The 144179-nt window shown below is 46.6% G+C and overlaps 2 protein-coding genes across 2 annotated transcripts; both read right to left on the minus strand.

Annotated features, from left to right (window-relative positions):
* Positions 1 to 13518: 13518 nt before the first annotated feature.
* Positions 13519 to 92729, minus strand: SIK2 (salt inducible kinase 2). The gene is made up of 15 exons (XM_056860244.1): positions 92544 to 92729; positions 78144 to 78260; positions 71909 to 71972; positions 46175 to 46336; positions 37788 to 37912; positions 33377 to 33500; positions 31110 to 31330; positions 28419 to 28571; positions 25898 to 26062; positions 20748 to 20976; positions 18097 to 18381; positions 17247 to 17407; positions 16514 to 16627; positions 15443 to 15534; positions 13519 to 14161 (listed from the first exon to the last, which is right to left on the minus strand). The coding sequence occupies exons 1-15, from the start codon at positions 92715 to 92717 to the stop codon at positions 13585 to 13587; spliced, it is 2763 nt and encodes a 920-aa protein (XP_056716222.1). The 5' UTR covers positions 92718 to 92729; the 3' UTR covers positions 13519 to 13584.
* A 17970-nt stretch (positions 92730 to 110699) lies between these two features.
* On the minus strand, positions 110700 to 126208 carry LAYN (layilin). Its single transcript, XM_056860849.1, has 6 exons — positions 125845 to 126208; positions 119213 to 119546; positions 117635 to 117792; positions 115419 to 115505; positions 114635 to 114737; positions 110700 to 111068 (listed from the first exon to the last, which is right to left on the minus strand). Exons 1-6 carry the CDS (start codon positions 126206 to 126208, stop codon positions 110708 to 110710), a joined length of 1407 nt encoding a protein of 468 aa, XP_056716827.1. The 3' UTR covers positions 110700 to 110707.
* Positions 126209 to 144179: the final 17971 nt, after the last annotated feature.

Raw genomic sequence — 144179 nt, forward strand, 5'->3', positions numbered from 1 at the left:
TACTTTATCCCCTTTTTACAGATGGAAAGGTTGAGGCCAGTGGTTAGGAACCTGCCCGAGACCAGTGCTCAAATTGGGCCTTGAACTCTGGTGTCTTGGGCCCCCAGATCTAATCTCACCAATTTATCCAGTCATACAGAATTCTAACTTACCCTCTTTGCTTTGCTACAGCTGCCAGTTTGCAACCCAGAAGTTGGGCAAGGAAGGCTGTTCCCCAATGCTTCTCTCCCCCCCACCCAAAAAACCTGTTATATTTGAAGTCTTTGGGCTTGAGAGTTGTTAGCCAGCCAGTCCCCAGTTTAATTAGGGTTTCCAGGTTTGGGAGATTTGAGGAGCCTTGCGAGGGCAGGGTTTCGGGAGAGGAGGGACCTCAGTAGGGTACAATGGTATAGACTCCACCCTCCAAAGCAGCCATTTTCTCCTGGGGAACGGATTTCTGTCACCTGGAGATCAATTCTGGGAGGTCTCCTGGCCCCACCTGGAGATTGGCAACCCTGACTCTTGCCCAGAGCCAAACACCATAAGTGGGCCGAGGCAAAGCACTGTTCTCTCTGGGTCATTCCCCACACGATATTCCAGAGCTGTTCTAAGGATTAAGGGCGCCTTCGATTTTTAATTTATGCTCCAATTTAAAATTATATGTTGTGGTTGGTTTTACTTGAGTAACACTGCTGTAAGCCACTCTGAGACTGACCTGGTCAGGAAAGAGCGGCATAAAAATCTCATAATAGCCAGTAGTAGTGGTTAAGAGCAGTGGTTTGGAGCAGTGGACTCTAATCTGGAGGACCGGGTTTGATTCCCCACTCCTCCACATGAGCAGCGGAGGCTAATCTGGTGAACTGGATTTGTTTCTTACACTCCTGCATACAAAGCCATCTGGGTGACCTTGGGCTAGTCACCGCACTCTTAGAGCTCTCTCAGCCCCACCTACCTCACAGGGTGTCTGTTGTGGGGAGGGGAAGGGAAGGTGATTGTAAGCCGGTTTGATTCTTCCTTAAGTGGTAGAGAAAGTCGGCATGTAAAAACCAACTCTTCTTCTAATAAGAGCAAAGGAGATCATTGGTGCAAAGTGCTTTGGAACACCCAGGCTAAGCAACATTAGAGTTACCAGGTCAACAGTGGACTAGCGGAGCAGCATCCCTTTTGCAGGCAGCAGCTTTTGCTTGCTCCTGGCCATGGAGACCACTTGGGGAAAGGATCCATGGGGAAGTGGGCTCCGCGCCCAAACGGGATGCCAGCCAAATGCTTTGCGCGCTTTGGGAATCTCTCCCAGCGGACAATTTATTCACGCGCACAAGGGAAGGGGGGGGGCATCTGCATGAAAGGTCGTCAGGAGACACTTATGAATTATTCACACTAATCAAAGCGCTGCTGCAACCGTGCGGAGGGGAGGGGGGAGCGGCTTCGCCTCCTGCTCAAGGTGATCGCAGGCCAAGCGCTGACGAGCAGGAACAGAGCATCTCCTTGGAGCCGTTGCCATGCCAACTCGCCTGCCTAGGTGATTGCCACTTGTTGAAAGTTGGGCGATGTATTTCGCAGCTGAAGGGAAGTGGAGCTGGAGGCTTTAACCCTTTCACTGACTGGCCAAATCCAGCCCCAGAACATTCACAGGGAGGGGAGAGAGCCAGTGTGGTGTAGTGGTTAAGAGCGGTGGTTTGGAGCGGTGGACTCTGATCTGGAGAACCGGGTTTGATCCCCCACTCCTCCACGTGAGCGGCGGACGCCAATCTGGTGAACTGGCTGGTTTCCCCACTCCTCCACATGAAGAAGAGGAGTTGGTTTTTATATGCCAACTTTCTCTTACCACTTAAGGGAGACTCAAACCGGAGATTGAGACTGGGAAGGGCAGCCGTGAAGGAGCTAGAAAAGATTTTGAAGTGTAAGGATGTGTCACTGGCCACCAAGACTAGATTAATTCATGCCATCGTATTCCCTATTACTAGGTATGGGTGTGAAAGCTGGACAGTGAAGAAAGCTGATAGGAAGAAAATAGATTCCTTTGAAATGTGGTGTTGGAGGAGAGGGTTACGGATTCCGTGGACTGCCAAAAAAACCAAATCAGTGGGTTCTAGATCAAATCAAGCCTGAACTGACCCTAGAAGCTAAAATGACTAAACTGAGGCTGTCACGTCATGAGACAACTAGAGTCACTGGCAAAGACAGTAATGCTAGGAAAAGTTGAGGGCAGCAGGAAAAGAGGAAGACCCAACAAGAGATGGATGGACTCAATCAAGGAAGCCACGGCCTTCAACTTGCAGGATCTGAGCAGGGCTGTCAAAGATTGGACATTTTGGAGGACTTTCATTCATAGGGTCGCCATGAGTCGGAAGCGACTTGAGGGCACTTAACACACACACACCGGCTTAAAATGGCCTTCCCTTCCCCTCTCCACAACAGACACCCTGTGAGGTAGGTGGGGCTGAGAGAGCTGTTAATAGAACTGTAACTTGCCCAAGGTCACCCAGCTGCTTCATGTGGAGTGGGGAATCAAACCTGGTTCTCCAGATCAGAGTCCACCGCTCTTAACCACTGCACCACGCTGCCTGCTGGGTCACAGCGCTCTTAGAGCTCTCTAAGCCCCACCTTCCTCACAGGGTGTCTGTCGTGGGGAGGGGAAGGGAAGGTGGTTGTAAGCCGGTTTGATTCTCCCTTAAGTGGTAGAGAAAGTCGGCAGATAAACACCAACTCTTCTTCTCCTTGATTCAACAGCGGGGCGTGACTACAAGGCAGGAGATTTACCTGCAGGTCTAGCTGCCCTGCAAACCATCAGGCACAGGAAGGTGGTGGTGGTGGAAAGTGCCGTCACGTCAGTCAACTTACGGCAGCTCTGGAGGATTGTCAATGCCAAGGACTTTCAGATGGGGTTTGCCATCGCCTGCCTGCCTCTGCATAGTGACCCTGGACTTCCTTGGTGGTCTCCCATCCAAGTACTAACCAAGGCTGACCCTGGCTTAGCATCCCAGATCAGGCTGAGAGATCAAAGGCGTGAAGTACCGCACTTGGGATACCACTAGGAAACACAGACTGGAATGAGTTAGGCAACATTCAGTCCGTTTTCTTCATAGAATCAGAGTTGGGACCACCAGGGTCACCTAGTCCAACCCCCTGCACAATGCAGGAAATTCACAACTACCTCCCCCCAATACCCCCAGTGATCCCCATACTTAATGCCCAGAAGATGGCCAAGGTTCCCTCCCTCTCATGAACTGCCTAAGCTCATAGAATCAGCATTGCTGACAGATGGCCAACGAGCCTCTGCTTAAAAACCTCCAGGGAAGGAGCGCTCACCACTTCCTGAGGAAGCCTGTTCCACTGAGGAACCGCTGTTAGAAAATACTTCCTAATGTCTAGAAGGAAACTCTTTTTGTCTAGCCGGGAACTCATTTTGTCATTTTCAAGCTCTTCCTTCTCTTGTGGACTAGCAGCTTGACTGGGAAACATAAACACGAAAGAGCCTTGGCTACTTACCGTGAAGGCTTCTTCTGCTCAGAGGGACGAAGGGCATCTTCATTATGGGTGTTTCCTTTTCCTCTTATCTCGGGAGGCAGGAACCAAATATTTAAATTTTTCTGACCTCTGAGGGTAAACGCCCCCTTGTGATCAGTTAAAGACTTTCCGAGCCTTATATATTTAAGATAGACTGAAGAAACATGTTAGTTATAATTCTATACAAGAAATAAGTTCCTAATAAACATTAACGATGAACCTTTAGGATAACTATAAGTCATGAACCAACAAACAGCGTTTAACTTGAATTGAATGTCAACTGGAAGTTAGATGTAACCATGATTACCTGTAATTTTATTTTATTTGTTTTATTTATATTTTACTGACGTCTGGGCGGGCAAGATGCCCTTCGTCCCTCTGAGCAGAAGAAGCCTTCACGGTAAGTAGCCAAGGCTCTTTCTCGCTCAGAGGGAGAAGGGCATCTTCATTATGGGACATACAAGAGCTGTCCCCCGCCCTTGGGAGGGTTAGACATCCTGAAGTATACTTTGCAGTACTCGTCTGCCTAAGGCGGCATCTGCTGACAAGTATAGATCTAATTTGTAGTGTCTCACAAATGTGGACACCGAGGACCAAGTTGCAGCCTTACATATCTCTTCCATAAAGCACGGCAGTCGAAGGCTGCTGAAGTAGCCGCACTTCTTCCCAAGTGGGCAGTAACGCCCGCAGGAGCAGGTAGGTTACTTATTCTATAAGCCTGTGTTATGTATAAGGTGATGGTCCTACTAATGGATGCCTTGGACATATGCTTGCCCTTGTCAGGTGGTGAGATATGAACGAATAAGGAGTCAGAGTTCCTAATAATTTTAGTAAGATAAATGTAAACAGGTAGTGCCCTTCTTAGGTCTAGCTAGTGCCAGGCCTTCTCCTTAGGATTCTTGGGGTTAGTGCAGAAGATGTAAGCACTATGTCCTGCTCCCTGTGAAACTTGCAGCTACATTTTGTCCTATCTCAGTGATTGGTTCGAATGGTAGTTGTGTGAGTGCTGTCAAAGCTGTGTGCAGGCTCTAGTTGTGAACCTGTGTCTAACAGGAGGAGCTAAATAACTGACGCCCCTTAAAAAGGCTTTTATGTGATGGTGTTTGGTTAAGCGGTATCCAGATACCTTGGGTACTATGGTAGCTATAGATGCCAGTTGCCTTTGTAGAGTGCAGGTAGCTAGCCCTAAGCTCTGTCCCTCCTGATGGCTTCCTTGTTGTCAATATGGTAGTGACGGCCACCGGGCTATAACCTAGGGCTATAAGTCATCTCCTTTCAGTGCCCATGCGGTCAGTTTGTACCACCCTGGATTGGGATGGCATATTGGGTCTTGTAGAGGGAGATCTTGTCTGTCTGGAAGTCTCCAATGGTTCTGTATGGACATCTGAATTATAGATGGGAACCACGGTCATCGCAGCCAATATGGAGCTATGAATCTGACTGATGCTTTTTGAAGTCGTACCTTTCTCAATACCCTTGGAGGGAGGGGGGAACCCGTACAGTAGGTCGTGTGGCCCTGGTGACATTAAGAGGTCCATTTGTTCCGCCCCCTGTTGACGGTACATGGAATAGTACCTTGGCAGCTGGTGGATGATGCTGGATGCAAACAGATGAATCTGTGGCGTGCCGAATCTCTGAGTAATAAGTTGAAAGACCTCTGGATGTAGAGACCATTCTGCCTCGCTGATGTCCTGTCTGCTGAGCCAGTCTGCTTGTATGTTGACTGTGCCCTGAATATGTTCTGCTGATTTTGATGAGAGGTTGGACTCGGCCCAAGGAAAAATGTAGTCGCTTCTGAGGATCGTCCTGATTTCTAGGGCACTGATGTGAAGATTCTGTTCTTGATAGTCCATGTTGCTTGAGCCATTGTCCCTTGAGTGTGGCTTCCCAACCTGATAGACACACGTCCGTGAAGATTTGAATTGGTGTTGGACGGAGATACCAACTTCCTTTCGTCAAATTCTGAGACTGAAACCATCATACTAGTCTTGATCTGACTTCATCGGTCAGGATGAGATTTCTGTCACTTCTTCCTTGGTATGTCTCTTTGGTACGGCCTTAAGAACCATTGAAGAGGTCTTGCTCGTAAGCGTGCCCCTTGAACTGCGGGAATGCATGCAGACATGTGACCCTTCAGTTTGGTCAGGGACATTAGAGAAGGCGACCGGGAATTAATCGCTTTCTTTGCTAGAGATGAAATGTTGTGGATTTTTGTCCACTGGAAGGTATAAGGAGTTTGTCAGTGTGTCTATGTCCATCCCCCATCTCTCTCAATCGTTGGGATGGAACTAAGTGGGTCTTTCTGAAGTTGATTATGACCAGTGTTCTGTTAACCTCTTTAGAACTCTCTCTGAATGATCTATGCTCTGCTAGTTTGAGCTTGCGCAAATCAGAATGTCGTCTGAGAAGGGTGCATTCTCACGCCCTCCTCGCGCAGAGATGTGACTGGTGTGTCCAGAACTTTGGTGAATACTCGAGGAGGGGCGATGATAACCCGAATCGTAAGGCCCTGAATTGGAAGAGGTGTCCCTTGTACGGGAACCGAAGGAAACAACAATGTGCCGGGTGTATTAGAATGTAAGAAAATGCTTTTCCCTGAGGACCTGTGTGACAGACTTTAGTGTCTCCATCCTGAAGCGCTTTAATGGGATAATCTGTTCAGAAACTTGAGGTCTAGGATGGCTTTCCATCCGCCGCCTTTGTTGGGAACAGTAAAGAATACTGAATAGACTCCCAATGTATGCTCTAATGGTGAGACTGGCTCCATCGCCTTGATGTCCAAGAGGCCTCTGAAGTTCTATGGATTTTTTTTTTGGGGGGGGGGAATGTTGGAGATATTACTAGTCGATGTGAAGGAGTGTAAGAAAAACTCTATCTGATAGCCTTGTGAGATAATGTTTGTGACCCAGAGGCCTGGTTGGGAGGTGACCACTGACGGTGTAATAGGCTGAGCCTGCCTTCCACTGACTGGTGGCTGGCGTCACTGTTTGGTTGGGCGGTCGGGTTTATCCCCTTTATTGCCCTGGAAGGTGGAGGATTTTGGAGATTTATTGAATCGTCCTCCTTTACTAAAGGAGCTGCGATTCTGGTTCCGGTGGTTTCTAGGTTGATCAGGTCTGTATCTTTGAAATATGTGGTATGCACGAAAGGACATAGAGGGAGTGATCCCTTGGATTCCTTGCGTAGAAACTTGTCTTTGGTCTCCACTGATATGGGGACCAAATTGTCTCCAAGCAAGGTCTTTCCCTGATACAGGAAGCCCATAATAACCAATTTTGATCTATATACTCCGCTTGCCAGGGGCGTACCCAGAGAGCCTTTCTGGCAGCTGAGGCTGTGGCTAGTGTTCTAGCTGCATATGACATGTTATCTAAGGAGGAATTGGCTAGAAAGAATACTACTCTCGAAAACATGGATGACATGGTATCTAAGGTAGAATCAGCTGGAAGGATACCACTCTCAAAAAAACATGGATGCCCTTCTGGCATCTGATGCTGCGGCTAGTGTCCTAGCTGCATATGGCATGGTATCGAAGTTCGAATCAGTTAGAAAGAATACCACTCTCAAAAAACATGGGTACTCCTGTAAAGGCGTTTCTTTCTTCCTGTGGAAAAAGTTGATATAACTTCCTAGTCCAAATTATTGCCGCTCTGTATACTAGGGCAGATGTGATAGAAGCGCTTGATAGTGAGTGCCAAGGCCTCTGAGCATTTATGCCTGCTAACTCTGCCTTCCTATCTGTAGGGTCCCTAATCATGGCAAGGCCATGTAACAAGGTTGAAGGAGTAAAGGCAGTGACAGGTGATTCTACTGAAGGCACTTTTAGAATTTTAGAAGCACCGATAAACCAAATATAAAGGCTTCCTAGAGGCTGTGGAGCATTGTATGGGTGCCATTGGTTTCTCCCGCTCTGCTTTCAACAGAGTTAGAAATAATCAAGCGCTGGCACAAACCTATCTGGAGTCTTTTCTCCCACTCTGAGTCCTCTGAGAGATCAAGAGTAGCTAGGTTTTTATGCCAATGCAGAAGGAAATCTTCTGCGTTAAATACTATAGACAGTCTGGGTACCAATTGGCAATTTTGTGACCGTGAATTAGCTTTCAGCGCTGCTTAGGCTGGCCAGCACGTACTCTCTTGGTACTACTTGGACTGGTGATTGGCTCACCAGGATCTCAGGCAGAGGTCTTCCACATCACCTACTACCAGAATTGGCCCTCTGCATGCCAATCCGACGCTCTGCCACTGAGCCACAGTCGTTCCCCTGCTTTGGCTGATATTCTGCCCTTTTAGCAATCAGATTACTGTTTGTGGTGCTGGAGGGTGTGATCCCTACGATCCCTGTATGGATGGGGCAGGATAAGGAGGTTGTACTGCCCTTAAGCCATCTGAGAAGGCGTTTTTAATCAGGGCGGAGAGCTCTGCTCTTACAGGAGTAAAACAGGCTGCATCTATGAGGGGGGGGGCGAAGTCACCTTACCGGCAGTCGATGTCTCCGTTGATGCTTCCCGTCCTTAAATAATAATAGGCGAGCCGCCTGAGGACGGAGCATTGCGAGGCAAAAAGGCGAGCCGCCAGCCTCCTTCATTTTCCCCGTTTGTGCAGTGTGGGAGAAGTGGCTATAGCCGCTGTGTTCTCCTGGCTGCTTCCCGCTGCTTCCCGTCCTTGAATAACAATAGGCGAGCCGCCTAAGGACGGAGCACGGCGGGCGAGGCAAAAAGGCGAGCCGCCAGCCTCCTTCATTTCCCCCGTTCATGCTGTGTGGGAGGAGCGGCTACCGCCGCTGTTTTCTCCCGGCCGCTTTCTGTTGCGATCTGGCAGTCGCGTCTTTCAGGCGCGGCAGAGCAGCGTGCATTTTGCAGCAGGCATTTGGCGCGCTTGTTAGCGGTCGAGCCAAGCCGTTTGTACTTGCCTGCGCCGTTCTTGCCGCTTTTGTTTTTCCCTTTTGAGTTTTGGTCCTCAGGTCACCAGAGTGACTGTCCAAGGGTTCATCTAATTGTAGTGGTAAGGCCACTAGCAGGCTAGGGTCTAAATTGGCAGGCGCTATATAGCTGTCCTGATGCCGATCCGCCATTTTTTATTTTTTTTGGCGGGAAAAGACCCTTCTGAGGAGAATAGGCAGAAAATTAAGACAGTAAATAGAATTGAGTAGTAGATTAGTTAGGTTAAGTTTAGGTTTGTTAAAATAAGAATATTTTTAGGTCTAATAAGTAAGGTTAAGGTTTCTCTATTATTTCTGTAGCAGAGAGCTGCTAGAAGGCTGCTTTCCCGTTCAAGGCAGGAAATAGAACTGATCACAAGGGGGCGTTTACCCTCAGAGGTCAGAAAAATTTAAATATTTGGTTCCTGCCTCCCGAGATAAGAGGAAAAGGAAACACCCATAATGAAGATGCCCTTCTCCCTCTGAGCGAGAATAAGCGATTACACGGATGACTCTGGGGATAGATGAGATGCGGTGTTTGCACAATAAACTCGTAGAAGGCAGCCATAAGCGTTGATCCTAAGCGGAACCGGCTCTTCTCGGTTTGCACTGAAATTCTATTTTTGTATAAAGATCTACTGCAGAGGAAGAGGCAGCTGGCCTGCATGGCATTCTTTGCAACGGGGCGGCCTCAGCGGGGCCTTGCTGAAAGGGTAACACGCACTCTGGGGATTTCAATGCACGGTATTATTTACCCGGCTGACGTCACTGGGAGCCGCTGCCATTCTTTCTAGAAAGCCCCAGGACACAAGGCACCTGATCCTTTTACTGACTTGCAAACACTGCTAACCCTTGATCGTGCCCAGCGTATGACGTGAGCGGGAGCTGGGAGAGCAAACCTCTGCTGTGGACTATTTTGGAGAGAACGCCTTCTGTTGAGTCTAACAACTTACCCTAGCTCTAGGCAATTGTAAGCCGGTTTGATTCTTCCTTAAGTGGAAGAAAGTCGGCATATAAAAGCAACTCTTCTTCTACCCTCGAGCTTACAAAAGCCCACTGCCACCCATTGGTTGCTGTTCAGTAAATGCAGAATGGGAGACGGTTGCACACAATGGCAATGAGCCGGTGCGGTGTGGTGGTTAAGAGCGGTGGACTCCACTGGAGAACCGGGTTCGATTCCCTGCTCCTCTACATGAGAGGCAGACTCTAATCTGGTGAACCAGGTTGGCTTCCCCACTCCTCCACATGATGCCTGCTGGGTGACCTTGGGCTAGTCACAGCTCTCTTAGAGCTCTCTCAGTCCCACCTACCTAACAAGGTGTCTGTTGTGGAGAGGGGAAGGGGATTGTCTGATGCTTTGATTCTTCCTTAAGTGGTAGAGAAAGTCGGCATATAAAAAGCAACTCTTCTTCTTGGCTTTTACTGCACCCACAGAGCAAAGGGACCCTTATATTTGCCCCAACATGGTGTTCTTTTAACCACTTTTCTAATACTAAGAAGGAAGAAGTCTCTCTTTCTCTCTCATGCACACACACTTGGTTTGGGAGCGGCTGTGGCTCAGTGGTAGAGCATCTGCTTGATATGCAGAAGGTCCCAGGTTCAATCCCCAGCATCTCCAGTTAAAGGGACCAGGCAAGTAGGTGATGTGAAAGACCTCTGCCTGAGACCCTGGAGAGCTGCTGCTGGTCTGAGTAGACAATACTGGCTTTGACGGACCAAGGGTCTGATTCAGTACAAGGCAGCTTCATGTGTTCAGTACTAAACCAAACCAAGTCCTAAAGTACAACAATGAAGGTGTGCTGGTACTTTGCAGGGGCTTCAGCAGTCACACTGGTATCCCTCCTGGAAGCAGGTGTGTGTGAAGGGTCTCTCTTCTCCCTTTGTTTCCAGATTCCGAGCATTTCAGCAAATGCAACATGGGAGTGGAAGCCTTTCCAGAATTTTCTTGACGCAGAGCCGCCGACTATCCTGCGGGCCCCGCTGCGAACCGCAGCTCAACAAGTGGAGGACGCCACTTCAGCATGCCCAGAGTTTAAAAACGGAAGGTCCATGTTCTTTATTTTGCATTAATACACTGTAATTGCTTTTACAGAGTCCAGCATACCAACTGCAAGTCAATACTACAGATGGGCTCACAAAACTAGTGCATTTCTCCCAAAAGCAAAGACTAAACCCTTTCAACTCTTTTTCTTAAAAAAATACATTGAAACGTACCACACACACATATTGCACTTGTCTCCATATGAAATTTTTAAACCCCATGTACATCTCACCAAAGTCTCTTCTGAGGAGCCTGTATTCAAACTAATAAAGCTACTAGTCGCTATACAGTAGTATACACAAATCCTTTTAACGACAGACACAGCAGATTCGACAGAAGCGGTTATTTTGAAGTAGCAGTAATACAGAGAAAGGGAGAGAGGGAGGGAGCAGTGCTCTATGGATACGTGAGAGAGGCTTAGGAAAAAAATGGTCTCCTCTATTGTTGTAAGAGAAATGACACCAAATGTTAAGAAACGTGCGCCGTTTGAGCGGAGGGAGGCATCTGACCTAGTTTTACATTCAGAACTTCCACTCCCCTAAACTGAGGTACAAAGCGATTTGCCAACAGAAACGGACACGTATTCTCTCTCTGCACCTGAATACGGATTCGTAGCCACTTTCTAAGGTTAGCTACGAGTTGTGCTATGTATGTGCCACAGGGATACCTGTGTGAAACTAAGCCTGGCCAAGTTCTTAGCGGCTGCAGGGAAAGGGCTGGTGTCCTGGTCTTCAGCAACCCATAGGCAGTGATCACAAGGCCTTTGACTCGACTCCACCTCCCAGAGCATTCGCCCATTCATGTCTCTTGCTGAAAGCTTATTTCGGAAGGCAGAGGTGCCCACCCAGAAGCCAAGAATGCCTGAGAACGGGAGTTCCTAACCCCCCTCCCTCCTCATGCTACTGAAAAACTACGGGAGATAGCTCAGAGCCAGGGCTGGAAATGCAAGGGCTGTGTGGAGGCAGAGTCTCCAGTCCACCAAGACTGTACCACCTCCCGTGCTATTTGGGGTGAAAACCTTTGGTGGGCTGGAGATGCTCAGAGGGATATTGTTGCCTGCCCCTGGTTTGGGCGGTGGTGGTAGACTTGCCTGAAATGTCTTTTCTCATTGAATACAAAAACGGTAGATAAAAGTCAAGGGCCGGCAGGACTTACTTCCCCCCCTCTGCTTTCAAGGAAATAAGGCAGTTGGTGTCAGCACGGCTGGAAGTCTTCTCTCCCTCCCCCCACCCCCACGTGAAGTGCATAGGATACAGCAGGAAAGGGTCTCCTTCTGAGAAAAGCCTTGCAATTGTAGGTCAGATGCAGTTATTACTCGAGGGAGAAAAGGATGCCTGATGGTTCTGGCAAAGACGGCCCCAGTGGCAGGAGGGGGAAGTGGGAAAGGCCAGCTCCACACGGTCTGCTCCCTGGTCAAATCTTACTGGATACAAGCCACTGCCTCCATTAACCCTCCCCCCCCCAAAAAACCTAGCATGTCAGAAAGAAGCTGAACTCAAGCCCTCACATGTCACCTTTACATGCCATGTTCTTCGCACAGAAGCATGCGCTCCCGCTGGCGATCTGAAGCGGTTTAGCCCGGGCACTGGCTCGCCGCTTCTGTGAGAAACGGGCCGCTGATCTCAAGACAGACCATTGCTTTGTGCTTAAATACACCTGTGTTGTGCTTAAAGCGTGTCACTTGCTCCCGGCGGGATGCTCAGCCCTGCAGGCATCTTCCCTAACAGCACCACAGCCTTTTAAAGCACGCTCCCGTGACCAATTGGAGGCATTCCCTGTATTCTTCCTATGGATTTCAAGTCGGCAGATCGCGCATCGCTTATGCTTGGGCAGGGCAGATGCCTGTTGAAATGGCGATCGGTCCAACAGTTCCTGGATCCTAAATATTGCTGTAATACTTCAACATTTTGTCAAATATGTCGATGACCGAGTCAAACACACGTGAGGAACATTTTAAAGCCCGCGTTCCACATGGTGGAACTCGGGCCCTGAAGGGACTTTGGCCCCAGCACGGATATAAATGGGGTATTTTTTTCTGTTTCAGAAAGAAAAAAGGAAAGGAAAAAGAAAAGCATAGTATCTCAAAAAGAACCCAAAAGGCACGGCACTATCACTTCACATCGGTTTTCTGATAAGCTCATCGTGTTTCATCCTTAAATGCTAATTCCCTAACTAACTGTCCAAATATACAAAGCCTAACAAAACCACCAGCAATGCACACAGTTCAGCCCAATTACAGTCGCCTCTTTCAAACGGAAAAGCAATCGAGGGCAGCTTATAACAACTTCTCCAGTGATCAGAGTGAGGCCTGGAGGTAGCTCTGTGCGCCCCCCTCCCCCCATTAACCTTTTTTCGTCCCTCTCCCTGCCCCCCCCTCTTTTCTGGTCTTTGAAGAACCTCCTAACACAAGAGTTCTGTGGACATCCTACAAGGCAGGCCCAGGTTCCTTGTCGATACATGGATAAACACTGGCCTGTTAAAGATCCAGGGGTTCATCATGGTCTGTAAAGATCAGACATTTTTCCTGATTGAGAAAAACTGTCCGAACCCAGGGGTGGAAGCGGAAGCCGCCGGCGGTGTCCATGGGTCCTCCAAGAATCACCTGCAGCCCAGTTCTACACTGGCAGTTAAGAGCCATGTCTGCAGCGATCTGGGCATGCTGCACTCCTCATTTCCTTTAAAGATCAACCCAAGTCTTTGCTGAGTTCCACTGAAAAAAAAGGTATTGCTTTTATTGCCAAGAAGTACGGTGCGTCACACATCTGTTCTCCTTCCTGAACTCCGCCAGGTTCCTTCTGACAGACAATGTGCAGCACACAGAACACCAAAGAGTTTGCCAGGCCCACATTTTGCTTGGCTTCCTGCCTTCCTTGAAGCGCGCTGGCTGCCTCCCTCCCGTCCTGCTTAGATCGAAAGTGAGGTACCTGCCTCCAGCTCCTGCCACCAAGCTTTCTGGGTGAGCGACGCTCAGCTGTTCCCTGCAAGTACCAATTAGGAGGATTAGTACATTCACCCATTAGGGTCAAGGATTGGATCGTAAGCCGTGAATTGTAGGGATGGAACATCGATGGAAGTCAACACGCATTTCTGTCCTCTGCTTTAGCTGGACCACTTTCCATCCAGAATGCTCCAAAACTTGCTAGTTCACCAAGACGTAGCCGCCGTGTTGGGGGTCGACAGTTTCCATCATCTCACAATCAAAGAGTCCAGGGAACTCCCCGAGGCCTAACGCCTCGTAGCCGGACTGGGCCCCAGGAGAGTCAGAGCTTCTCTGGTTGTCGGTTGCTGCTACACCACTCTGCTGGGCTGGGTCAAGGGGGTATTGATGCTGACTGGCATAGTCTGGTTCAGACATGGCACCAAGTGGCAATTCGCAAGTCTGATAGGGGTACTGCTGCTGTTGCTGCATGGGAACCTGCGACGGCAACCGAGACACGCTGTGGACCTGGGGCGAGGGCGACTGGTCGAGGTGAAGCTTCTGATACTGGCTGAGGAAAGGATCAAACTGCATTTGTTCAGCAGAAGGCTCCAGGAGGGGGCTCAAGGGCTGCACCAGGCTGAACTGGGAAGGGTGTGGGGGCGGGGACTGCTGATCCTCATGGCAGGGCAGGGGCAGCTGGCTCGGCCTGGGGTACACGCTCTCGGCTATTTGCATCTGGTTGAAGTACGCCTGCAGCTGGGATTGCTTCTGAAGGAAGAGGCGTTTCTGGTGCAACCTGGAATCAAAGGCAATGGAGAACAATTAGTTCAGCCTTTCCCCAAAGCAGCAGCCAGTCTCTTCCCCACTTTTGCGTTTTTTCCTCCTCTTAAGGGAAGCCCCCAGATATTTTGGGGGATCACAGAATCCCTGTGCAGGCAGCTAGTTCCAACTCCCCGCCCAAAAGCCCCACCCACAAACCCAAATGCCTCCATTGTTTTACTCAATGCTAGCCTTTTAGGGGGTACTTTCAGTTCGGAGGCAAATTTCGGACATAAGAACATAAGACAAACATAAGAAAAGCCCTGCCAGATCAGACCAAGGCCCATCAAGTCCAGCAGTCTGTCCACACAGTGGCCAACCAGGTGCCTCTAGGAAGCCTACAAGCAAGACGGCTGCAGCAGCACTGTCCTGCCTGTGTTCCACAGCACCTCATATAATATCCTCTGATACTAGAGAAAATAGGTACACATCATGACTAGTATCCATTTTGACTAGTAGCTATGAATACACTTCTCTTCCATGAACATGCCCACTCCCCTCTTAAAGCCTTTCAAGTTGGCAGCCATCACCACATCCTGGGGGCAGGGAGTTCCACAATTTAACTATGCGTTGTGTAAAGAAATATTTCCTTTTATCAGTTTTGAATCGCTCACCCTCCAGCTTCAGCAGATGACCCCGCATTCTAGTATTATGAGAGAGGGACAATATCTTTAATAATGCTTTCCATCAATTTACCTGGAACAGACGTTAAGCTAAATGGCCTGTAATTTCCTGGGTCCCCCCTGGAACCTTTTTTTATAAATGGGTTCCTCTTTTGGAACACCAGGGAAACCAGACTAAAACCAGAGCTTCTTTTCTACACATCTAAGTGTGTACGAAAAGCAAAACACACATGAAAAGAGCCTTGGGAGAGCTTAGGGAAACCACATCCCACCTGTAAAGTTTCCAGCACACATGGCAGGACAACCTCTGATTGAAATCCACACCGGCATGCCAGCGTTTTTGGACTCCCCTTTCCTTCTGGGCAACCAGCTCCCCATCCAATTTGGAGAGAAGCCCTGCAGTCAGCCACATAGTCACTGTGCTGAAGCTCAGCACTTTTGTGGGTCTTTGTGCCACAGATCCACGCTGAGCAGTTGTCATTTAAGACAACTTAAAAAAGGGAACCACCTGCCTCCCCTTTCCATCAGGAGCCCTGTTGGTGTGAGGCTGTCACTGAGATGCCCGCAGAAGACTGCAGGGACCGGCCTGCTCCACATACGTTTACCAGCCAAGGTGTCCATTTCCAACTTCTCACCTGTGCTCCTGTAACTGCTGTTCCAGGCTCCGTGGTAACTCCTTGCAAAAAACTTGGCAGGCATTCTGAGCTTTCGAAAGCAGACTGGGCTTCTGGAACAAGACAGCATGCCAACTTACTTGACCATCGTGCAACATTTTATACAACTGTGTCTCATAATCTTGCAGGGAGCCTTTCAAAAATTGGGATCTGCAGCAAGGGTGGAATAGTGGCTGAGCTTTCTGGTAGGCCCACCAGGACCACCACAAGGGAGCCCGATGCTATGCAAAACAAACCCCGACTACCTGACATTGTGTGTACCTGGGGGGAGGGTATCTTCCTGAGCCATTAGAGCAGGTGTCCCCCAGCCTTTTTCAGAAGAAGAAGAGTTGCTTTTTATATGCCGACTTTCTCTACCACTTAAGGAAGAATCAAACTGGCTTACAATCACCTTCCCTTCCCCTCCCCACAACAGACAGCCTGTGAGGTAGGTGGGGCTGAGAGAGCTGTGACTAGCCCAAGGTCACCCAGCTGGCTTCATGTGGAGGAGCGGGGAAACCAACCCGGTTCACCAGATTAGCCTCCGCCGCTCATGTGGAGGAGTTAGGGAATCAAATCTGGTTCTCCAGATCAGAGTCCACTGCTCCAAGCCACCACTCTTAACCAGTCCTGTGGGGGCCTATGAGCACCCATGGAATTCTGACACTGGGTGGTGGGCGCAACCACAACATGGCCCCCACGGGAGAAACATACACAGAGAAGAAGCCAAAGCAGTAATTTCTAAGAAATACTCTGGGAAAGAGTAATGAGAGAATAAAACCAACACTGTAGTAGCAGCTACCACTGAAACGTTATTTTAATCTGCACAGCCAATCAGATCTCCAATGGCCATTCAGACGCCCTGCCCGGCAGAAGTCACACTTGGCTCCATCCACACTCGATGGGTGCCCAGAAAGGTGTTGGCGGGTGCCATGGCGCCCACGGGCACCACATTGGGGATCCCTGCATTACAGGCAAGGAGAGTCAAGAATGCTCCCTGTAGACTTATTTGTTGCTTAGTTTGGCTTAACGCTTCAGAAGGAGGCACTATACCTGGAGCCGATGCTGCAAATATTGAGTTTCTAAGCTTTGCCGCCGAGACAGCAACTGGGGGTGTACGCCGTTTGGAAAAAGAGAGGCCGCTTCCTGCTGCTGGGATGCTTCCTCCTTGGGAGAAAAAAAACACAAGAGGCTCAGAACACGGCGGAATCCTCCACCTACCCACAGACCGTTTTTGCTGCTCAGGGCTCTGAGAAGGCCGTCGAGTGAGTGCGTGAGAGGCAGAGAGCGGCGCAACCAGAAAGAGCGCCAAATCAGGAGCCAGGCAACCAGCCAGCAACCTGGGAGCTGAGATGCTTGGAAGGGACGGGGAGCGGAGAGCACCTGTGCCTAATCTTCCCCCATCCATCCGCAGCCAAGACTGGAAAGATTATTTCCAATTCCCAGGCACTCTCATCCCACTGGCAGCCTGCACGTTTGTGCAGGGAAGCGGGAAGCAGCAGCGCAGCAGCCGTTTCCTAGAAGAACCCTGGAGAGCCAGGAAGAAGCCCTTCCCGCTACGGGTCTCCCGTGAGTCCTTCGCGAGGGGGTGCTTCTTGCCTCTTCCCAAAACCCTTAAAGAACCCATCCCTGCCTCCTCTACCTCTAGCCACTCTGCTTTCTCCCTTCCCGATCCCCTCCTCTTTCCCCGAGCGACAAACACTTCTATGTCTTGCTCAGAAAAAAAGACACAATGGCTAGACCAAGTGGCGCAAAGTACACTGCAAATCCCATGGAAATGAGGCACCTGGTGGGGGCTGCTCCCGAGGTCTTGCAAATGAGAGGTGGACGTCAGGGCGGGTCCGTCTTCTGACCTCATCTGTTCATACAGCAGCTGGACTTTGTTCAGCTCCAGGATTCCTTTGGTTCGGGCCAGATTCTGAAGATGCTGCCTAAAGGCTACGATTCCTGGGTTAAAGGGAAAGCAGAGCAGGGAGAGAAAATGAAGCTATTCCAGGTCAGTAAGGTATGTCTGTAAGAGCTGTGCTCGGTTGTACTTCTTAAATTTTATGGGTTTTTTTTTAGCTCATTGCCCCAAGTGCCTCCTCATGCAGCAGAAATGCACACACACACTTCAAAGGCTAGCGACACATAGACACAACTTGGTACACTAGAGAACACCAAAAATTAAAGGGGAGGGAAATTTTGACCCACTCCATAGGAATTTGCTCATATGCACCCCCCCAAACCCTATTGTAGTTGGGATTGCTGAATATCGCACACATACACACACATGCTGCAGCCAGAACCAGATGCCGCCCTTCACGGGTGCAATAGCCGCAGTTTCCATGAATTCAATCACAATCAATCATAATCTCCTTGATTGGCATAAAATATAGCCTAGAGTTGGTTTTCCTGGAGTATTTATTAACTAGGTGTGAAAGAACAATGCAGTGGTCTAATGTAGTTTTCCCCTGGCAAAAGCCTCTTTGTTCTGGGCCTAATATCCCATATTTGGATATCCAAGCTAGAAGTTTGCCCAATAGATGTTTGGCATATACCTTCCCTACTATAGATAAAAGACTTATTGGTCAAATGTTGTATGGAGTTGTATGGTCTCCCCTTTTTATAAATAAGTACCCAAATTGTGCTTGTACCTTGTGTCAGTGACGTGTCCGATGCTCTGCGCCCCTCTCGGAAGCTAACGGGGGAACGGTTGTGGGCCTCTCGCTTCTGAGAGGCCAACGCCTGCATGGCTGGGTTGGCAGGTCTCAGCCCTATAAAACGGGGTGTCATCCTGGGAGCGGGCTGATTGGCCAGGATCATTTCTTTCAGGGAGGGGGTGTCTTCCAGGAAGTTCAGGTCCTGCTGGAAGGATCCCATGTCATATTCAGAGTCGACACTGCTCAGGGACTGGTTCTCGTCCATGGAAAAGACTTTCCCTTTAGTACATAAGAAAATTCACAGTTAGTGAAATACCAGGGTACACTGAGCAGCTGTGCCTGGAAGCGGTGGAATATTTGCAAAGGCCTACAAGCAAGCAAGATTGTGTCTCTTTAACACATTCCCACTCTGGAACATGGGGCTGATTCGCATAAAGCAGCGACTTTTCCAGCTCAACAACAGTCATGTGAATGGGCATGATGTCAAGTGAAAATATATAAATAGCAGCCACGCTGGATCAGCCCAACAATCCAACTGGTCGGACAGATGCTACAAGGAAACCCACAGGCAAGGTCTCATGGTCAACAGTTTTCACCGACTTGACCGCTCCCCAGCATTTGACAATCGGACCCATTCAGCTGTAAGGGCTAACAGCCAGCGACAGACCTCTCCTGCATAAATCTGTCCATCTAAGCCCGTGGCCCCGGCCCCGTCCATGGCAGAGAGTTGTGTGAAGGAGAACTTCCTCTTGTCTGTTTTGGTAAAGGTAGTCCCCTGTGCAAGCACCGGGTCATTCCTGACCCATTGGGTGATGTCACATCCCGACGTTTACCAGGCAGACTATGTTTATGGGGTGGTTTGCCAATGCCTTCCCCAGTCACCTACACTTTACCCCCAGCAAGCTGGGTACTCATTTTACCAACCTCGGAAGGATGGAAGGCTGAGTCAAACTTGGGCCGGCTACCTGAAACTGACTCCCGTCGGGATTGAACTCAGGTTGTGAGCAGAGCTTTTGACTGCAGTACTGCAGCTTTCCACTCTGCGCCACTGGGCTCTTGTCTGTGTTGAGTCTACTGCTACTCAGTTTCATAGGGGGATGATCCCTGAATTCTGGTTTTAAAGGGGAGAGGGAGAGAGAGAGAGAGAGAAGAGGCGCTCTCCATCCCTTTCTTCTTCATGATGAATGAATCAACCCACTTCTATCCTGTCCCTCTGTGGTGACCATTTTTTTAAAAACTGAAAAGGCCAGGATGCTTTTGCCTTGCTTCACAGGGCAGGCGCTCTAACCCCCATGATTTTTTATCAAGCAGGTTGGCTGGGTTCTCTTTTAGGACTGGATCCCAACTTTTCAAAAGCTTTCATGCTACTGAGCTGTGATCAGACACATGCTATGAAGAGAACCGTCCCACTTACATCCAGAGACAGTAATGGACAGACTTTCAAACAGAAAGGTTTTTTTCTCACAATCAAAGAGCTGTGAGTTTTGGCAATGTGACCCCCATCCCTACTTATCAGATCACGTGAAGATACTTGCTGTGAAACCCCTAGCCTTACATGACCAGCCTAGCTAGGGCATCTGAAAGTGAAACACTATCAGCAAAGGCAGCAGCACGCACTTATGTGCTCGTTTTCAGCTTCCAGAGGACGGCAGCCCTGACCCTCTTTGCATTCCCTTGAGATTTGTTTGCTCAAAAGCAGTTTTGGCAGTCAGTGATTTTTAGCAGCCAGCCATTGGGGGGGGGGGGAAGGGAGGGAGAGGTAAGGCGGGAATTCCCTCTTGCCATCCCTGAATACATAAACAAACACCTTATAAGCATCCTGAAATTTGCCGTTCAAGATGAGAGAGCTGCTTTGTGCAGGAATGCTGGAGAGGGGCTCTGGATTTGTTTGTTCGCCGCCTGTGAACTAAACATGCACTAGCTGGTGGCTCTTTAGCGGAAACTGTTTGCTCTTTCCAATCTTTGCTCGCTGTCATGAGATTATCTGGCCTTCTGCTCGCTTTACCATCTGTACATTTACCCCTCTTATCTCCCTACTGGTCTGCGAAGCAAATTCATCATCAGCCCCAAGGCAATAAAAACAAAGGCCACAGCTAAATTCGGAGGGACCGTAAAGTTGAATCTGAGACTTCAAATCCACCTCCGTGCCTTGAGCTGTGGGCATCAGGATCCCTCTCCTGGCCTAGAAATTCCCCACAGGCCCCTGTTGGCCCTAGCTCTTCGAAGAAGAGTTGGTGTTTATATACCAACTTTCTCTACCACTTAAGGAAGAATCAAACCGGCTTACAATCTCCTTCCCTTCCCCTCCCCACAACAGACACCCAGTGAGGTAGGTGGGGCTGAGAGAGTGTGACTAGCCCAAGGTCACCCAGCTGGCTTCATGTGTAGGAGTGGGGAAACCAACCCAGTTCACCAGATTAGAGTATGCCGCTCATGTGGAAGAGTGGGGAAACCAACCCAGTTCTCCAGAGCAGAGTCCACTACTCCAAACCACTGCTCTTTGTCATCTGAACTAGATCAGAAGGATGTGGATTAACATGAGCACGACCCAGTCTTAAGGAAGGGCTGCATGGCCCTTTGGGTACTCTTCAAAACAGGCCCAAATTCCTAGCCTCTGCCCCGGACCTTCGCTCCCGGTCCTGTACCTGTGCCTGGCATTACAAGCAGCTGGTTGGTTACTTCTGCCAGCGTGTGGCGCCTCTTCCCGCAGCGAGTGGCTTGAAGGGCTGCGAAAGCATGCGCGGAATCCTCTTCGGACTCTCCTTCGGTCTCTATACCTTCATCGATTGAGGTTTCCATCATGCTGCTGGGCAGAGACTGGCACCCTTTCCTCACCATCATAGGGGGGATAGGATCCAGCAGGCAGCCGTTTAGCTAAACACAGCCACAATGCGGGGGGGGGGGGGAAGAGGAGAGAAGCAACACGGTTTTCAATTAAAGGTGAATGTGCCCTCACGCACGCACACACACAGAAAACCTCTGTGAACCAAGATAGGCAGACAGTTACACAGCAGAGGAAATCTGCTGATTGAATTCAGCCCAAGAGCCCCCTGAAGTTCGAAACTGCTTGTCAGATGTGAGAGTTGTGCCAGCAAGAGACATCAGTCGTGAAATCAAGGAGGGGATGACCTTTCTGAACAGGCCACCTTCTCCTGGTGAGAGCATGCATGCTTGCTAGCTCAGCAGGGCTTTTCCCTCCTCATCCGACTCCCAGACAAATAACATAGAATCATAGAGTTGGAAGGGACCACCAGAGTCATGAACATATGAAACTGCCTTGTACTGAATCAGACCCTTGGTCCATCAAAGTCAGCATTGTCTACTCAGACTGGCAGCGGCTCTCCAGGGTCTCAGGCAGAGGTCTTTCACATCACCTACTTGCCTGGTCCCTTTACCTGGAGATGCTGGGATTGAACCTGGGACATTCTGCATGCCAAGCAGAGGCTCTTATCACTGAGCCACAGCCCCTCCCATCTAGTCTAACCCCCTGCACAATGCAGGAAATTCACAACTACCTCCCCCACACACGCCCAGTGACCCCCTACTCCATGCCCAGAAGATGGCCAAGGTGCCCTCCCTCTCATCATCCGCCTAAGGCCATAGAATCAGCATTGCTGACAGATGGCCATCTAGCCTCTGCTTAAAAACCTCTAGGGAAGGAGAGCTCACCCCCTCCCCAATCCTGCAACAGTCATCACTCTCACCATTTTTAGAGCATTCTGGAAAAGTGACAGCAGTGTTGCTACTCTAATGCAACCCTACCATGAAAATTCCTCTAAGAAACTGGAAAAGTACAACTTCACAATGTCAGGTGAGGCTTGCCACCCAGATGGGAGATTTGCACGCCTTCTTGGGGTCAAGGCCAGGTACAGTCCAGCCAGGAATTCTCCTGTGCCAACTCAATGACAATTAACCGATGTGTGAGCCGGTCCAATGGTGCTTCGCTGATGCAGGAGAAGTTTTTGGAACTCCGTGTTCCAGGTGTATTGGCTCTGAGAACTAACAATCCCCCCTCCCCAGACAGCTGAGGAGTGACTTGGCTGCTCTGCACTAATCTGAAGGCATTTAAGCAGCTGTTCCTAAATTCCATCGAGAAATCTGTCTCCTAGGATCAGCTTCAAAATTAGCTAACTGCCAAACTGCTGGGGTAGGGCTAAGTGCCCACTCATCTGGGAGCGTCTCTTGGTCTAAAGAAATGGCCATGTGATCTGCCACGTGAGGACCGCACACGCTTCCTGGATAAGGCTTCAGTTTTTTGAACGTGAAAAGCACCGAGCAGGTGAATACAGCATCAACATAAAAGGGACATCAGCAAAAAAATTCTCTTAGAGGGGTATGAGCATCAGACAGGGGCTTGGTTTCTAGAAAGTTCCTGAACAGGCACAAGACCCATTTATGCACCTACATAAATGCTACTAAAAAGAACAAAAAGCTGCCTTTATTGTACCAGCCAAAAGACAGGACATTAATATACTAACATCATTAATACATATTAAAAGGTCAAACAACTATGTCCAAGATAAGGGATGATGGATTGTTGAATAGACTAAAAAACAAAAAACAATTAGCACTTTTGGCAATGATCAGAAAGTATTTCAGACTTTTATGTTTTTTGGTTTTCCCTATGAGAAATATGGAATTTCTGGCAATTTTCATGCAGGAAACACCAGAGCAGAAATCAAAGAAGGCCATTCCAAGGTTTGATTCTGCCCCAGTCCACTGCTCAGATGCCTCTTTTTGGGGCAAGGTTATCCATTTCGTCCTGGTTCTCCTTCTCCATTTTAGCACCAAGGCATATAAATCAGCTTGGGGGGTGGAGAGCTGCCATTTTAACAAGCTCTTCTATAACATATACATTTACAGATATTGCCCCCCCCCCCAAAAAAAAATAATTGCAGACCTACTCTGCTTCATCTGCCTGGTGGTACAAGAGGATATCAGTCTAGAAAGCCCCATATGTGCTGTTCTTATATAAATATAGAAACCTTCCAGACTGGCAATCAACGGACCACTGGTATAATGTGAATCAGATGGAACAAAAACATGCCAGTTTTAATGAGGCAATTAATGTGCGAGAACAGAAAAAGTCACTTGAGTAGATCTACGCTCTCAACACAGCCACACTCATTTCTGACCTATACGGTACTTTGGCTGCAAGTACTGCCGTCTCCTTCCCCTCCTGCCAGCTCACATCTCCCAAGTTATTTCCCACTTCCCTTTGGGGACATCGCCATGGAGGCTACACGATGCGTCAACGTGCGAGGCTGGCTGGAGCCACGGCACCCTTGCGCAACCGCGGCGGCGATGTCACTCCTCATTAGTCGAGTTTCATGCCAGCCCGTTAGCCATCGAGGGGCAGGAACTCTGGCTTTCTTTCCTTGCATATCTACCTGAAGCAAAACCCCGGGGAGTGGCAGTTTGGTTACAGATTCTCCCGAGGGGGTGGGGGGGGCTAGCTGTCTACATGTTTGAGACAGATGCCTTCTAATATTTTCTGACAACTCGGAGCCCCCGGAAAGCCTGATGCTGTCAATGAAATAAACAAAAAGGCAAAAAAACTAATTAACCACTGTATATTTTTGCTTTTAGTTTATTTCATTGACAGTGTATTTGTGTCTGCAATTTGTGTCTCGTAACATCAGCAGGAAGAAAAACAGCCACAACTGCAGCTGAAGATTAAACAATTCTTAGCTCAAAGGAAACCCAAGGGCAGGTAGCAGACAAACCACACCTGAAAGCTGACAGGGTGAAGGAAACATGTGTTGCTCTGAAGATAAATAATCATAAAGACCACCTTTGACATGGTATGGGGGAAACTGAAATCCAGCTAGGAGGATCCTCTACTCCTGGGGTGTCAAACATAAGGCCTGCGGGCCAGATCCAGCCCCTTGAGAGCTCTTATCCGGCCCGCGAGCCAGACAAGGCAGCCCCCCCCCCCACTCTCAATCTGGGCTGGCGAGGCATGGCTCGGCCCCCACCAAATGACATTTATGTCATACCCGGCTCGCGTTAACAAATGAGTTCGACACCCCTGCTCTACGCTATATAAGGCCTTAAATTTGCAAAGATGGAACAAACACTCGTGAGACTATAAACTGTTCTGGTTAACCTTTGCGTAGAAGAAAAGCTGACGGGGAAATTGGGTATTGGACAGAGGACGCTGCAGTGAGAGAAACATGGCAAGCAGCATCACAGCAAGACAGTTTTTGTGTGTGCGTTTTTTCCCAGTGGACAGTTTTTATTTTTTAAAAAGACAATTATCAAAAACGCGGTGGAAGGGGTAGGAACAGTTCAAGGCCAGAGCAACTGGGGGCAGGGGCGACTTCATAAATAGAATAAGTTACATACCATCAGCAACAGCTAGAGATTGTGAGAGATACACCCCAAGCAAGGAAAATAAAGGGAGGTTGGCTGAAGGGGTGGGGGTGGGGGAGTTAGTATGTGTCTCTCCATAGTTTATGTCATCTCTCCATGTTTCACAGCAACAGCCGTGCACAAGATAAACTTACTGAGTACTTTGAACCATCTTTTTAAATCTTCTGTTCATTTTGAAGCTCTTCAACTATACTTCCCAAAGGCAGATGGGTTAACAAGACATTATATATTTATACATGATTAACAAGGGAACGCCCTGACCTGGATGGCCCAGGCTAGCCTGATCTCGTCAGATCTCAGAAGCTAAGTAGGGTCAGCCCTGGTTAGTATTTGGATGGGAGACCACCAAGGAATACCAGGGTTGCTGCGCAGGGGCAGGCACTGGCAAACCACCTCTGTTAGTCTCTTGCCATGAAAACCCCAAAAGGGGTCGCCATAAGTCGGCTGCGACTTGACGGCACTTTGCACACACAACAAGGGAACAGTCAATCTGTGAAGATGCCTTTCCTGAAATTTACTTCCTTCTTTGGCCTTAGAATATCTGTGAAGAAAACCACCACCATGGGACTTTCATAATTTAGGTCTTCATTAAAGCAGGTAACCACCTCAGAAACATTCCAAGGCCCCCTGCTTCAACTGTTCCAAGTGATCCTCTAATTCTGTCTATCTAGCACACAAAGTATTGGTAGATGTTTTATGACCATTCTGTTTAGGAAAATAACAATACCTAAATAAACATCCATCTTTGGCTCAGAGTAAATTTCCTGCCTCCCCAGGATCCGACACAGGAGGCCATTCCTTCAGCAGGCCTGCATTTTTAGGCAGCGGCCTTCTAGCTGGTGCAAATTGCTGTTCCTACACTGACGTCAGTTGAGGGATGGCATTTTCAACCTTCCTGAGCACAGTAAGGCGTTCCAAATGCCACGTTTATCTTGTGGTATTGGAAACCACATGGTGTTAAACGCAAGGCCTTTTCACCTCACACCGCACCTTCCAGAAAACACCTGCGGGCTTCCCACTTCCTTTTACTGTCAATCAATCTCTCTTGCGCAAACATTTATTAGATATCCACGTCTGATCTCATAAATAGAAGCATTGTGGGGGGGGGGGGCATTGGTATTACTGCCACAGTGGAACGCTTATGCACCACAAATAAAGGGGAACCACAGCCGCATCCCCACAAGGGGATGTAAACACTGCCTAGCCACAAGCTAACCGGGAAAGGCAAAACCAGCTGCAGGTCTCCCAAGGCACTTGGGACTAAATTGTGACCCCCCCCCCCCACAAACACAAAATTAGGCAGAAGAGTTAGGTCTGAGTTCCGCAGAAGAGCTACAGCTGCTTCATTAGGCAGTAACTCTACCACTCCAAAATCCTGGGAGACTGAAATAGAGCACATTTGTGAACTTTAAAAATGTACCTTTGGCGTGTCAATTCGCTCTTCCTCCATGAAAGCGGATTCTGCTTGGCAGCCGGAAGGAGGGAACGAGAAAGCTTCAGCGGCAGAAGCGGGTGGCAGGCCAGGAGACCTCAGCAGCCTCACACTCTGGGGGCGCAGATTGACGGGCGCCACTGCCACCTGGGTCTGCAAAGGAACAGGAGAAATAGGGAAAATGGAGCAGCCGGAAGGCACATGACGGAAGCAAACAGAAGTAATAAGAAGCAAAAGGTTAGTGATTTGGGAGATTAAAAGTCATTTTTAAAAGCCTACCCAGGAAAAAAAGGACAAAGGGAGTTTTCTATTTGGAACTCACAGAACTGTCCAGAGCAAGTTCTCACTGTTGCTGTCCCTCACTATAGTTGATTTTTTAAAAACCAAGCAGGAAGGTAGCTGGGTCCTGCCCTGGTGCTGGAACACCAGGCACAATGTTGTTGTTATTAGTCATAGAAACAGAGTTGGAAGGGGCCATAGAGGCCATCTAGTCCAACCCCCTGCCCAATGCAGGATCAGCCTCGAGCTTCCCTGACAAGTGCTTGTCCAGCCTCTGCTCAAAGACTGCCAGTGAGGGGGAGCTCACTACCTCCCTAGGCAGCTGATTCTACTGCTGAACAACTCTTACTGTAAACAAATTTTCCCCTAATATCCAGCCGGTACCTTTCCTCCCACAATTTCTTGCAAGTCCTCTCCTCTGCTGCCAACAGGAACTGTTGCTGCCAACAGGAACTCCCCTGCCCTCCTCTAAGTGACAGCCCTTCAAATAAAGAGGGCAATCATGTCCCCCCTCAACTTATTATTATGATTTAATTAACCTCACTCTCCTCTCCTTCATTTTATCCTCATGACAACCCTGTGAGGTAGGTTTGATTGAAAGAGTATAACTGGCCCAAGGTCACCCAGTGAGCTTTGATGGCAGAGTGGGGATTCGAACCTGGGTCTCCTAGACACTAGTCTGATGCTCTAACCACAACACCACACTGACATGCTCTTTGCTGGGGGGGGGGGATGGGAACACCCTTGTTTGCTCCTGTCTAGAGCCCCAGAAGGCTCTGTACAGCAGCTGTGCACCGACAGTCCAGACGAGAGGTAATAAAGAAGAATCGGGGTTATTCTAAAGGCTCACGCTTGCTCCTTCACTGTCTTTTTAAGTACACGCTGGTTTTAATGCTGACTAAATTAGTGTCATGCTGATTAAAGAAGGATCACAGGCTGCCAGAGGCCTGCCAGCACAGAGACGGCCGTGGCAACATTTGCCATCCATGTACACCACCACTCTGAACCCGCAGACAGACGCTGTTCCCTTGTCTCCAAGCATGGCACACTCCGTTGTTATACGTTAAAAAAAATAATAATAAGTGAGTTTTGCAGCAGTGGAATGCAGAATATTTGGGGATCTGCTGCAAGCTCCCGGCTACTGCCGCTTCTCACAGCCTGCAAGGTCGAGAGGGTTTTTTGTTTGCTAAAAAGAAAAGCCAGCGCAAAGGTTGCCTGACATTTGGCTCTGATGTCGGTGAAGGTCTGTGGAGATGCATCGATGTCGGGGATTCCACGGGGCTTCTGAATCAGAGGCCAGGCCAGGGCCTGTGGCGACGTCGGGACAAACGATCCTCGACGCAACAGACCATCAGCAGGTCTCGCCAACAAGCTCGAGACCTCCTTCACTGCCTGAATGCTTTCCAGACCACCAGCTGGTTTACGAACACGCTAAAGCTGGCTGGAGCGTACCCTACGGCTTCGGGCTCAACGCTGCCCGTGACTTGTGTGTCAGGAAAATCGGAAACATCTCCCCAAAGCGGAGGACGACACGATTGCAGAAAAGGCCACCTGCTCTTTAATGCCAAATGAATAATTAATAAGCATGTGCCTGGTGCTTCGGGGGGGGGGGGGTTTCAAACTGTTCCACAATTATACCAGTAACCCTTACCTCAACCTTGTAAGGCAAGCTAGTGTTATTATTCCCATACTGCAAAGATGGGGGCAAGGTCGAGGGGTGCTGGTTGGCCTAAGGTCACTCAGTGGCAGAGGGGAGTCGTGAACCAGAGACTTCCTGACTCACAGCGTGGCATTCTTAGTCACTATGGTATGCTATTTTTAAAAGGTGCAAAACGCCAGATGTGCTGGGTTGCTCTGAGTCAACTTTTGCTGCATCTGATATGCTCAGCTTCCGACAAAATTATCAAGGCAAGAAACTGGGGGGTAGCCCAAGCCTCTCTCCCCCCGCCCATTGCAACAGGAGAACATTGCTCTGTGAAACTGCATCAGACCATCACTTGAGTTTAGTTCCTTTTCGAACACAGGGCAATGGGGCACGGCAGATACTCATTACACACAAATCCTTTGCATGGGGTAATCGACGAAAGCTTTGGATTCTGAAAACACTGGAAGGGGGAAGGATTCTCCAGAAGGGGGCTGCCCAGGCTGAAAGACGACAACTGCTGCTGTGACCGAATGCACTGCGAGCGGCAAATCGGCCTAAGATTGGGTGTGTGTGTGTGTGTGTTACCTTGGCGACTGTCTGTTCAGCGATGGTGCTCGGTCGCCGCTGACGGGAATCCAGCCGCTGATCCACAGGGAAGCTGCTGCGATGCGACTTGAGTCTCTCGATGAGCAAGTAATAGATAGCAGCAAAGTGGTTGTAGCTCTTGTTCTGCAGGGACTGCAGGGAGGAAAAAAAAGGAATCCCAATGTAGGTCAGCGTGGCCGCATCTTTCATCGCTCTCTGGAGCACTACTTCGTGCGGGGTACAAAGAGCGGCCACGCTTCTTTGGGAGGCCTTCACAAGCGGATCATTTCCGTCTCGAGTCCTAACTGACGTGTGAATTTGGGGCTGAGAAGGAAATTTCACAAAGACCAGATAAGCTAGTGAAACACCCGCCCCCCAATGTGGAGAGCCAGTGTGGTGTAGTGGTTAAGAGCAGTGGGTTGGGGCGGTGGACTCTGGAGAACCAGGTTTGATTCCCCACTCCTCCATATGAGCGGCAGATGCTAATCAGGTGAACTGGATTTGTTTCCCCACTCCTACACATGAAGCCAGCTGGGTGACCTTGGGCTAGTCACAGCTCTCTTAGAGCTCTCTTAGCCCCACCTACCTCACAGGGTGTCCGTTGTGGGGAGGGGAAGGGAAGGTGATTGTAAGCTGGTGTGAGTCTCCCTTAAGTGGTAGAGAAAGTCGGCATATAAAAACCAACTCTTCTTCTTCTTCTGGCTTTCACAGGACACGTGGAGTCCTTGCAGTGCCATTTTGTGTGTCTTTGGAAAAGGTGCCTTCGATTCTTTTCAGCTCAGCTCTGATGGGGTGGGGGCTCAATGGCTCCAAGAACAGCAGCCTTATGAGGAAGTCTCTGCTGCAAAGGCTGTGTCATTAGCAGTGTCAGCCAATGAGCTCTCAGCAGGTGGCTTGCTCCTCAAAAGCACGTAAGTACTATCAAGACTACCTTCCAAGCCCTGAACAACAATGGGAAATGGAGCTCTGTGGCAAGAGAGGCCCAAGGTTTCTCTCTACACCCCCCCCTTCCGCCCCCCAAACTGGCAGGGAGCATTAATGCCGGCTAAAAATATCTGCCGTTCTAGGGGAAGTGATCACACAGACTCCTCAGGGAGCATTTCAGCATTTATTTCTGGTAAGAGGCTTGATTTGGAATCCTAGCCGAGACATCAAAAATAAAGGCAATTGCTTGCTTGCTTTTTCAAATAGTAAGAACATAAGAAAAGCCCTGCTGGATCAGACCAAGGCCCATCAAGTCCAGTGGTCTGTTCACACAGTGGCCCAACCAGGTGCCTCTAGGAAGCCCACAAGCAGGAAGACTACAACAGCAGCATTGTCCTGCCTGTGTTCCACAGTACCTTATAGAATAGGCATGCTCCTCTGATCCTGGAGAGAATAGGAATGCATCATGACTAGTATCCATTTTTACTAGTAGTGTTTTCTCACTTTGAATCTCGTGGTTCAGAAATTAAACACAAAAAAGCTGGGTAAGTGGGGTTTTCTTGTTTCGTTCCTTCAATTTTCCCCGGTGCTTCCCCAAAACCTGCCCTGCAAACACACGCCCATGAAAAATGCATTTATTTAGATAATTTTAATCTGCCTTTCCAGGGAAAATACTACACATTCTCCTTCCAGATTGAGCCACATGGTTAAGGTTTTTGTAAACCCAAGTATGATCTTCCCCCTAAAGGATCACCTGTTGTTTTCTTACTTTGAAAAAAAGAATAAAATTGTTGCTGTGATTCATATTACGCAGTGAAAATACCAAATCCTGGGAGGTGGGGGTCCAGCTTTTCAAACATAGATGAGAATCTTAACACTTAAACAAAATACCAGTCTACTGTCAATGGTGATGTTACACTCTTCTGAACCTCTAATATCCCCGGCACTCTGATCATGTGTTTGTCTGCAACTGCTATTAGACCCCCAGTTCAGCACATGGCAACCAAATCTACACTGTGGGACGAAGTGCAAAGCACAACCTCTGCTGAACACCTCCTGTGACTTACCAGGAGCATACATGCTGAAGCATACCCCTTCAAATCAAACAGTAACCCTCCATGGAGTTAGAGCACGACGTGTAGCCGTGTTAGTCTATCTGTAGCAGTAGAAAAGAACAAGAGTCCAGTAGTGCCTTAGAATCATAGAGTTGGAAGGGACCACTAGGGTCATCTAGTCCAACCCCCTGCAAAATGCAGGAAATTCACAACTACCTCACCCCCCCCCCAACATCCCCAGTGACCCTCCCTACTCCATGCCCAGAAGATGGCCAAGATGCCCTCCCTCTCATGAACTGCCTAAGGTCATAGAATCAGCATTGCTGACAGATGGCCATCTAGCCTCTGCTTAAAAACCTCTAGGGAAGGAGAGCTCACTACCTCCCAAGGAAGCCTGTTTCACTGAGGAACTGTTCTAACAGTTAGAAAATTCTTCCTAATGTCTAGCCGGAAACTCTTTGGATTTAATTTCAACCCGTTGGTTCTGGTCCGACCTTCTGAAGCACAGCTCGAGCTGTGACTCATGAAAGCTCATACCCTAGCAAAAATGTTGTTCGTCTTTAAGGTGCTACTGGACTCTTGCTCTGTTCTGCATTAACCCTCCATGTATTTCAAAGGCACCGGCTCCATTAAAGCGCTTGTGTGAAGCTTGACAATGCTGAACAACCGGGGGTGGGGGGGAGAGGGGGGATGCCAAAAACGGAGGCTTTACCTCGATGGTTTTTTGTTGGTCTATTCCCAGGCTGTGCATCAGCCGCAAAACCTGCTCGTTGTATTCTCCGATGGACGGCTCGTTCTCTTGCCCTTGGGGGTAGAGAGCCGGCCTCTGGACAGGAACCTCGACCAGCATCCACTTGTGCTCTTTAATCTGAGCGATTGTCAGCCTTTTTGATGGATCCAGGACCAGCATCCTCCGGATCAGGTGCTCACACTCTGCACGGACAAAAAATGGAGAGGGAGCTGATCTGGGACCAAGGTAAACGGCAATCCTGCTGACTGATTTACTCATTTAACACTTATTGATAGAGGCCGTTAACTACAGGAAATGGCTTAACTTTGACACCAAGTAAGTTCCTGCTAGAAATAAAAATAATCTTGAAGCTGAGGACTTTAATTTGTACAAGGAACAAAACCCATTTCTCCCACAGGTGTGCAATTATGGAGAACAGCACAATTATTTCTAACTGCAGCCATGATAAAAAGGAATAATAATAATTCTTAGCACCCCTGGGGACAACCGATGGGCACAAAAGAACAGACATGTTAACAAAGGAAAGCTCTGAACAGTGGAAGGAAATATCCGTATTTCTCAGATGATCAAGGTACTCAAAGAACTACAGTGACATGACCATGGTTGCAAAGGAATATTGCAGCAGAGAATCCCGCCTTTCCCCCACAAGCATGGCTTCCTGGCCATAAACAAGGTCTTTGTATGAGGGAAGAAAAAAATATCTAAGGAAAAACAAAGTTGCTCTTACCTGTAATTATTGTTCATCAAGTGGTCTTCTGTGCAGGCACACATTGGGACTGCACATGGGCAGGCCGCCCTGCGCTTGCACAGTCCCAATGTGGGACTGCACAGAAGCCAAGTCGATGAATACTTAGTTATTTCAGAGAATACACCTTGCACCATGCTAAGCAGTACTCCAAGAAGTAGCCTGTTTGTACAGCTCTCAGAATTCTCTGTCGGTGGCCTTTGCCACCATCAAACCAAAACAGATATTAGTCTGTTTTGAATGTCACTGCATTCAGGACTGGGCCCCCAGAGTCCACCCCTTTGACTCCACGGAAAGGCAATGCCATGTTTAAAAGGGCAACTCTGAGGCCAGAATTTTGAATTTGGGTTGCTCAGGGTCACTGTCTAAATTAGAGGAGACAAACAGCTTCAGATCATAGGCAGAAGATGTTAAATATGAAAAGGCCTCTGGTTTTCAGTGCATGTTGAGCAGAAACACAGCTTCAACAGAAGAATCAGGCAAACGCTCAAAACAGAAATCAAGTAGAATGAGGAAGAGACTGAGGCAGAAGTCATGAGTGTGCCTCGTGGGTAAATACACATATTCAATGCACACAGAGACACAAAAACACTTCTTGTTTTTTTTTAAGTCAACAGATACTACATTTTGGTGTCTATAGAAAAAAGCTTTTAAAATCAATTCAAATTAAGCAGAATTATCAATGTGGCACCAAAACACAATGTTAAGTGGGACAGATCCATTCTTCTCTGCTTTGCTCTGCTACTTATGGTATCTAACTACTCTCTAGGGCATGCCAAGCAACAGATATGTGCCAGTCCCGAGGGCCCAGCAATTTCTGAAGCACTGAGAATGCTGCTCTGATCAGGGCTGATTTACTGGGCCAGAACAGTTCTGGGCTTCACAGCACACTCAATGCACATTAACAACAGATTCTGCAGTCAAACAATCGCTGTGCCTTAGACTGATGTCTGGTGTGGAATAAAGTGGGTGTGTGGGGGAGGGGGACACTGTGGCTCAGTGGTAGAGCCTCTGCCTGGTATGCAGAAGGTCCCAGGTTCAATTCCCGGCAACTCCGGCTAAAACGATCAAGTCGTAGGGTGATGTGAAAGACCTCTGCTGAGACTCTGGAGAGCTGCTGCCAAGTCTGAGTAGGCACTACTGACCTTGATGGACAAATGGTTTGATTCGGTATAAGGCGGCTTCACATGAAGCACAATATCGTGTGCTAACATAACAGGACAACGGAGCAATCAGATCACAACTTCATTGGGCATGCTGGGCACTAACGGAGGAGACTTCAGGTGCACAGAGGGACTCTTTGTATGTTTGCTCTCTGTGTTAGAGGCAGCTTGCTATTTCAGTCTGACTTTCTGCTTTTGGGGCGAAGGGAGCCCTCTTCCGGACTGGCTCACACCACCCATCACCCACAGCTTCTCATAAAGAATGGGGGGGAGGGGTCAAAGTTCAATGACCTCCAAAGTAGGATGCATGTAGTTATTACCTTCTGACATGAAATAGGGGATCCGGAACCTCCCTTCCAGGACCCGTTGCCTCAGGATGGGAAGAGTTGGTCCGTCAAAAGGTAGCGCTCCACAGACTAAGACGTAAAGAACTACGCCCATGCTCTGGAAGACAGAACGTTTTCTGCATTTACCTCCGAAAAACACTCAGAAACACCTTGGTCCAAAGTTTGCTAGTCAAACACAATTGCACTATATTTTAGAAAATATGTGACATCTACATTTCACAGAGCACTTCAGTATCCAAGCAATGCCCATCTAGTGCTTACTCCACACGAGGAATGCAGAACAGCAAGGTCTACAAAGCAGTGCTACCGTAAGCAGCTACAAGCCTTGGACACTCAGACTCGAGTGTTTAAACAAAATGTCAAACCCCATGGATTTTTGCTTCCCATCTTTTCCTGCTACCTTCCTTATCCTGCAAGAAGCCAGTTTTATGCATGTCACCACAACTGTGCCCAGTCCCTTAATTTATCTGCAGAAAACTGGGTGATGTCACGGTTGCCATCGCATCCCCAGTTGTTTTTTCGATTGTTTTGTGTCATTTCCCCTAGTGATGTGATTTCTCCTCGTGGGAGTAAGCTCTCCAGAGATGCTTAATTCATTTTACTAGCATCCTTCCTCTAAAGGCCTTGTGTGCCTCCAGCTAATGGAGTCTGACTTCCTTTATTTAGTTGAGGTGTGAACTCCCACACTGAGGTCCTTCAAACTGCACCCCGGAGTCCAACTTCTTGGGCAGAGATGGTGGTGCCTTTACCAGCCTGTTTAACACCCCACTGAACCGGAATTGCATCCCCCTTGCGTTTCCCCACGGAGCTCGAAAGGGGAGTGTCCACCTAGAATGGTGACGAAAGCTCCAGTCGACTAGACGTTTTCCGGACTCAGACTAATGGAAGTCAAGGCCAGGGAACAGATTGTATTAGGGGCTTATTTTTGAAACCGCGACCTGATCAAGTTAATTCATGCTATCGTACTCCCTATTACTATGTATGGGTGTGAAAGCTGGACCAATGAAGAAAGCTGATAGGAAGAAAGTAGATTCCTCTGAAATGTGGTGCAGGAGGAAGGTGTTACGGATAACCCTGGACTGCCAAAAAAACAAATCAGTGGGTTCTAGGTCAAATCAAGCCTGAATTGACCCTGGAAGCAAAAATGACTAAACTGAGGCTGTCGTACTTTGGTCACATTATGAGAAGACAAGAGTCACTGGAAAAGACAATCATGCTAGGAAAATTGGGAGGCAGCAGGAAAAGAGTAAGACCCAACAAGAGATGGATTGACTCTATAAAGGAAGCCACGGCCCTCAATTTGCAAGATCTGAGCAAGGCTATTAAGGATAGGACGTTTTGGAGGACACTGATTCATAGGGTCGCCGTGAGTCAGAAGCGACTTGATGGCACTTAACACACACACACACACTTGTGAATGCATGCACTCTCCTTTACTTAAACTAAGCTTGTCTTCCTCCCAGCCAACAACTCTAGCATGTGCATGTGTGCGGCGAGATATGTGGAAAGAGGACAGAGCTTTTACCTATCCAGCTCTGTCTCTAACTACAAGCGGATAGGCTGGTGGCACACTACCTGAAACATGCATGTGCGCTGCGGCCCTTCTTTCTGGATCCTGAAGAATCTACAAATAGCAGCCGTACCATATTGTCTATGAGTACAGGCGTATTCCATCTAAGCAGATAAACCCTACAAATTTTTCTGCAGCTCCGTAGGACCCTGGGTTAGATTGATAAGGGAGACTGGCCTGGAGAACAAGCTTCATTCAATGAAATATAACAGAAGCACAAAGTATTCCTAATCCCAGCCCAAATCCCACCCAAAGCTTTCTTGAATTCTCGCTGCTCAGAATACTTAAGTTTGATGCTCTCTTGCTCCCAACTTGTAAAAGCTTAAGGGAAGAAATCCCTCTCAAGGTCAGGATAACAGCCTCAGATTCTAGTTGGATGCAAAGCCTGTTGGCGTTATTACATAAGACGTCTGTTCCCCTCCCCTCACAAGGCTAAGTATCACCAGTGAGCCAACTGCCAAGCTCACATTTGAACTAGCATGTATATAATCTAGCAGTATCAAGTGGAAGTTTTGGAAAATCTGCCCCAAAACTTAATGCTACAGAGACATAACCTTGCATGGACAGAACAAAAAAGTCTCATGGGAAGCCAAAAAACACTCAAACTTGGAACTGCAATAAATGTAATTGTACTGGCCCTTATTAATTGCTGTAGGAAGAAAAAACATACAGATCTGCCCTCCCCCACACCTGGAACAAGGGTTAGTTTTGTAAAACAAAAACGTGACCTTAAAAACCCCCAACAACTTTACATTTCAATGCAAGTACTTCTCTGGTTTTGAAAGATATTTTTGTTAGCAATGCAGCAAGTCAGAAAATAATTTCAGAAATATTTCCCCGGCGCTCTGCAGTTGTTCTGGCACAACCTCACAAGAGTATTCAATGCGGTAAATCCTTGGGCGTGTTCGTGGTGTGATACCAAGTTTGTTTTAAAATTAAAGGACAGCAGGTGCAATGGGGTGGTAAATGGCTTCCTCATTAAAGAGGTATTCTTCTTGAGGAGTGTTTATTTGTTAAACAAGCATTTGGTTTCTATGCGCATAGAAACCAATGGGTAGACATGGTCTGGGGGGGGGGGTCTCAGTCGGGAGGCCAGGTCTACTGCCATGCAAACCAATGGGTAGACCTGGCCTCCGTGGGGGGGAAAAAACCCATCTCCATCCGGAGGCCAGGTCTACCCATTGGTTTGCATGGCAGTAGACCTGGCCTCCCGACTGAGACTCCCATAAAGGCCAGTTCTACCCATTGGTTTCTATAGAAACCAATGGGTAGACCTGGCCTTCGTGACGGGGGAAGCTTTCCAATGGGGACTCCCCCCCCCACACACACACACGGAGGCCACCCATCTTCGGCCCGACCAAGAGACATCGATGTTCAATCCGGCCCTCCTCACAAATGAGTTCGACACCCCTGCATTAGAGGTTTCCTCATCGGTGCATGCGCTCCTGCGACTGGAAACTATTGCCAGAAACTACCGAGAGATATACCTGTGAGATGTTCAGCCTGGCAGGTCTGAAAACCCAATCCCATGTGTGTGTGTGTGTGTTAAGTGCCATCAAGTTGCCTCCGACTCATGGCGACCCCATGAATGAAAGTCCTCCTAAATGTCCTATCTTTGACAGCCTTGCTCAGATCTTGCAAATTGAGGGCTGTGGCTTCCTTTATTGAGTCAGTCCATCTCTTGTTGGGTCTTCCTCTTTTCCTGCTGCCCTCAACTTTTCCTAGCATGACTGTTTTTTCCAGTGACTCTTGTCGTCTCATGATGTGACCAAAATACGATAGCCTCAGTTTAGTCATTTTAGCTTCTAGGGTCAGTTCAGGCTTGATTTGAACTATAACCCACTGATTTGTTTTTTTGGCAGTCCAGGGTTATCCGTAACACTCTCCTCCAACACCACATTTCAAAGGTATCTATTTTCTTCCTATCAGCTTTCTTCCCATGGCAGACAGCAAAACCACAGGGAGGGGCTGTGGCTCAGTGGTAGAGCATCTGCTTGGCATGTAGAGGGTCCCAGGTTCAATCCCCGGCATCTCCAGTTAAAGGGACTAGGCAAATAGGTGATGTGAAAGACCTCTGCCTGAGACCCTGGAGAGCCACTGCCGACCAGAGTAGGCAATACTGACTTTGATGGACCAAGGGTCTGATTCATTATAAAGCAGCTTCACGTGTTCATGCTGAGGATGCTTTGCTAATACCAGGTGACATTAAAATCCAACTATAAAAAAAGAGACATGAAAAGCATTGCGTCTGACAGCGCACTGAAGAGTTCAAGGACCCTGGCTCAGCACATTTTGTCTCCTGAAAGCACCATGTGAGATTTTTTGGCCAGCCTGCATGTCCTTTCCCATTAGAGTAACATGAAGCAAACACACCACACATTCCGGTTGAGCCACATGGAACTTGCCTGCAGCAGAATGGTTCCAGGCAAACAGCCTGTTCCCTCAACTCAGAGGGAAAGAGGGCAGAGAACAAGCCATGGACTGATGACTCAGACAACCCCTATGGCTTTGCGAAGAATTCAGGATCCTAACTTTGGTTTGCACTCCCAAGAAAGTAGAGGGAATCAACACACTAAGCCACAGCATCTGAGCACACACGAGCATGAATTCGGGGGAGAGGATAAGCCAAATTACTTCCCATCTTACAAAAGGTAGTGATTTTAAAGGAATGTTTCCAGTTCCCCATCTCATAGCTACGGGACACTGTGACATGTCTGAAGAATCAAGAGCGACTTTACTGGTAAAAGGGCGGAAAAACACAACCACAGGTTAGCAGTTTCTAAAATACAGTTTACATAATAAAAATTGAGATACCCAAATATCCAGCTGTGGACCCTCATACTGTTGACCTTCAAAGACTTCGGGGGCGGCATACGGGGGGCTTCCACACCATGTCGTCAAAGGCTCACCACTTTTGTAGAAATTTCCAAACCCAAAATCTGTTGAGGAGGAAAAGGGAACAAACACACACTCACCAATGGCTTTCTTTTATTTTTAAACCCAGGCTCATATTATTCATTGCTGGTCAACAATTTAACGGTAAGCAATGAAATGAAATTGGGCCTAGACACACACATACTAAGACCAAAATCTCCTTAAGTGTATTTACCAAATCATCCAGAGAATCGTACAAAGCTTCATATGGAATGCCGTGTAATGTAAACCAGAAAGACATGTCGTATCTCCCTCCTTCCTGCTATAGACCATTTTAGGAAGGGTACTCATTTCTTCGCCCTAATCTGGATGGCCCAGCCTAGTCCGATGTCTTCAGATCTCAGAAGCTAAGCAGGGTCGGCCCTGGTTATTACTTGGATAGGAGACCATCAAAGGAAGCCCAAGGCTGCTATGTAGAGGCAGGCAACGGCAAACCATCTCTGTTCATTTCTGCTAAGACTTGGATGGCCCAGGCTGGCCCGATCTTGTCAGTTCTCATAAGCTAAGCAGGGCCGGCCCCGGTCAGTACTTGGAAGGGAGACCACGAAGGAACACCAGGGCTGCTACGCAGAGGCAGGCAACAGCAAAACACCTCTGAACGTCTCTTGCCTTGAAAACCCCATGAGGGGTCACCGTAAGTTGGCTGCGACTTGGCAGCACTTTCCACCACCACCCCGTCCAACACTCAGGGGAACAATGGCTGGGTTTTGGTTGCTGTCGTAGCTCCCAGGTCTCCACTCTGCGCTGGAAGACTGTGTAACTGTTAGTCCTGAGTACGATTAAGTCACCATGCACATGTGTTTTGGTCACTCTGGATTTTCCATTTTTCCCAAACGAAGCTGTCTTACAAACAAGGGCATTAGTATTCCATTCACACACTACTCTCAATGGGTACTTGTTTTGATCCTATGAGGAGCACCGGAAAATTCAGCGATGCCTTTGATGGCACCACAGAATTTGAAATATTGTTTTAGCCCTGACTTCAGGAATTCTGAACAGCTATAATCCGGTTTCTTGTTCTGCATCCTTCAGAACACTTTTCATGGGATACTTAACTTTATATGTCTGCTGTACATGGATTCAACATCCTCAAGAGCCAGCATGGTGTAGTGGTTAATAGTGGTGGTTTGGAGCAGTGGACTCTGATCTGGAGAACCGGGTTCGATTCCCCACTCCTCCACATGAGCGGCGGACGCTAATCAGGTGAACTGGATTTGTTTCTCCATTCCTACACATGAAGCCAGCTGGGTGACCTTGGGGTAGTCACAGCTCTCTTAGAGCTCTCTCAGTCCCACCTACCTCACAGGGTGTCTGTTGTGGGGAGGGGAAGGGAAGGCGATTGTAAGCCAGTTTGATCCTCCCTTAAGTGGTAAAGAAAGGGGATTACCGCACTTTGTATTCCCAGCGATGTATTAAGAGTTTGAAAATGTTATAAAAAACATCGCTTTAAAAGGGTTTTTGGATACCATGGCTTATAAATGGTTGGAAGACGTCTTCACAGCTAAAGGGGCCAAAGTGCGAACAGTATTTTTTATAACGTTTTCAAACTCTTAATACATCGGTGGGAATCCATAGAAAGTGTAAACAGTATTTTTTATAACATTTTCAAACTCTTAATACATCACTGGGAATACAAAGTCGGCATTTAAAAACCAACTCTTCTTCTTCAATCAGGAAACTTCAATCACATGCCCACCCTGATCAGTTCTCAACCTTCAACCCTAGCGAGCCATTTCTGCACACCTGCTCTCAAGAAATGACTGAAGGCGCCCTGACCTCTAGCACCTTCCAGCTGCTCAAATGTCACCTGCACAGAAAACAGAGCTCAAAGGCCATAGCTTATAGCTCAAAAGCAGAGGGGAGGGGAACAATTAAGTAGCTTGGGGAAGAGGGTACCATGGAGAGAAAACAAAAGCCCGTTAGCACTCCTTTATAGCTTAATGTCACCTCCACAGCTAGCAAGAGGGTTGAAACAAAGGAGCACTGGGGCACTGATTCGAACCATTTCCATATCCTTTCTTTTAAAACCTTCGGGAGACACACCAGCACATGTTTCCGATTTGCTTGGCACTTCGTTTTGTCAAATGCAGCTGTCAAGAGTCTAACATACATCTTTGGCACAGCCCTGGTGAAATAAGACCTGTTCTGCATGGTCTCATTCATGCATCCTATTAGCATAGCATGGGGCTCAGCTACCACTTAATGGCCCTCCTAAGCAACTGCCCTGACTACTCTTCTACACAACACCGGTTTCCAGCCGTGCTTTTACTGAGAATACATCACCTTAACAAGGCAAGCCCTTTGCAGGGTTTGAGGAACCTTATGAAACTCAGCCTCCTAGACATTTGGAAACAGAGTTGTTGGCTTAGCTGCAACTCCCATCTGTATAGTTCAGAAGCATGTGAGTGCCATGTGGCACTGATCAGCAGATAGCAGAACTGACAAACACTGCAATCAGAAGACAGTGAACAGGCCATTGCGGAGGCTTCCCTTTGCCCCAGTGGTGGCATGCTGAGCCCCATGCTATGCTAATACGTTGAAGAAGGGACTCCCAGGTTCACCTCACATGACTTTATGCTACAAAAAAGAAACCTGAAATGAGTTCCTGGTTCATTATCTGCAGTTCTGACTTCCTTTCTTGATTCCGAGGTCAAAATGCAGCCTGTACAAGGACCTGGAATTTAAACAAGTAACCAGAAGAAGAAGAGTTCGTTTTTTATATGCTGACTTTCTCTACCACTTGAGGAAGAATCAAACCAGCCTTCAACCACCTTCCCTTCCCCTCCCCACAACAGACACCCTGTGAGGTACGTGGGGCGGAGAGAGCTGTGACTTGCCCAAGGTCACCCAGCTGGCTTCATGTGGAGGTGTGGGGAAATAAATCCAGTTAGCCAGGCGAACCTCTGCAGCAAATGTGGAGGAGTGGGGAATCAAACCCGGTTCTCCAGATCAGAGTCCACCACTCCAAACCACCACTCTTAACCATCTTGAAGTGATCGTAGTTCTAAGAAGAAACAACGGTGTTCTCATTTTACATCAACACAGGACTGCTGCTCACATCTCACTTCCTTTGTCTCAGCTTTCCCCCATCCTCATACAGGAACTGCAGCGTTAAACAGTGACCTGACTTCAGCTAAGTTTTTGTTGCTGACGGACAGACTGTTATGGCTCTCTAGACAGCTTTTCAGCACGTTATATAAGCAAGCCCTGGAAGAGGCAAAGCGATTTCTTTCCCCCTTGACTTCCGTGCAGGTATCAAGTCTTTCCCTACAATTCCCTTAAAATCTGCCCTACTGGCAGAGATTTCAATACATTTCCATCCCCCAACTTGCAGACAGGCAACGGCAGTTCAAGTGTGAACTAACAAATCTTCTGAAAGTGTTGTCCTTGGGAAATTTCCCAATCAGATCCAGGATACTTTTGCTAAGGTAAAATTACAGAAGCTTGCGCAGTCAGGGGACGCCTGTTAGGCAACGCTACGTGTCAAATTCCAACAAAAGAACTTTCCAAGTGTCAACGTATCTGAATGTGTGATTCTTTTACACTAATGTATTAGCAAATGGGCTCTGTCTTGGCCCCTCTTCTTCAGCCTGAGGAGGGAAAGGAATTCTGGCAATAAATTCCCACTTCCTGAGCTCGCCTCCGTTCCAGCAGGAGGGCTTGGAAGGATTGGGTCTTCATCTTGGACCTACGTGGATCTATGAAGGTGACCTCCCTCCTCTTATAGGGCAATGCGAACTGGGGGGCTGTAAGTTGTAGTGCAGGGAGGAGTTGGATAAGCTAGCAAGAAACTGCCAGTACTCAGAGCCATGACGATTTAGTAGACAAGGGGATTTTGAAAGGGGTATCCTCTCTCACCCTCCCATAGCAAGCTGCACCTGCTAAAACTCCCTCTTCAGAATTGTTGCTAAAAGGTACACATCTGGAGAAGGAGAAGAAGAGTTGGTTTTTATATGCCGACTTTCTCTACCACTTAAGGAAGAATCAAACCTGCTTACAATCACCTTCCCTTCCCCTCCCCACAACAGACACCCTGTGAGGGAGGTGGGGCTGAGAGAGCTGTGACTAGCCCAAGGTCACCCAGCTGGCTTCATGGGCAGGAGTGGGAAAACAATGACTCTGAGAGTATCTCCTGCCAGCCAGAGTTGTACGTCTAGCACTCCATCCCTGGACTGCCTTAGAGAGGCCCCACCTTCCTCCACGCTTCTACAACCAAGATTGAGGGTGATCTACTGCAACTTCATGATTTCATGTTCCTGGGATGCAGCACATCACTAATAAGAAACCGTGTCCCTTCCCCTAAAGTTTAATTTGCATGAACGTAACTGAAATCCAGCAAATGTCAGCAGGCATTTTCACCTGCATGGGCACATCAGAAATGCAATCACACTCAATTTTGCAGCTGGCTACGTATACGTTCGTTCCTGAACCTTGTCTTTCGTGTTCATAATGAAAACCAGCCCTCCCCCTATGGTGTTGATTTCTCAAACTTCTAAGCAGTCCATGAAAGAGAACAAAACTGAGCAAAGTTTCACTTGCAAGACGAAGAAGCGGCACCCGTCTGCCTTCAAAATGCGCCCTTCTATTTAAAACCAGAGCGTCTCAAGTTCTCACCCCTGAAAAGCCTTTTGCGGAAAAGGGAAAATGCGTTTAAAAGGGGAATCAGTTTAACACAAGGCAAGTTCCTTAGCTTCAGAGGGAAGCTTTGGGGATCTGTTGTTGTTTGGTAACGTGAGCAAGACAGCGACTGTGCAGATAAAGGGAAAGAGTACAGGTGCGACAGAAACAAACCTGACCCACTCCAGGTACTGAATACTGATCACTGATCACCCAGCTCTGACGTCAATGCATGTTAATACTGTCCACTGGCGGAAAAGGCTAGCAGGCCTTCCTTTCAAAATAGCGGTCTCCTGCTTTCCTTTGCACGACCTAACTGCAACCAGATCACCGAGCACCCCGGCTGATCTTCAAACTGCTCTGCCGGGGTTAATGCTCCTGGCATTTATAGAGGATACAGGCAACAGAGCGCTTGAAGGAATGGGCTGAGAATGGACAAAAGCATCTATTTAGGCTCATAGCTGCTACAGTTACAAAGAAAAGCCGGCTCTGCTTCTTTCCTTTCTCGCCAGAGCCCAAGTGTGATGCCTTGTCACTTAGACAGCACACTCAATAGGGAACTATTAACAGTGACCTTCATCAGACCCTCAAAAATCTGCAAAATCTAACCAGAAGGCAACTAGGCGAGCACTCAACAGGGCTGCGTTCTCTCACAAGGAGTCTGGAGCCTGACAAAAAGCATTAGCCAGACCCTTTCTTCCTGTTGCTTCAACAACCAGGAGAAATTGCACCCCAGAAGTAGACATTCATGCCAGCTTCAGAAATACCCAACCTTGTGCCACCCTTATTGCCCTGCCAAGTGCAAATCTTCAAACAGAAGGCCTGGGGAAGTTGGGGGGGGGGAGGATGTCATCTATGCTGGCCTCCCTATCCTTCTCCTCCCTCAAGTTATTACAAACTGATATATTGGGGGGCTCTGGCTTTTCACATGCCCTGCAGTGGTCTTATGCCACAAGTAAGCGCCACTTGTTCTATTTATTATGTTAACTGGAATAGGAATCTTATTGATTTTAGATACTTTTGTGATTTTAATTATTTTAGTATATTATTGAATTATTGTGGTTGGTTGTGAGCTGCCCTGAGGCTGGCCTTGGCTGGGGCGAGGGCGGGGTAGAAGAATGAATAATAAACAAACAAATAAATATAAAATATGCCTCAGCACTGTGCATTTTATTTATTCCAAATATTTATATCCTACTTTTTCTGATATTCACAATGGCTTACAATAAATGTTAAAATGACAACCACAAAATGCATTAAAAGTAACACAAAAGCTACTATTAAAAATAAAAATGTCAGCCGCTAGAATACTGGCCTCACAAATGAAGGATAAATCTTTTAAAAACCAAGAAAATAAAAGGCAAATTATTTATACGATCTGAAGAGAATCTAGAGTGAAGGTTGCAGTCACTTAAAATTCAGCAACAGCACGAATACACAAAACAATACAGCTTCATCTGGAGCCTATATACACACGAAAAGGTGATAAGTGAACTTTAAAGGGGAGAAAATCCCTAAAGTGTAGCTCCATCACGTGAAGGCCCTGGCCCCAAGACTTTAAATACCAGTTGCAAAGGACTACTGTACTTGTGCCTTTCTTATGGGCTCCGGGAAATCTCTGGCTAGCCACTGTCGGAAATGCAATATAACCTCAGAACAACCTAGGAAGCCTTCAGGATATCAGGTCCTAATTATTTGATTCTGTGTTGTTCGTGTCAATGGTGAAGACACCTTGGAGGATATAAAGACCAGCAAAGCTTTAGAAATCCATCTAAGCTGGGTTGCTCCAAAGCAGAGGGAGCGCCACTCATGCTAACACACTGCAGGAAAAATTGAGCATGAACACCATCACGGAACACATGAAGCTGTCTCAGGAACTGCCAGAGAAATTACACCAACTTAATTCTCAAGGTACTCTGAGGTGTCTTCGAGATAATGGCACTAGGAGGACCCCAAGCGATTAATAATCTAATGCTGCTGCAGACTTTTCTAGGGTGGAGCTCATGCCACCAACACCAAGTGCCAAATGCATAGCATTGCTCAATACACATTTTCCTTCTGTAATTTTTCAGTTTTTTCTTTACAGCCACAAAAAGTTCTCAAAAGGAGATCTGGACCTATCTGAACTTTTCCTAGCACAGTAAACTAGATAGCGTTAAGTACCAACCACACAAAAGGAACTTAACACTTCCCCTTTTCCTGACTTCTGCTTTACTATGCAAACTTCCACTTGTAACGGGAAAGGGAAAAATCAGCATGATTCAACCAAATGTTCTATTATAAAATATTCCACAGACTACTCTTTGTAAGTGAGTAATCCATTTCCTTCAGAAGTAGGACAAAATACCAACTAGTCTGCTTTCCCTTCAAAAAATCTCTTTCTGATAGCCCTTTAACCACCCATTAGTGCAGAGAGTTGCCACCTCTCCTAAAAACTTTTACTATTAAGATTAGTGTTTCAAAGTTTAGTTCGTGTTCATATTTCACTAAAAGTTATTGCTAAAACTATTGCTAAAAGTTCATTTGCTTGCCCAAAATGTACTGCAAAGCATTTCTGGGCATGGAAGTTCGAAGGAGATGTAAAGAGAACTCCACTAGCAGACGCAAGCAGGTCCTTAAAAAAGCAGGAAGTCCCTACCTCCCTGGACTCTGCCACATTTGTGTGTATGGATTGACTGATAAAAGGAAGCCACCACCCTCAGTTTGTAAGACCTGAGCAAGGCTGCTAAGGATAGGACGTTTTGGAGGACACTGATTCATAGGGTCGCCATGAGTTGGAAGCAACTTGACGGCACTTACCACACACACACACACACAATGCAGAAGAGGTTAAGAGTATGGATTAGAGTGATCTTTCTTCCATCTGCAGGATTTAGTGCTAGATGCTAGCACTGTGCATCTTGCAAAGTGACTAAATTTCACAGAATTTAATTATGAAAAGTTCACTTAACTTCACACTTTCTTCTTGGTGCAGCTGCTCTTTCTGCTGCGCCTGCTCTCCCTACATAACTAATGCTAAGAAGTCTTAGACAACTCATTCTTCCCCTCTGCCTTAAAACTAAATACCATCTGGAAAAGTTGTCAGACATCTTTTATTCCAAGAATTCCAAAGCACTATAGAAGCGCCAAAGTATTCTGCTCTACAGCGTCCCTCGTTGTTGAAATTCTGGTCTGGCAATCCAAGGAGTCTTGGCATTACAAGGAGGCAAGAGAAAATTATCCTATTGCAAGAAACATCTGCTGTGTCTAAATTTGTAATTAAAATTAAATCAAGCATGCTGAAATAACCCAGAAAGTTTCCATTTTGAGCTTTTTCTTGTACTGAAGAGTTATTTGATTAATCTGATTGTAACCTGCACATCTGGCTGTGCTAGTGAGTTGTCATGACACTACAAAAAAAAATTAATAAGAAACTCTACAAATTACTGCCATTTTCCCAGAGAGTGAAAGGGCTATTTTTGGCACAAATTTAGTGGCAACATCCTACATCACCCACAATGCAAAGGGAGCCGGCAGGCAAGCCTTTCTGCCTTTCCACTTCCCCCTTGGGTTGCCACAGGGAATTAACAAAGGTCATTTGGAAGAGAAAAGGATTTACACCACAGGCGGCTGTACAAAGGAGTGGGGGTGGGGAGAAAGGATCCGGCTACCTGCTATTTTGATATTCATGTTGCTATCAAGCAAAAGGTTTTCAGCTTTGAGGTCACGGTGGACAATCTTCCGGCTGTGACAGTATTCAACGGCAGAGAGGATTTGCCAGAACTTGCGCCTCGCCTCAGACTCACTCAACCGCCCATGGTTGGCAAGGTAATCTGGGGAAACAAACACAGGTTTTGAAGAGTCAGTCCCAAAGAAAGCCTCCATACCCTCAGACAGACTCAAAGCAGCTTACAAAAATGCAAACAAGGCATCTCTGATACTAATACTTTTAATCCTTTGTATTTTTTTATGCATTGCTGTTTTAAGATTTACATTTTAGCGGCAGGTTGGGAAGCTGGCTGGAGTATGGACAACCGCCAAAGTTTCTGACAGGCAGACAACACAGACCAATCACCTCTCACCAAGCACAGGTGGCGTCAGCTCTGGATCTCTTCCCTTCACTGACTACAAAATAAGACAAATTGGGGGATGGTGAAATAACACCAGCTCCAGATGTTTGTGTCCCATGGGGCAGGGCTTCTCTCAATCCAGCAGAGATAGAATAATCCCCAGGTGCTGTTGCTGGTAGCAGTGGCAAGAGAAGAGGCATAGCCAGCGTGGCACAGTGGTTAAAAGCAGTGGACTCTGATCTGGAGAACCAGGTGTGATTCCCAGCTCCTCTGCATGAAGCCAGCTGGATGACCTTGGGCTAATCACAGCTCTCTCAGAACTCTCTCAGCCCCACCTCCCTCACAGGGTGTCTGTTGAGGGGAGGGGAAGGGAAGGTGATTGTAAGCCGGTTTGAGTCTTCCTTAAGTGGTAGAGAAAGTCGGCATATAAAAACCAGCTCCTCTTCTTCTTCAATGTTTGTTCAGAAAAGGCTTGTTTCTTTTCACAAATGGGAATAGTAGGTGAATATTAGTTGCTGACAAAAAGGGGATCTGCAAGAACTCATGGGGTTCAGGAGGGTTGGAACCCTCCTGATTGCAAGCTTTCTTCCACCCCCTCCAAAACCCAACCCCCCCTCCCAACCTGGTCATTCACCTTCCCCTGCGCAACCACCCTGAGGCCCACTTTTCTTCTCTTGGTCACATGCTTCCCCCCCAACCCTAATCATATATCTGCCAGCTAAAGCCTATTTTTAAAGGGGGGGGGAGTTGAAAATTTGTGCAGATGCTGCAAACCGTTGAGGACGTTAACCCTTTTTATTTCATTTTTCTGCATACGCGGGGGTCCCCAAAGTTTGCAGAAACATTTACCCTACCCCCTGGTGGCCCTGTTATGTATTTTTTAAAAATCAACACAGCGAGACCAAGTTGGAACTTAAAAAGCATATGATGTTGACCCAGATTAACTGGTGAAGACACATTCTATTGTGCCATGTAAAACATTTTCTGCTTCAGGCCTGTAGTGCCATCCTACTCCCAATGGCTTCCACGGACTTGGAAGAGTTAACTCTGCTTAGGATGCCACTCTTAGTCATAAGAGGAAACACTCCACATTCTTGTTCTGATGGCAGGCAGTCTTTGCGGCTTTGCCATTAGCAAAAAATAAATAAAAATCCTGTTGATTCTTCATCATCTGGTGACGGAACTTTTCACCCTCACCTCATGGTACATTCTGTACTGCCTGTTTACTAGTGTGACCTGAAGGTGTGGTCTTCTTTTTCCCCTGGGGCCCATTTGGGGCTCACCCTGTACCACGCAGGCTGACTGCTGAACAAGTTTGCCATTTCTAACAAAAGTCTGAAAAGCAACACACAGCCAGATTGGTTGCCAAGAAAAAAAATGAAACACACAGCATGACAGCAATCTGGTACATTCTTTCTCCAGTTTCAGGGTTCTGAAATAAGGGACATTTGTTATGGTCCACAGGAAGGGTGAAAAAAAATACTGCAAATTCACAGGCACCAGGCACTTCTGTCTCACCCCCCTCCCCGCCACCTCAGTACTACGGAGTGAGGGAATAAGCAGCGAATGTTAAATAATGGCTCTTCCTACCCATCAAGATTAAGCCTTCACATTCTGTATAACTGCAGTTTATTTAGGACATTTGTATCTCACCTTTCCCAAAGATGCCAAAAGTATCCTACACCCCATCCCCCAAAGGCTGACCCCTGATTATTCGAATGCCCTTGCTTGGGTATCCCAATGCTTGAAAAAATAAAACAGGAAGAAGGCATGCCTGCAGGTGAACTTCAGAACTTTGATGGTCCCATGTTGGACTGCCCTTCTTCCCTCCTTCATATGAGGTGCTGTGGAACCCAGGCAGGATAACGCTGCTGCAGTTGTCTTTTTTGTGGGCTTCCTAGAGGCACCTGATTGGCTACTGTGTGAACAGACTGCTGGACTTGATGGGCCTTGGTCTGATCCAGCAGGGCCTTTCTAATGTTCTTATGTTAATTTTCAGTGATATAAGTTATCGAACCTCCATTTCCTCTCAATCATTGTTCGACGTCTGCCTGCCATTATGCAAAAACAAATGGAAACTATACTTTCTGCCTTGTGTTCTTAATGCATCTCTCCAAGCTGCAGTTGTATTAACCTTTTACTATACCATTAATCCTCAAATTCCTTGTAACTTCACCAGGTGATGAGCACAGCCGTAACAATTTCTATATTAGGACTGAAACACTTTAAGAAGCGTAAGACGAGGGAGTAAGGCTGTAGTCTGCATGTTGCTAGAGTGTGCGAGGAGCTGGAAAGGAAACGTTTTACATCTTGGAGCTCGCTTTGTGAAGCTTAGTCAGCCAAGGGAAGGTGCAAACATTGCCAAACATTTTCTCCTGACAATATGTTGGTGGCGCTGTTTTCAGACACACAAAATTTGCTAAGAACAAATTTAATTTAACCAGTTTAGCTGTTTGTTTGTGCAACTGAACAAGAACTTGGCTGGCGAAGAACTGCAAGGGGGAAAGGCTGCAGTCCACCACTGTTATTTGCTACAGACCAAACACCCTGGACTCTATTTACTCCCCACCTTTCTCCACAACAGGGACCCTGTTGGCTTATATCATGCTGTTCTCCATTTTATCCTCACAACAACCTTGTGAGGTAAGTTTGGCTGAGTGTGTGTGACTGACCCAAGGTCACCCAGAAAGCTTCCATGAAGAAGAGTTGGTTTTTATATGCTGACTTTCTCTACCACTTAAGGGAGACTCAAACCGGCTTACAATCACCTTCACCTCCCCACAACAGATACCCTGTGAGGTAGGTGGGGCTGAGAGAGTTCAGAGAGGTCATCCAGCTGCCTTCGTGTGGAGGAGTGGGGAATCAAACCCGGTTCTCCAGATCAGAGTCCACCGCTCCAAACTACCACTCTTAACTACTACACCATGCTGGATCTCCATGGTGGAGTAGGTATTTGAACCTGGGTCTCCCAGATCTTAGTCCAACTCCCTGGCCGCTAGACCATTCTGGACAGAATTCTGTCTATCTCACAGTAAATGGCTGGTGAATTATGACAGGAAAGTGGAATTTTATACTTGAGACTCCAATTAGAGTATTTTGCTGGTGTGTACTTAGGGGAGGGGCTGTGGCTCAGTGATAGAGCATCTGCTTGGAATGCAGAGGATCCCAGGTTCCATCCCCGGCATCTCCAGTTAAAGGGACTGTCGCAGCCCGTGGCAATAATTGGCTTGAGCATATGGTTTTCCTCTGGATCTAAATAATAAAAAGCATTCCTTGGGACCTAATGCAGTAATGTGGGGTAAACGTTATGCCACTTATAGCTGTTTTGAAATAACTACACGGCTACAAGGTTAAAGGCACTTCATGCTGCCTGCTTGATAGTTAAGTCTGAAAAGTCGGCATTTGCTTATCTGAGGTGCTTTTCCAGGCATAGAATGGAAGGTCATCTCTGTTTTGGGGTTTTTTCGTCTCTGCTCTAAGATACAGTGTAAAGGACGGAATTATGCCACTGTCGGACGGAATTATGCCGCTGTCCGATAAGACAGTGCAGCAGTACAATAAACCTTGTACTGGGGATTTTGCACTTGTAAACCTGGTGACTTAATATTTTCCCCATAAATGAGTGAAAATGATACTGCCATGGATCCTGATTTGGATCCATGACAGAGGCCTGAAGATTCCTGACTCAGCTCAGATAACCACTGATCTGAGAGGATATAAGGAAGCCTCAAACGGCCAAAAGGAGGGAGGACTGGTAGAGGACAGCTGAATGCTGTCTGGCTGCTAGATCTCCTGGACATCCTCCTAAGATGTTAAACTAGGAAAGCAGAGAGTTGATGGAAGTTGGCTGACGCTGACCGACCTCACTCTCTATACTTGTCTCTTGCGTGAGACACATGAAGTGAGTTACAGAGAGGGCAGCAAGTCTGTCTGGCCATAACTCATTTCCATTATATTCTATCATTTCATGTCTTGCGTGATATGAAACTATACCATTTCACAACATGGAAGTTGTGAAACCCAAACTACAGAACTGGTCCATACAGTTCTTAGAACCAGAAACAGGGAAGAAAGGAGTCAGAGGCTCCCCCAACATAATAGGGGAGGCTTCTGTACTCAGAATAAGAGGCAAGAGATGTTCCTGGGAGAAAAGGAGAATCTCTTTTCTCTGTAATGAAGCTTAAGGCACATATGAAATGCTTGCATAAAACATATACAAAATCTATTAAGCCTATTCATGGAGACTCTTAGTTCAGGAAACATATTCACTGAAATTGACAAGCTAGAGAATAGCTGAGTCTTCCATATAAACACTAATACAGCCTTAAGCTTGCACATAATAAATAATATATAAGCTCTGCATTGCTGACTGTTAAGAGATACACATACCATCAGCATGTATGAAGCATTCCTGATCTTGAAAGTGATCAGACATCTATAAACATAGAATGGTTTAAATATAAAGATCATAGTATCTTATCCTCTGCACACTGCAATGGGTAAAGATACTACACTTAGCTGTAATAATTGACTATAGCTCAAATAGCTCTAATTTCAGCTTTCTCTGATAAATAGACTTCAGAACAGTATTTCAATGAATCTGAACTGGCATGAAATACTCAATGAGCTTTGGACTATAATTCTTAAATAAACTAAGAACCAGAGAATCAAAGATATGGTAAAGACATAGAAGCATGGGAAAAGTCTATGTCCTTACAGAAAAGGTTTGCAATATCTTAAATATCAGCTATGCATATGAGCTGGAGAGGTTTTAGAAATAATATAAGGTTGTACTTAATTTACTATAACTTATAGTTTATATTTCAGGTACTTTGGATAAAGAAGCTTTTTGCTATAACAAATCTTTTTCCCATTATATTTAACCATATCTTCTCTCTGTGAAACTAATCAGGTTTTTACAAGATTCTGTAACTATAGTAATCTGAATGAATCCAGAGATACTAGTTAGAATCTCATAAAGAGAAATGTATTAAAGGTTTAAGGTTAGGAAACCTTACATAGAGAAATTGCTTATAAAGATTGTATGAAACTGCTTGCATATGTTAACATAACTGAACATGTTAAAGAATCATAATGTTTGTACTTTATGACATGTTTTGAGAATATGTATTCACATGCATATATATTTTATGTGAAATAAATGTTATTTAAAGGAAGTCCCTTGTTCATAAATTTTCTGGCACTTCTCAATAGAAAGCCTACAGTCCTTGTAGGAATTATCATTGACTTCTGGCTGTGAGGTCTCGCTGAATAGATAACTCCATTTCTTAGTAAATGGTACATTCTAGGAGTGTAGACCCCTTAACGCCACAAGCCGTGACAGGACCAGGCAAGTAGGTGAAGTGAAAGACCTCTGCCTGAGACCCTGGACAGCCGCTGCGGGTCTGAGTAGACGATACTGACTTTGATGGACCAAGGGTCTGATTAGGTATGAGGCAGCTTCATGTGTTCATGTGTTTAAGTAATTAAGGTGATCTTGCCCACACTGGATTGGGATCTCAGTTCGCTGGGGTAGGGGAAAATCTGACAGGGTTATTTCATAATGCTCCACTAAGCTTTTTTAGAACCTAGTCTATGAATGCAACATTGGCTCATACCTGTTAGGAATCCTGGGAGCTGGAGAGGTGGAGACTGGCTCTCTATGGCAATCATAAGAAACTATTCTGATAGCAACTCAAAACTCTTCTCTCTCTTTCCATCACCACATCAATCCTCGCTACACCCCACCCATGCAAAAGCATTCCAAAATTTCTGCAGAGTATGCATATCTGCCTGTTTTTAGTGGAGTAACAACTTTCATTCACTCAAACATAATACGAGATGGTGCAATTTAGAGAAAGGGCACACCAGTTAGGGATAATTTACCAGAAAGATACAGAGGCGGGAAAGCCGAGGTTTAGGGACAATTTAAATTTCACAAGACTATTGTTGCTACTACTGTTGTTGTAAGTACTGTATGTATGACTGTTTCTGCCATTCAATGGGAGGATGGAGAGGACAAGGAGGGAAAGAATTGGCTTTTTGGTTAAGGGCTAAGGGACTGTGGCAAAAGATGGTTTAAGGCTTTAAGAGGGGAGTGGACATGTTCATGGAGGATAGGGCTATCCATGGCTACTAGTCAAAATGGGTACTAGTCATGATGCATACCTATTCTCTCCAGGATCAGAGGAGCATGCCTATTATATGAGGTGCTATGAAACACAAGCAGGATAATGCTGCTGCAGCCGTCTTGCTTGTGGGCTTCCTAGAGGCACCTGGTTGGCCACTGTGTGAACAGACTGCTGGACTTGATAGACCTTGGTCTGATACAGCAGGCCGTTTCTTATGTTCTTATGGCATTGAAAGGATTCATGAAAAAAGGGAATTTTGCAGAGGGATCTGAGGGAAGAAGGGTGGCATGCAGCAGACGTTCTGTGATGCAATTCAAAGCACAAGAGAAAGTCAGAACAGTTGTTTGAGGGAACAGGAGGTCTTCAGGCAGATGAGGGTGGTGTAGTGGAGGAGCAAAGGTCAGAGGCCTAAGGAAAGGGGGCAAGTTCATGGAGGGGCTCTGAAGGTAAAGACTGCATTTGTGCTGGATAAAGGAGCAGACAGAAAGTCACTGTGGAAATTTAATGAGGGACACGGCAGGATCTGAGTGATAAAAGGCGAACGATTTCAGCAGCAGAGCTCTAGATAAAAGGCAGAGGTCTGAGATGCAAGAGACACTCAGAAGAGGATAAATTGTCATGATGGAAAATGACCAGTGCATGAACCAGAACCTTTGCTGAGAGGACAGGTTGTATTTCCCCAGGATTGCAGGTGGATATGTGACATTTATTTAGAAAATTTATGTACCAGTGCTGCAGACCCCAGTTCAAGGCATCACACAAAGTAATATAAAAACCATAGACCTGATTCTGAACTTGGGGCCAGGAAAAAAATCTACAGTGTGTGGCCAGGTCCAGCAAGCCTCCAGTCCCATCCCCAAGCTGAAACAGGGCTGGGGGGTATTATACATATTTGGCCCTGAGACTCAAGACAGATTATAAAACATAAACACAATGCAATCAGACACTAGAAGACATCCAATAAACAGTAAAACAGGACAAGGATTACAGAATTAGGAAACAATGCAAACAAAACACTGTCTAACATGCAAACAATGTAGAAAATGGATTACAAAGTAGTAAAAAAACAAGCTGATGCATACAATTAACAATGCAACTACAACCCTATTCCCTTATAAAAGTGCCTTCCTGAACCATTCCATTATTCTACAGCCTTTATAAAAATGCCTTCCTGGACATTTCCGTTTGCACATTCTGTGGAACGATAGAAGAGGGGGGAGGCTTTCGGACATACCCAGACGGGATACTCCACAACAAGGGAGCCGTAACAGACTGCACATGTACAGGCAAGTTGCCGAAATTACCCATTTGCAGTGTGGCACCTTCAGAAAGCTTTGCTTAGGTAAGAAAAGCTCTCCTGGTAGAGAACAGCAGGAAATGGAACCTTGTTTACTCACCGAGAGGGTTACTTCCGCTCTGAAGTAGAAGGCCATCTTGCAGCTTGGGTTATTACCGCCTATTGCCAGGGGAGGCAGGACTAATTTTTCTATTTCCTGCCTCCTGGGCGGGAATAGCCTGGGCTTCCAGTTGACTACTAACAAGCTACTTGAGACAGGAGTACAAAAAACAGGTAACATAGATAACAACAGGTAACAGTAGTAACAAGAATACTGAACTGAGTTAACTAACTCCAGAACCTGGAGAACGGATTTAAGCAGATTGATTTGGACTATTAAGGTCCCTGATAAGCATGCCACCCTAGATCTGATTGGGTGGGCAAGATGGCCTTCTATCTCAGAGAAGAAGGAACCCTCTCGGTGAGTAAACAAGGCTTTATTCCCGCTCTGAGGGAAGGCCATCTTGCAGCTTGGGACATCCAAGAGCTAGGTCCCGGGTGGGAATTGATCTTTCACTTCGATGACATGCTGGAGTACCCTTTTTCCAAAGACCGCATCCGCAGATGCAAGGGTGTTAACTTTGTAATGTCGAACGAAAGTGGAGATTGAGGACCAGGTGGCCGCTTTGCAAATTTCATCTATGGCTGCATTGTTATTGTAAGCTGCCGCGGTGGCGGCGCTTCAAATGGAATGGGCAGTAATGCCCTCTGGAACTGGTAATTTACATGCCGTGTAGGCTTCTGAGATTGATGTGCGTAGGGCTATTGGGACATACATCTAGTGAATGCCACTCTCTTTGTTTGGGAGTGATAGGATTCGACGAGAAAGACGGGAGATGAAGTTCCTGTTGTCTATGGAAAGGTGTATTCACTTTGGGAATGAAGGTGGGATCGGGTCGAAGCACCACCTTATCTTTGTGGAACACGCAGATATCTTTACGAAGTTAGGGCTCCCAACTCTGAAATTCTCCTAGCCGAAATAATGGCTGTGAGAAAGATCACTTTCATAGAAAGGAAGCGAAGTGGGATCTCATTCAAGGGTTTGAAAGGATGCTTGGTTAGGGCTGTAAGAACCATGTTAAGTTGCCACGTTGGGAATCTAAGGATGACAGGTGGATTTGATTGAGTGACCCCCTTAAGGAACGCCTTGACCTGAGGGTGACCCGATACGGAGATGCTGTCTAGGAATGGGATGACCGTGGCTATGGCAGCCACCTGTTTGCGTAGAGTGGCTGGCCTGAGTCGCTGATTTGCGCCATCCTGTAGGAATGCTAATAATTGAGGAAAATTGATGGTCAAAGGGTTCACGTCTTTTTGTCTACACCACTTGACAAACGCTTTCCATGTATAGTCATAGATTCTTCTAGTTGATGGCTTTCTAGCTTCTAGAATGGTTGCGATGACTTGTTCATTCAGTCCGATGTCCGCTAAGCGTTGCCTCTCAATACCCATATGGTTAGCTTGTATCACCCAGGGCTGGGGTGTACAATTGGACCCTGTTGTAGGAGGCTGGATGGACACGGGAGTCTCCAAGGTCTCTCTGGATAGACATGGATGTCAGTGCCGCGTACCAGAGTCTTCTTGGCCAGTCTGGCGCGATCAGGATCACCGTCTCCCTCTGCTCTCGAATTTTTCTGAGAATCCTCGGTAATATAGGAAGAGGGGGGTATGAATAGAGTGTGCCCAACGGCCAGGGGGCCAGCAGTGCATCTGTCTGTTTCGCTTGATGATGAAAGAACCAGGAATAGAAGCGAGGGAGCTGGTTGTTCTGCGGCGATGTGGACATATCCGCTTAAAAGGTCCGCTTGTCCAGGATCATTTGAAAGACCTGAGGGCACAGGGACCACTCCCCCTCGTCGATGGTGCAACAGCTCAGCCAGTCTGCTTCGACATTCTGCATGCCCTGGATATGCTTGGCTCGAATGGTCAGAAGGTTTTTCTCTGCCCAGGTAAGTGTCTTGCTGGCCTCCTGGTGTAGTGTTGATGACTTGGACCCACCCTGTTTGTTCAGGTCGGCCTTTGCCGCCACGTTGTCCGTTCTGATGAGGACAAATCTTTTGGATATGATGTGGTGGAAGTGCTAGATGAACTGCTCTGAGTTCTAGTAAGTTGATGTGTAGCCCTTTTTCTGCTGAAGTCCAGGACCCCTAGACGATGTGTTTCTATGCGGTGGCTCTCCAACCCTCTAGTGAAGCATCCGTGAACACCTGGATGGGCTGGGGTAGGCTGAACAACTTTTCCTTTCGAAGACTGGGAGGTCGAGTCCACCAAAGGAGGCTTCTTCGGGTCTGAGGAGTTATAGTCACCACCCTGTTGCTTTTGCGAGCAATTTTTTCTATTTTGTCCTCTGGGAGTACCAGGACATCTAGGTTGGTGTCTATGATCACCCCTAAGTGGGTGATGCATTGTAAGGGTTCTAACTGACTTTCCCCCCGATTTATAATGTACCCGTGTTCCTTTAACACCTGCATCACTCCGTAGGTGTGCGACAGTGACTGCTCTCTGGACTGGACACAGATCAAAAGGTCGTCCAGATAGGAATGCAATTGTATCCCTTCCTTTCGAAGTACTGCCACTAGGGTCACTAAGACTTTTGAGAATACCCTGGGGGTGGACCCCAGGCCGAAGGGGAGGGCCCTGAACTGCAGGTGAAGGCCCATGTAGGCAAATCTCAGGTACTTTCAATGAGCAGAGTAGATTGGTACATGTAGGTATGCCTCTTGTAGGTCTATGGAGGTCATGAATGCCCCATGTTGCAATGCCACTACAATGGAGGAGAGGGATTCCATTCTGAAGTGTCTGGTCTGGACGTACCTGTTTATGTACTTCAGGTTCAGAATAGCCCTCCAGTCCCTGTTCTTTTTGGGGACTGTGAAAAATATGGAATAAACACCGGTTCGGTGTTCCACAGAGGGTACCTTTTCGATAGCTCCTATTTGCAACAAGTGGGCAATGGCCTCCATGGTCCCTGCATGCTTGGCCAAAGAGTGAAAAGTTGGGGAAGGTACAAATCGGTCTTTTAGTGTGGTCTTTACTTCTATTTGATATCCTTGTTCTATGACCTGCAACACCCATGCATCCGGCTGTGAAAGCCTCCATCGTGGGAGGAAGAGCTGCAGTCTTCCTCCCACAGGTGCAGTGATGGTGTCACTGCTTGCCCGATTTGGGGAATCTATCCCCTTTCCCCCCCCACTGGTATTGCTGATTTTGGAAGGGACGTGAAAATCTGCCTGGTCGGCAAAAGGACTGACGGTTCTCTGACCAGGAAGCCCGTCTTTGATCTTGCCTAAATCTTGGTAAGGCATGATAGGAACGAAAGGACTGCTGGAAAGGATTGGGATCCTTTCTTGGTGGTTTGGCCATGATGCGTTTCTTATCCTTTGACTCTATTAACATATTATCTAATTTTTCTCCAAAAAGTTTCCCACCCTGCAGTGGATAAGCCAGAAGGGGTACCTTGGCTTTGACGTCAAAAGGCCAGACTCTTAGCCAACGAGCCCTACGTATGGCAACAGATCTGGCTGAGAAAGAGAGAGCATCCAGTGAGGCATCTGCTAGGAAGGCAGAAGCCTTGAGGACTCAATCAACACCCTCTGTCACTCTCTGATCTGCTCCTAGGAGCAGCTGTGAAAGCTTCTTTGTCCAGGACTGGGAAGCCCGCGCCATAATTGCTGCTGTGGTATTAGCCTGCAGAGTTAAGGTAGAAGCTTCGTGGACTTTTCTGGATAAAAAATCCATTTTCCGATCTAATGGATTTTTAATGCACCCCATTCCGTCCTCTGCTGGGAGGTCTGGACAATGCAGGGCAGCCAAAGGAGCGTCTACCACTGGTAACTTAAAAAGTTCCATGGCTGCAGAAGACATGTGGTAAAGTTTTTTAGTAGCTGCAGGAAATTGTCTATTAATGGTGGATTTATCCCACTCAGTTTTAATCACCTGCTGAAAATATTCAGGCAAGGGAACAGTTTTGATTTGTTGATTTACTCTTGGAAAATAGGATTTGGTGCCTTTTGGCCAGACTTGAGGTTTGGTTTCCACCACCGTTTCAGCCTCATCATTAAGCTCAAGAGCAGAGAGGGCTTTGCAAAGTAAGGGTTGATAATCCTCAGAAAATAAACAAGGAATGTTTCCCTCCACCATTGTAATTTCTGTGTCAGAACTACATTCTCCCTCCTCCTTAATGCTGCCTTCGGAAGAATACACAGAGGCATGGTCATGCACTACAGTATGGGATGGCTGATTACGATTAGATTTCATAGCCGCTTTTGTAAGCCAAGGCGCGCCTTCTGCCTGGCTGCAGCATTCATCTCTACTGCAGTAGAGTCTATGGGAACTCTCAGAATGGGAGGGGGAGTCGGGAGGAGAAGACTGTTTTTGGGTGGCTAAAGCCTGGGCTATCATGGCTGCCACTTGCTCTACCGTGGCTGCTCTCCCTCCCGCTGGCTCGCCCGGGGGAAGGGAGACCTTACCTATGGCCGATTTCGAGCAGGGACAGGAGCTGCAAGCTTGCGGTAATCCCTCAGTATCCACGGAGGAGGGGAGACTGCTAATGATCGCACCAGAATCGTCGGTCAGGGGCCGCGGTTTTTTCGCGCCCTTTTTGGAGTGGGTGCCATTTTGCTTCTTCTTAGAAGCTTTCTTGTGGAGAACTTGCTCCTCGGCTGGTGCCTCGAGCTGGCTGCTCCAAAAGAACGCTGAAGCGGCAAACGGAGGGCGTGCCGGCTGCTGGGACTGCTTGTGATCGCAAGGCGCGATCGTGATCTGCCTCCGAGAGGAAGATGTTCTCCTCTCTGGCAGCTAAAGCAGCAGATCCTTTTGCAGCCGGAGCTTGCATTTTAGGTTAAGAGTTAGAGAAGGACAGTATTTTTTTTTTTGGTATAGGACTAGAATAAGAATAGTCAAAGAAGAATAGGAAAGGAGATAGGACCTATCTAAGCTAGCCTAAGGTATAGAGAAGTCAGAGCTCTGCTGACTACGTCCTCTCCCCTGCAGGGCAGGAGAAAAACTGGAAGCCCGGGCTATTCTCGCTCAGGAGACAGGAAACAGAAAAATTAGTCCTGCCTCCCCTGGCAATAGGTGGTAATAACCCAAGCTGCAAGATGGCCTTCCCTCAGAGCAGGAAAGGTGGTCCTACAGACAGGTGGGCCCCAAGGCCATTAATGGCTTGAAGAGGATGAGGAGTACCCATAATCAGAGGAGCATGCCTATTATATCAGGTGCTTTGGAATGCAGGCAGGACAATGCTGCTGCGGTCGTCTTGTTTGTGGGCTTCCTAGAGGCCCCTGGTTGGCCACTGTGTGAAAGGACTGCTGGACTTGATAGGCCTTGGTCTGATCCAGAAGGGCTTTTCTTATCTAACTAATCTATCTGTTCTTATGTCCTTAAGTGAGGTAAGAGCATACCTGACCTCATCCTCAGATAGTTATATCATTCCTTCTATATACTTGCATGTCACAGCCTCTTAAGCCTGTGGTACCAATTTTTATTTCTCCACCCGAATATGTGTGTATTCTTCTCCTTCATCTTCCCGCCCAGCTTCTGACAAAACAGGATCTCGGCCACGGAACCTTGTGTCACAGTAAAAAGTCAGCGGTATCACAAGATTCCCTTTGTTTTTATTTATTGTTACCAAGTAGCATTACAGAAGCTCACATCAAAGTAACTAAGAAGAGTGTTTATACAGCAGAGGGCAGTTTTTTGCAGCACCGGCATCTGTAGTTTTATGAAAGTCATTCACCCTATTTCAACATGGGCCTCACTTTTTACAAGGTTATTTTTTATTTATTACCTCCTTGGCCCACCTCCTTGTCGTGAAACTTGAGGGAGAGTGCAGAGGGTTGTCAGGAGGCCTTCCATCCTGGCACCGACAAGCCCCGCTTATTGTGCACCTTCCAACCAGTCCTTGGAATCAATTTTTAAAGTTTAACACTTGTGTGTCTTCCACTAACATGTTTGCCTAATAACTCATAATTTACTTTATCTTAGCTTCTAGAAGCTCATAATTTACTTTATCTTAGCTTCTAGAAGCTACATCCTAGTTACACACCAAACTAGAAATGTTCTATTAACTAGCATACTTCTCAATTATATGCAAGGACTCCCATGCTCTGAATTATGAATAATAATTAGCATGACTGATTGATGCATCTCAATCCTTACATCTACATTTTGCCTACTATTTTAAAAATCTTCCTTTTTTCTTGTTGGTAACAACCATGCAAGCCACGAAAACAGCCCTACCCACCTCTGCCTTCCTGCTGAAGAAAGACTCATTTACTTGTTCATTGAAGTCACCTTTAAAGCTCTTATCTTCTTACCACTAGATGTTATTTTGCAAAATGTAAAGAACAATTACATAAGCCTAACTACGTAGTGGCTGGCACTAAACCCTGCTCTTTCGCCAGGAACAACACACAGAGAGATAAAACACACCACACTGACAAGTCTGAGCTAAATAAGGACGGCTTATTCCTATGTCCTATATGAATACTAAGAGAATTCATAAGCAACAAGACCGTGGGTGTGGTCGCATGGAAGATTCTCATGCTCCCAGTTCAGTCCTCTAGCCTGGGCAGGAAACACGTCACTAAGCAGCAGGCTGAATCTTTGGGCTGATGTTCTTTATGGGATCCTACCTACCGGGCAAATTTATACTGATCCCTCAGGTGTCACCCTCCGCCATGTGGATGAGCAGAAGGCCAGGGTAGGTGCATTGAACGAATCAGATATGCAGAACTGAACTGAATCATTTATTCCCATAAACACCTACAAGCACAGATGTTCTGAGCAGAAAAGCCTCTAGCATAAACATTTTGGAATGAATAATCCAATACGGCCTTGTGTACACCAGCATGGTGTAGTGGTTAAGAGCGGTGGTTTGGAGTGGTGGACTCTGATCTGGAGAACCGGGTTTGATTCCCCACTCCTCCACATGAGCGGCGGAGGCTAATCTGGTGAACTGGATTTGTTCTCCTACACACGAAGCCAGCTGGGTGATTTGGGGCGAGTTACAGCTCAGTTAGAGCTCTCTCAGCCCCACCTACCTCCCATGGTGTCTGTTGTGGGGAGGGGAAGGGAAGGTGATTGTAAGCCGGTTTGAGTCTCCCTTACGTGGTAGAGAAAGTTGGCATATAAAAACCAACTCATCTTCTTCTTCTTCTTCTAGGTCTGTCTTCTTTGGGTGGCTTGCAAATTAGGTTATTGTCCGCTGATAATCTGCTTTTGACACAATGTTTTAAAACTGATTTACATTTTTCAAAAGGTCAAACAATAAAAGCTGAATGGGGGGTGGTCCCCTGCTGGAGCTGAGGCCCAGTTCTGATGGAGAGGGGCCTGGCTGTTCCTTGCTCTCCTGCCACTGACCTCATCAACAGCAACTGAAATAGGACAGTCACAAGACATCGAGGAAACAGCAAGTAGCCATGTTGGTCTGTAGAAGAAGAGCTCAAATCAAGTTCAGTAGCACCTTAGAGCCCAACAAGATTTTCGGGGTATAAGCTTTCGATAGTCAAAGCTCCCTTCGTCCGATCAAAATTGTTGGTGTAAATGTATTTATTTATACTTATTTATTTATTGAATTTATAGCCCTGCCTCATTCCCAGCCAAGGCCCAAAACTTAGTTGCAGTTCGGGCACCACGTGAAACCATGGCTAGGTAATACTATGGTTCATGTGACTGCCTGAACATGGGCAGCTCCACTAACAATGCTTAATTACTGTCGATCAAACTAGGATCTGAAACTGGTTTGAAGCTGGTTTGTCAATCAGAACATTTATTTACACTTTGCTCTTCTCTGCAGCTTACGCCATCATCCTTCCCATCCTCTGCTTCACCTTTACAACAACACTGTTTGGTAGGTTAGGCTGTGAGAGCGTGAACAGCCCAAGATAATACAGGGAGCTTCTGAGGGACAGATAATGACCTTGGGCAGATCATGAGAGGGAGGGCACCTTGGCCATCTTCTGGGCATGAAGTATGGGTCACTGTGTGTGTGTGGTGGGGGGAGGTAGTTTGCAATTTCCTGCATTGTGCAGGGGGTAGGACTTGGTGACCTGGGCGGTCCCTTCCAACTCTATGATTCTATGACAGCAAGAATTCAAACCTGGGCGGCCCGGACCCTAGTCTCACACACTAATCATTGGACCATAGTCGAAGCACACTTCGAATTAAAGGAGTTCTTTTCGAAATGTTCCAGTTATTCTGAATTGCTTTTGAAAATACTGGGAGAAGCTTACCGGCTGAATACGTTTCCACTGGAAATCCTTGGTACAACATTGATCAGGAGTACCACAGACATGCTGCTCTTATGAACCACAGACCTCACCTGTATAAAGCCCCACCTTCAGACCTGCTATAGAATACCTGAGATAGCAATTATACCTTTGACGCAAAAAACCATAGCATAAAAGAAACACACACTCAGCTGAATTCACATGAACAGGTCAAAGCATTTTTCAAATGTAAACAAAGGGAGATGATGTAATGATGATAAAAGCCCTACTTCTGTTTGCGATAATCTCATCGTAAGATCTGATTAATGGTTTTACTTACGGATTTCAGTCAAACTGGTTATGTAATTGTGATGGGCCAAATAAGGTGGGTCTAGAAAATTTCATTTCTCAAAAGTGACAGGTTTGAGAAAGCTTCTACTAAACAGGCCAATTCTGACTGGATTAGTTCACTGACATTGCCAGAATCGCATCCATCCCCACAGCCCTAAGCGCTACACAGTGTTCATGGTATCCCAAGAAGTTATACAGACCACGTGATTTCTTTTCAGGAACAAACTTCACATTGAGGTCTAAAAGCCAAATCAGCTGAAAGATCAGCCTTCCCATCAACGGGATGCAGCCAAAGTTCTTCCTACAAGCACACTTAGCAATTCTTAGCAATTCTTGGAGAACTGATCAACATCAGTTCTCCAAATTCCTCAGTCCCTCTTCCCTGTAGAATGCCCTTTGCCTTGAGGCGCCGCCTGGCATCTATGTTGTTCTCATTTAAGTGCGGGGCCAAAACATTTGTTTACCCCGGCTTTTAATTAAGGGGTTGATCTTTTGAAACAATTTTTGTAAAATTGTTTTCTGATCAAACTATTTTTTTGGTTAAACAGCATGACCACTGCCTTATATTAAAACACAAACAAAAGCAAAATGATATGAAAGGTTTTCAGTGAAGGCATGGCTGAGGCAGAAGAATACATGAGCTGACCAGTTATTCAGGGAACCAAACACGATGGCTGCTTTACAGATAGAGCTGCTGGCTGGTAACCAGTAACTGACCAAAACCTTCTGCAGGTCACACGCTGCACCTGACTAAGATTGACAATGTGCCACATGTGTGAATGCTCTGTCCTGGCTCCCACTTTGTGGAACAACCTGCCTGTCGAGATCAGGAAGCCCCCCCCCCCACACACACCTCTATCATTCAGCAAAATGTGCAAAACAGAAATGTTCAGGAGGGAATTTTTTAATGGGGCATTTTATTTAAAAGGAACAGAATGACAGTGTAACAGAACACCTCAGGAGGATGTTTTTATAGGGGAATAGGATTGTAGTCTATTGCAATGGTTCCTGTATGTATCACCTTCCTTTTACTGCATTGTATTCTACCTCTGTAATCCACTTTCCACATTATGGTCTGCCATGCCTTTGTTTTTTTTTGCATGGTTTTATCATTATGTCATTCAATACGATTGCATTGTTTACTGGATGTCTTATGCTGCCCGGTTGAACTGTTCTCTGTATTTTGCAATCTTCCATGAGCCTCAGTGAGAAAGGCAGGCTATAAAGTCAATAAATAAAAAAATAACCAGCACAACTGAAGAGGATTCTAGGTAAAAACCAGACAGTAGGCCACAGTGACAGACAGCTAGCATTCACAACAGACATTTCGACACACCAGCTGAACCCTGCCCTAAGGAGATTTGGAGGGGCTGCCAGCAAGATAATAATTTAAGCTGCTGCTTTTCTTCAGGGACGCCAGCTCGCTTGTTAGGAATATTGGAAGACAGAGTCAAAGAACTGAGGTTAAGGACATACACAAGACAAAACAAAATCCAGTGTTAAGCCCCCTCTCCCCTACCCCATTTGAAGCAACCAAGTTCAGCAATATATTGTGTTATCTTTTTTGAAAGTAAATAAAGTCAATGCCAAAAAGAAAGAAAGAAATATTCCACTTAATCCATACAAACATTTTCTAACTATACATGCAAACAGTCTACGTTGTCCTTGCTTGCCAATTAATAGTTCACCAATATTTCATTCTCAGGGGTCAATATTTCATTCTCAGGGGTCAGAGAAAGCCAGTACATACTGATATGGTCAAAGAAGTATTAACTATTCATCTTCTGCTTCAAGCGCCCCTAAGAGAGACTGTACCAGTAAGAAATCTAAGTTACTTTCACCCAAGTTCATTCTTTCACCCCAGTTCATTCTTAGAAATCTCTCTGCTGTCTTTTTACATGTGGGCATGTCTGATAACTTCCATATGTTGTTCTATGTGAGGTAATTCAGGATAAACTGGAAACCACCTTAGACTTAACACAGAACAATAGCTGGAAGAACAATAGCCTTTCACTTGGAAGCAAAGCAGCTTCCTGTCCAGAATACAGGAGCGTGTTCCTTACTTGGAAGAGTAAAAAATAGTGAAGGTATTTGGAAAAGGCTGATATTTTAAAGTATGTGATCTTAACTAACTGAACGTGAGAGAAACATTAGCAGTTGAACACTTACTTTCATTGGGTGTTTCTAATGTCTTTTTAATGACAATACTTGTAAGAAAATCAGGCTGGCTACAGAAACCCTCTGTTGCTTGATAGCACTCATGCACTCTGCCCCAGTGACTCTAGTGTACACATAGTGCTTTAGATGAGCTCTCCAGATGGTCTTCAGTACATGTAACTCCCTCCTTTTTTTTAGTGTTGAAGATGTGCAGGCTTTGACTCGTGTGTATTTGAACATAAGCCAAACAGATTTTCTTCTATTATGTTAGCAAGGAACAGAAATGACAGATTTAACTATTAAAGAAATTATTCTATATCTTTCAATAAATGAATAATAGAGAAATGCTATTTTACTGAATAAATGCAGGTTAGATGGGATAAAAAAATTGCATAGCTCTCGCATTCAGCCTATTTCTATTTATTTAAAACATCTGTATCCTGCCTTTCTGCCCAATTAGAGCTCTCAAAGCAGCAAACTGTTTAAAAGGCATTAGTCCAAGATAGGGTATTTGGCACCTCTTATTTCATGGTAGCATTTTCTCAAGTACTTCTCTCCTTTTTTATATGTAACAAGTTTTTTAAAGGGTAGCTAAAGCAGCTTTGCAAATACATTGGCATACAAAGGGCTACCTTAGTACCCTGCCTACCGATATCAACTTCAATTACTTATCTGAAAACACACACACGTGAACATACAGTCCTTGGAAAATTCAAGCTTTCAAAACCACACATTCCAAGACACAAGTTAAGAGAAGACCGTAAGTCAGGCTTGTCCAAACTGCAGCCCCCGGGACCACATGCGGCCCAGGACGGCTATGAATGCGGTCCAACACAAAATCGTAAACTGACAAAACATTATGAATCAGCTATTGTTAGTGTATTTTATGTGTGGCCCAAGACAATTCTTCTTCCAATGTGTCCCAGGGAAGCCAAAAGATTGGACACCCCTGCCATAAGTAGTCTTACAAGGCCCTCAAATAAAACTCTCTACAAAAAGCAATTTCCAGCTTATTTTCTCTTAAGATACCTGCAGCTTCTACAGTACATGCAAGCAGCTAACTGGAGTTCATTTCATACTCTTCCTTGAGCATCAGAGCAAGGACGAGGTAAACAGAAGACAGTGAGAGCTCTAGCCAAAGACAGAACCTTCTCTCCCTCTCTGGAAGGAGCACAGGCAATCTCCTGACTCGGATCCTGAACTGCTCAAAAAGAAACAAAACAGCAGAGTCCTTCATAGAAAGCAAGAGACCTCTGGCATGAAAGTGCTGGTTTGATAATTTAAGAGTCCAACCAGAACTAATCAGGGCAATTTTTAGTTGCCAGCAGTGACTAATTTGCCTGTTAATGACAAGCATGAGATAAATCCCAGGACTGTTCAAACAACAATATCCTCCTCCTGCGAATGAACACACACAGAACCAACAAATTAGATGGAGCAGTTGTGGCACTGTCTTCCTTAACTTTCCACAAACTGGGAAGGAAGCCTAATGAGGAGGAGGAGATGACTTCCCTTCTCACAACAGACACCTTGTGAGGCAGGTGGGGCTGAGAGAGTTCGGAAAGAACTGTGACTAGCCCAAGGTCACCAGCAGGCTTCATGTGTCGGAGTAGGGAAACCAAGCCGGTTCACCAGATTACAGTCCACCGCTCTTAACCACTGCACCACGCAGGCTGAGGAAGGAAGTTCCATAATCGTTGCACTGTGACCAAGAAAAGCCCCATCACATATTGCAACCTAGCAAGCCTCTGAAGGTAGCAAGATGCACAAAAGGCAGCCTCATGGTATGACAGGCAGTCTTTGAGGTACCTTGGTCGCAAACCATTTTGGGTCTTTAGAGGCAAAAACAGGTGTGGCAGAGGCTACCAAACAAGCTAATGCCACACAATTCAGCTGAGCCCAGAGGAAGCCTCCACACAACTTATTTGACTTGGCTGGGCCTGGCTGTAGCCACTGCACAACTCAGCCCAAGGTCACCCAGCTGGCTTCATGTGGAAGAGTGGGGAAACCAACCCGATTCACCAGATTAGTCTCCGCTGCTCATGTGGAGGAGTGGGGAATCAAACCCAGTTCTCCAGATCAGAGTCCACCACTCCAAACCACCACTCTTAACCAGTACAACACACTGGCTCTCTAAGGTCAAAGAAGAGGGAGAAACTGGGGGGCTAGGAAGCCTGGGATTTTCCTCTCGTGCAATTCTTGCAGGTCTCCAGACTCCTACTTACTCCAACAATTTTACAGGTTGATCATGTAGCATCATGATTTACCACATCTAAACACCCCGTGCTAAGCAAACTATTTTTCCAACTGAACTAATTAAACACTGGTGGATGGATCAGATACTTTACCCCAGAAGAGATTTCCTATTACTAGGCAACTGAAGATTAGCACCAGAGATACAGATTAACAAGAATTTTAGAAGTTTCCATGGGAAACGGCACTAAGAAATACTGCAAATATGCAATATAGGAGCCTGCTGAAATCACACTTTGCAAATATACTAAACATATGTGGAAGGTCTAAGAGCTTTGTACAAGTACCCAGGAATTTATGCCACGGCACTGTTGAATGCACATCACACACACAATAAAAGTTCAATTTCATATGCAGCTTGGATAACAAATTTAACACAAGGCAATTAAATGCTTGGCAGGAAAAAAGGGAGAAGCAAAACACAACTCAATATTCTTTGCTGACTTTCGTTATCAACAACAGCCTTGACTTTTTGGCTCTTGTGAAATGAAAAAAGTTCTTGTACACACATAATGGACGGACACCCAGGGCACTGAAAAGTTCCTTCCCCAATAAAGATCTGGAGAGAACGCAGACAGCCACTGGACCTGCTGCAGATTCACCCTCATTCAACCCCAAACCACTACGCAAACAGGATGGCATCAGCCAGCCTCCACCTCCTCTGTTCTCCAATCACTGGACGTTTCAGGGCCACAAACAGATGGACTTTATTCCAATTACTCTTCAAACTAAACTATCTCTTCCTAACCCCCACCCCCAAATGACTTGCCACCAACTGGCTACGATTTATATTAGTGACAGCAAGTTAACAAGGGAACTATTATTTCCTGGTTGCTGGTGTCACTTTGCCCTCTCTTGAATGCTTTAACGCAGATCAGCGAGCAAGCCATTTCGGACCAGAAGCTCATCTGTAACCATTATTTTGTGGCACAAATGCAAATTGTATTCTGCTCCTAGATGACACAGCTATAACTTCAGAGCCCTTCCAGGCAAAGATGTAAGGAAAAAATGGCAAGAAGCCTAAAATAACTCTTAACATCACCCACAGAGATAGAGGTGAGCTTTGGAATGAATATCGTTCATTATACTCTCTCAAGAAAATGGAAAACCTCTGCCTTTTGCTTAAGGAAAGACAAGAGACCGGGGACTGTGTTACAAGCCAAGATCCGAAGAACCATGCGGCCGGTTTTGAAGATCCAAGAGGAGCTCGGACTTCTTTCTTCATCAGCCTCTGCCCCACAGACATCCACAGGAATGCTGCATGGCAAAACACTTCTGAAACCAAGGAATTTCAAAAGCAGCTTGCAACATGAAACGGAATTCTGCGGTTCAAAAGAGTTAAAAATCCAGTGTCAAAAATGCAAACCCCTTTGGCATGTCCAGATAGCACCTGAGACACAGCCCCAGCATCTCAGTTTTATTTGTTACTCAACTTGAGCTTTTTTGAAAGAAAAAAAAGGCAGGAAATGAGGTTTGACGCCAAAATATTATCAATTGATTGTTGGCTGGTATTAATAAAAAGGTAGTTTTCAATGCTTTTGTGACTTTTTTATTTCCCCAGGAAGTCTAAAATCAAAAGACCAGCTCATTCTCCCAGTTTGTCCCTGAGCTCAACTTTTTTCTCTTTGTAAATTATTTAATAGTCGTATACTATTTTGCCCAGTACTCAGTTTCCAGTCATAAAAATTCCATCTACAAGAAATAATCAAACGTCACCCAAACACACACAACACAGTATAAAGCCAGTATTCAGCCAAAGATTCTTCTAAAAAGCTTTGTCATGAACTTTACAATTCAGTAGTATCTAGTTTTACTTGCATGGAGTATCAAAGTTGTGTTCAGCAATACAAAAGAACTGCACTGTAGTTTAATACTCCTGGTTGTTAGCCTCATTAAGTATTAATTCACCAATGAATTACAGGAAGCTTCATTTAAACGACATGCGTGTAATTCAGCCGCAATTCTGCGTAAGACAAACTCATCACGAAGGCTTCATCTTTGCAAACTGGCTGATGCCCTCATCCTGGAATTTCCTCTCCGGAGATTTCTCTCTCAGCACTGAAGATCCCGGTCACGCGTGAGACACAGCATGGACTTGCAGTTCAGCTTAGCATACAGGAAGCATATCGTGCTGGACACCTGACTGGCTCTTAGCAAGCCAAGTGGCCAGAGCAGGATGTAGTCTGCTCTAAGCTCTTTTGAAGGGCAGGATAATATTACACCAGCCAGGATCAAGGAACTGTGTTTCCCAGCAATTCTAGTGAAACTTGCTTACGACAACGAGGGGCATCCGTAAAGGCGTGCACACAACCAATAAGTTCTAAAGATTTAAATGTACTCAAGCTGTGACCCACATATCTGAAGGACCAGCTCTCCTTCTTAGGGACCTGTGTGCTAACTATGCTCCTTCTTGACCCATCGGATTGAAATTAAACCAAAAGAGTTTCCGTCTAGACATTAGGAAGAATTTTCTAACAGTTAGAGCGGTTCCTCAGTGGAACAGGGTACCTCGGGAGGCAGTGAGCTCTCCTTCCCTGGAGGTTTTTAAGAAGAGGCTAGATGGCCATCTGTCAGCAATGCTGATTCTATGACCTTAGGCAGATCATGAGAGGGAGGGCACTTGGCCATCTTCTGGGAACTGGAGGTGTGGGGGAGAGGTAGTTTGGAATTTCCTGCATTGTGCAGGGGGTTGGACTAGATGACCCTGGTGGTCCCTTCCAACTCTATGACTGACCGTTCTTGCTTGCTGTGCCAAGCCAGAGAGCTGTGAGGTCCATCACAGGCTGGTTGTGGGCCTTTTGAGGCACTGCCTGATGCCCTGAAGGGATTTACCAGAGGAAGGCAGCTTTTTGTTGCTTTTTACAAGGTGCAAACAATTCAGTTTCAGAGAATATTTTTTTGCAACTTTGAAGTAATGCGGGAAGGTTGGGGGGGGGGAACCAGTGGAGTATGGGAATCTACCAGCTGAAAGGCTGGTGGGGAAGATTGTTTGATATAAAGCCCAGGCGATGCGGCCTGGCAGAGCCGGAGGTCTTCAGTTGACGAGGGAGGCTTCTGATCCTCTATTAAGGGGTCAGGAGAAGATTACAAAGCTCCTCCTAACGACTCTGAAGCTAACCATGCCAATCTCATGTCTAGACAATGACAAAGATCTAGATTGCCCACAGATGTCCTCTGAGGCAGGTTAACAGAGGACCCAAGTTACCAGGCTGGGAGCAAGGTCAACAGAAAAGTCCAGTCCAGTCTGAGTTGGTGTTAAGTGAAGAGATTCTCAGCCACTAGTACTAAAGGGGAAGGAAGAATTATGGTAGTCAGAGGGGCAGCCAAAACTGGAGATACCACAAGGAAGTGCAAAAGGAGCTTCAAGTGGCAGATTTTGGTAGTCCACGTGGTCTTGACATAAGCAGGATCCTATTAAGTAATTTCTGCATCTATTAACGTGCCACGTGAATATTTAAGCTTTGTTTCAGCTCCATTTTCAGATTTCTGCAATCCAAACTTTATTGCTATGTTTACTAGATGTCCTGTCCCATTGGTTTTGACTTGCGCTGTGTAATCCACCTTGAGTCTCAATGAGAAAGGCAGACTATAAATAAGGTAAATAAATAAATAGAGGCAAATGAACACGAAAGGAGGTTTCAGGACCTAGGCTGCACTGGGAAACATTTGGATCCAAAGAGGCAATGTGCTCTAGGAAGAGGTCCTAGATAAAAAACAAACAAACTGAATAGTACTCACAATCACATTTATAGCAGTAGTGCCAAGATGGCGTAAATAGTCTACTTAGTACCTGGGCTAGAATCCAAGCACCATGAAGCTCTAATGCTAGTAGTGCAGCCTCGATAGCCTTGCCTATTAAAGTGTTGGCCATGCGTGACGGACTCAACTGTGTGACTCTTGCCTAAGCCATAGATAGGTAGTCCAACATGGAGGAAACCACAAAAGGGTTAGGAAAGTTGGAAAACTGAACAGAAAAAAATCTTCCAGGGCAGATGGGCAAGACCTGTAGAAATTAAATTCTACCTTTGGGGGGGGGGGGAATCCCATGGCCATTCTTACAAAGTCTCATTTGAACAGCCACCATCAAAAACTCTGGTTTCCTAAAAACAGAACTGTCAATGCTTCCCTATTTTATCAGGCTCTTAAAAAAAACCCAGCAAGTGTGCACTGACAGTAACAAGAGAAACCACACTTTATTTCAGAAACAAAACAGTCTTACTAAGCACCAAACATGCAAACACACAACCAAGCCCACACATGACCGAACCCGATCACCACCACCAATCAACCCGCAAATTAAAATCTGCAATTCTTTGATGGATATACTACCGACTCCCTATTTTTGAGCTGGAGATCCTGATAGCAGGAGACGGTTTGCTCTTCCTAATATATCACCCCGTTGATCTTTGCTTTTGGAATTGTGGACCAAAATAATTTACTACTGTAGTCTAGTTATTAAAACAAATACCAAGGCTACTGTAACAAAGGTAGAAAATACCAGGCATGACAGAAAGTACCTTTAAAAAAATCATATGAACTTTGCGTAGAAACAATAATATAGAGATAAGTAAAATAAAACCAAATACCAGGCTACATCTGATCTTAATTAACCTAATGTTGTAAAAACTGTTGCTTTCTAAAAGTAGGATGTTGTTGTGAGATAGTAATCCGGCCTATAATGCATTTTAGTTACTCACATGCTGGGTAAATGGTAAAACAATAAATTATTTCCTTTAAGAAGTTTATTTGATCTCAAAAGTAGTGCTAGCTGTTACTTTGAAACAGAAACCCCCCCACAAAGGAAGCAATATAAAGCTTCCATTTTTAAAGTGAAAACAATTCCAAACAATTAGTCACCAAGTTATTAAAGCTATTGTTTAAACAAAAAAAGGCTTACCAAATATTTCTCCATTTTTGGCAAATTCTGTCACAAGGTACAACATGCTTTTGGTCTCCATCACCTATTGATGGAGAAACAAGACATTAGCTCAACTAATTTGGGGACAGACAAAAAGCAACGTAGTCCTGGAAATACCTTTTCCCTCCCAACACGTCACAGCAGCCGTGAAAAGCCTACCAACCTCCAGTTATTTCACAGATTTAAAGTTAAAGGCATGATTAAGTAGCTCCCTAAATTGGTGTCCAGGTGAAATTTGGTTTCCTGATCATGAAAATCTATAAAAGGATGGGCAGTTTTCTTGTGCTAATTGCAAGACTTAAAGATATGTTTGTTCAGGCCCAACAGAACCTTCTGGCTAAGCATATGCTGTGGTAAACTCCTAACTTACCAGAGAGCATTTGGAATCCATGCTGAAGCAACTATCAAATATTGTGTAAGGGTACGGAAAAACAAACTCTTTAACCTTGAAAGGACACAAAGAGTCTAATAAATCATGAGAATCCACATATTATAGTGAAATTTGATTGTATAGTGTCTAATTCATCATATCAGTCAGGTTTTCTCACCCACCTGTCCCTCTCTCTTTTTCATCAAACCCAGAGTAGATACAAATGTCTGAGAGCTACAAAAGCTTAAGATGAGGGTGAATCTGGAAGCAGTTTTGCTACCAACAAGCTTCATGTTTTCTGCAACTTCGGCTACTGATTAATTCACTTATCCTATTCCTTCATGAAGACTGGGGCCTCTTCCTTCACTGGACACTTAATCATCTAAACAACAAAAATGATACGTTCACACACAGCTTTGTGCAGTCTTCAAAATCTGACCCTTCTGCCCAAGAATTTCAAGTATATGTTCCAAATCTGGCCTCCATCTCTGCCCAGATTAACAGACTGTAAATTCTCATGGGAAGCGTGTGCTCTGCTAGCACTAAATGAATTTTAAGTAGCTGTAGTGAGTTGGTTACCTCAAGTCAGTAGGATCCATTTCCCCCCAACATCTAAGAAGTAGAATTTATTTCAGAAACCCACAATAATTGCACATCTTGCCAAAACTGGCCTCTTTGGATATCAGCCAATACACCGATCCACAGGCAGATGAATACGCACTACATCTTTACATATCTGCTCATCAGAGTAACATTAACAAAGCAAATTCAAAGGTCAGATTAACTCTGCTCTAATCAATCCTTACTCCTTGGCTCTTTTCCGTATGGAATTATAGTGTATAGACATTTGTTTGATTATACCCACTTTTCTCCCCAATGGGGATGCAAAACAGCTTACATCATCATTCTCCCCTGGGGCTGTGACTGCCCCAAGGTCACTCGGTGAACTTTCATGGTGGAGCGGGAATTCAAAATTCAAATGGGAAGGGTCGTAGCTCAGTGGCAGAGCATCTGCTTGGCATGCAGAAGGTCTCAGGTTCAATCCCTGGCATCTCCAGTTAAAGGGTCTAGGCAAGTAGGTGATGTGAAAGACCTCTGCCGGAGACCCTGGACCGCCACTGCCGGTCAGAGTAGACAATACTGACTTTGATGGACCAAAGGTCTGATTCAGTATATGGCTGCTTCATGTGTTCAAACCTGGGTCTCCCATATCCTAGTCCAATACTAACCACTACACCACTACCCTGTGTCAATGGGTAGCTGTCCTTTGCATGGCCATTACACCAAACTAACCCCATGGCAATTTCAAAAAATAGAGTTACAAAATCATCATCATCATATACAACCCCCTCCCTTAGAGCAGAAATATTCCAGGAACATCAATAGTGATAACTAGCCACTTGGTTCAGCAAGAACCCACCATGTAAAAGGGTATTCCTGAGCTCATGGGAGCCATGTGGTAAGCAGCTACATGGGCTGTGAGAGTGTGTGTGTGGGGGACGGGGACGACAAAACCACCTTGTCTTTTCTGTCATTGGTGATTTCGTTCCCTCCAGCCTCCTGACCCACATGGCTTTCAGATCATGCAGGCTTCGCAACCCTGGGAATAAACCTTCCCAGGATCAGAAAGGACTGCTGGAAGGAATGAAATGCAGGGAAGTCCCACATATCTTTGCACCCACAGATCGCCAGATCCAGTCCAATGGGAGTAATGTCATTGGAACAGCTTATACACAGGGATGTCTTGGAACTGGAATTCCACCTTAAAGTTACAATGGAACACAATCTACTGGCATCTTATATATACAACTGTGTGTGTGTGTGTGTAAAGTGCCGTCAAGTTGCAGCCGACTTATGGCGACCCCTTTTTGGGGGGTTTTCATGGCAAGAGACTAACAGAGGTGGTTTGCCAGTGCCTTCCTCTGCACAGCAACCCTGGTATTCCTTGGTGGTCTCCCATCCAAATACTAACCAGGGTCAACCCTGCTTAGCTTCTGAGATCTGACAAGATCAGGCTAGCCTGGGCCATCCAGGTCAGGGCATATACAACTGTACTTTTGATCAAATTACAGTATTCGTTTACTGTGTTCTTCATCCATAAATGTTGGTTTACTTTATGGTGAGATTTCAGCTAAAGTGAGGCACCATATATAAAATAGAACTGTGACGTCCAAACATGGACATCCAGCTTTGGCTCAATTTTTTGCTTCCATTGCAAACTCCCACCTATCTAAGTTACCTATACAAGTCAAATTAAACAGCCAAGAGTGCTCTTTTACCTCAGATAACAGGAGAAATATATATGAGACTTGAGGATGTTCAAAACAAACTCATGCAGGACTGCCATTACTAGATCCTGTCAACTGGTACATGGAGTTCTAATGGCGAGCACGTGGCTCAGGAACTTTGACGGAAGATGCTTGGATGTTTAGTCAACTGACGTGCACGAGGAGAATCTTTCCGCTCTGTGTGACTGTATGGGGGTGTCACTTGAACCAAGATTAACAGCCCATTCCTGAGCCTTTGGCAGCCAGGGACGGCGCAGCTGAGGGGCTGCTGCGGCGCCCCCAAAGCCGTTCCCTGGCCGCTTAAAGCCTTTAAAAAGCCTTTAAAAATTTTATTTTTGGAAAATGGAGAATATGGCCCCATTGGAAAAAGTGAGGGTGCACCAGCAAAAAGCTGGCACAGCAACGTTGTTTCGGAGGGGGGCGTTCCCAGCCCGAAAGGGGTCAGGAAACTGCCTACTGGCAGCTCCGCCCCCTGGAATGACCCCAGGACACTGGCAGAAGGCCAAGTCAGAGTCCCTAGGCCACGCTGCTGCCGCTGTGTAGGAAAGCCAGCATGAACACCCCAACACTGGCGTCCCTGCCTCTCGTGGTGGCGCAAGCAGCCCGGGCACTGGCGCAAGCAGCCTGGACACCGGTGCGGGCACTTGTGCTCCTCCGGAGCTCTTTCTGGCCAAGAGCTCAGGAATGGGCTGTAAGAGCATGGCCACACAACACATTTAAACCTAATTTTAAAGCCTGTTTAACTTTCATGGGCTGGTGGAAGAAATTGGATAGAAACTGTATTTCTGTGGAGAGACAAGGGAACTCTGAACTACAGATCAACATAATATTGAAGAAGCAACAATATTTAAATATTCATACCCTGCCTTTTCTCTTGGTATAAGGTGGATTAAACCAATGCCACGCCAATTCAAACTGGTGGTGTGAACGTATCTAAGTATTAGCAACTCTGACATTCCAGCAGTCAACCTAGTCATGTTTTAATTGGAAAAATGACCCTGCCTTTAAAATGCAAAAAATCTAAATTCCTGTTTTCCAGCCTGTGGGTTGGGACCCAAAGCCTAAGAAAGTGGGTCACAGGCCAGTCCCCCCAGTGCCTGCTCCTGCCCTTTGCGTGGCCTTCTTTCTATCCCCTTCCTCCTTGCCAATCTTCTCACATTCTTGTCTCCCCCTTCCTTTCCAAGGATAATGGTGGTGGTGGGGGCACTGTCTGGCAGCTAGAAACTTTATGGCAGTAGCTGGAAGAAGGGGGGAAATGGATGGACAAGAGCTGTTCAGAACATGGAAAAGTGTCATGAGCATGCATGGGCTCTCTTTTGGCTGCTCCTTGTGGCTCAGTGGTAGCGCATCTGCCTGGCATGCAGAAGGTCCCGGATTCAGTTCTCGGCATCTCCAGTTAAAGGGACTAGGCAGGTGAAAGACCCCTGCCTCAGACCCTGGAGAGGTGCTGCCAGTCTGAGTATACACAGTACTGACTTTGATGGACCAAGGGTCTGATTCAGTATAAGGCAGCTTCATGTGTTCCTTTACCAGCCTGACCTCTTGTCCAGCCCTCTGCCAGTGCCTCTATGCCCTCTGCCTGCTGTGAGAAATATATCACACTGAGCCCCTCCCTGCCAGCCCTTCACTGCCATCTACACAGCATCTCCTCAAGCTGGTGACCCTCAAGTGCACCTCCTAAAACTCCGCTCTGGCCTGGCTGGCAGAGGAGGAGATGAAAGAGAGAGGCCCCTGACCTCACACGTGAACACACATGAAGCTGCCTTATATTGAATCAGGCCATTGGCCCATCCAGGTCAGTATTGTCTACTCAGACTGGCAGTGGTTCTCCAGGGGCTCAGCCAGAGGTTTTCACATTACCTACTACCTGAACCTTTTAACTGGAGATGGTGGGGATTGACAAACCTCATGGGGATCCTTGTGAACTCTTCACTCAGAAGAAAAACTTCTTTGTTAAAGTCCCTTCTCCTCCACATGTGACACGGTGTACGGATGGACCTGGTTGCTGCAACAGAGACGTCTTAATTTCCATACTCAGACAACCCAATGCATGTATTAAGTCTTTCCTCTTATCACAATGCAGGTGAAGCTGAAGTCTACACTTCAACCACTCTGAAATGCTCAGTGTTAAGCAGTTCTGAGCAAACAGCTGTGGAGTATCATCTACCCTCCCATGTATAGTGGCTTTCACTCAGTTACAAAAGAACCATGTCTGGGGATGCTTGGGAAACCAGGGGTGCCTGCACAGCTTCTGCCACACCACGCCCCTTGCACTGCAGTGAGGTTGAAAACCAGGCCGTTTTGCTGAGATATGCCATCATGTGTGAGGAATGCAAATAATTGTGCTGTCTCAGTAAGCAAAACATGACATTTGACTACAAATGATACATTTTCCTATACAGGATAATATCTCTGCAGGAAAATCATGCATGAAGTGGCTCCAGAAGAACCAGCTTCAGTGCTTAATCTGAGGTAAGGCCTTGACCTGTATTTTAGAAACCAAGCCTAGACCCTGGAGACAGTATTTTCCACACCATATATTAATAAGATGAAGGAAATACGTGCTAAACAAAAAAATCTTGAAAATGTTGTATATGTTTACAAGATAAGAATCTGCACCCCAAGTGTTCCTGCAAATTTTCCAAGTTCTCTACAAAAAACGTTTTTTTCCCTGAATTTTCCCAGTTTTTTTTCTGGGCCTTCACATTTCTAGACAAAATCCCAACATTCCATTGATCTACCTGCATTGTGCAGGGGGTTGGACTAGATGACCCTGGTGGTCCCTTCCACCAGGAAGGGTGGCTATGATTCTATGATTCTACCCGGATTCATACTAGTGAATGGCTTAAAGAGTGGCAGTATACTCAAGGCAATGCAGAAACTCCATGAGCACACTGTCTACAGCACTGGTTCCCAACCGGGGGTCCATGGACCCCCAGGGGTCCACGAGAACTAAATTAAGGTCCGTTAAACAAAGTTATAAACCCATAATAAATTAATATTTTCAATTAAAAGTTCTCTATTATAAAATATATATATTCAAATATTATTCTAAGTTTAATGTTTAACTAACAGTTATGATTAAAGTTTATTTTCAAATTCTCGGAATTTTTATTTTGAATCTTGGGGTCCCTGCACTGAACAAAAAAGTCCTAGTGGTCCCTGGTCAAAAAAAGGTTGGGAACACTGGTCTACAGTCTAACATAAATCCTACCTAGGACCTGTTCCTATCAACAGGGGTTCAGTACTGACTATTTTCTCAGACGTTCCACATTCCTGTCGCTATTCAAGTCAATGAGAGTTCAGCATTGTAAATTAAAGAATTATTGAAAACCATTCTGATCTCGACATTCACAAAGAGGCGAGGGTTTTCTTCTTTAAAAAATACACAGCTTGTTGCTAATTTGCAGATCAAAACCTACATTCGTTAACAGCCATCCAAGGACTCCAGCCACAGCAGGCAAATATAAACCCACAATATGGCAGTGAGGCAAAGGACTTAAGTTCTCCAACCCTGAGCCCGCAGACTTGGTAAGAAGGAAAGGCGGCTACATACCTGATAAAGCTTGATAATATGGGGGTGATCCAGCATTTTCATTATCTGAACTTCACGATAAATTTTCTCCAGATTCACAGAATCAAGCTGAGATTTGTCAATGATTTTTATTGCCACCTAGAGTCAAAGACAAGAATTCTTTTTGTTAAAGATCAGCTTTCCCAAACTAAATTACCACATTTGCAAAAAAGTTGCCGTGACTCAATCAGGGATGTATTTGCTAAGTTTTTAAGCACAAAAGAAATGCACTCAAAATGTAATATTTGGGACAGAGGTTTCAGACATGCTTACAGTTACCCCATTGCTTCACACAGAATGAATCCTTGGCCAGAATGCTGGGCACACAAAACACTTCGTTTTACATGTATTCATATACATCAGGGTCTACTTACATTCTTCACCATAAACAAAGGGAAGCAAAGGCATATCAAGAGAATGCAGTTGGCTGGAGACTCCAGTCACTCCGGGTGGGGGGTGGGCTATTTTAAAATAAGAGTTCCCAACAGAAATACTGACCTCCATATTATTTTCTCTCTGATTCTGTATTTGTTTCTGCTGCGTTCCATTTTCACTGTGGTGATACACTGGGGGTAGTGACCTTGCTGTGTGCTCTTGTTAAAAAACATTAAGAGACCTCTGGTATCATTATGTTTACTGTTATTTTCTCGGAACTACGCACAGCCCTCCCATACAGCCCTATCAACTGCTGACTTGTATATATATATAATACACACACACACACACACACTGAAACTGATGCAAAAAGAACTGATAGAGACAAGCTTCATGGTAAAGTTTAATCCAAAACAAGAATCTTTCACTTAAAAAACAACAACAAAGGAACTACAAAGATAGGCACTTTGTAAAAAAACAAAATACAGCAGCAAAAAATACTGTGCAGCAGCAAAAGCAAAACACCATCACAAGATTTTCTTATAGACCCAGATCCAGAAGACCATGTGACAAACTCTATAAACTGAAGCAGCTTTCAACTGGTGTTTTTTTAACAGCAGCCTCCATTCAACATGACAATACTGCTTTTGAAACAGAAGGAACTCCCAAAACCAGTCGAAGGTCAGCAGGTGCCAGGAGGGGAAAAGCCAAAATAAAAATCCCTGAGGCGCACAACAGCCCAACTAAAGTCTCTTTTTGTATCTAGCCAGACTGCCTAGATGCTTTGATTTAATTATAAAGAACAGGAGGAAGAAGTGGTTATATAAATTATAGCATGATATCAATACAGGGTCAGTGTAAATTTATAAACAAATGTATACACTGTATATTTGAAGGTTTTTGAATTATTGTGGTTTTGCAGTTTTGTATAGCAAAGTATTTTAAAAATTCCAACAAGTACCAATTCTACTACTAAGAAGAATGTCCCACCTGCTAACCCTAAGAGATTAATTCTTGCGTGTAGAAATACAATTTAACCAGATGTCAGCTTATATTCAAGTCAGAAAACAAAAATCAATGAACTTTGAATCACTGCATGTTCTTCATTTTAACTATGATTAATGTTTCATATATAAAATCCTTTATAATTACTCTGAGACACCAGAGAGTATAAGTTCTCCTTAGAGAAATTCATGGCAGTAAAACACAATGAATATTGCTCATCCACAACCCAATTTTGGGCTTACAAAAACCCACTTATTGTTAATGCTGGATAAAGAGAGCTGTAAAGAAATGCACTGAACGGTTTGCAGGTTCATTTTAAATGCAAATACCCTGCCCCCCAAAAAGTGAACATGCAGTTGAGAATACTGTATTGATTGATGGAAACTGTAGTTGTCAGAGCTGAGTGGCCTTTTAGAAACACTACGGTAATTGTTACCAAGAGGGGACGAAGCCACAAAATTAATAGTATCATGGAACTCCTTAGAGGTCAAAAAACTGGGGTTTACTTAGTACCACATAATACCAATTAAAGTTTATCTCCTGCCCTCCCTGTCCGTACAACTGAACAAGCATTTTCTTTATATTTACCCATGACCTAAGTTTAAACAGTAAAGACATATGAGAAAATATCCTTAGCAGCCACACAACTGTGAAACGCCTCTTCTATAGAGACTCAACAAAGCATTGAGAGTCTATCTGGGTTGGCTTCTGCATAGCCAAAGACAAGACTTTGGGGATGGGGGGTGGGGGGGAAGTAGTTGTGAATTTCCTGCATTGTGCATGGGGTTGGACTAGAAGACCTTGGCATGGGGTTGGACTAGAAGACCTTCCAGCTCTATGACTCTATGATTCTAAGACAGGAAGGGGTGGGGTTTTGTTGATGCCATGTTTTGCTTCAAGCCTAATGGCTGTTTTGAGCTTATGATTTCCCACCATAGACCCCCAAGCTTTTGGAATGGGGTCCACATTAGAAATGTAAAGAGACAAGAGAAGGAACAGGACTGCTAGTTCCTTAGTCCAGTGGGCATCTCTGCCCTGACATGCCATACTGCTTTTGGTTCCTCCTTGTAATAGAACATTTTATTGTCTTTTATCAATTAGTCAGAATTTTACACAAGATAGATCAGAAGTCACGCTCTGAATAAAGATTCCATTAGCAGCACTAGAAGCTCATTGCAAAATTTTCCAATTAAAATCTCTACACAAGTAGATCTAGCTAGCAGAAGAGATCGCTTTCCTTTTGGAAGCTACCACGAATGGCTATTTCAAAGTTGCACAGGAGCTAAACTACTTGTCAGAAGCCAATTCTTGTAACCAAACGAAATAATTCATTGAAGGTGGACAATCATTCAGGTTTGCTAGAACAGAGAACTATATATCCCCTTCCTGGACGGGGGAAGTGCTGCTGTTAAATCAAATGACTTCAAATGAACTGCATGCCTGGAGCTTAAAGCTCTGGATCTGCAAAGAGCTGCTTAGGGCCTTACATTCTCTTTGCACAAGATCAAGCCAGCATTCAAGGAAAGTGAGAGTCAATACTCTTTTGAAGAAGAATAAAAGCCATTGTTTTTTGTTTACCCAATATATAACCAACCTGTGAAAATGTCACAAGATCCCATTAAGATTAGCATTGCTTTTAAGAAGTGTGAAAGGCAGCTTGAATCACAAGAGCATCAACATTTACTAGAAACAGAATGGAGTAAAAAAATTCTTACCCACCCCAGACTCCTTGCATGACATTCACTTTGAATTTTTTTTCTTTTTGCCATCAAGTCACAGATGACTTAAGGCAACCCCGTAGAGTTTTCAAGGCAAGAGATGCCGGGAGGTGGTTTTCCATTGCCTGCCTCTGCGTCACGCCCCTGGTATTCCCTGGAGGTCTCCCATCCAAATACTAGCCGGGGTCAGGGCTGAGAGTATATGACTGGGCCAAGGACAACCTAGCAAGCTTCTATGGCACGAGTGGGGATTTGAACCTGGGTTCCCCAGGTTCCAGTCCGATACCTTAACCACTATACCACACTGGCTCTTTTACTTGGAATACCAGGAAAGCACACACAAAACCTCATGAAGGAATAGAGGGGATGCTTATTAAATTTGCAGATGATACTAAATTGGGAGGGGTAGCAAATACGGTAGAAGACAGAGCCAAGATGCAGGATGATCTTGACAGGCTGGAGAAATGGGCTAGAACTAATAAAATGCACTTCAACAAAGACAAATGTAAAGTTCTGCATTTAGGTAGGAAAAATCAAATGCATAATTATAGGATGGGGGAGACTTGTTTGAGCAGTAGTGTGTGTGAAAAGGATCTTGGGGTCTTAGTAGACCAAACACTGAACATGAGTCAGCAGTGTGATGCTGTAACTAAAAAGGCAAATGCGGTCTTGGGCTGCATCAACAGAAGTATAGTGTCCAGATCACGCGAAGTGATGGTATCGCTTTACTCTGCTCTGATTAGACCTCAACTAGAGTACTGTGTTCAGTTTTGGGCACCACAATTTAAGAAAGATGTAGACAAGCTGGAACGTATCCAGAGAAGGGCAACAAAGATGGTGAGGGGTCTGGAGACCAAGTCCTATGAGGAAAGGTTGAAGGAGCTGGGTATGTTTAGCCTGAAGAGGAGAAGACTGAGAGGGGATATGATAACCATGTTCAAGTACTTGAAGGGCTGTCATATAGAGGAGAGTGCCGAGTTGTTTTCTGTTGCCCCAGAATTTCGGACCAGAACCAACGTTTGAAATTAAATCAAAAGAGTTTCCGTCTAGACATTAGGAAGAATTTTCTAACAGTTAGAGCGGTTCCTCAGTGGAACAGGCTTCCTCGGGAGGTGGTAAGCTCTCCTTCCCTGGAGGTTTTAAAGAAGAGGTTAGATGGCCATCTGTCAGCAATGCTGATTCTGTGACCTTAGGCAGATGATGAGAGGGAGGGCATCTTGGCCATCTTCTGGTCACTGGGGGTGTGGGGGTGGGGGAGGTAGTTGTGAATTTCCTGCATTGTGCAGGGGGTTGGACTTGATGGCCCTGGTGGTCCCTTCCAACTCTACGATTCTATGATCCCACTATAAAACTAAAGATGCCGAGGAACTTTATATGGAGTCAGAAGAAGGGTCCATTATGGCCTTTAATGTCAAGCCTCAACTGTCAGCAGTCCTCCAAGATCTCAAGCAGAGCTCCTTTTAAGGAGATGCTGAACTAGAACCTGGGGCACTCTCCCCTTCTCTGACCCACCTACCATTATTTCCTCTCTTCCTTGCACTCCCAGAGGCAGAACCTCTTGCCTGTCCAACACCAACAATGAGGCTACTAGAACGGCACATTTCCCCACTCCAAGCAAACGGCCTCTGCCTTGCTGCCACAAAATTCAGTGGAGGCCCTGTTTGCCAAAAAATAAAGCCAAGAGATAACTTTACTACAGCAGGATCGTTCGCTAGGGACCTACTCTTCAAAACACAGCCCAAGAACGTTGCTGCCCATCACTGAACTTCATCCCTGGCTTCACAGAATGACACAAAAGCTTGAAGGACCAACTCTCCCACTATGAACCTGTGCGTGTCATGTCAGATCCTCTCTTTTGAGCATATCCTCCCTTAAGTCTATTAAATCTGCTACTGCTCAAATATGTCTTTTTCCCAGTTACAACAAATATGTCTTTTTCCCAGTAGCCCTCTGGAACCTTCTCCCTGAGAAGTTTAGCTTTTCAGTTTTGGAGGCATTGTAAAGCCTCTGTGTTTGAAGGGGCATTTGATGGAGACTTGATTTCTTTTTTCCTGAAGCTAGGAGCGTTTTGGGGAATTATATATTGGGAGGGTTGGTTGTACTTGAACTTCTGCAATTATATTTTAACTGTTTTCTGCAGTTCTTGGTTAGCATTGTTTGCTAAGCACTCTTCAGCCCCAAAGGATGATGGGAAAGGCAGGGCATATATTGTCACATATATCCAAACATGGCTGCAATTCCAAGCACATTTGCTCCAATGAATCCAGCAATGCAAAACCACTGCAATGGATTTCTGGGCTGCAGTCACACCCGTGTTACCATTCAGAGACATTTTTCATTAGGGTTGCCAACCTCCAAGGTGGGGTGTGGGGCCAGAGTTACCACTGGTATCCAGGTTACCCCAGAATTATCACTAATCTCCAGGTTACCCCTCCCCAGGTACTACCTTTAAATCTATAAGAATCTGCCAAGCTGGAGATGGCAACCCTATTTTTCATTCGTGATCGCATCCTTCCTCAAGCATACAAGGATGGCAAGCAGCAGCACTAACTCCAAATAGGGTTGCCAACTTCCAGGTGGGGCCTGGAGATCTCTCAGAATTACAATTGATCTCCATTCTACAAAGATCCGTTCTCCTGGATAAAATGGCTGCTTTGGAGGGTGGACTCCATGACATTATACCCTGTTGAGATCCCTCCTCAAATTCTGCTTTCATCAGGCTCCACTCCCCAAATATCCAGGAATTTCCCAACCTGGACTTGGCAACCCTAACTCCAAAGTGTTTGACAGCTGAGGAGGAGCTCATCCGTTTGCCCTTGTTATCCTCCAAACAGCTAACGCCTACAAGGAAAATGTTTTTTTCAATTATTCATGTTTGGTGCAACGATTTCTCCAGACACAGCCCAAAATGAGAAAATATTAGTTCTACACCTTACAAATTGCTTAATAAGAATCCGACTCAAAGGTTGTGTCCTTACTTTAGAAGGACATATTTCTCAAGAAGCCTAACTTGAAATGGGCCAAAATAAGCAACTGATGAATGTATGGGGGGGCCCCCACTTTCAATAACTACCAAAGAGATAACTGTAGGTGTTCCCCCCACCCAGTTTAGAAAAGTGTGCACAAACTTCGGTTTTGTTCTAGCATCCACACTGAACCTGACTGATCAAACTGCTTTTAACAAACTCTTGGGTTTAGGTGGCAGTCTTGCAACTGGGCAAGGAATGAAACTGCCCGGAGAATGGAGAACACGCCCGCACCCGAGGATCTCATTTCCCCAGATGAATTCCAGTTGTGCTCCAAGAGTTTAATTCCGCATTTCTTTTGTTCAAACAATATTACTTCTCCTTCACCTGAAACATGTCATTTTATTATTTACATAACACCATCAATGATGGAGGACTGGGATCACAATTTGCAACAGCGATTCACCTCTTGCAGCCTCGCAGCTTAGAAGATTCCAGACAGAGCCATCTCAGTAGAGAACAACCATTTTGAAAAGAGAGGCAGCAGCAGCACAACGTGTACTTTGGTTGCAAACCTTGGTTCCCGTTTCTTAGCATTAATCCAGCTCACAACTACTCGTTCTCCCTCTCCACGCAGCAGATATCTGCTCCTTCTCCAAACAATGACGAAATGAACTATTTCATCTGAAGGCCTGTAAGCAGTTGCAGTTCCAAGAAATTCAACGCTCAGTAAATCAGATGTTGCAGAAAGAATCCAAGGAAGTCAGCTTCAGGAACTTTCAAATATCTACTCAAGGAACATGGAAAAATATTCTAGTCTAAATCAAAATGCTTTGGAATTAAAACTTAGTCTTCTACAGAGAAGCTTTCCAGAGACTATTGTATCCCAGCTCTATCAAATCTTTCTGTGGCACACACAACCAACACTGGACTTTGTCCTCGATTTACCAGATACATGTTTCAAATACCTGTGTCATGTTTGGTTTACACATACTGGTTTCTAACATAATTCAGACTTCTTAAAAGAAAATCAACAGGCATTAAGGATAATAAAAAGCTTCCAGCCTGAATAAAATAGCAACAACTGGGAACTGTAGTTCAGGTAACCTTCTACACAACCTAAACGACATAGTCCAGGGCACTGAGAACAGAACAATGTAGCCTAAAGAATGTAAATAGCATTTATCATTCTGCACCTCTCGTCACTGCAAGTCACCTTGTATGAATGCACATTTCAGTTTTCTTAGTCTTTCTTCCCACAGAAGTCTGTCAGTTTGATTACCTCGGGAAATTTGCCCACACCTATTTTCCTTCCATTTTATGAATGCAAGTTCTCCTTCCTTGCAAAGACAAACCACGGCACACTGCTCCTAGATTCTGCAGCCTTAATCCTGTAACCACCATACACCTCTGTGCCATAATCAACATGTACTCATTGTAATGGGGAAAGTAGCCTGCTGCAAAGGAGAGGTCATTTTCAACTGGGATACTGGGGGGTTTTAATCATTTTTCTCATTTGGTAGGCAATTACTGCACTTCTAATGATACAATACAGAGCATACAGCTAATACAATGTCTGAAATTTCAAGACCACAAGCATACTAATGGTTACATGAGCCAGTGCTTAAACAGGAAGCTCAACATTTTACAGGGGGGATTCAAAGATGTCAATTTTGTGCGACAGCCTGGGTTGTGTTAGTGGAGACAAACCCACCAATTTGCTGGAACTCTGTCTGGACAACCAGAAGTTGTGCTTTCCAAACTGCATGGTTTGAAGGACCGGGGGCATTACTGGAGTAAGCATGCTTGATAACCCCTAAGAATTCTGCTTGAGACGAAATTATCCACCTTAGTGATAGCCTTGGTCAGGTCTCCATTTTATCAGATACCTATGTGGACGTATTAAGTGCCATCAAGTCGCTTCTGACTCATGGCGACCCTATGAATCAATGAACTCCAAAATGTCCTACTGTTAATAACCTTGCTCAGGTCTTGCAAATTGAGGGCCACGGCTTCCTTGATTGAGTCAATCCATCTCACGTTGGGTCTTCCTCTTTTCCTGCTTCCTTCCACTTTTCCTAGCATGATTGTTTTTTCCAGTGACTCGTCTTCTCATAATGTGGAAGTATGATAGGCATTAGCTTAGTAATTTTAGCTTCTAGGGACAGCTCAAGCTTGAGATGATCTAGAACCGACTTACTTGTCTTTTTGGCGGTCTACAGTATCTGTAAAACTCTCTTCTAACACCACATTTCAAAGGAATCAACTTTCTTCCTGTCAGCTTTCTTCATTGTCTGACTTTCATCTACCATATACCACACTAATATTTGATGACCTGAGTACGCCCCCTTACTTGAAGTGTGGTTGGCAACTGCAGTTTCCATGTAATAAAGCAGGGCAGTTCAATTGAGTGTTGGCCCAAACTCATTTTTGTCTCCTCCAAGAGACTGAGTGAAGCATTCAAAAATTATCCAACTAAGCGTGTATAGTGCCAAAAATTTAGTTGCAAGCAAGGAGAGTGAGGAGAGTCACTTTTTTGCAACTCACAATCAAATTGTAAAAATATTTACGATGTGGCACATAAAAACCAACAAGTCTTCAGAACACTTTACTATGAAAGCCAGGTAAAGGGGATCTCTAAAACGAGTGAGGAAGAAATGCATTCCCTTTTTAATGAGCCCAGTAGCATGACACCAAGTTTCTATGATACCAGAAAATATTTTGCTCTGATTCTACGAGGTCTCTTTTACTTATCAAAGAACTAACATGTAGATAAGTGGAAGAATGTGAAAAAAGAACATTCACGTTTTTGCAAAGCTGTATTTGCAATCTCACAGTGATCTGACGTGAACGTTTTGGGGGCCTCAAGGAGCCATTAATAGTTGCAACTGCTGACAAAGACCTCTTCTTTACTAAGGTTGGGACCCAAAGATCCACTTGATAAGGCCTGCCTCCCCTTCACCCTCCAGTTTCTCACAATTTGAATAGCTGCTCCAAAGGCCAGGGGATACTCTGGTGTGGTGTGTGAAATGGTACAGGGGGCTGCATGCATGTGAGAAGTGTTTCATTCACATATGCTGAGCTTTGGCTCCAAGCCAAGGCCACAGTAAACAAGACAATGCACTACTTCAACAAGGAATACACCGAGTATGTCATGGCTCCTTACCAGGAGGAGCAATTATTGTGGCAGAAATTCTACTTTGTGTCCAAGTTTCCCTCATTTAATTATACCGCAAACTATTCTTTAACATTACAGTGAATATCAATAAACCTTTAGCTGTGGACAACAGATGAAAGAGTGAGAGTAGGTAAGCAAATAAAAAGGATAAGGATCAGCAACAAGATTTTTGCAACTTTGGTTTGGTCAGACCTGATAGGAAGCATATGAGGCAAGGCGATCAAATTCCATTTAATCAGCATGTCAAAACAGACAACCCCCCCACAAAGTAATCGGAAAGGTGAAGTACAAGAAATAAACATTACTAAATATTGCCACAATCCTGGAATCCTTCCATCCTAGCAGCAGCAACGGAGGTGAACGTCCGATTCTAAATCTGAACAGGATGTACACCTCTTGCCAAGAATGAAAAATGGCTTGACTGAAATTATGAGCCCCTTAAGCAATAACAAAATTTCATTTAAAATATTTTAATGTCTTTTATAGCCTTGACTATGGCAGGTCCCACAGCTAGAGGTCAACTCCTGCATCAGCCTCTGGCCTGTCTCTTTATCTGTTTATTGGAGGCTGTAAGAAGTCCTCCAGGCAAAAATCATTACCCATCTGTGTTTTGCACAGTTCTTCCATGCTGATGGTGCTCAGCCGTAATAATTACAGTTATTTAAATAGAGGTTTTTTTTTAATGCTCTGAGCTTTACAATTAATAAATTGCGAAGAGTTCTAAGTTCTATTCTTTTTTCACTCTAATAAGGCAGGGACAGAAGCCTTCTCTCCAACAGCATCACACCTGGGTACAAAACTCAAAAGATTAGTTGGCTGGTTACCAGTTGAAATGGAAAACAGAACTCACAGCGCGAGAGCTTTCAGGTTTTAATAGTAGCAAGGTCAGTGGCATTGTTAAGAAAACTATCCAAAATATAATTTAAAAAGGGCAATCCAATGTGACTTTGTTCTGTTTATATAGGCTAGATTTTAAAGTGTTTCACTGGGTGAATGAAGCAATCAATATTAAGAGGTGAAAAATACTACAGTTCTCAGACCTATTTCCACTTACACAATCTAAGATGGCAATTAAGATGTCAGCTTTTTAAAGAAGTGTAGCAGTTCCTCCTTTTTTTGTATGGGACCTTCACAAAACACTAGATGAAATTTTAAGCACAAAATTCAATGAAGTTAAACCCTACAAAATCAGTTAGGGAAGTAACCTCCATAAACAAAGTTTTCAGTCGCTTAAATAAAAAATACATTAAAGTATCTGAAACAGACTCCCCATAAAAACTGCTCCTGTCATTCATTTAATGCGTAAACTAGCTTACCCATTTACTCAACAATCAGTAATTATGTGTACCTCTGCCCCACCCCCACCCCAAGACTCGTATGGTATTTAATGTGCAGCTTGCTTTCAAAAAGACTCCCGTGGCCTTAATTTAGTGCAGACAACAATGACTCATGTGACTGGAAGGTAAAATGGAACCATCCTTCTTTAAAGCTTACCCAGTTCAGGGGAAATGGTCGGGCTCGTGATGCCTCCAAAATGGACGGACACTAACTTAACACTTTGTGGTCTGACTCTGGTCACTCGCAACTCGGGTTAAACAGAAGTAATTTGTAGCAAGTCAGTCAGCCCATCTAGCTGGCCGGTTACTCTCATTCTTGCCCAAGGCAATAACTACCAGAAAACTGGGACTACTGAACTGGCACTATGTATCTCCCCACTGCTTTGAAATGCACCCACAAATTAGGCCTGGGGCCCACGGCCAGGACTGCCCGCGCTGCTTCTGCTTGCTGGGAGCAAAGGCAGCTTTTCAAAGCCTGCCAGACTGATTTGCTTTTGGGAGCTCCAAGGAGAAAAGAAATCACCTCTCCTCTAGCCCTTTTCTTACCCAAATAAGCAAACATTGCTGGCTGGAGAGTAACTGACAAGTGCCAAGATTATGCCAGGCTAGCATTGACTTCTTAGCCTCATTTGCTTTTGCTGTGAAAAGAGAGAACAAAAGAAGCTACTCATTCCCATTTGATCCCGGCGAGAGGGAAGGAAACGATGAAGGTCAAAGTTAGAGGGCCAAGCGGGGGAATCCCATGATGCCCAAGGAGAACAGAAGATGATCATAGCATGAGGAAAATGCCCTGCTAGGGAATATCTCCAATATTGCCAGCTGAGGATCATGCCCTTCTCCTTAACGACAACCTCCTGGCTGCTCAGAAATATGCACCTGATCTCACTCTCTCTTCCTTGCCCATGAGCCAGCCCCCTCCCATGAGCCAGCATGGTGTAGTGGTTAAGAGCAGTGGTTTGGAGCGGTGGAGTCTGATCTGGAGATCGGGTTTGATTCCCCTACACGTGAGCGGCGGAGGCTAATCTGGTGAACAGGGTTGGTTTCCCCACTCCTACACACAAAGCCAGCTGAGTGACCTTGGGCCAGTCACAGCTCTGTTAGAGCTCTCTCCGCCCCACCTACCTCACAGGGTGCCTGTTGTGGGGAGAAGAAGGGAAGGTGATTGTAAGCCGGTTTGAGTCTGCCTTAAGTTGTAGAGAAAGTCGGCATATAAAAACCAACTCTTCTTCTTGTTGTTTACATGTGTCAACTCTGTCTTTCCCCCCGCGTCAGCCTCCTTCTTGGGAGCTTCCCCCACAGCATGACCACAATCACCTTAACATCCTTCTTAGAGCCCCAACCTTTCCAGAGGATGCCGTGCTTCCTTTTCTGAAAGGTTCATGTCACCTTTTCCATAAACACATGAAGCTGCCTTATACCAAAGTCAGACACACACACCCCCAGGCCCATCAAGGTCGACTTTGACTCACATCACCAACTACCATGTCCTTTTAACTGGAGATGCTGGCAGGGATGGAATCTCAAGACCTTCTCTGCGTGCAAAGTAGATGCTCTACTGCTGAGCCACAGCCCCTTTCCTGGAAACACCATTTTTCAAAGAAGCAAACACTTTCATCTTTTGAAGTGGCACCCTTGCTTAATTTACTTCTAGGGAATTAGTCTGTGTGACCTTGTGCTAGTCCCTGTGGGAAGATGTCTCGGAGTGTCATTCACTGACTCCATTATCCTTCTCCTTCTGATAAGGACCTAGTTTTTTGGGAGGGAACCAACTCTGGACACCACACTTCTGTTTACTGTCCTAAATATATGGCTCCTTTCCCCGAGATGGGCAGAGCTGTAGGGACTCTGTATTTAATAAAACACTGTATGTTCATTACTACAGTACCTCTTACCCAGGGCCACTGCTTGATCAGGAAGGCATCATCTTCCTCCCGGACAAGATAGGCAAATGCCTCTTGTTATCAGTGGGGTTCTTTTCAATTAGCGCCACCTCCATACCAGCCAGTGGCACCTACTCTGCAAGAGTGAACAGTGCTCAGAAGAGCCAAAGGTGGCATATCAAAGAGCCGCATGTGGCTCCCGAGGCAAAGTATGACCAATACTATGCCAGGCTTCTCAATTGTGCATGCCTGAACTGTGTCCCCCTTCTGCCAGCCTTCATACGGGCAGGAAGGTCTATTCTCAGCAGCCTTCCCTCCCCACTTTTCCCCACAGGCCATCTGTCTGTGCAAGGAAGCCCTTCTCCACCCTTCACACTTGAAAGCAGGATTTTATTTCATCTGCTTCATTTCTACCCCACCTTTCTACCCAAAGGGAGCCCAGGGTGGCTTACTAAGTCTCATCTCCATTTTATTCCCACAACCACCCTGTGAAGCAGGGCGCCGTACCAAGGTCACCCAGCAAGCTTCTGTGGCAGCGTGGGGATTTGAACCTGGTTCTCCCAGATCTTAGCCCCACATTCTAACCATCACGCCACACTGGACTTCCTCTCAAAGGCAAAGTGCACCCTTAGGAAACCCTTTCCCAAGTTCCTCTTCCTTGTGGAGAGAGGAGTGACAACCCCCTGACCCTTCCTGCATATATATTCAGGTTTCAAGGGTTACCTTTCTTCCTGGGGGAGACCCCTCCCTCTTTTCCCCCTGGGATGACCTTCACAAGGGGGGGGGTGTCTCCTGTTTCTGCTTCTCCACGGAAAAAGCCCCACCCACTCACCTTGACTTTGAGGGGAGCATGTGGAGGTCTCCTTTTCCTCCCTGCCTTGAGTAATCCCCTTTCCTTGGGGCTCATCCCTCTCCCAGGACCTTTGTCTTGCGCACACGTTTTTTTCCTTTGTACATTCAATTAGTCATTCTTATGCTTGGTGTGTGGCTGAACCCATGGATCAAACTCCACATTTCTTGGTACAGGTCCTCAATTTTATTTTTAAGCAAACGTGGGTCAGATCTTCCTTGCCAAGCAATATACATGCTGTCACTCACATAAAGGGCTCCGATTCTCCCTTCTAACAGGGAGAAGCAGGCACACAGCCTGCAATGCACGCCACAGTGAGCACACATACATCCTGCATGTACATCTGTTTGCAAAATAGAGCCGATGCACACCCGTTTGAAAAAGAAAACCAGGGACCAGTACCTGCACAAGCAGGGGGTTTCAAATTGCACATTCGACCACACATGCAAGCACTGGACGTAAAATAAAAATAATTCAAGGGGCATACAAAGAAAAAAAATCACAGTCCTGCACCCAAGTTAACAGCGCTCACAAGCGCATCCTACATTTACACATGCACACTCCATTTGTAAGGGGGGGGGGGAGGACCCTGTCCACTTTGACAATAAAACCAGGGACGAGTACCATACATTGACGCCTTCAACCCTACAGGCGTCGAAGGTAATGTAAGGACCATGCAACGTGCACACAAAAGAATCGTGTGCATGGTGTCCACGGGTTGTGCACGCATCCAGTCCAACGTGTGTAGCGGGACTGTGTATGGGGTGGGAGGGAGAAAAGAGGTCACTTGTTTCTCCTCCCCGCCTGCCCTTGGCTTTTGGGGGTTGGGGGCCAGAGCCCTGCCTCCCTCTCTCAAGCCAACCCCCCCCCCAGTGCTTGGGGGACTCACCCCTCTACCCCCCCTTCTGCCCAGCTGCAAAGGGGGGGCGTGTGCCAGAGAGAATGCACTTTCCTCTCTTTCTCACCTGAGAGGGGGAGGGGAGAGCCCCACGCCCCCAGGTAGGGGGGAGGGACGCCCCCTCCCAGAGACGACGCCCCCGCCCGCCCCTCCCCCCCCCGGGGCCGGGTCTCACCTCGCTGCGCGTGATGCGGTGCCGCCCCAGCTTGACCACGGCGAAGTTGCCCTTGCCCAGCGTGCCCTCGATCTCGTAGAAGCCGACGCGGACGGGGCCCGGCCCTCCGCGGGACGACGAGGGCGGCGGCGGGAGCGCCGCGGGGGGAAGCCGCCGGGGCTCGGCCATCACCATGCTGCCCGGGCGGGCGGCTCCCCTCCTGCCTCGCGGCCTCTCCGCTCCGGAGCGACGGAGGAGCCGCCGCCGCTCGCGCCGCCCAGCCCAGCCCAGCCAGCCCCCCGCGGCCACGCCCCCTCCGCCCGCGTCACCGCGCGCGTCACCCGAGGAGGGACGGAGGGAAGGAGCGAGCGCGCGGGCGTCGCCACGGCAACCGCGGCCGTTGGAGCGCTCCAACGGCCGCCGCTCGCGCCGTCGGTTTCCCTTCTCTCTCCTCTCCCCCCCTCTCTCTTCTCTCCCCTCAGCGCGAGGGCCTCTTCCCGCCAAAAAGGGACGCGGGCGAGGAGGAAACTTCCCGTCGGCCCCCGCGCCCTACTTAAGGGGCTTTCCTCACCGCCCCCGCAGCCAGTGCTGGAAGTGTCGCCTCTCCGACTGTCGGGAGAGCGAGCGAGAAATGCGTTTCTAAATAAAGGCTGTTTTTTTTGTCGAGAAAGAGTCTCCCCCCTTCGTTACAAGGACACCGTGGGTGTCTGACAGGATCAGACCGGGGTGTGTGTGTCTGTCTAGACGAACAGCCGGCCTCACAGAATGGCCAACCACCAGCTGCTCTGGGGGGGGGGGGCACAGAGGGCGAGCTAGCCGAGCTTCCCACACAAACGCACCCACACACTTCCCAAAACTAGTCCTAAGAAGTTTAAAGCTCCTATGTGTGGAGGTTCCCTGTGGTGTTGCTAGAGCCTACAATCTGGCAAAAAAGGAGCCACAGATCCCCCATGAATCTGTAACCCCCTTTTAAAGTACACCGTGTTTAGGGTTGCCAACCTCCAGGTACTAGCTGGAGATCTCCCGCTATTACAATGGATCTTCAGCCAATAGAGATCAGTTCCCCTGGAGAAAATGGCCGCTTTGGCCATCGGACTCTATGGCATTGAAGCCCCTCCCCCTCAGACTCCGCCCCCAAAACCTCCTGCCAATGGCGAAGAGGGGCCTGGCAACCCGAACCATGTTTGTGACCTGGATGGACCAGGCTGGCCTGATCTCAGAAACTAAGCAGCGTCGGCCGGGGTTAGTACTTGGATGGGAGACCACCATGAAAATCCAAGGTTGCTATGCAGAGGCAGGCAATGGCAATGCACCTTTTAAACCTGTATAGCCAGATCTTAACATAAGGAAGGTCCTGCTGGATTAGACCAAGGCCCATCAAGTCCAGCAGTCTGTTCACACAGTGGCCAACCGGGTGCCTCTAGGAAGCCCACAAGCAAGATGGCTGCAGCAGCACCATCCTGCCAGTGTTCCACAGCACCTCATATAACGGGCATGCTCCTCTGATCCTGGAGAGAATAGGTATGCATCATGACTAGTATCCATTTTTACTAGTAGCCATGGATAACCCTCTCCTCCGTGAACATGTCCTCTCCCCTCTTAAAGCCTTCCAAGTTGGCAGCCATCACCACATCCTGGGGCAGGGAGTTCCACAATTTATGTGTTATGTGAAGAAATACTTCCTTTTATAATCTCTCACCCTCCAGCTTCAGCAGATGACCCTGAGTTCTAGTATTATGAGGGAGAAAAGCTTCTCCCTGTCCACTCTCTCCACACCACGCATAATTTTATAGACCTCTATCATGTCTCCCCTTAAGCACCTTCTTTCCTTCTTGTAAGATCTCAGAAGCTAAGTGGGGTCAGCTCTGGTTCATGCTTGGATGGGAGACCACCAAGGAAGTCAAGGTCTCTACTTAGTGGCAGGGAATGGCAAACCACTTCTGTTCGCCTCTTGCCTTGAAAATTCTATGGAGTCGCTAGATGTTGGTTGCAATTTGGCGGCACTTTCCACCACGTTTATCTACACGGGTGTCATGTCTAAAAGGAGGATTCCTGCACCTGTTCATGTACACGGGCAGTTTATAGTGCCACAGGTAAAAGACCTTTATTGGGGGCACTTCAGAGGCTATCACGCAGTCCTGTGAGCAAGTTCCACAAATCGGTGATGCGTTGTGTAGAAAGTTCCTTGGTCCACCTCCAGTCTTCCCTGACAACTTGAACCCATTAAAACATGAAGGTGCCTTATACTGAATCAGACCCCTCGTTCCATCAAAGTCAGTATTGTCTACTCAGACTGGCAGTGGCTCTCCAAGGTCTCAGGCAGGGGTGTTTCACATCACCTACTTGCCTAGTCCCTTGAACTGGAGATGCCGGGGATTGAACCTGGGACCTTCTGCACGCCAAGCAGATGCTCTACCGGTGAGCCACGGCCCCTCCTTTATGTGCCCCCAAGTTCTAGTGTATCATGGCGGAGGGAGAAAAAGTGCTTCACTTTCTTCACCCCATCTACAATTTGATAAACCATGTCCTCCCTTAAGCTGTATTTTCTGTACACTGAAAAGCCCCAGACTCTTTGGCCTTTCTTCGTATAAAAGGTGTTCCAACACCTTAATTACCTTGGTTGCTCTCTTTGATGCTTTCCACGGCTTTTGAGCTTTTGAGCTCCTTTCGTCAGACTCTTGAAAACGTATACTCTTGTTGTCTCTAAGGTGCTACTGGACTTGAATCTAAGGCCTTTTATGCAGGGACGTTTCCCAGCGATCACCTCTGCTGAGTGCTTCAGGGCTTCATTTTGATTATGCATGCCTTTTCTGCCCGTCAGAAGTCGCCTTGCTCTTCCCTTGCGTTTTGCTCCAGATGCTGTTTTAGCCTGAATCTGGAAAAGTCTTCCTTGGTGGTCTCCCATCCAAGTACTTACCCTGCTTAGCTTTTGAGATTTACTTATTTATTTTGTTTTGTGATTTATAGCCCTCCCTCCCCGGCCAAAGCCGGCTCAGAGCGGGTAACATCATATACAAGCATTAATACATCAATAATAAAAATCTAAATTTAGAACAATAAAATCCCAATTAAAACTTAAAAATACAAAATTACAAAATTTCAAATGGTGCCTAACCACAACTTGTATTGCTGGATATTTGCAGCAGGTTACCCCTCCGTTGACATTAGTAATATAACAGGAAGGGGGGGGTAATAGGGAGGCCAGCAGACGATATTTGCGGCTGTCCTCAGCCATAGGCCTGATCGAATAGCTCTGTCTTGCAGGTAGGGTTGCCAGGTCCCTCTTCGCTATCAGCAGGACATTTTTGGGGCAGAGCTTGAGGAGGGTGGGGTATGGGAGGTGAGGGACTTAAATGCCATAGAGTGCAATTGCCAAAGCGGCCATTTTCTCCAGGTGAACTGATCTCTATCGGCTGGAGATCATTTGTAATAGCAGTAATTCTGCTATTACCTAGAGGTTGGCAACCCTACTTGCAGGCCCTACATAACTCTTTAAGGTCCTGCAGGGCCCTGATGTCACCAGACAGAGCATTCCGCCAGTGCCAGGGCTGAAAAGGCCTTGGCTCTCATCGAGGACAGCCGCACACTCTTAGGGCCAGGGACCACCAGTAAGTTGTTATCAGATGATCGTAAAGATCTTCGGGGGGTATACCAGGAGAGGCGGTCCCGATCTGACAAGATCGGGCTATACTGTGCTGCCTTGCCTCCCAGCTTCAGTAGTTTAGGTACAGACAATTCCCCAGACCACCATCCTAATCTAAAACAAAATCGCAGCAAAATTGCAACCTTGGGGAATGCATTCTGGCTCTGGACTCTGTGCACAGTGGGGTCATGGTGCTCTGCGACAGAGAAAGAGAGAGGAGGGGTTGAGGAGTCATTAGTCTATGATGTTCAAATGCATAGCTCTTGGGATGCCTCTGAAGTAGGCTAAAGGAGACGGTTGCTTCACAAAGAAAACCCGCCTCTAAAATGTCACAGGTCATTCGCCTGCCATCTTGATCTGTAATGCCTGCAACAATTAATTCCTGGCAGTCATTGTGGACTCAGAATTTACTCGGATGATTGCAAAACTGTTCCCAATTATCAGGCATAACTGAGCCAGAGGTGGTTTCAAAGGGATTAAGACAGTCAGGGCATGGGGAGCAAGAGCCAATATTGCATAATGGGGATTTTAAAGAAAAATAATATAAAGTCTGGGGAAAAAAACCCAATGGCATATTAAACATGCGCATTTGTGCCAACTTTTTAAAAATCTAGAATAGATCTTAACTAAAGAGCTTATGTTCTGCTTTTAAAAAGTAATAAATGTGCACCATTGATCCTTCATAACGTTAATTTACCCACAGAGGAGGTGAGGAGAGTTGTAGCCAGCTCCAGAGGAAGGTTTAGCTGATCTTTTAACACCTGGGTCTTCAAAAACTGGGACAGAGAATGATTCTACAATTCACTCTTTTCTGGTGAGAAAACCAGTGTAGTCCTGTGGTTATGTTGGATGTGGCTTGAACAGCAGAGCTAGGCATGCTTAAGGACTTAGATTCCTGGGGCTGCAAGAGATCTTTGCTCTGAGCTGGATGGCCCAGGCTAGCCCAATCTCATCAGGTCTTGGGAGCTAAGCAGGGTCGATTGTCAGGCTGCTATCTCGGTTTCGTTATTGCCTCTGTCTCTGTGCTGTATTGTCTGCCCCCCAAGGTCGCATGCCTAAGCCTAAGCCTGGGAACTCAGCTCCTGGGAAACTGTATTCCTGCGTAATCTCCCGCCTTTCCTGCCTTATAATATCTCCCAGCTAGTGAGCCTTTCATAGCTGTCATTTTATTCGTTTGCACTGTATGCCTATTTGATCAGTAAAATCCACCTGTTTGGACTCTATACGACTTTGTGGTGATTTCTGGTTCTGTGGGCCAAGGGCTGACATTATGACAGCTATCACACATCTTCACCGTTCTCCTAGCCAGGCTGGAGCCCAGGGGGGTTCGCCTGCCACTTGGATGGGAGCTGTGCAGCTCTCCAGGTGATCTACTACCCTGGAGCCCTTCTCAGAGGACCCTACTCTGTTACAGGACTTAATTGCTGAACTTTTCCGGACGAACCGAGAGGTTTGCCGCTTGAGGGGACTGGTACACGCGCAGTGGCAATCTCTTACAGGACGTCTCTGGATGTTAACATCGGAGGATACTGATGCTCGTTTAGATCTTCAGGACTTGGATCAATTACTGGACGATGCCCGATTGGCGACTGAGGATTTACAAATATTAACTGGACTTCTGGATAATCTTATTTCTCGACAAACTCTTTCTACCATGGCGGGAGCCCCACCGGAGGGTTTTTCCCTGATCCCGGATGCGGCCAGCTGCCAGGCTGAGGCCAAGCGAGTCGCTATTAGCACCGCTCTTCTCCTTGTGGAATGTACAAAGGACACCCCGGTAGCCACCTTGGCTCAAGTTTTGACCCCGACGTTTGGAGCCGAGGCATCCGCACTGGCGGTTCGAGTACAACCTCTGCTGGGCGGGGAACCTGACCCCATACTCTTGCTCCTCGAGACAGAACTTTTGCCGCGCATTACGGCAGAGGCTGCCCTAAGACTTGAGAACGCCAAAGTTCTTGCGGATCAGCAAGCCGCCGAAGCGGCTAGGGTCGCAAGAGAGAGAGAGGCGGCGGAAGCAGCCAGGGCGGCTGCAGCAAGGAATCAGGCGAACGTGGACACGCGCCCCAAGGACTATGTACTGGGACTATCAGGTCTCACCTTTTCCCCGGCGTTTGTCCCGTCGCGTACGACCCAACGCGCACGCCGTTTGGCTGACCGACGTCGAGACTCAGATGAGTCTGAAGACGAGGATTTATATGGGGATAGCTCTCAATGGGCCACGAGCTTCCGAACCAGTAAGCCTCATCTTACTGGGGGCCCAAGTGAGGAGGTTCATCTTTTACGAGCCCAGAATCGGGAGCTCTCCGACCGTGTGGATCAACTCCAAGAAGTAATGGAACTTATGCTTCACGAGAACAGGCAATTACAACAAACCCTGATAGCTCAGAGACAGCCCGTTCCGATACCGGGTCAGGCGGTACCCGTACAACCACCCGCTAATGTGCCTGCTCCACCCTTACCTCCTGGAGCTCCTGTTGCTCCTCCGCTCCGACCGCTCAGCCGCCTGCAGTCTGCGCGCCGCCACACGTAAGCACTAGCCCTATAACTATTTCTCAGATCTCCAGAACCGACGGGGGGGCTCCCTCCAAACTCCCCATCTCCGAATCCTTTTTAACTGTCCTTCGGGACCAGTGCCTTTTAGAACGTTCCGCTCATACCCTACCTCCTGGTGTTTTGGAACAAGGGGGGTCCTGGTACAAAGACTCAAAATTGTATGTACCCAAAGCTCTCCGGAAGGACGTTTTACATTTAGCTCATGGAGCCAAGACAGCTGGGCACTTTGGGTTTCTGAAGACCCTTCACTTATTGCGCAGACAGTTCTGGTGGGGGGGAATGCGTTCCGACATTGACTCCTTCATCCGCAGCTGTCCCGTTTGTGCCGCTGCGAAACGATCGCAGGGCAAACCCCCGGGACTGCTACAACCTCTTGAAACGCCCAGCAAACCTTGGGAAGTGATCGCTATGGACTTCATGACTGATCTCCCTCTCAGTGGGGGTAAAACTGTATTGTGGGTTGTTACTGATTTGTTTTCTAAGCAAATACATTTGATTCCATGTGCAGGGATCCCCTCTGCCCAGAAACTAGCCCGCCTCTTCGTGACGCATATATTTCGTTTACATTCGTTTCCGCGTAAAATAATTTGTGACCGCGGAAGTGGTTTCGTTTCTAAGTTTTGGAAAGCTTTCCTCAAGTTGGTGGGGGTGGAACAGGGATTGTCTAGTGCATACCATCCTCAAACTGATGGTCAAACTGAACGTGTCAATGCTGTACTCGAATGTTATTTGCGTTGTTATGTTAACTACCACCAGGATAACTGGGTGGAACTGCTACCTTTAGCAGAATATGCCTACAATAATGCCATGCATCAATCCACAGGTTTTAGCCCGTTTTTTGCTGTGTATGGACAAGATTTCAGTCCCATCGTTCCTACAGATGATGTAGAGGGGGAGGGGAACCCCGACATTGCCTCCTGGGCACACGCCCTCCGTACCACTTGGCCCTGGCTCGTTAGCAACCTCGACCGGGCCAAACGTAAATACAAAGCGCAAGCTGACAAACATCGCTCCCCCGGGGGTGATCTGCAAGTGGGTGCTTTGGTTTACCTTTCCACCAAAAACCTCCGGTCCACCCAACCGTGCCATAAACTCAGCGCCAAATTCATTGGCCCTTTCCCCATTACTCGGGTCATAAACCCTGTCACAGTGGAACTGGCTCTCCCCAAATCTTTGAGGCGTGTGCATCCTGTTTTCCACATAAGCCTCCTCAAACCCCATATTGCTTCTCCACGGTGGCATCCGGACCCACCGCCTGCGCAACCCATCATGGTGGGGGGGGAAGAACACTTCGAAGTCTCCAAGATCCTTGACTCCCGTATTCACCATGGTACTCTCCAGTATCTAGTTCGTTGGAAACATTTCCCCCCTGCCTATGACGAATGGGTGCGCGCACGGGATGTCTCCGCCCCCGATCTCATTGACGCCTTTCACATTGCTTACCCGAACAGGCCAGCCCCCTTGCGAACTGGGAGGGGGCCTTGAGGGGAGCAGAATGTCAGGCTGCTATCTCGGTTTCGTTATTGCCTCTGTCTCTGTGCTGTATTGTCTGCCCCCCAAGGTCGCATGCCTAAGCCTAAGCCTGGGAACTCAGCTCCTGGGAAACTGTATTCCTGCGTAATCTCCCGCCTTTCCTGCCTTATAATATCTCCCAGCTAGTGAGCCTTTCATAGCTGTCATTTTATTCGTTTGCACTGTATGCCTATTTGATCAGTAAAATCCACCTGTTTGGACTCTATACGACTTTGTGGTGATTTCTGGTTCTGTGGGCCAAGGGCTGACATCGATCCTGATTAGTACTTGGATGGGAGACCGCCAGTGAAGTCCAGGGTCGCTACGCAGAGGCAAGCTGTGGCAAGCCCCCTCTGTTCATCTCTTGCAATGGAAACCCTACGGGGTTGTCATAAATCAGCTGTGACTTGACAGAACTTTCCAGCACTGAGAGGAATACAGTTGCCTCATGGTCACCCATGGGTTGCTATTCTTCATTTCCCCCATTTGAAAAATAGGAATTGTAGTCTATCTTGGGTGGCTATTGTGAAGACGAATGAGAGGAGAAAACGGGACCTGTCATCAGCTTTAGAGAAAGGTCAGGATGCAGAATATGAAAACTCATATGAACTCTCTCTTTTGAGAGTTTTGACTCTTTCCAAATATCACACATTTCCTTTGTTCTGCTTGTACCCCTGCCTGCCTTCAAAATCTTTATCTATTCCCAGTTGTTATATCTCAAGATGGGGGAAAGGGCCAATAACTCATTACATGTACTAATTGATTTACATATGTGCATATATCAGCTCCAGACACAGTCAAAAAGGCAGCAAAATAAGCCAGTCAGGTCAGAAGGCAGCCCTATGTAGTCATCCAAGCCTTAATAATTCTCACATAGTTCAAACTGATGTGAGGCTGACTAAGTCCTGGCCAGCGGCTGACGTTCCATTGTAAATGTCCTAGGAACAAGAGACAACTTGGTGGTGGGCAGGCAGCAATGTACACATTGGATGTCTGCCATGCAGAAGGCTTAATTCAAGTTGACACCACCTCCGCCCTCCCAGTCAATCTTGGCCTGAAAAAAGTTGGTGTCAGAGGAAACTGCTGCCATCTAGAATGCCTTCTAAAGTGCAGATTTGAGGTGGCTTATCAGGGCATCATAAAGATTAGATGCTGAGAAGATTGATGGGGTACACTGTAATCATTCATGCTCCACCCTTCACTTTTTGAAAATGGGCATTGTTACTCCATGCGAACTTGGTTCTGGCCTGATTCTTACATCTTGGGTACTGCTAGCTCTGGCAACGGTGGGCTATGTTGTTGGCCAGAACTTATGGTTTCCCTTCCCTGCTTCAAGATTTCCCAGTTGTCAGCTGGCAGATTTTTTTTACCTTCCAAAAACGTCAACTGATAAGCTTCTTAGCCAGTTCCCTGGTGAAAACCACCAGGCTTGCCTTGAGAGCCAGCGGGTGGTAGTGGTTGAGAGTGGTGGTTTTGAGCAGTGGACTCTGATCTGGAGAACTGGTTTGATTCCCCACTCCTCCACATGAGTGGTGGACTCTAACCTGGTGAACCGTGTTGGTTTCCCCACTCTTCCACATGAAGCCAGCTGGGTGACCTTGGACTAGTCACACTCTCTCAGCCTCACCTACCTCACAAGGTGTCTGTTGTGGGGAGGGGAAGGGAAGGTGATTGTAAGCTGGTTTGATTCTTCCTTAAGTGGTAAAGAAAGTAGGCATATAAAATCCAGCTCTTCTTCTTGTTGGAGGTCATGGTACTCTGTACCATGGTCCTGATCTGACAGTGGTTCATAGGTCCTGATCTGACAGTGAGCACCCCAGGTGTTCAGGTGCATTTCCTGGGATACATAATTGGTCAGTACCATCTCTGCACATAGCCTTCCACCATGGGTTGCCAAAATGTACACAATGAGGTTTCTATGGTCTCCTTAGCATCAAAAATCCCAAGACATAGGGAACACAGCTGATGTGCCCTCAAATGTCTCCTAAATCATCTCAAAAGGTTCAAGGCTTGTTATTTTATGTTGATTTTTACCTGGGAAATGTTTTTTAAATTATTATTGTAATCCACCTTGAACCACGAGGAAAGGCAGGCTATGATTTTTTAAACAAATAAACAAAAACATAGCAGTTGTGTGGACATCCAAGGCATTTGCTGCATGTGGGTCACCATGTGGCCACAAAATTCTGCATCTAATTCAGTTATTCTCAAAAAGACATGGCTACTACTAAATCATTTTTAATTTGGACATTTCTGTCAGTGGTGACTTATTCCATTATGGCTTAGAGTTGTTTTACTGCCTTCCAGATTTATCCATCGCAAAAAAGTCTCGGTGGCTGAGGGGCCGCTGAGTGGAATTAGTCACTTCCACCCTGGGAGATGGTTGATGTAAGCAAGAGTGCGCTAAGAATAGGCTCTATCAGGGTATAATATGCTGCAATCCAGACCGTCTACTTTGTTCACAAACCCATTCATTATCCCTTCTCAAGGATCGTTGCAGTGCTTCATTCACACAAGGCACTCATCTGTAATTATTCTTTCATGCTACCAAAATGACTCAAGAAGTTCTTGCAGTTGATCCCACACATGCAACTTGTTCCTTAGTTAAAATTCGTTTTAGAACCTTCTGATTCAATCTGACATCCCTTTACTAGCTGTTGTGATAGGTGCTTGACATCATTTATCGAAGTGTTGATCCTGCCCTTACACACACACACACACACAAATTTGCAAATAGCTCACAATACTCTTGTCCATTTACGCTTGCAAACTACAAAAGAAAATGCTCTGACAAATGGCTCCCCTGGCAATGTTAAATATGAAACATAGGCGCCCTCTAGTGATATACATTTTTCCTCCATGTATTTGAGTAGAGTGCATTCTGTATTCCTTCCACACAAGCTTCAACAATGGGTACTTTCAATATTAATTGTAAGTTCCCTGGGAGAGATTGTCTTCTGAACAGCCTGTATGTTGTACAGTAGCCAGCACACTGCGATTCTAGTCAGGCACGTAAAGGCCAGTTTTATTCTCAGCACTCTCTAGCATGACCAAGAAATGGAACTTGGGATGCTGCAAAGAGGATAGGGCCCAGGTCAGTATTCTTTAAGACACAGTGACTTTAAGGCACAGTAAATAAGGCAGCTCAGGGGAACAGCAAACTGTGCCCCAGACAGTGCCGGACAGAACCCCTGCATTGTCCAAGTCCTTAAACTGCTGTCCTCTGCCCGCAGCAATCATAACGATTAAAACTCTACCACCTTTCTATCTCGCTCATCCTTCAAGAACAGGGTGGCGAACATCATTCTGGTGGTAGAAAGAGCCATCAAGTCGCAGCCAACTTATGGGGTTTTCAAGGCAAGCGAAGTTCAGAGGTGGTTTGCCACTGCTTGCCTCTGCCTGGACTTCCTTGGTGGCCTCCCATCCAAGTACTAACCAGGGCCAACCCTGCTTAGCTTCCGAGATCTAACAAACTTGGGCTTTCCTGGGCCATCCAGGTCAAGACAAGAGACAAGCAGAGGTGGTTTGCCATTGCCTGCCTCTGCAGAGTGACCCTGGACTTCCCCAGTGGTCTCCCATCCAAGAACTAACTAGGGCTGACTCTGCTTACCTTCCGAGATCCAACAAGATCGGGCTAGCCTGGGCCATCTAGGTCAAGGCTTGAACACCATTCTCCCTTCCCTCGGCCACCCTGTGTGGTAAATTAGGCAGACAGACTAATGTAAATTTAGCATAAATATTAAAATGCCAGTAATCTCCTGAAAAGTCACCGTGTGGTGGCCATACCACGTATTTCACCATGTAGCCACCCTGAAAAAATGGTTGTGTGAAATGGAGAGTGGCTTAATTTTTTGCACAGACAAGATGTCACTCAGCAGGCATTAGCACTCACAGGGTTAATTTGAACAGCTGGTTCAAATTAACTCAATAGAATTTGAGTTTTGAGAGAACATTTTCAGAGGTGGGGAAGCCCCTCATTCACGCTGCAACAAAGTGCCCTGGTTGACTGAGATTCCACAGTGGCAGCATGGCCCTTTTTGATATTTTCTAAGGAAGATTGAAGACGTTCACAACAATTGATCAAAACCTCCTTTTCTTCAAGGGGGAAAACACCAAAAGAAGATAGCAAGGCACCTTCCTCCAGATCTACATTCCCCTTTATATCGCTGCTGGAGGAAAAGTTAAAAATACAGAAGACTTATTACAGTCAGGGAGATGTCGTTAGCCCTTGTCTAAAATGCTGCTTGCTTTCTTGCTTTCTTTCCCCTCAAGTCACAGCTGACTTATGGTGACCCCACAGGGTTTTCAAGGCAAGAGATGTTGGGAGGTGGTTTGCCATTGCCTGCCTCCAAGTCACGCCCCTGGCATTCCTTGGAGGTCTCCCATCCAAATACTAGTCAGGGCTGAGTGTGTGTGACTGGCCCAAGGTCACCCAGCAAGTTTCCATGGTGCGAGTGGGGATTCGAACCTGGGTCTCCCAGATCCAAGTCTGACACCCTAACTACTACAACACACTAGCCCTTGCTGCCATCAGAATAATTATGGACAGGGGTTAGGGCCAAGATTTCCCCGGCACAGTTTGTTTCCTGTTTCCCTAAATCAGCAACAGATGATCTTGGACTTGTGAAGACTGGCGTTTTATTTTAAGCAAACGCTAAAAGAGCAACAAAAAGCAAAGGCAACTTGCAAGTGCTTGCTAAATGTACAGTTAGCATAATAAAGATTGGGAATGCAGCCCACGGCCATCACTTAGCTGCCTACCACTTCCCCGGTGCCACTTGGCGGCCGGCTGCTCAGCGTCGTTCAGAATGCTTGTAATGATCTGTCTGGTTTCCAGCCCCTCTCTGCAGGTGGCTGCTGCTGCTTTCTATAGAGCTTTGCTCCTTGGAGGACCTTCCTGGCAGCCTTTTTTACTTTTTTGAAGGGGGACAGCTAGCTACGGAATCACAGGATGGTGCTAAACAGTAGAGAGTAGAGGCCAAGGGTGGGGGGGGGACGACAACTGCCCGTTTCAATGTGATGGGGCTCCGTTCCAGAAAGCTGGCAGCCCAAAGTGTTTATCCTGGCAAAGCAAGCTCATAGCAACATTGCACATTCCCTTTTGTGGGCTGTTTCGTTCCCAAACGACACACATTCCTCCGAAGGCTTTAGAATGCCTCCGCTTCCTGGTGGCTTCTGGGTATGGGTTTTTAATTCGATTTTGTGGTGTAGCTTTCTTTGATGCAAAAATCCCTAAATATTACATTAACAACATCAGTCTCTAACAAGAGTTCAGACACTCCGTCAGTATTACTCAGCTGGTATATGCATGCAGGGGATGATGCGAGAGGTGGGCAATTTCGCCCCCATAGATGAGCAGAGAGGCTGTTAACTGACGGTCCGATTCACTAGAAGGCAGCTTCATGTGTATCTTGTTCTCAGCTTCACCATCAGGGGGCACAGTTGCATGTGTGAAAAACCCCCCCCCCCCAAGGTGTTGGCTTCCAAGTATTTTGTGCCAGGGCAGAAGGCGTCTTTGTTGTAGCCCACAGATGTTTGCTCCGTTAATATCATGCTGTTGTTTTTCAGAAAGTTGTCATTTAGCAAACCAAATTTATTCTTTCATAAATGACACACAGGACTGCATTCAGACATGCGCTTGAGAAATATGGCAGGCGTGTAAGACCCATCTGTCAGATAACACAAGAAGCAGTTGAAACCACAGGGCGAGTGTGCGATTTTTTCACTACCACACTCTTAGGTAACAGCGTTTACTCAGTCGTGAAGCTGGAAGGTGCCTAGCGCCAGACTCAGGATCTTCACAACATCAGTCACCCAGAAGATTATCCCTGCCCCCCCCCCCCATGCATTTGGACAGAGCTCCCCCACAGGCCATTTCCATGACAGGATATATGCGTGAATGAATGGGTGACTTCCTGCCTGTCCACACAAAACATTGGTTGGTCATCATATGACTAGTAATAACACAAATGTGAGCCATCTCTCATAGCAGTGGTCAAATTCCCTGAAAACAATTATGCAAGAAATAATGCGAGAATGTACATTGTTTAAAAATCCCCAATCATGTCATTCATCACTTAAGAAGAAGAGTTGGTTTTTATATACTGACTTTCTCTACCACTTAAGGCAGACTCAAACCAGCTTACAATCACCTTTCCTTCCCCTCCCCACAACAGACACCCTGTGAGGTAGGTGGGGCCGAGAGAGTGTGACTAGCCCAAGGTCACCCAGCTGACTTCATGTGCAGGAGCGGGGAAACAAATCCAGTTCACCAGATTAGCATCCACCGCCATGTGGAGGAGTGGGGGAATCAAACCTGGTTCTCCAGATCAGAGTCCACCGCTCCAAACCACCGCTCTTAACCACTACACCACACTGGCTCTTAAGAAGATACAGTCCAGGAAAGGGGTGTGCATGAGCCAGCGCCTTCCCCCAACCCCCCTGCCTCACATCACATCCATCTCCAAAGCGGGCGTCCTCCTCTGCTTCCTTCCCACTTATGTGAGATTCTGCCTCCGGTCCTCTCTCTTCTCAGCCCACCCTTTCGTCAGCTCAATTTCTTTGTTTCCGGCACTCCCTGCTTTCAACCCACACTCTTCTCTGCCCCGTTCCTTTAGCCACCTGATTTTTAGCTTCCTCTCTGTCCTTTGGGCATGTATTTTTCCACAGCCCCTTTTCCCTCCATCTAGCTTCCCCTCAGGCATCCTGTCCTATATGCTTCCCTGCCTCCTAGGATTCTTTTCACCCTGTTTATTCCTTCTGCTTCCAAGCCGGTGCGAGGCATTTTCCCAACCCGGCCTTTCGCTTTGCTCTCAGAAGTTGGCTTATTTGTGCAGATTCTGCAGGACACAGCTTTATTCCTTCAGCAAGTTAGAATGGTCAAATGCACTTGATATTACAGCACCCCAGCTAATCACTGCCAGAGACCTCACACGGCACACACACACAAACATACCCTGCACTACCTGAAAATCCCTAGAGCACATTACTGTACAGATTTTTTCCCCATAAGGAGCACCTCTCTGGTATCTATAAATCTTCTGTGCCCCCCCGCCCAAACATAGAAGGAGCTCAGTCCGATTACAGATTAAGTGAATCTTTTCTGTCTTTCGTCTCTCACATGGAAAATAACCAGACAGATGCATACATGTATTTCTCTGTCCTATATACCGGCTCAAAACTTCTTTCAGGGGATGGAGGGATACTCCTGAAAAACTGCAGGCATTGTAGTATCAAACAAAATGACACTCTTGATTGGTTGAGCTGGTTTGGTCCTTCCCTTAGAATGACAGCATGGAATTCATACTCCTTGTGAAAGGCGAAAGGCAACTTTTGACACCTCTCAGCAATCAGGAATTACACATTGCACACATCCACAGTAGCTCCTTTCCTGCCAGGACCAGTAATATAGTATCTGAAGCAGAGTAAAAATTTCCTGAAATGTCAAAGACAGGACCCTGGTTATATTTCCTCAGACTTGCATCCATTTTCCTCCTTTAAATATTGTGCTTCCCCAGAGCAGAAATCAGATCTGTTCTTGACACTCAACGAAATCCTGACTATTACGGGTCATTTACAAGCTCAAAGGTAAAATCTTCCACGTAAGAATCCATAGTTCAGAATCTTAAATTCCAACATCTCTCTATTGAACCTCTGATGATGATGAAGAAATCATGTCCCATGATTGTCAGAGCAGCCTCGGCGGATATCCAGGGTTTGTATATGAATGCTGACAGAATTTTTCTTTGTGAAGATTTTTTTTTTACAGCTTCCAACATTTGTGTATGTACAGTTCCTAGGCTCTTCTGAGATGCTTAAAATCTTTTAAAAGTGATACTGTAAAACATCAAAGCAACAAAATTATTAATAAGCAAATATTATTTATGCGAATACCCACCCTGCCCCCCATGCTTAGCCATACAAATTCTCCCCACTGAAATATATGCTTTTGGAAATTACTTCGTATACTTGCATATACTTTTGGAGGTTTTCTACATATATGTGATAAAAGTGAATTTAATTTAATTCAAAGTTACATAAATAAACAATTTAAAAAATCAAGGCTATAAAGAACATATCTCCCAGACGAACTGCAGAGAATCAGAATCTTTCTGCATGAAAGGAAGCAGGAAGCTTTTACAAAAACTGACTCTTTTTTCCTCAGACGGTTGCCATGTTGGTCTGCAGCAGAACAGCTATATTTGTTATTCTCTAAGGTGCTACTGGGCTCGAATGTACCTTTTTTCTCATATGCCAGAAACACCTAATATAGAATCACCCTGATCCAGTCAAAGTGAAGTACATTTAAGTCCCAGAGATTAGGACAGAAAGTGGGCTAACATGCATCTCCCATCGAAATTAACAGGATTTACAAGTGCTTGTCTGGATCATACCCTGTCTACAGGCAGCTGGTCTATTAAACATTTTTGTGGATCAAAGCTCTGCTCACAACCTGAGTTCAATCCCAACGGAAGTTGGTTTCAGGTATCCGGCTCAAGGTTGACTCAGCCTTCTACCCCTCCGAGGTCGGTAAAATGAGTACCCAGCTTGCTGGGGGTAAAGGGAAGATGACTGGGGAAGGCAATGGCAAACCACCCCATAAACAAAGCTGCTTAGTAAACGTCTTGATGTGACATTGCCCCAGGGGTCAGTAATAACCCGGGGCTTGTGCAGGGGACTACTTTTACCTTAAGTTTTGTGGACTTATTTGCAAGGTTGTGTAGAATGTCGGAGATGCTTGTCCTACTAGAACACCATCTTAATGTACATAAGAACATAAGAAAGGCCATGCTGGATCAGACCAAGGCCCATCAAGTCCACTACTCTGTTCACACAGTGGCCAACTAGGTGCCTCTAGGAAGCCCATAAGCAAGTCAACTGCATCAGCATTGTCCTGCCTGTGTTCCACAGCACCTAATACAATAGGCATGCTCCTCTGATCCTGCAGAGAATAGGTATGCATCATGACTAGTATCCATTTTGACTGGTAGCCATGGATAGCCCTCTCCTCCATGAACATGCCCACTCCCCTTTTAAAGCCTTCCAAGTTGGCAGCCATCACCACATCCTGAGGCAGGGAGTTCCACACTTTATGTGTTGTGTGAAGAAATACTTCCTTTTATCAGTTTTGAATCTGTCACCCTCCAGCTTCAGCAGATGACCCCGATTTCTAGTATTATGAGAGAGGGAGAAAAGCTTCTCCCTGTGCACTCTCTTCATACCATGCATAATTTTATAGACCTCTATCATGTCTCCCCTTAAGTGCCTTCTTTCTAAGTTAAACAGCCCCAAGTGTTTTAACTGCTCCTCATAGGGCAGCATACAAAAAACAAATGTAGCCAGCATACAAAAAAAAAAAGTAGAACTATCTGCCTGCTAGTGTTCCTGTCCTGTCCTGACCTCCCAGATGTGTAAGGCGACACGTCAGCATCGGTTTCCACCTTGTTTCATTTTGCAGGGCCGTACGTTTGCAAGCCACGTTACGTTCACAAACCTTTCTTGATAATCCCAGCTGCATCACGACTGCCAGGACCACAGCTGGGCTGGTTTCCAGTACATCGTGCCAGCAGCATGGAGGTTAAAGAAGCTGAGAAAATTACTGCAGGTGGTCACCGGCTTCTTCCACATTTAAATGACCTGCTCTTTCCCTCAAGGTGTACTAACAAGCCGGGTGCAGGCATCCGTTTGACAGCTGCATCTTAGGCCACTGCAGTGCTTTCTTTGCAACCGTTCTTTGTCCAGTTGCAGACAACAGCTGTTTCATTTAGCAATATCTTCCTGAGAGAACATTAATTTGTGCAGCCATTCTGATGATAGAAACGCCTGCATAGCATCTTTGAACAAGTCTTTTTCATTTCATGCACTGATTCCAACACCCTGATCATACACATATTGCTTCAGCTTAAGTGTCACTGGTTTGGTTGGAATGTTTCTCCACATAATAATGTGTTTAGGACAGGGGCATGAGAAAGCTATTTACATCCTGCAAAAACAGTCTGGATGGATAAGAGCAGAAGAGCAACCTGGTCCATTTTGGGAAATTGTTGGCTATCAAGACTCCAAAATGGATGAAGATGGGAATCGGCAGCCGGTGCCAGACAGGTGGTCATGCTACACCCGTTGTATTTTTAGCTGCGGAGCTAGGGGGGAAAAATCAGTAAACATCTCATGAGATCCATATGGCGATTAGCTTGAAAAGTGAAGTTAGGAGATGGTTTATGTCCAACGAGAAATGGAATTCATTCCGATCACACAAGGTCATTTCCTAGTCTGAATAAGAGCACTGCATACCTACATATGTAAACACACATTCCCTTTAGTTCCTCTTTAAGAAAAACAACAACCCTCCTTATCGTAAAACAGTCGCCAAATGCAGAGCCGCATTCCTCTGCCTACGCATGCCTCGTCCCTGCCTGCCAAAACCGGAGCCGAGTAGAGCTCCTCCCGCTGGGGTTGGTATCCCTAAGCTTGGTCTTCCTCAATAGCCGTAGATTTCATTTTCGACCCAAGCAGACTCTTTGCTTTGCCCCACTCGGTCATTGCACAGCTCGTATATATCGTTGGTGACAAAACCACTTTCATTGCTGGCCAGCGTCACGAATCCGCTCTCGGAGGTGTTGACAGCCATATTCTCGTAGTCTCCGGAGAGGTCGTCGGGAGTGTCGTCTCCGGAACGGCCCCGGAACGAAGAGTTCTTAATGTCCGGTCTGGTCCTGCCTAGATCTTCTTCCGACTGTTTCCTAATGACGTTGTATATCTCCAAACTGGGGCTTGTCTGCCTGTTGGGAGACAGCCAGGTGTCCTGCCCCTTCTTATTTGCTTCCGTCCGCTCTCGTCTCCTTAGTGTGGAAAGAAAGGAAACATATTAACTTCCTCATATAAGGGGCAGATTACAGCTCTCCAGCAAGAAACTAGCATCAATGGCTGCACTTAAAAGAAAGCTACTATTAAAACAACTATTTAGTTATTTTTATTTATTCATATATTTGCAGGCAGAGGATGTAGTGATGGCCACAAGCACAGAGAGTTTTAAAAAGGGGATTAGACAGATTTGTGGAGGAGAGGTTCATCAGTGACTACTAGCCATTGTGACTAAAGGGAACCTCCATAGAATCATAGAGTTGGAAGGGACCACCAGAGTCATCCAGTCCAACCCCCTGCACAATGCAGGAAGTTCACAACCACCTCCTCCCCCCACACCCCCAGTGACCCCTACTCCATGCCCAGAAGATGGCCAAGGTGCCCTCCCTCTCATGAACTGCCTAAGGTCATAGAATCAGCATTGCTGACAGATGGACATCTAGCCTCTGCTTAAAAACCTCCAGGGAAGGAGAGTTCACCACCTCCCGAGGAAGTCTGTTCCACTGAGGAACTGCTCTAACTGTTAGAAAATTCCTCCTAATGTCTCTAGATGGAAACTCTTTTGATTTAATTTCAAGCTGTTGGTTCTGGTCCGACCTTCGGGGGCAACAGAAAACAACTTGGCACCCTCCTCTATATGACAGCCCGTCAAGTACCCTCTCTCAGTCTTCTTCTCTTCAGGCTAAACCTACCCAGCTCCTTCAACCTTTCCTCATAGGACTTGGTCTCCAGATCCTATAGTCAGAGGCAGTCAACCTCTGAATCCCAGTGCCAGGAGGCAACATCGGGAGAAGGCCTCAGCTTCTACAACCTGTTGTTGGACCCCCACAGAAATTGGTTGGCCACCGTGTGAAATGGTGCTAGATCACTGGTCTGATCTAGCAGGGCACTTCTTATGTTCGTACAGCCTGCCTTCCGAGTAAAAGGATTATTCAAGGCAGCTAGCAATCAGATAAAAACCACAATGCAAGGTGAAGTCAGCACAACGTAGCAAAATAAGTTATAACAAATAACAGTGGAGCACACAGCAAAATACAATCCCCCTCCATTAAATACTCTGCCAGGGGTACATTTCAGCTGTAGCCAAATGTCCTCCAACAGCTGCCTTTGACTAGCACCTTAAGACCAATAAGGAAACAGCAGAACATCCCTGCATGGGGCTTTCCAAGACAGCGGTACCACTGCTGAGAAGGCCCTGTTGTCTGTCCTCTGCACCCGCCTACCATGGCTGGGAAAGATTACAAATAATGGACAGGACCATATGGGAAATACCCTGGGCCCAAAGCATTTAAGGTCAAGACCATACCAGTTAATAAAGTGATAGCTACACTTTAACCAGCCGTAGCTTCCAAGCCCTTTTTAAGAGTCCCACACAGAGCACGTTATAGCAGTCTAGTACATAAAAGTTGGCATTGGACTCTGCTAGTATGATCCGCCTTATTATTGTATTAAGCGGAGGCAAAATTCAGTACGAATCTGGCAGAAGCAGGAAAGAGACAAGGTGGTGGTGGGGGAGATGGAAAATCCACTTCCTTCGTTTGTCCCAAAGGGGAACTTGGCCAGCCAATGAGAGGAAAGACCCAAAGCCACGACCAGGGCAGGAACCTTGGCAGTACAGGAACTGGGAGCTGGCCATAGTGCTGAAGTCCATGGACAGGTGTGATACATTCTTGCCTATTTTCAACATGTCACGAAAACCATGCAACACCTGAGACTTCAGAGGCTAATTCCGAGGGCCGTTTCACACAATACGGGACAACAAATAAATGTTTGCAACCACAGGGACCCACTGCCTGCTGCCCCCCCCCACAAACTAGTACAAAGAATGAGAGACAAAATTGCAGGACAATGATTCAGCTCAAACCCACCCCTTTCTGACTATATATTACTCTTCCTACGCACTTGACACTGAGAGACACTGTCCTTCAGTGTTACTCCTCTGAAGATGCCTGCCACAGCTGCTGGCGAAACATCAGGAAAGAAAATACCAAGACCAAGTTTACACAGACCGGATAACCTACAAGAACCAACAAAATTTTATATTTGGTGTTTGTGAGTCTTTCGCTTAACTGTCTAGCTAGTGCAACTTCCGTGAAGAAAGAGGAAGGTGGGAGGGCTGTCCAACAATAAAAAATGGAGACCTCTAAAATTAGTTTATAAAATGAATGACCAAACCGAGTGGGGGCCCAAATAAAGAGATCACCAACTCCAGACCACCAATTGCAGCAAAGTCTTCTAAACCAGAGGGCCAGACGCTCCCAGGCAGCACGGAACATGGGGTGTCAAGACGCTTAGAGAAGCAAAACTTTCCCTCCCCTTTCCAAGCACTCCGGCTCTCCTCTGTCAGTCCACAACAAAGCTCCCGCAATGTAATCGGGAGTTTTTCTGCCGCTGACATCAGTTCTCCTCACACACCCCTTAGCTGCCTATTTTCAACACGTCATGAAAACTACGCAACGCCTGAGACTTCAGAGGCCAATTCCAAGGGCCGTTTCACCCATTACGGGACAACAAATGAATGTTTGCAACCACAGGGACCCACTGCTTGCCTCCCCCCCACATACTAGTACAGGTAGTAGAGCACGTCCCAGACTGTTCCAGCGCGAGTTCAAGACACACCATCCCCTTCTTGTCAAGATTTACACTTTGCATTACCAGCCTGCTCGTCTTCAGGTACTGCGCCTGAGAGCCTGTCTTTTATGGCATGGGAAGAATATCTTAGCACAAGAGCTCCCAACAGGGTGCCCCTAGGCACCTGCCATGTGTTTTCAGAAAGCGGTCAGGGCCAGCAAGGCTTCTGATTGATCAATGGAGATCTGACTGGTTGAGCAGATTGCTAAAAACATTGCTTTGGCAGCAGCAGCCATCACAGCACAACGATCTTCACTGTGTGATCAAAGGTGAGCTGTGGCACCCATTTTGCGGCTGGCTCCACCTCATGCGCCAGCCATTTTGTGGCTGCACCCACCATGCTATGTGGGAATTCCAAAGGTGCCCTCAGGCTCAGAAAGATGGGACCCCTGCCTTAGCAAATACCCTTGTTGGCAGACTGATCTCATTTAACCAACACATGAGTAACAATATCCAGCGGGGTGGTTTGGAGCGGTGGACTCTGATCTGGAGAACCAGGTGTGATTCCCCACTTCTCCAGATGAGCGGTGGGGGCTAACCTGGTGAACTGGGTTGGTTTCCCCACTCCTACACATGAAGCCAGCTGGGTGACCTTGGGCTAGTCACAGTTCTCTTCGAGCTCTCTCAGCCCCACCTACCTCACAGGGTGTCTGTTGTGGGGAGGGGAAGGAAAGGTTTGATTCTGCATTAAGTGGTAGAGAAAGTCAGCATATAAAAACCAACTCTTCTTCTTCTTCTTCTTCTTCTTCTTCTTCTATGAATGTTCCTCAACGTCCATCCTTCCCCATTCCAAACTTGGTTCATCCATCATTCACGTTGCCCTTTAAAAAAAAAAAACCTCACACACCCCTTCCTGGGCCCTGTTGCAGCCCGACACCACCCTGCCCACTTCACACAATCTTGTTGCACTTGCCTCTTTGCGCAGAGCCAGAAGCTGAAGATGGCTGTGATGACCAAAAGAAGAAGCAGGGCAGGGATGCTGGGGACTAAGACATAGGCGAGGCTCCAAAGAGGATCTGGAGGGAAAAAGTCACATTTGTCCTCTTAGTGGAAAAATAAAAAGGTGGTTTACTTTGCAGCACTGCTTGCCAGTTTCTTTTGTACCATACACAATGTTGACTTTTTTTTCATATTAATTTTGGGGAGGGGTGAAAAGCCCACCCAAGAAAGGCCCTAATGAGCAGAGATAACAGTGCATTTTAAACAATCTCTGCCCTGCAGCAAAAAGATGCTTCCGTTTCCTGCAGTAATGAAGGACAGAGGACCATGGCTCAGTGCTAGAGCATCTGCTTGTCATGCAGGAGGTCCCAGGTTCAATGCCCGACATCTGTAACTGAAAGAATCATGTAGGAGGTCATGTGAAAGAAAGACTTCTGCCTGAGACCCTGGAGAGCTGCTGCCAGTCTGAGTGGACAATACTGGCCTTGATGAACCAAGGGTCTGATTCAGTATAAGGCAGCTCAATATGTTCTGGGGAGGGGCTGTGGCTCAATGGTAGAGCATCTGCTTGGCATGCAGAAGGTCCCAAGTTCAATCCCAAACGTTACCAGTTAAAAAAAGGATCAGGCCATAAGTGATGTGAAAAGATCCCGGACAGCAGCTGCCCTTCTGAATAGACAATACTGACTTTGATGGACCAAGGGTCTGACAGTATAAGGCATCTTCATGGGTGAAACCATGCTAGAGAAGGGGGGTACCTTTGGCTTCTCTGACAGTTATATTATTTACATCTTCTTTAATGGGCTCTTCTGGGGGTGCAAACATCGAAGGCTCCGTTACGACATCTAAGAAATAAACTTTTTGGTTAACACTGAGGATTCAGCTGTAGGGCAAAAGTTTTGCATGCAGAATCCCACCTCCCCTGGGGGTGGGGTCAGTCCTCAACAACTCTGGCTGAAAAGGTTGCAGAGCTGGAAAATCCCTCTGCCTGAGGCCCTTCAGCGTCACTGCCGGTCAAGAGTAGCCGGACTGAGCTTTGGGGACCAGGGGTCTGATTCAGGTTAAGGGAACTTCACGTGTTCATACAGGCAGGTGACAATGAGGTATTCATATGGGCAAGGATGCCCTTTTACACCTCTGCCTTTTCCTGCTGCCGTTGTGAGCTCACATTTAAAAGAAAATCAGATAAATGCCCAAACATGGCCATACAGCTGCACACACATCTACTGATGTCAAAGTTACCTGCTTGAGTGGCGTTCATTTCGGAAGTGACGGTTGGCTTTTCTGTAGCAGGAGAAAACACACATACACACACATACATATTTTTTCATACATTTGGCTACAATACCAAAGTGGAACTCCCTGCCCCAGGATGTGGTGATGGCCGCCAACTTGGAAGGCTTTAAGAGGGGAGTGGACATGTTCATGGAGGAGAGGGCTATCCATGGCTGCTAGTAAAAATGGATGCTAGTCATGATGCATAACTATTCTCTCCAGGATCAGAGGAGCAGGCCTAGTATATTAGGTGCTGCAGAACCCAGGCAGGAGAATGCTGCTGCAGTCATCTTGTTTGTGGGCTTCCTAGAGGCACCTGGTTGGCCACTGTGTGAACAGACTGCTGGACTTGATGGACCTTGGTCTAATCCAGCATGGCCTTTCTTACATTCTTATATCCATGGCTACTAGCAAAAATGAATACTAGTCATGATGCATACCTATTCTCTCCAGGATCAGAGGAGCATGCCCATTATATGAGGTGCTGTGGAACACAGGCAGGACAATGCTGCTGCAGTTGTCTTGTTTGTGGGCTTCCTAGAGGCACCTGTGTGAACAGAGTGCTGGACTTGATGGACCTTGGTCTGATCCAGCAGGGCCTTTCTTGTGACCTTATGACCCATGCTTCCTGGGCTCATACGAAAGGCTCCTGCCCTGCAAAATGCTGTTAGTTGGGCTACCTCTTGATGACTTCAGCACTGGAATCCACAGGGAAGAAAATCTTCCCTTCACCAATACTTCCAGTAGCTGGATGCTGACTTTGCAACTCTTCTTCTCTTCTTTCGAGAGTCAAAGCTCCCTTTGTCAGATCCCATCTGGCTCTTGAAAGCTCATAACCCTGAAAATCTTGTTGGGCGCTAAGGTGCTACTGAACTCAAATGTAGCTGTTCTACTGCTGACCAATGCAGATGCCCGCTGAAACTGTCTTCATGGAAAGTGCCAACCTAAGCAGTGTGGCATCCTTCTAAGCCTCCTGACATCAAGGGTACTTGAAGGGCCGTCATAAAGAGGATGGCGCTGAGTTGTTTTCTGTTGCCCAGAAGGTCGGACCAGAACCAACAGGTTGAAATTAAATCAAAAGAGTTTCCATCCAGGAAGAATTTTCTAACAATTAGAGTGGTTCCTCGGTGGAACAGGCTTTCTCGAGAGGTGGTAAGCTCTCCTTCCCTGGAGGTTTTTAAGAAGAGGTTAGAAGGCCATTTGTCAGCAATGCTGATTCTATGACCTTAGGCAGTTCAGGAGAGGGAGGGCATCTTGGCCATCTTCTGGGCACGGAGTAGGGGTCACTGGGTGTGTGCAGGGGGGGAGGTAGTTGTGAATTTCCTGCATTGTGAAGGACTAGTTGACCCTGGTGGTCCCTTCCAACTCTATGATTCTATGATGCAACCCTGCTTAGGATGGGGCTGTTAAGCCCAGTTCTACTAGCATAGGAGGTCCTTATCACTAGGGCCTCTTTTAAGCATCTTAAGTAGTGCCATTTTTCATCCTGTGCCCATAAGGACACAGAACATGGCATTCACTTTCCCATCTCAAAACTCTAGACATTTCCTTTCTTTACAAAGTCACTGGTTCCACGTCACAGGGAGACACTATGTGTCAGGCACATGCCCAGTGAGTCATAGATCCTCCGAAAATGATGAGAAGCATCCCACATGGCCCCAGCCTGGTGTGACATAACACAGGATAAACAACTCATTACCCAGAGAGTATTTGCAGATAAAGTTGTTCTTCATGTTGCATCTGTCATCGTTCCACTGGAACATGTACGGGCCGCCGTCACCGGGAGGCGCAGAGGGCTGGTGATACATCACAACACAGATTTCACTTCCGCAGGAGGGCTCATCTATGTACCAGTTTCTGGGGACACAAAGCAAATGATCTATAGTGAACTGTTTCCCCACCGAGGGCTCTTCCAGGAGAAGAGGAACGTGTCATGAAGCAAATCCATTCACTGCTCCTTTTGGCATTGTGTGCATGCGGGTGTGCAGAGGGGGCTGATGTGTTGATTACTGCCTGGGGTTAGGCAACATGTCCCGTAGTCCCTTCCAGATCTGTCGTCCAAAGCTAGCATAGAACTTGTTAAGGAGTGGGAGGCGTGGATTGTTTATTGCAAAAATGAACTTAATGTGCAAAATGTTAAAGGTTATAACTTAGACTAAGTTAATTTTCCTGTTTTTATTTTTTTTCCTTTTCTAATAACTGTAGAAGGTTTTATAAAGATTTTTCATAAAGAATTAGAAAATAATTGCTAAGAGGATTACGAAGATAAGTCAGAGATAGAAGAAGGAAGAGGGGAAGTCAAAGTAGGGGAAGATGATTGCTATATATAGGTTAGTTTAATTGAGAATTAGAAAAGATTGAAAGGCAATGTTAATTGATTGTATCGAATGTATGAAAAAACAATACAATATATATATATATTTTTTAAAGACTGGGCTTCCCCAAGAACCGGGCACACCATGATGGAATGCAAACCCTAAACAACTTAAAAGAAGAAAACCAAGCACAGACAGGGGTTCTAATCCCTCTCCTGCAGAACTAAACTAAACTAAACCTTGGATGGAACTTTTAACATTTTCTGTTCATTTTCTTTTTAATTTGAATTTGTAAATAAACCAAGAAATTACCTCATAAAAACAAACAAAGCTAGCATAGAACTTGAGCCCTGCCATTACATTAACAATAATAAAATCAGAGTTGGAAGGGACCACCAAGGTCATCTAGTCCAACTCCCTGTACAATGCAGGAAATTTACAACTACCTCCTCTCCACACCCCCAGTGACCCCTACTTTCTCTACCTTTATAAGGAGAATCAAACCGGTTTACAATCTCCTTCCCTTTCTCTCCCCACAACAGACACCTTGTGAGGTAGGAGGGGCTGAGAGTTCCGAGAGAACATAAGGAAGGCCCTGCTGGATCAGGCCAAGGCCCATCACGTCCAGCAGTCTGTTCACACAGTGGCCAACCAGGTGCCTCTAGGACGCCCACAAGCAAGACGGCTGCAGCAGCACCATCCTGCCTGTGTTCCACAGCACCTACCAGAATAGGTGTGCTCCTCTGATCTTGGAGAGAATAGGAGAGCATCGTGACTAGTATCCAATTTTACCAGTAGCCATGAAAAGTCTTTGTCAATGAAGTTGGACTGAAACCCCAAAGCTTCTCCGAAGTAGGAATCCAGCAGACACTTGGAAAAGAAGCCCTGTTCATGACAGCTAATGTTATCACTTGACTTGCTATTACATTTTCAAGGGTTTACCATCCCTATCGAGGACTCACCGAAACACAGAGGAACTTCCATCGGACCACGAGTACAAATTTGGGCATTCGGTGCTGTTGTCGGGGTCCTCTTCTCTCGTAAGCCCAATCCAGAAATCGCCGTCGGAAGCAGAGAGAGACTCGATGATCTTCTCTATCATTCTCTGTTCCGCCTGCGACTCGATGCTCACCAGATGCCCCCCGTCTCTTCTGCACGCCTCAAAGGCTTCCCGAAAGCCCACCCTGCGTGACACATCGTGGAAGTAAACGATCTTGTAGCAGGGTCGCTGGGTCCCGCCCCGGCAGATGGCCTGCCCTGTGGAAAGGGAAGAGAAAGGAGCCTGTTTCCTGGAGGCTGGGAGGAGGAGGCAGCAATCCCTTGATCCGTGAGGGGCTGCATGGGATCTTTCTCAATAATTAAGTCAGTATTCATTAAAAAAACTTCTTTTATCGCGTGTTATGGAACAGCTTAGCCATATTTTTACTTATACTTTACTTATACAGTGAAAGACATCACAGAAGCAAACCATATTTTTACTGTCTTTAAGGAAAATGTGCCGGTGAGGTTCTGGCCATCCCTAGAATCCAGGGTTCTCAGATTAGGACAGGGCTCCCCAACTTCTTACCCGTGCACACCATGGTGCCTGCTGATACCTTTCTTGGTGCCGACCAAGGGTTTCTGAAAATTGGGTAGGGCTCCTGCTCAACAGGGCTTCTGATTTGTCACTGGGCAATGCAGATCCAATGGGCAATGCAGATTATAGAATCATAGAACCATAGAGTTGGAAGGGGCCACCAGGGTCCAACCCCCTGCACAATGCAGGAAATTCACAATCACCTTCCACATACACCTCCAGTTACCCTTTCTCCATGCCCAGAAGATGGCCAAGATGACCTCCCTCTCATGATCTCCCTAAGGCAGGGGTCGGCAAACTCATTAGTCAAAAGAGCCAAATATCAACAGTACAACAGTTGAGATTTCTTTTGAGAGCCAAATTTCTTAAATTTAAACTATATAGGTAGGTACACTGTTTATTAACTTAATAAACTTTAATTAAAGTTTTAAGTCTTAATTAAACTATAGGTACACTGAATAAAACTTGATATCATACTTAATAGTGATCTTATTTATTGATAAAAATTAAATTGTAAGTCCCTGCCATTTTCCCCTCCCCGTCCGGAGTCCTCGTCTGGAGGCCTGGTCTACCGCCATAAAAGCCTATTTGTAGACCTGGCCTCTGGCTGAGTCCCATTGGGAGGCCAGGTCTACCCATTGGCTTTCTTGGCAGTAGACCTGGCCTCCGGAGGCCCATAGAAGCCAATTGGTAGACCTGGCCTCTGAAGGGGGACTTTTTCCCCTCCTCAGAGTCCTGGTCTACCGCCAAGAAAGCCAGTGGGTAGACATGGCCTCCCAATAGGACTCAGCCGGAGGCCAGGTCTACCAAAGGAAGCCCGCACCGCCCAACAGTTGAGCGGGCGCAAGAGCAGGGGCTCCGAACCAAGTTCGGAGAGCCGCACTCAACGGGCCAAAGAGCCGCATGCGGCTCTGGAGCCGCAGTTTTGAGACCCCTGCCCTAAGGTGATAGAATTAGCATTGCTGACCAATGGCCATCTAGCCTCTGCTTAAAAACCTCCAGGGAAAGAGAGTGCACCACCTCTCGAGGAAGCCTGTTAACATTCTTTCAGTGGCAGCTGCCACTATACTATTTGTTTCACTCTCTCTCACTCCCCTTGCCCAATGTATTTGTTAAAGTTACCCCTCTTTTACCCTGCACTTGGGCTTCCTCTGTGTGTGCGGTTCCGCCTCCTGCAGCAGCCATTTTGTGGTTGCGCACACCTCCCTGCGTTGGAATTGCAAAGGTGCCCACAGCCTCAAAAAGGTTGGGGCCCCCTGGATAAGGAGCACATACCTGAACAAGTTAGCCATAATGGGAAGCCATGTAAGTGCTTAACTATCTGAACGTCCTATGCGTGATATCCAAGGCCGTGCTTGGTTTCCAGATCACTCTTCTGGTTGGTGGATAGGCCTCTACATTATAAACTCTACCAGATCAGACCAGCTCCATGCCTGGGAATCCTGTTGATACTGTACAGACTACAAGAACTCAAATTCGGCTCTAAGTACGAGATCCTTATCACATTTAATGTAAACTAGCCAAGTGCAATTTTATTCCTTTATCCTGATTCAGTCTCAGAATTGACATTAGGAACATCTCAATAAATGAGATGTTTATCATCAGCCTATCTGAGGGGTGGGGCCACGGCTCAGTGGGAGAACATCTGCTCAGCATGCGAAAGTCCCAGGTTCAATCCCCAACTCCTTCCCTGGAGGTTTTTAAGCGAGAGGCTAGATGGCCATCTGTCAGAAATGCTGATTCTATGACCTTAGGCAGATCATGAGAGGGAGGGCATCTTGGCCATCTTCTGGGCATGGAGTAGGGGTCACTGGGTGTGTGTGGGGGAGGTAATTGTGAATTTCCTGCATTGTGCAGGGAGTTGGACTAGATGACCCTGGTGGTCCCTTCCAACTCTATGATTCTACGATCCTATGATTTCAAAGTATCAGGTAGTAGGGGAAAGTGCCGTCAAACTGCAGCTGACTTTTGGTGGTCCCTCATGGGGTTTCTAAGGCAAGAAACAAACAGAGGTGGTTTGCTATTATCAGGTAGTAGGTAATGTGAAAGATCTCCACCTAAAGAGCTGCTGCCAGTCAGAAGAGACAATACTGACCTAGGCAAACCATGAGTCTAGCGCAACATAAGGCAACTTGATGAGTTCAGTCTCTCTTTCATCCATTGTACAGTGTGGCTTTTAAAAATGAAAACACAGGGAAAGTAGTAACCACAACAAACTAAATCAGTATTATTACTTACATGATAACCAATGTTGTGGCCAAGTTTATCTGGTATTTAGTTTTACAGAAGCCAAGGATTCTGTTTCAATAAGCCAATCAGACAAGACAATTTTAAGAAGAGAATAGTATAAATATCTCTGGAGAGGTTCCACAAACATTTTCTAAATAAAGAATGCTAACTCTCTGGGGCATATTTCTAAAGCACCCTTTGAAAGACGTTCCTGATTTCCCTTTCTTCCTTCGAGTATAATGCAGAAAATACTGGTGCTCAGTTCCACAGCTCTTTACAGTCATTTAAAAACTCAGAATTGCTACTTCTTGCAGATGACATACAACTTAAAACACCCAACCCAGCAAAATCCATCTGGTCCTCATTTATAATTTGACAGACATGCGGCTTTGAGGAAAGAGACATAGGATGCTACCTCTTCGGAGAATCTGGTCGGCAGCTAGGAAGGCAGCAATGGAAGGAATAGAAAGAACAGATTATTAGTATAAAATTGGCATGGACCGTGTCTTCCGAATCTCCACAGCTAACAGCTAGGCTGCTTCGGAGCAGTATAACCAAGTTTTTGCAGCCGCTTGGCACATACTCTGTGTTTTATCAGAAGTTATTTCTAGCCAAGGCAGGGAATATAATAATGTGGTCGATCACATTCCAGCACTGCTACAAGTCATCTGTCCAACTAGTGATCTCATTCTAACGCATATTGGAAATAAGTCTGAATCTACAAGTATTTCATAAGCAAGTCATTAATTTTTAAGGGATTAACCATGAAATGGATACCGCTACAACAATAATCTTCTCTCTAGAACATCTGCACAAGAGGAAGTTTTAGTACTGGGATTAAATACTAGAAGCCTACATTCAAATCCCTGCAGAGAGAAGACTTACATGTTACACAGCACACGGATAATACCGGGAACAGAAGAAGAGTTGTTTTTTATATGCTGACTTTCTCTACCACTTAAGGGAGACTCAAACCGGCTTACAATCACCTTCCCTTCCCCTCCCCACAACAGACACCCTGTGAGGTAGGTGGGGTTGAGAGACTGTGATTAGCCCAAGGTCACCCAGCTGGCTTCATGAGTAGGAGTGGGGAAAGAAATCCAGTTCACCAGATTAGCCTCTGCCACTCATGTGGAGGAGTAGGGAATCAAACCTGGTTCTCCAGATCAGAGTCCACCACTCCAAACCACTCCACAACGCTGGCTCGCTGAATAATGAACAACTGTGGACATGTACAGAGAAGAAGAGTTACATGGTACCCAGCACACAGATAATGCCGGGAATAGAAGAAGAGTTTGTTTTTATACGCCAACTTTCTCTACCTTTTAAGAAGATTCAAACCGTTTTACAATCTCCTTCCCTTCTTCTCCCCCAACAGACACCTTGTGAGGTAGGTGGGGCTGAGAGTTTGGAAGGAGCTGTGACTAGCCCAGGATAACCCAGCAGGCTTCATGTGTAGGAGTGGGGAAACCAACCCGGTTCACTGGATTAGAGTCCGCCGCTCAGGTCGAGTGGGGAATCAAACCTGGTTCTCCAGATTAGAGTCCACTGTCCCTAACCACTACACCACGCTGGCTCTCCATTGGCTCACTGGCACCTGGCCCTGACCATTTACATACATGCATTTATTCTTCACGCTTTTTGTATTTACTGCAGAGACTTCCAGGAAACACTTTATGAATCTGATGGATACCATCTATAATGGTTCTGCGGAGGGCCAGCATAGTCTAGTTGTTTTGGACCTGAGAGCCCCCCATCCAAAGCCCATTTCGGCCAACGTGGCCACCTCTCTGTCTTGGCCTCTGTTTCCCCTCCGTAAAATGGGGACAATCACGCCATGCTGTCTGTTATCCTTACCCAACTCTTCGGGAAATGATGCAAATGCTAATTTGAAACACAAATGGCAAACACAGCTCAGCTCCCAGTCTGAGCATTCGGATGACAGGTTTTTCCAATCAACCCACTAATTTCCTTTGGAGGGGGAAGGACCAATGCAACCACATGCCTTGCACATAAACCACACATACCATCTGTGCGACTACAGTCCACCACATCCAAGACGCTGTCTCCCTCTAAGTATGATAGTGCATTGAAACCAATGCATATAGAGAGGGAGGGGACATCAGTTTTGTCCCTGGTTTGTAAGCACGGAAGTCTACGCTCCGATTTCAACATTGAATTTTATTCATTTATACCTCAATTCTCCCCAGTTGGGGACCCAAAGAGACTTTCACCATTCTCCTCTCCTTCATTTCATCCTCTTTTTTTTGCAAAACTGTCCTCTTTTTGTGAAAGTTTTCCCAGAGACACGCACCATCACAATCCAGAAACACGTCAGGGTGTTACGCGTCTACCCATCTAAAAGCCCAGCACTTGCAATGATTTGACCACGTTCAAAATGGTCGTCCCAATGGGTCAGTATCTAGTCCTCATGAATGCCAGAAGAAAACGTGGGAATGCCCACAGTGTTCAAACACCAAAAGAAACAAAAACCTCTTGAAAAGATTTTCAATCCAAGAATCTAGAATGCATTACTACATCTGGATTTGTATACCGTCTACATGGTTTTGAAAAAAGACCTGTAAGAGAGAGTGGTGTTAGTGAAGAAGAGGCAGAAAATGGAGGAAAGCTGACTTGGCAAGTCTCCAACTGGGGAATCTTTGGCTGGGCTTATTTTCAGACCCCAGCCACACACCCAGAGCCATGAGGGTTTATTTAAGGGGTGCATTTATAACGGGAGAGAATGCCTGAAATGCTCTAGTGCTCTATAGTATTGGCACGAACCATCCAGCCGGCCGTATACATTTCTGGCTAGTCTGCACACTAAATCATCTCGAGCGTTGCAGAAGGAGCAACACTTTCCACACCGGTCTGGCAGCCAGAGCCTCATTTGTCACAGCACTCCAGGAGCCAGCTGCCTGAAGTGACTCCGCGGCTGCGGCAAGGCACTCTGTGCAAGCTCAGAAACCTGTCACTCTTTCTTGCCAGTTCCGACGGCCACAGCCGAAAGCAAGCCCTAGACTTCAACCCCGGCGCCCCTTCGGCCCAGAACCAGAGCGTTCTGCCGCCACATGCCACAACACATGAAGCTGCCTTCTATTGAATCAGACCATGGGCCCATCGAGTTCAGGATTGTCTGCTCAGACTGGCAGCGGCTCTCCAGCAGAGAGAGGACTTTCCCATCACCTCCTGCCTGATCCTTTTAACTGGCAATGCTGGGGATTGAACCTGGGACCTTCTGCATGCCAAGCAGCGGCTCTACCACTGAACCACCGCCCCTCTCCAAGGCTCTTCGGGGACTCAGGCTGGGGTCTTTCACACCACCTACCTACCCCCTTTAACTGGAGGGGCCAGGGATTGAACCTGGGACCTTCTGCATGCCAAGCAGCGGCTCTACCACTGAGCGACAGCCCCTCCCCTCCCCTCTTTAGAGCCAGGAACGAGAGTCAGCACATGAACCCAGGAAGCTGCTTTCTACTGACTCAGACCCTCGGTCCATCAAAATCACTATTGTCTACTCAGACTGGCAGCGGCTCTCCAGGGTCCCGGGCAGAGGTCTTTCACATCATCTACTGCCTGGTCCTTTCGACTGGAGATGCCGGGGATTGAACCTGGGACCTCCTGCATGCCAAGCAGATGCTGTACCCCTGAGCCTCAGCCCCTATTTAAGCTGCCTTATACTGAATCAGACCCTGGGTCCATCAAGGTCGGTACAGTCTTGTCTACTCAGACCGGCAGCAGCTCTCCCGGGTCTCGGGCAGAGAAAGGTCTTTCGCATCCCCTCCTTGCCGGGTCCCTTGAACTGGCGACCGGCCCAGACGCCCCAGCAGCCCGGCTCGGGGACCCCAGACGGGCGGCTCCCCACTTTTGCAGCGGGGCAAACGCGGCGGCTCGGACGCTCCGCAACTTTTGGCCCCGAGCCGTCCGCCGCCCGCCCCGGGCTTTGCACGACGCCCCCGGCCCGCGCAGGAGCCTCCAGCCTGGACCCGCTGCAGGACCCCCGCCCTGGCCCGCCCGACTCCTCCGGCTGGGGAGGGAGAGACGCCCCCGCCGCCCCCCGGCCCGCCAGCCGCCCCCTCTTGCCTCGCAGCGTCCCGGAGGCGGCTTCTCCGACGACCACCAGCAGCAGCAGCCCGAGCGGGGGGCTCCGCATCGCGCCTCCCGCCGGCCGCCTCCCCGGCGCTCTGGGCCAAGGCGAGCCGGCCAGCCAGCCAGCCGGGCAGGCAGCGGCTCCGCCCCCGGGCCGGGGGCCAGCCCAGGCAGGGAGGGGCTTGGCACAGCCCCCCACCCAGGCCCCCGCCTCTCCTCCGCCTCCTCCCGGCAAGCCCAGCCTTCCCCGCAGAAGGGTCCTCCGGGGGACGGATGCCAACTCGGCATGGGAAGTGCTTAGAGGGGAGGGGTCTCCGCGGGGTCTAACGCCGTCGAAGAGCCCCCCTCCTCCAAAGCCGCCGGAGAAAGATGCCTGTCGTCTGGAAGCCCGTGGGAATTCCGGGGGAATGCCAGGCCCCACCGGGAGGTTGGCAACCCCCATTGCACTCTCGTCCATCGCTTGTTTAGCTTGGAAAGGAGGTGGTGAAAGGGAGACATGCTAGATGTCTATAAAACTATGGAGAGAGTGGACGGGGGAGAAGCTTCTCCCTCTCATAATACTAGAACGCGGGGTCATCTGCTGAAGCCGGAGGGTGAGAGATTCAAAACAGAGAAAAGGAAGTATTTCTTCACACTACACATAGTTAAATTGTGGAACTGCCTGCCCCAGGATGTGGTGATGGCTGCCAACTTGGAAGGCTTTCAGAGGGGAGTGGACATGTTCATGGAGGAGAGGGCTAGCCATGGCTGCTAGTGAAAATGGATACTAGTCATGATGCATACCTATTCTCTTCAGGATCAGAGGAACACATGCCTGTTATATTGGGTGCTGAGGAACACAGGCAGGACAATGCTGCTGCAGTCGTCTTGTTTGTGGGCTTCCTAGAGGCACCTGTGTGAACAGACTGCTGGACTTGATGGGTCTTGGTCTGATCCAGCATGGCCTTCCTTGTGTCCTTTGACCCATGCTTCCTGGGCTCACACGAAAGGCTCCTGGCCTGCAAATGCTGTCGGTTGGACTACCTCTTGTTGACTTCAGCCCTGGAATCCACAGGGAAGAAAATCTTCCCTTCACCAATACTTCCAGTAGCTGGATGCTGACTTTGCATTTCTCCTGCTTCCTTCCTGAGGGTTGGGAAGGCGGTCTGCACCTGTTTCCTGACTCTCTGGCTGAGCTCCCGCTCATCCAGGCTTGGGTTGTGTTTCTGGATGCCGTTGTGCGAAAGGGCAGAACTTAAAGAGCATTGGTGTCTTGGTGGGTCTGAGATGTTAACTTTATACAACTTCATAGCTTTAAATAAAATAATATGTTTTCCTTTAAAAGGAATTACATCTGGTAGGGATGGCAGAAAAAAGTTGTCAAAGTCATACCTGACTTATGGTAACCCTATAGGGTTTTCAAGCCAAGGGATGTTCAGAGGTGGTCTGTCATTGCCTGCCTCTGCATAGCGACCCTGGAATGCCTTGGTGGAATGCTACGGTGACACCTTGGGGTATTCAAGGCAATAGACATTCAGAGGTGATTTGCCATTACCTGCCTCTGCATGGGATGAGAGAGTTCGGAGAGAACTGTGACTGGCCCAAGGTCACCCAGTAGCTTCATGTGGAGGTGTGGGGAATCAAACCCGGTTCGGTAGATTACAGTCCACTTCTCTTAACCACTACAGCATGCTGGCTCTCAGGTGGGATGTTACAAAAATTAAAAAGACATTAAGCACAGGGATGAAGAAGAGTTGGTTTTTATATGCCGACTTTCTCTACTACTTAAGGAAGAATCAAACTAGCTTACAATCACCTTCCTATCCCCTCCCCTCCCCACAACAGACACTCTGTGAGGTAGGTGGGGCTGAGAGAGATCTATGAGAACTGTGACTAGCCCAAGCTCACCCAGCTGGCTTCATGTGGAGGAGTGGGGAAACCAACCCTGTATCCAGATCAGAGTCCACCGCTCCACCACTCTTCACCACTACACCATGCTGGCAAGAACAGTCTTAAAATCTCCCCCACCCACCGTTTTTTTAATTTCTGTAACATCCAGCCTGATTAAGGGTTCTGGTGAACTCGAAAGCTTGCAGACTGCTTTTGAGTCATTTTGGCTGGCCCGAAGAGAAGGCATCAGGCATATCAGGCCCTCACTTTGGGATTTTCCCTTCGGACCAATCCTGCTGCGAACAACTTTTTTTTGCCACCGAAGTTTTGCCACGGGTGAGCAATGGGCGTTTGCTCTTAGTAATATTGCGGAGGCAACGAAGATGGATGCTCTGTGTTCTGATCACCTCTTCACACATGAAGAGTTTCTTGGAAGGCTGCTCTCTAATGGCTCCAAAGAGCTAACATTAAAATACCGCTGAGCATGAAGCGTCAGCAATTTTTCCAGGCAGGATCCTGAGTTATGAGCAGGGTACAGAGCACCACTCACTCATCGACAGCCCCATGCGAAAAAAAGAAGATCAAAGACCATACCGCAGAAGCTGACAAGCTGAAATGTTAATTAAAATTTTGCTGATTTTGACAGGAAATAGGCAGTGGGCGTCGCAAGGCAGGCCGGGCATTTTTTGATAAAGTGTGACACGGAAAAAAAAAATTAAAAGTCTAGCATTAACATGGACTTTGTGACAGATCTTTTTAATAGAACAGATTAGAAGCTCCAGCATCAGAGGGAAGAAACTTACGACATTCTTCCTTTTAACTAATCAATGGCGCGGCCGCTTTGACAGCAGAGAGACAAAGAAATGTAATTTTACCAGCAGTCCCTGCAAGTTATGTGCTCAGCCTCTGTTGCTTACTTATGAATTAGCCATGATGGATCACTAAGAGGGAAGAATCGTACATACATATATTGCAGAATGCTTTGAACATGATGGACAGTAAAGTTCTCTCCTTCTGTCTAATGGAATATCTGCAGGCCTGTATGCTCCATAATCCCCCTCCCCCCAATTTTAAAAGGATAAAATATAGTTAGAGGCAATGCTTTTAAAAGAAGATATACAGGGGGGAAAAACCTCCTTGAAACTCTCAATATAATTTCCTAAAACCAAGAGTGTGCATTTAGCGCTCGCCAATTCTGCTCAAAACATTGATGTCGAAAAATCGTTCACACACCTAGAATTGTAGCATGAAAGGAGATAGTTTCAGTAAAACTCACTAGGCCAGCGGTTCCCAAACTGCTCCACGGAGCACTTGGTGCCCCTCAAAACATCTTGTCAGGATCAGGCGTCTGTCCCTAGCATCCCAAAAGCAAACTCATCCAGGCAGGTAGCTCTGAAGCAGTAATACTTTATTAGGAGCAAAAAGACAGATTAAAGGACTGACTGCTTACAGGAAGGTGAGGCTGGTAATGGCGAAACATAGGCAGGTTACATGTTTAAAAGCACAACAGGCTGTGAAGGTAAACATGGCTAAGCAACGCCGAGATAAGCGATTCCCAGGAAGACTAAACATTAGAGGGCAGCTGGGGAAAACAGTACGAGCGAAACTGTACACAGAGTTTACAGGCATGAGAACCAAGAACTTGACGTGTAGCCAGAAACTGGCCTACTCCTGTCAAGAGCCTTAACTCCTGCTAACAGCAAAGTCCTGACATTGTGCTCCCCGTAAGGCCCCCCTTCCCTCCCAGCAATCGGGCAAGGTTTCTGGGGGTAAGCATCGTGAAATTGGCGAACCAGACGGGGGGCAGTTACATGGTGTGCAGCCACCCACTCATCATGACCAGGACCCAAGTGCTTCCAGCGAACCAGATAGTAGAACACCTTACCGCAGATCCGGGAATCTAGGATCCGGGAAACTTCAAAATGTCCCCCCTCCCCAACAGCGGGAGCTCGGGAGCAGGGCCGGGGTGCCATTCTGGTGCGGGCACATATTTCTTTAGCAAACTGACATGAAACACTGGGTGGGTGCCCCTCAGGGACTTCGGAAGGCTGAGTTCCACTGTGACTTCATTAATGAGCCGTGAGACTAGGAAAGGCCCCACATACTTCTCACTGAGTTTCTTACACGGGCGTGGGGAGTGGAGATTTTTTGTGGACAGATATACCTGGTCCCCCACCTTGATGTTCCACCCCGGAGAACGGTGTTTGTCTGCTTGTGCTTTGTATTTGCGCTTGGCCCGCTCTAAATTCTTTTGCAACCAGGGCCAAGTGTCTTGTACTACGTTCACCCAGTCGGCCACCTCAGTGTCAGCCCCCTCCCCCGAAAGATCCACATTACCAAAGGTCTGAAGTCTTTACCATATATCACCTGGAACGGGCTGAAACCTGTGGACTGATGGGAGGCATTATTATAGGCATACTCTGCAAAAGGCAAAAGATCCACCCAGTCATCCTGGTGGTAATTTACATAGCAACGCAAGTAACATCCTAGCACTGAATTGACATGTTTGATCTGGCCTTTGGTCTGGGGGTGGTAGGCACTGGATAACCCGTTCCACCCCTACCAATTTAAGGAAAGATTTCCAAAACTTTGCCACAAACTGTGGGCCCCGATCCGAGACCACCTTGCACAGGAAAGTGATATTTGAAGACGTGACACAAACAATTGAGCTAATTTTTGAGCTGTGGGAAGTCCTGTGCCACATCTCCTAGTGCTCCATGAGGAGATTGGAAAGAAAAATACTAGTCATTCGGTTGAGCATATAGGTGCTACTTGAAAATTAGTGCTCTGTGATGAATTTCTCTCCTGAGAAGTGCTCCGTGACTCAAAAAGTTTAGGAACTGTTGCACTAGGCTATCTTGGATTGTCAGAAAGGGCAATGAATGAAAGTCTGCTCTTAGAGGAATGCCTATTTCCATGTGATCGAGTGGACATGCATTGTCCTGGTCTGGCGGAGAGACACTTTCTTAAAGACACATTATTTGAACACACGAGCCTACCTTATACTGAAACAGACTCTTGATCTATCAAGGCCAGTATTGTGTACTATAATGGGCAGCTGCTCTCCGGGGTCTCTGGTAGAGCTCTTTCATGTCACCTGACCCTTTTAACGGGAGATGCTTAGGACTGAATTTGGACTTCCTGCATGCCAAGCAGATGCTCTTATCATTGAGCCACAGCTGCAGTCCCGCAACTGGGATGTATTTCTTTACTTTGATCCCACATAACAAATGAAAACCAGCATAGACGGCGTGGTGTAGTGGGTAAAGTGTTGGACTAGGACATGGGTGGGGAACCTTTTTCCTGCCAAGGGCCATTTGCACATTTATAACATCATTCGGGGGCCATACCAGGTGTAGATCTCCCGGTGGGGGGAAGAGGCTAGGGTTGCCTGGTCCCCGGCCACCACCTGGAGGTTGCAACCCCAGGGGAGGCCACGCAGAGAAGGCCTGGAGGGCTCCCCCGGTCCTCCCCGCCCCCAGGCGGGAGGGCAGCCAGCAGTGGGCCCAAGCAAACGAGGCGCCAGGGAGGCGCAGCCCACGGTCGATCGGCAAGGAAGGAAAACAGAGAAAGAGGGAAAGGGAGAGAAAGAGAAAGAAATGGAAAGAGGGGGAGAAAGAAGAGGACGGAAGGAGACAGACAAAGAAAGAGACAGAAAGAGAGGGAGAGAGAAAAGCCTTCCTCCCCCACACAAAACATGTCCTCGGGGGCTGCATACGGCCCCCGGGCCTGAGGTTCCCCATCCCTGGACTAGGAGCTGGGAAACTGCACAACACCGCTGTGAAGTAGACTAGACTGAGAGACAGTAACAGGTCCAAGGTCACCCAGACAGCTTCACAGCAGTGTGGCAATTTGACCCAGTCTCCGCAGTCCAACTGCTTATTATTTTATTGATTCACTTCATTTGTCCCCTGCCTTTCTCTCCAATGGGGAACCAAAGAGGCTTACTCCTCTCCTCCATTTTACCCTAGCACCAGCCCTGTGAGACAGGCTGGGCTGAGGGTGTGTGATTGGCCTAAAGTCACCTGGCAAGCTTCCATGGCAGAGTAGGTCTCCCAGGCTGACACTCTAACCCAGTGGTTCCCAAAGTGGGCAGTACCACCCCCTGGGGGGCGGTGGGATTTCCTAGGGGGGCACTAGGAGGCAAGGGGGCAGCAGGGGGGTGCTAGAGGTCTGCCCCCTACAACTGTGTTGCTGGATAGGGTAGGGGGGCGCTGGGGTTATGTTTGTGGAACCAAGGGGGCGATGGTCTGAAAAGTTTGGGAACCACTGCTCTAACCCGATCGGCCCTGTTCACTACTTTGGCCACAGAGAAATGCTGCAGCTGTGATCCCCTTTAGCCCTTTCTCCAAATGTCACCCGTGACACCACATTTCCATGTGCACAATTAAGATCTGCATTTCAAAAATCAGTTTAATTGTATTACTATACCATTTCCTATTATCACTTGTTCAACTCCAGGGACCAAGAAATCTGTCCTCTGAATCGAAGCAGCCATTAGTTTCTGCTAGAGCGCTCTTAACCCTGGCTGTCTAGGGTGAGGGTTTGGCCCGGAATTCACAAGGCCTATATAACTTAAGAGCCAAAGTGTACCATGACCAGGATTTCTGAAGGGGAGGGGACAAACACTTTTCAAGCCGCCCACTTTGATGCACTTGTTCAAATTAATGCTCTGACGCTTTCTTGATCTTCTATGTCGGATTCTGCTATCGTTAGCTTGCTGAAAGACAAGAGAAAACAAATTGAAGATACAAATTCAGCGGCTGTGAATGCCAGCTTAACCCCACTGGTTTCAGCACAATCAACTGGGAAACAGACTAAGCTTATAAATACTAACGTTGAGCATTTGTATAGCGCTTTCATTGCTTAGAGTGTATTCGTTATTCCAGCAATATTTGAAATAGCCCTGCAAGGGGGCCAGTGAGATTATCCCCATACTCCTGAAGGGCGACTGAGGCCTGAGAGCGGGGCTTGTCCAACCCCCCCACCACCACCGCAGAGATGAGAGCTGTTGCAGCAACCCGCCCATTCTCTTGGCCACTGCCTTCCTCTGCAATTCCTATTTATTTCAGCAGAGACTGGGCAAGAGCCTTGCTGGGAAGTAGGTCGTCCTTCCCATGGCCTGAAGCTTCCCGATGTGAGGACACACCCCGGCTGGTTTCCTTGTTGCTGAGTTTGAGCCCCGTGAAGCTGGAAGGCCATTTTCAAGAGTGGCGCAGGGAAGGGGAAGAGCTTAGCAGGAAATGAACTGTTCAGTCTTTGCTATATTTAGCCTGAAGATGGGGCATGACCTCAGCCAGCCAGCCAGACAAGAACAGACAAAGAGGATGGCGCCGCCAGCACATGGGTCATAAGAAACTTGGTAATGGAAGACAAAATCCAGGTCCCCCTTGACACGCAAAGGACTAGAAGCTTACTTTTAAAAAAATGAAAGCTGGGGATTCAGAGATCCTGATATAGATCGTTCTAACAATATTCAACTGCTGATTTTTTTAAAAAAACTGAAGAAGCCCTTGTGGGTGGAGGCAGGGTTGCCAGGTCCCTCTTCGCCATTGGTGGGAGGTTTTTGGGGCACAGCCTGAGGAGGGCGGGGTTTGGGGAGGGGAGGGACTTCAATGCCATAGAGTCCAATGGCCAAAGCAGCCATTTTCTCCAGGTGAACTGATCTGTATCAGCTGGAGATCAGTTGTAATAGCGGGAGATCTCCAGCTAGTACTTGGAGGTTGGCAACCCTAGGTGGAGTGGGGAGGGTGGCTGCTAGGAAACTGGGGCAGGAAAACTACTTCAGCTCACCCCCGCCTAGGGTTGTCAGCCTCCAGATGGGGGGCTGGAGATCTCCCGGAATCACACCTGATCCCCAGACGATAGAGATCGGCTCCCCTGAAGAAAATGGCTGATTGGGAGGGTGGGCTCTATCCTGCTGAGATCTCTCCCCTCCCCAAAGCCTGCCCCTCCCCAGGCTCTGTCCCCAAATCTCCATGAACATAAAGAGAATGTACCCCTGAAGTTCTCTTTTTATTTTGGCGCCAAATGCCAGTATCCTGACTAGACTCTTCTTCCAACAGTCTGCTGAACACACTGACAAATGTCTCACAATGCACTCCCCACCCGTCTGGGAAATCACTATTCTGCTAAGGAACAAATCTCTCGATCTCCGACTCCGCCTAATTTTAAATACTGACATGGAAGCTGTGTTGGGGAAGCAGGAAAGAAAAAAACCCCACTTCCCACACAGGAAAATAACCTGCATGGGAAGTGTCATTATATCACAGTGCTTCTCAGAAGCAGGAAACCACAAAGAGTGGGAAATCTACAACTGTTCCACTGTCATAGATCAGGTCTCCCAAGCGAGTGTGTATGAATATATGTGCCTAGAAATTTCCATATGCTAAGGCAGAGCAGAAATTATGCCAACATTTTAAAACTGCTTTTAATAATGCAACAAGCTAGGTCATAATTGTGGGTCCTCGTGGGTCATAAGTTGTCAAGCCTGAGAAAAATGCTGTCAATTAACACATTAAAAAAAGAAGAAATTGCTGAGTTAAGGAGAGTGAGATGCCAGGTCAGCTTTTACAGAAAGGAAGTTTTTTCAAAGATGGCTTCCAAACTCATATGGCGTTATTCTTTTCTCCCGTTGCTCAGTTGAAGGCCTGCCGACAGACATTATAACCCCAACTGCTAAGAGTTTGTTGTACCCATTTTATCACGTTTGCAGCGCTGGAAGAAATAACAAAAGCGTTTCCTTTTGCTACTCTCCTTTCTCTCTTCAAAACAAGAGTAGATGTTTTTGCTGCACGATCAGGATGATAAACTTCAAGCTGTGTTTTGTGTCTACAGGAAACCATTCACAGGAGAAACACAAACCACTGCCGCTGCCGTTGGTCAGATCCAGTGTGCCAAAATCGCCCCGTTTCTTCGGTGTCTGAAATTAACAGTGACCTTCGACTTGGGCCGCTGCACAGGCTGCAGATTAGAATCTTCTCTGCTGCCCGTCCACTATCAGCCAGGACAGGATGTTTTTACAGATGCTCCATCGCAAAAAAAGAAGAACAGTGTGTGCATCGCTCCAGAGGCTGCACTTGACAGCCAGAGAGGAAGCTGCTCCACAAGAAGTTGAGTTGGAGGCCGACTCTGGCCTGTTGCAGTTGGCAGCAAGCCACAGGCACGACCCCCCATCCCCATGGCATGCGAAACAACAAACTAGATTGTTGAAATTCTTAACAGGGGGACTGCGGCGGAAGGTGGGATACATCAGTGATACTCACTCGGTAGGGTTGCCAACCTCTAGGTACTTATTATGGTAAGATTTATGGTAAGAATTATTATGGTATCTCTTTATAATACTAAAGTTGAATTTTATCCTTCTAAGTGTATGGTATAGTATGCTGGTATTGTTATGTCTTTTATAGAGGTCTTTGTACCCAATAAGAACCACTGCTAACTGCAACAGATGAAAACCATTGAATTTTACCCAACTGAAGAAGCTTATTGAACTGCGAAACGATCACCAATCTGGAGGTGCCGTTTTGGACCTATTTTGGTTTGTTTTTGGATCTTTTGAATTTGAAACTCACACAAGAATATTCCCTGGAACTCCTCTTGAATTACAAAAGGACTGTGTTGTTTTTGAATGGACTAATATTTGAGGCATCTAGCCCCTATGGACTTTAACGTTATAAATTTGAAGGTGATGTAACCAGTTGTATTTATTATTATTTATTTGTAGTTTTATTTCAAGTCCTACTTTGATTATAAGGGTTGTAACCTTAATATAGAGTATTTACTTTAGTGGGTGACTCAACCATTTATTTCAGTTTCCTGTGTGCAACTCCGTGTTTGGGGTACTAAATATTGTAGTTATTATTTTCCATTCCTTATTGAGCCATTGTGCTGTTGTTCTCCATACTTAGTATATGTCAACATAGATAGTTTGTTCCTTTAACCTCCAGGTACTAGCTGGAGATCTGCTATTACAACTGATCTCCAGCTGATAGAGATCAGTTCACCTGGAAAAAATGGCTTCTTTGGCAATTACCGACTCTATGGTGGAGGAGGAGGAGGAGGAGAAGAGGAGTAGGAGTTGGTTTTTATGTGCCGGCTTTCTCTACCACTTAAGGGAGTATCAAACCGGCTTACAATCACCTTCCAAAGAAGGAAGAAGCCATCTGACTGGCTTTTCACACGTTAGAGTAGAAGGGGTTTCATCCAAATGCTCTCCATACATGCCTGCTTCTTCTACAGCATGTGGAGTTGCCCTAAATGCAACACTAAATGTGGCTCTCCCATTAATCTGTATACATTGTACAGCTATAATTTTTTTAAAATCCAAATTGAAAAATAAATAAAAATAAATGCAGCTCTCCCAAACCCAAAACACTGGCTGTTCCATCTTGATCTTTCAATAGTCTGGAATGCAGCACAGTGACCCAGATGCAAGGAAATGCTGGAAAGGCTCCGTGTCTTCAAAAGCATTAAAATGACGAGCTGACATGAGGGTTGAAACAAGGAATAAAGCTGCCTGAGTGGTGAAATCCCTTACCTTTCTTCCATTTTAGCCTTTGGTTTGTGCGGACGAGAAATGGCTTCTTTCTGAGAAATAAAGGAATAGGTTGCTTTACCCAGAGGTTGCTTTACACATTCCCCCAGGGAGGGCAGCCATGTTCGCCTGCAGGAGAAGAGCTAGATTTGAGACCAGGAACATCTTAGAAACTCACAAGATGTTCAGGGTATTAGATTTTGGGTAAGTTTATACCCTGAACGTCTTGTGGGTCTCTAAGGTGCTATGGGCCTCAAGTTTAGCTCTCTCTCACAACTGGGTCTTGTCTTGGTATCTGTGGCTACCAAACCGACCTCCTTTGCTCTACCTTACCAGCACTGTGCTGGATTCCGAGGAGGGCCGTTTTGCCTGTGGCATTTATGCATTTAAAATCCTACTCTACCGCCTCTCTAAAAACGCCTCTCTAAGAACTATTGTCAAGTGTCTTGAACAGCTACAGGAATAAATCTGAAACAGGACCGCAAGTCGGAATAAAAACCAAGCAGCAGGTAAAAGAATTCTGTGAATAAAAAAGAAAAAGAAAAACTCCCCTACTGCTTGCAGCATAACTAGCCAATGAGGTGTAGTGGTTAGTGTCAAGCTGGGAGGCACAGGTTCGAATCCCCCACTCTGCCATGGAAGGTTGCTGGGTGGCCTTGGGCCAGTCACGCTCTCTCGACCTAACCTACCTCACAGGGTTGTTGTGAGGAAGAAATGGAGGAGAGGAGGATGATGCCACTTTGGGTCCCCACTGGGGAGAAAGGCGGGGTTTAAATGAAATAAACACCCAAAGATGGAAGAGTGGGACCATCTTTGCCTGGCAGTGAAAAGATAGGTGCCAGGTGGTCTGCCATAATTGGGGTGCCCATGTCAGGTGCAGCCACCTGCCCAACTTGTGCACATAGCAAATGGGCCTTAGGTGATGATCTCAGCTGATGGGCTGATTTATACGACAGAAGGAGGTACTTTCCTGACCTCATCTGTAACTCCAAGTAGGGTCCAGTTCTTGTGGTCTGTGGCATCTCTCCCCACCCCTTCAGAAGACTTCCCCCAAGACAAGAGATGCATTAGGAAAATAGGGCCACTCCATCTCACCATGATCCTGTCTTCCCGTTGTTTCTTCAGCAAAGCTAGGATTTCTTCTCTCCGCTTAGCCTACAAGAAAATAGTGTGCAATGGTGAAGCGCAGGGAAAGCCATCGGGGACACTTTCACACTAACTTATTTGATCCGGCTGAGCAGCAAAGAAAGCAGTTGTGATGTGCTCATGGTTTTGTTCTTTATGGTATAGCTCGACCTTGTAAGATCTCAGAAGCTAAGCAGGGTCAGTACTTGGAAGGGAGACCAACAAGGAAGGCTATGGCAAACCACCTCTGCTTCTCACTTGCCTTGAAACCCCCTTGGCTGGGGTCACCATAAGTCAACTGTGCGTCAGTGGCACTTTACGCACACACCTGCACACCTGGGTTTCTGTTGTGTGTGTATATATGTGTGTTTGTGTGTGGCTCCGCCTCCCACAGTGGCTACTTTGTGGTTGCGTCTCACCCTGTGTCAGAATTCCAAAAGTTACCCCGGGCTCAAAAAGGTTGGGGACCCCAATTTAAAGGTTGGGGGCCCCATGGGCTCAAAAAGGTTGGGGACCCCTGACCAAGTCAGGAGAGTGACCATTAGAGCATCCCTGAAGCTGAACCCCAGCCCCGTAAGCGACCCCACCCTAACAGCCAAATTCAACGTTATGGCAACTGCAGGTCCAAATGACGCCATTTTAGAGGAGAATGTAGCCGCGTAAAAATTGCTGGGCAAGCCCGATCCAGACAGGGCCCTTGTAGCAGTTTTTAACAGTCTCCATTCTCCTCTAAAATGGCGTCAGCAGCTAAGGGTCCAACTCATGTCCACCGCTATGTTTACTTTGGTTCTAAGACACAGCAAAAAGAAAGCAGAATAGGTCAGCTGTGATGTCTTGATTCTCTGCCAGGCAAGAAGAATGAACGTTTCCCGGCACAAAATGGAAGGAATCTAGGTTTCTCCTGGAAGTGCCGCTGCATCCTATACAGAGCTGTACTTCTTGGGATTTGAACTGGCATTACAGCTCTCAAAAGAAGAAAAGGTCATGTTGAGTCAGAGCATTGCCCCCCCCCCTTTTTTGGTTCTGGGAGTTACTTGGAGAGAATAGCTTGGAAAACTCTCAAGTGCAAAAAAAAAGGGAAATGAATTCATTCTCGTGATGCTGCGTTAGCAAAATCGAGTTCCATACTCCAGTAACAAAATGTGCTTTTGAGACACTCCCGTCCTTACACAGAACACGATATTAATGGGGAATAAAGAACCTCTCTCTCCCAATCCTTCTCTTTCATGCTTTATTCAAGGCTTGGAAGATACAGATACTGCATATGTTCATATATATAGACATAAGAAATTTACACAGAGCCATGTGGAAGGGTGGGAGGGAAGGCGGCACGGTACAGCCCGATCTTGTTAGGCCTCGGAAGCTAAGAAGCATTGGTACTTGGAAGGCAAAAGTAAACCACCTCTGCTTCTCACTTGCCTTGAAAGCCCCTTGCTGGGGTAGCCAAAAGTCAGCTGTGACTTGATGGCACTTTAAGCGCACACACATGTGGAAAAGCAGGCTTTACAAATACACCCCTGACACAACTGCACTGCGAGGTAGGTTTGCTTAATATACCACGTGATTCTATAAAATGATTTTCTAGCTGAAAGGAACCAGGTTTGCAGATGACCGGACGCTGCGCGAAGCCGTGTCATGTCGATCTCGTCTCTGTAGCAGAATTATTTAACACAGTAACAGTGTAACTAGCGAATAGGGGCCTCTTCTCCCACTAATTTGATTTCCATGAGATAGCTCTAATGGATGGCACAGGATTAAATCCATTATACGGTTATTAATTGCAGTAAGGAGGAACGCTGGCTTGCAAGAAACAGCTGCAAACCTCAGCACTTCTGAGCCCCTCCTAAAGACATCTTGAAGCTGGCTCCTTTCCCAGCCTTGAGATATAAAGCTTTTCGTTTTTAATAAAAGAGGGGGGGGGGGATATCTAAAATTTTCCTAAACTTAGGGAAATGCCCTCTAATTACAGGCTAGCAATTAGCACAATATCAGAGCTTTACTTGATTTAGCTAGAAAGTCCCACTTCCTTCCTTCCTATTAATCAGCTTAATGATACAGGCATGCGGCAGAGTGCAAAGATTCCCAAGTCGCTCAGTTCTACAGGGTACCGCAGGAGTTAATTAGCAATGATCCAATATGGTGTTTCTCCATCAAGATATACATGACCGGGGCTGATTTCCCGTTATATCGGCTGCAGGTGCCATAAATGATATGGCCCTGGTGAATCTAGAACTGACATCAGTGGTGCTTCTGGAGCAGACCAGTGGCTTTGCTTCTTCCATCCTTTGGCAGATGCTTCTCTGCAGTCCTGTCATCCATCTTTTCTTCTGTTAAGAGAGGATCTGCCATATTGGTCCCCCGTTTCGTATAATCCCTGTAAATCAGGGTGGGTGATATTTTTTTGGCCTAAGGGTCGCATCAGTTTCTGCTGATAGGAACGTAAGAACAGCCCCACTGGATCACATGAACACATGAAGCTGCCTTATCCTGAATCAGACCCTTGGTCCATCAAAGTCAGTATTGTCTACCCAGACCGGCAGCAGCTCTCCAGGGTCTCAGGCTGAATCTTTCACATCACCTACTACCTGGCCCTTACTGGAGATGCTGGGGATTGAACCTGGGACCTTCTGAATGCCAAGCAGATGCTCTACCACTGAGCCACAGACCCTCCCCCACCAGACCAGTGGTCCTAGTCCTGCATCCTGTCTCATTCAGTGGCTAACCAGTTCCGCTGGAGGGCCAACAACAGGGCAGAGAGGCTGAGGCCTTCATAAGAAGAGCCCCGCTGGATCAGATCAGTGGTCCATCTAGACCAGCATCCTAAGAATATAAGAACACAAGAAAATCCCTGCTGGATCAGACCGAGGCCAGCAGTCTGTTCACACAGTGGCCAACCAGGTGTCTCTAGGAAGCCCACAAACAAGACTGCAGCAGCCTTGTCCTGCCTGTGTTCCACAGTTCCTAATATACTAGGCATGTTGCTCTGATCCAGGAGAGAACAAGTATGCATCATGACTAGTATTCATTTTGACTAGTAGCCATGAATATCCCTTCTCCTCCATAAACATGTCCACTCCCCTCTTAAAGCCTTCCAAACTGGCATCCCCACATCCTGGGGCAGGGAGTTCCACAATTTAACTATCCTGTCTCACACAGTGGCCAACCAGCTCCTCTGGAGGCCAACAACAGGGCTTAGAGGCCACGGCCTTCCCCAGATGTAGCCTTCTGGCACTGGGATTCAGAGGATGACTGCCTCTAAACATGGAGGTTCCCTTCAGTCACCATAGCCACTGGTAGACCTATCCTTCATGAATCTGTCTAATCCCAGAGAACCATATTTAGGCAAAACACATTCTAACCGGATGTCTATGAATTCCATCACATTTTGCTTTGACTTGAACATGCCTGGCTGAAGAAACAATCTTTTGGGTTTGACAGCTACACTTGAACATCATAGTCTTCTGCATGTTTCCTTGGAAATAAGGGCCAAACTACGTATTTTGTAAGAAGTCTGGGATTGAATTTCCTGACGAAAGCCGGTGTGGTGTGGTAGTTAGTGCTGAGCTAGGACTGGGGAAACCTGCATTCAAATGCCCACGAGGCTCACTGGGTGGTCTTGGGCAGTCACTCTCTCTCTGCCTAACCTACCTCACAAGGCTGTTGTGAGGATAAGATGGGGAGGGGTGAACAGTTTATGCAGTTCTGAGCTCCATGGAAGAATGGCAAGATAAAAATTTAAAATATTAAAAAGCAACAACCAGGGCCCCCCAATTGGGATATGGCCATTAGCCCTAGGGTCTGGGGAGCTGTTTCCCTGACAAAAACCAACACTGCAAAGTGTTACTAGCTCCAGCAGGGGAAAATAATATGGGAATCCAGATTGTAACTAATAGAACCAGAAGGGAGGGGATTTTTATGAAAGAAATTGAAAAGAGGGCAGATTCCTTCCTCCCCCCCCCCCCGAAATCTAGGCTGATCCTGCATTAAGCAGGGGGTTGGACTAGATGGCCTGTATGGCCCCTTCGAACTCTATGATTCTATGAAATTACTAGCAGATCCAATCATGGAGCTCTACAACCCGCTTTCAATGGGATTAACTTGCTGATTCAATTGTTCACAATGACATCTTGAAATAAAAATAAGGCCAAGGCCAATGGTGCAAAATAAGTACTGGCTACAGAATTTATGCTCATAAGGACTACTATAATAAGGACTGATTCCCCTGAAGAAGCCCCTTGGGAGAAACGCATGGGGATTTTTTATTCTGAGTAATAAAATAAACATTTTTGCCTATTTTTGCCTTGGCCTTATTCCATGTTACCGGTGCGGCCTTTTTATTTCTTTTTGCATTATGGACTCTTTAACATAATCAAGAGCTGAAGAAAGCTGGCCCACAGTTTCGCCCACAAGCAAAATGTTTTCAAGAATTACACGCACGGCAGAGCAGTTTCATTTGCTAATGTTATTGCTCTCCTTGGGTTTTAAATTTACTACCCCCGCTGGGCCTGAATGATGACCCTCATGATCCAGGGTTTATCCATATACCATGGGAGACAATTCCATGCGAGAGCAGCGGTTAGGCAGGAAGGGGCAGGGGGCACGAATGCAGCTTCCTTAGCATCTCAGCTTCTATTTGAAAAAGAAACGGAGACAAAAGATGCAGGTTTCCGGCCCTCATGGTTTCAAAAATACCTTTGGAAGCATGAGGGGAAGGCCTGGTGAAATATCGGAAATTGGAGAGGTAATTAATTAAAGTTATCAGGGGCTGCAAATTGGGTTTCAATGTCCTAGCATTTCCTATGATCGACAAGGATGGAACAGCACAGTATCCAAAACTGCAGTGCCTATATTGCTAGGCTGTGATAGGCTTGTCTAGCACAATACTTTTCTGGAGAATACTTTTCTGTATTTCTAAGAATACAAAAGGTGGCTTCTTGGGATCTATACGATATAGCAATTAAAGCATTCGCTTCCTTACAATTCAGAAACACCACTGAGGTAGAAATGTCAAAGCATTTGCTCTTTTCAAATTGATGTTTCCAAGTCTGGGATCTCCTCCTCTCTCAGATTTACAAGGCAATTCAATTATCTCCATTCCCTTCCTGAAACAGATAATCAGACAGAAAGCCTTCTAGGCCGGGGATATGAAAAAGCAGGTTAAATTTCAGTGCTTGGAATCGTCTCTGCAAACTCTCTGCCATACAGAAAGGACTGCTTCTTTCTTATATATGTTGGCGCTGTAGTTGAATGGCAGAAAGCAAATAAATGGAAATTAAACCCAGACGAGACATAAGTGTCGCTGGCTGGGAAGGTGGATGCCTTGAAGGGCCTCGCTCGTCCCACTCTTGATGGGGTTCAACTAGCACTTGCTGACTCGGTTACGAGTCTTGGGGTTACACTGGATCCGGCATTATTGCTGGAGAAAGAAAGTAATACGGCTGCAAAAAACGCTTTCTTCCAACTCAGTCTAGCCCGTAAGATAGCCCGCTACCTTGACTTGGCCAGTCTGGCAACCTGGATCATTGCCATGGTAACATCGAGACTAGACTACTGTAACACACTCTATGTGGGTATCCCCTTGAAGTCACTTTGGAGATTCCAGTTAGCTCAAAATGCTGCAGCTTGGTTATTATCGGGAGCTAAGCAGAATATGCATACCATTCCCATTCTGCAGTCAGTCCATTGGCTGCCCATTAATTACTGGGCTTAATTCAAGGTATTATCACATACAAAGCCCTTCATGGCCTTGGTCCCTCTTCTTTGCAGGACCACCTTTCTCCCTATGCTCCACAACAACTTCACTCGTCCCAGCAGGGCCTTCTGCAGATACCATCCTGTAAATGGGCAAAATCAATAACTGCCTATACTTGTGCCTTCTCTGTTGTGGCCCCCACCTTGTGGAATAGCCTCCCGGATGGGGTTAGGAAGGCTCCCACTCTAGTGGCTTTCCACAAACTATACAAAACAGAATTATTCAAGACGGCTTTCTTGCACAGGTTAAATAGGTCCTGTAATGAAATGGTCAGAAAGTTGCATTCGTAAAGGGAGAGGAACTGTGGCCTACACTACTGTATGGCTATCTGTCACTGTAAGCGTGCTGCAGACTAGTTTTTACACCATTTAACACACGGTGTTTAAAAGCTCATGTTTTGTTTCAGCTCTGTTTGTTCTCAGGATTCTGCAGTCCAGACCCAACTGCACTGTTCACTGGATGTCTCAGCCTGTTGACTGAACTTGACTGACACTAATCCACCTTGAGTCTCAGTGAGAAAGGCAGACTATACATCTAAATAAATAATAATAACAATAATTCACATGACCTTCCAGAAAAGCTTGGTCATAGTAAGAATGATCAAATACTAGCTTTGTTAAGAGAAGTTTTCTTAATTCCTCCTTACGCAATTTCTCCCTGAAAATCAACAATCTGTTTCTTTTCCTCTTTTTTAGGAATGTGGAGCCAGTTTCTAATCAATCCCACTCTGATCAAAGAAAAATTCAAAGAAAG

This window comes from Euleptes europaea, chromosome 14, assembly GCF_029931775.1.
Source record: "Euleptes europaea isolate rEulEur1 chromosome 14, rEulEur1.hap1, whole genome shotgun sequence".
Lineage (NCBI taxonomy): Eukaryota > Metazoa > Chordata > Lepidosauria > Squamata > Sphaerodactylidae > Euleptes > Euleptes europaea.

Coding starts and splice junctions, on each gene's coding strand:
- SIK2 (XM_056860244.1), bottom strand. CDS start 92,717: ATGGTGATGGCCGAGCCCCGGCGGCTTCCCCCCGCGGCGCTCCCGCCG. Junction 71,973..78,143: donor ATATTATCAAGCTTTATCAG/GTATGTAGCCGC, acceptor CTCCATCAATAG/GTGATGGAGACCAAAAGCAT. Junction 31,331..33,376: donor CCCCTATTTCATGTCAGAAG/GTAATAACTACA, acceptor TTGTCCGTGCAG/AGTGTGAGCACCTGATCCGG.
- LAYN (XM_056860849.1), bottom strand. CDS start 126,208: ATGCGGAGCCCCCCGCTCGGGCTGCTGCTGCTGGTGGTCGTCGGAGAA. Junction 117,793..119,212: donor GGAAGTTCCTCTGTGTTTCG/GTGAGTCCTCGA, acceptor TTGTGTCCCCAG/AAACTGGTACATAGATGAGC. Junction 115,506..117,634: donor TATCTGCAAATACTCTCTGG/GTAATGAGTTGT, acceptor TTTATTTCTTAG/ATGTCGTAACGGAGCCTTCG.